This window comes from Lagenorhynchus albirostris, chromosome 5 (genome assembly GCF_949774975.1).
Source record: "Lagenorhynchus albirostris chromosome 5, mLagAlb1.1, whole genome shotgun sequence".
Classification (NCBI taxonomy): domain Eukaryota; kingdom Metazoa; phylum Chordata; class Mammalia; order Artiodactyla; family Delphinidae; genus Lagenorhynchus; species Lagenorhynchus albirostris.
In genome coordinates, this window is record NC_083099.1 from 144,080,110 (window position 1) to 144,181,116 (window position 101,007).

A 101,007-nucleotide genomic window follows, 5' to 3' on the forward strand; every position below is an offset into this window, starting at 1 on the left:
GGGTTCGAGCCCTGGTCTGGGAAGATCCCACATGCCACGGAGCAACTAAGCCCGTGCACCACAACTACTGAGCCTGTGCTCTAGAGCCTGTGAGCCACAACTACTGAGCCCGTGTGCCACAACTACTGAAGCCTGCGAGCCTAGAGCCCTTGCTCCGCAACAAGAGAAGCCACCGCAATGAGAAGCCCGCGCACCACAACGAAGAGTAGCCCCGCTCGCCGCAACTAGAGAAAGCCCATGCGCAGCAACGAAGACCCAACGCAGCCAAAAAACAATCAATAAAAATAAATAAATTAAAAAAAAAAGACTTTGCCTTTAAAAAAAAAAAGAATAAGTAAAGACCAGCAATCATACTAGATATGTATGGATTAAATTGTTCTATTTAAGGACAGTGGCTCCCTACGTGGGTCAAAAAGATACAACTATGTTTTCTTCTACTGTAGAGAAAGGGTAAAAATAAAAGGCAAAAATGCTATAGCTTATAACAGTTTTCATATCAGATGAAATACATTTCAAACTGCAAAGCATTAAATGGACAATGAGAGATATATTACATTAGTAATGGGTCCATGCCACCAAGAGGCAGGTAGAAAAATGCAAATAGGGTCTCACTCTGTTTTTTTGATGTTTAACAGCTGACATCTTTAAAGCCTCATCCCTGCCTCTTTTCTTTCTTCCCCACATCTTAGCACGCAGATAAAGACTAGGCGCTGCCTCCTTTGGTACTGGTGGGAAATTCAAACCACTCAAGCACCTGCCCATGCAGAAACCCTCACCATGGCCCCGCCCTCGCACAATAGAAGCCCCAAGTGCATCTCCTTTCCTGGCTCTCAAGCCATTTTCAGGCCAGCTTGGGAGGCCTGCACTGCTCTCCCTAGAAAGCCTCCTTATGTGAGGGGTGAACATTTCCATACCCTCTTGGGGTGTGTGCGCGCGCGCGTGCATGTGTTGTCACCAGTCTTGACAACTGGACCAAATTTTGGGTGAGGTTCCCTCTTCTTTCTGAAAGGTGTCACAATGGCAAACACTCAGTAAGCATATAGAAGATCTGCATAACATAATAAGCTCATGAAAACGCACAGAGAGAAAGAATTTGGAAACCAATGAAAAACTTACGTAATATTTTTAATCACCTGTGGAATATTTACAAAGTTTGAGCACATATTAGGTCTTTAAGAAAACCTCATTAAATTGTAAGAAGCAAAATCATACAGAGGGAGAGTTCTGCCTAGGATGTAGAAAGCTAGAATGCTCATTACCGCTGTCTAAAAACAAGAAAAGCTGGACAACCTCAAAATCACAACTTTTCCTAAACCTATCAGAAAGCTGGGATTTCGGCTTCCTTGTCTTTAAGTTTTGGGTCCTCTCCCTAATCTGCCTGCTATTATTAAGCTTTCAGAGTCTCAGACAATTGCTTACTTTGTCTTGTCCACACCAGAACTCTCTCCATTTTTGAAGGTTTTCTGAGTATAGAATCTGAGCTTAGGGACTTCCCTGGTGGTGCAGAGGTTAAGAATCCGCCTGCCAATGCAGGGGACATGGGTTTGATCCCTGGTCTGGGGAGATCCCACATGCCTCAGAGCTACTGAGCCCACTTGCTGCAACTACTGAAGCCCGCCTGCCAAGAGCCTGTGCTCTGCAGCAAGAGAAGCCACCGCAATGAAAAGCCCGCGTGCAGCAACGAAGACCCAACCCAGCCAAAAATAAATTAAAAATTCGAAAAAAAGAGAAAGAAATCTGAGCTTAAAGCCTTTAAATGTATCATTTCACTGTCCTTAGACGATATCTGGCTTTCAGTAAGTAATTACAAGACACAAAAAAGAAGGACAAACCCCCCACAATCAAGACATGAAAATCAACAGAACCAGACTCAGATGTGACTCAAGTGCTGGGATTGTCTGACAGGATTTACGTTAAGGCTCTAGTGGGAAAGATAACATGAAGAAAAGGGTGGGGAGACTCTGAGGAAGAGGCCAGTGGAAATGCTGGAAGTAAAAACGGGGTAACAGAGATGAAGAATGCCTTCAACAGGCTCACGAGTAGACTCAGCACAGATGAAGAGAGAATCATGAGCTTCAAGATAAGACCGTGGAAATTACCCAGACTAAACAAAGAGGAAAGGTGGACCCCAACCCGCCAACAGAGCAGAGCAAATGGAAGCCCTGGAATAAATTCCACTGGTCTAACACATGTGTAATTGGAGTCACAGGAGGAGAGGAGAGAGTGGGCAGGAGAAATGTTGGAAACAATAATGGCTACAAATTTTCTAAAAATAAAGACACCACAGCACAGATCCAAATTCAGAAGGATTTAAAGATATACATTTAATAATATATATAATAAATATACAAAAGGCACAACAAGACACATCATATTCAAGTGATGAAAACCAAAGACAAGGAAAACACCTTGAAGGTAGAGGGGAAAAAAAGACACAGTACATGCGCAGGAACACGGATCAGAATCACAGAACACCTGGTGCAGAAACGATGCAAGCTGAAGACGATGAGGACAAAGACGTGCTGCCTCTACACACACGAAGCTCAGGTCTCTATACTCAGCAAACCAGCCTTCAGAAGCCAAGGAGAGACTTCTGGTGTGGACAGGACACAACCCTCCAAGGACTCTGAAAGGTCAGTCATAGCAGGCAGCTTAGAGAGCAGACCCCAAACTTAAAAGACCTGACGGGGTGACTTTCCAAGTGTTCCTCCTCTTTCATCGGCCAGCTTCGACCAGAGGTCGACCCCAGTGTGGGGTTACATACCAGTGCAGGTGTCAAAACCTCCAAGAGAAAGCCTCTCTCTCTGGCCAGAGGAAAGGAGACCCTTCGAGCCAAAGCATGCGAGTGAACCCAGGTTTTGGTTGGTTGGTTGGTTGGCTGGTCTTGTGTTTTTTACTCACCGGATCCTGTCCTGAAGAGACCCCGATCCTGGAGCTGCACTGTGGCCGTAGGCCAGGCACCCCACACCTCAGGAGAAAACCCATCCCTCTGGCCACAGAAACCGGGAAAAGGGGTCCTGTGATCCAGAGAGTGTCGGGGGTCCTTCATTTTATCCCTCTTCCCTCCCTGCCTGGCCCTCAGGCAGCCCCAGTCACACGACCCCACCGGCCCCTCCCCTAGGCAGGCGGGGCCCCTCCGCTGACCTCCTCCGGGCCCCAAAGAAGGGTCAGAGGTCCACACATCTACCTGAAGGTTGTGGGTCCTCACCAGCTATATTGGCAGGGTCTGGGAACATCGTAGAAACAGAGCTCACACCTGCCAGGCCAGGGAGATGATGCACAAGCCTGACTGGGCTGAAGGTGCCTCCGTGAGAGCCGCCCCAGGAGGCGGGGATGGCGTCACCAGTCTGGCTAATGGAAACGTGGGCACCACCGGCATCCGACCGCTTAGAATAACGAATGTCCCTGGCATTCTAGAGCAACCTTCCTGACGTCCCTAGACCAGCACCATCCACATCTGCTGGAAACATGTTACAAGTGCACACTCTGGGGCCCCTCCCAGACCCACTGGCTCACAATTTCGGGGGTGGGGCCCCGCCACCTGGGTTTTATGAGCCTTCCAGGGGGTTCCGACGCAGCTCAAGCTTGAGAACCCCTGGTGGACAGTGGTGCTGCTCAGATGGGACACGGTAGACAAATCGTCAGGGAATTCTGACTCAGCAGGTCCTGGGTAGGGACTGATGTTCTGCAGGCCTACTGAGCTCCCAGCTGATGCCCGTCCACTAAAACTCGGGCCACATCACGAGGAGCGAGCCTCGAGGGCAGTGGTTCTCAGCCTCGGCTGTGCACTAGAACCACTTGGAGATGTTGGGGAAAAAAGCCACCTGTGAAATGAGACCCATGAGATGAGCGTGGCTGGGAGTGTGGCCTGGCACTGGCGAGCGCAGTGAACAGCCGAGGTGCAGGCCCGCTGCTGCGGAGGAAAGGCCTGGGCTCCCAGAAACGGGGGTGTCGGTGGGCCTATTACGTGAGCCTGCGCACCTCCCCTCCAGCTGAGCTCAGGACACTCCCTGCACAGAGTCATGGAGAAATGCACGGGCAAAGTGCCCCCATGGCTGTCCTCTGCGGACCGGGGAGGCTGCCATGGAGCGGGGTCACCCGATCTCCCTGGGGATGAGGGGTCCTGGCGTGGTGGTACCAGATGTCAGTGCTTAACACTAGAGACAGACGCAGAGCAAATAATCATGGAAGGAGAGGAATCAGAATTTTTTGAACCGATGGCAGGGACCCTGGGAATGAAACCGACGCACAGCTGCTAAACCAGCAGGCAGGATAATTCTAGGTCTTCTGGTCAAGCCCCAACCCGCCACCGTAACGGGGATGCCCGGCTCTTCCCAGCAGCTTCCAGGACTGGTGAGGAAGGACCCTGCAGTTCAGCCCCAGGTGAGACCAGCAAGTGGCTCTCAGGGCTTCCTCAGAGGGACCGATGACCGTTTTCAAGGGCCACTGTGTCCTGGAGCAAAGGAAAGCCCCTGACCCTCAGGGGCTACTACACACCAGCTTTGAAGAGGCCCGGTCAGCCACTGAGGTCCACTGGCCAGAGTGGGCTTGTGGAGGCCGGATGAGAATGGGTCTCGCCCCGAGTCTAGCTCACCGGGGGCCCGTGGGAAGCAGAGGCCCAGAACGCGTAGCGGGGACAAGCACACTTAGCGCCCTATGGAGTCTCCCCACTTGTGCTCGGGGCCGGAGCGGAGGCCACGCCGTAGAAAGGCCCCGTGGAAGCCCGCGGAGCCCCACCCCCTGCTGCAGGAGGTGGCCCAGAGGCGCCACATCCCCAGAGGGAGTGCTGCAGGTCAGGGACCCCCGAGGCTCGATCGCGAGGCTTCCGGCCTGTGACTAGCTGGACTGTGTCCCCCCAAGTTCACAAGCCAGGGCCCTAGTCCCAGCACCTCAGAATGTGCAGAATCTGGAGAGAGGACCTTTAATGAGTTACTGAAGTTAACACGAGGTCACTGGGTGGGTCCTAATCCAACCTGACCGGGTCCTTACGAGGAGAGACGAGGACACAGACACACACGGGACGAGCACGCGGGGACACGGGGAGGGGGCGGCTGTCCACATGCCCAGGAGAGAGGCCTCGGGAGGGACAGCCCTGCGACCCCCGGGCCTCGGACTCCCAGCCTCCAGACTGTGAGACGGTCGATACATGTCTGTTGTTTAAGCCCCGAGTCTGCGGTGCTTGTCATGGTGACCGGAGCAGATACCCCACGGCCCACTGAACCCCCTCTGTGGCTGTTACAGAGCACAGGTCCTGAAGAACGGCTGGGGGTCACAGCCGGGGCCCTGGGGTCGCAGATCCCGGCACCCGGGCTTTGCTTTCTTCTCCCGACCCCGCCGGCCGAGGTCGCCAGCCGGCGGGTGTCTGCGCGGGCTGGGACAGCAGAGCGCCTCCACGCTGACCTCGGCCGGGCGACCTTCTGGTGCGGTCTCCCGCAGCGCACTCCGACATCACTGGAGGAGGTGGGCCTGGTGCAGCCCAGACGCTCAGCTAGGACCGGCGTGGGCCAGGGTGGGGGAGGAAGCGGCCCCAGCTCAGGACACATGACCCTGGTGCCCCCCTCGGGGAGGGGAGAGGGGCGGGAACGTGGAGTCGGGGTCACCAGGGCCTGGGGTAGCCTGAGCAGGGGGAGAGGAGGGAGCTGGCCCCCACGCTCTGGAACCCAGGGCCACGGGGTCAGTCGCCGAGCGGGCAGGCTCCTCACGGGCTGGCACCACCTCTCCGTCCCTTGGGTGGGGGCGCCCGGACCCTCCTGGGAAAGGGGCCGGCTCCCCCAAGCAGCCACCCGGCCTCGCTCCCACCACGGTTTCCCTTCCCTAGAGGCCGGGTCCTGGGGTGGGGCTTTGAGCGCTCGGTCCTGGGCGTGGATCGTTGCACCTCCTCCCGGGGGCGGCCAGAGGGGCCCGCAGTGCCCGCCGCCCCCTTCCAGTCACCGTCAGCAGCCCTGTCACTGAAGGCAAGCTCCCGTGCCCAGTGCACAGTGAGGCCAAGCCAACCAGAACACTGCAGTTTGGCGCAGAGAAGGGCCCCGCGAGGAGACGGGTGGCTCGGGCTCAAAACACCCCTGGGCCTTAGGGTGGGAGATGTCCGCTGCTGGTCGCTTGCTTCAAACAGGAGAGCCAGGGACTCCGAGCTCAAAGGTACAGCTGCTTCCCCTGGAGCTCTCTGTACCTGGTCCCACCGCTGCAGGGGTGCTAGGAGGGGGGCTGCTCATTCACACCGATGGGTGCAGAAGCCCATCTTTACCCAGACAGTCCCGCGGTCCTCACTCCCCAAGCAGTCACGTCCACACCGCCCAGAAATGACACACAAGGAACGCAAAGCATCGTCAACAAAAGCGTGTATTAATCTGCTGATTGGAAACTGGTTAAAGAGTAAGGCACTCAGGCTTACGGTCTCCGTGAGGTTACGGTTTCTGGCTGCTCTTAGTACCATTTCAGAAGCTCATGACTACAGTGGCGCTCCCGGGCCGGCTCCGTGCTGTGTGGGAGGACGGCGCCCGCTCTAACGCCTCGCAGACTCACGCTCACAACCCGGCTCTGCTTTCAGCTCGGCAGCCTCAGGTCCAGAGAGTGACTTTACATCCACACGAACTACCGAGTTAATACGAAGTTCACTGAAGTCTATCACAAAGTTTCTTTTATGAACAAACAGTAGAAAGTAAAAATTTGCAAACTGTTATATAAAATACTTAGGAATGTTTCATAATACTTTCATTGCTATCAAATGCCCAAGAAACCAGAGAAATAAGACTAAAGAGTTTGTTAAAGGTTGTTTGTGAAACTTAAAGGTAGAACTGTTAAATCAAACAGATCTGTGTAGCTAACAAGGCACGTGCAACCGTTTGATGACACGTCCTTTGATCACTGGGTCCGCGTGAACTCACTCACTTCACGTGCTTGTTCACCCGCCTCCCCAAAGCTCCATGGTTTTCACATTCAAAGCAATTTGGCAACTAGGACTATTTTCAGATTTAAGAAAGGCTGTTCCCGGTGACTCCACGGTCTGCTGTCCCTGCCAGGAAGCGCTCAGACCATTTACTGCAGTCACGTGTCTTGATCTGGAAGAAAAGGAACCACCACGTGTGGCCACGGAAGGAAGTTCCCAGCACACGGCAGAGACAAAGGAGCAGAGGCCAGAGCTCAGGTTGTCGGCCAAGCAGGACAGCCACCAGCGTCTGTCGTGCGTGGAGATTCCATCAGCGGCCCCACGGAGCCTGGCCAGTGCAGGCCCCTGCTCGCCGGGGGTGGACCTGTGGTCACCCAAGAGCCCTAGGTGACCGTCGCAGATGGCAGGGCAGGTCTGATTCAGGAGACTCTGCCCCTGGGGCCTGAGGCCTGTGGTCAGCGGAGCGGGAAAGGCAGGCGGAGCCTCTTAGACACGCCCCCCTGCCAGCCACACACCAGCACCTGACCGACTACTGCCCTTCAGAGAGGTTTTATAATTTGAACTTTTACTGGAAAAATATCTTGATGTTCCAGTAAAGAGACACACTAAAAAGTCATCCCATAAGTGGCCTAAACTTTGACAGTAAAGCTTTTTGGTGGAATCTTTTAGGTGGGAGAATAAAATCCAAGAATTCTTAAAAAAAGAAAAAAGACATAAGGTGAGTTTAGCTACCGCTCAGTGCTATTCGGTATAGTCAAGGTCAGAAAGCAAACCCTCGTCCAACTGCGTCCTGTACCCTGATGTCAACGGCAAGTCGTCTGTGCTTTTCTGGGGAAATGACAGGGGCTGGGGGGTGGCCCCAAGAGGGACTGCAGACGCCCCACTTCCTGCGCGTGGAGCTGCGCGGGCCCGGATGCAGGGAGATGGTCTGCACTGGCTCGCAGACGGAGCAGAGGCCAGGGATGTGCAGTTTCCTCCCCAAATGAACAACAGAAAAGCCCTGACAGTCTTAATGTCTCAAGTGACTAAATACAGAAATCAGAGAAGAGGGAACAGAAGCTCCCAGGCCTGGGCCTGGAGGGCAGCTTCCCTCCCCAGGGTCAGAGGCGGATGGGGCAGCGGGTCCCTGCTGACCCACAGCCCGAGGAAAGGCGTGGAGACCGCTTGCCGTGCCACGAAGTGCGTCTCAGTTGTTCTCGAATCTAGCATATGGGTTTTCTTCTCTAAACAAACCTGAAAACAAAACGGGCCTGATTAGAAATGCACTCAGCCAACAGGAAACGAGTGTCAGAAAGCAGCACGTGGTGTCTTATGTGAAGATTTACTGAGGCCAAAGGGAAGCTGGGTATGCTAATAGGCAGGTTCAAACACTACCCTTCACCTTTTCGTGAACGTCACACCACAGGTGACTTTAAAACTGAAGTGGAAACTATTGGAAACAGTATTTCTAAGAAACACAGATCCTAAGAAATAGACTTGTTTGCTGATTCTCCCAAAGGGAAATAAGAAATTTAAAGCCACCGTTTCTTCCCTCAGTGGTTGACTAAATTATACAGAAGAAAACAAAACAAAACCACCTTACTTTAGATATTCTTATAAATGCTGATTAATTTTCAGAATTAAGGCCACACAAAGAAGGTGACCGTCAGTTTACCTGCGAAGGAGCTAAGTGCCCAGAGACTCGGCGTTTTCTCTCCGCATCGTGGAAACGCACCCTCCCCCCTCTTTACACACCTGGGCTGCACACGCAACTCTCCGGAGCCACTGCAACAAATCTACTTACCGCAGGGTTTGGGGGGTGGGGGACAGTGGGGGAAAGCTAAGGGCGGGGGGAGAACGCCCTTCTGTCAGAGGAACAGGGCGAGCTCAGCCTGCAGGGGGGGGAAGCGCTCAGCCTGGGGGTGGGGCGGAGCGCACAGCTGGTTTTGGGTAAAAAGCTACCATGTGCCAAATACCGAATACTAGCAGTCTTGTTAAGGCCCAGCTCCGGCTCTACTTCTAGTTTAGAGGGAAAACACACAGAAACTGCTTTGTGATAAAGAAACCAAAGGCCTTCTAACGTCAAGAGACGGGTTCGTCTGCGGTGCATTTGGTGTTCACAGGGCCAAGCACCTCCCTCCCCCTCCCACCAGCAGCTCGAAGGTTCCCCACAGCTGAGGCTTCCTTCCAAAGTCCAGGCCACTCAAAGGGCTTTACACAAAGGGCACAAGAGAATTCTATCAGTGCAATTAAAGGGCAACTGACCAGCTCCAAGATAGGAACACAGGGAATCCGTGACTGTTCCAGAAAAGGCCTCGTGCAGGCCGAGCAGAGCAAAGGTCCAGGACCCCATCACTACCTGTGCTACGTTGTGTGTGTGTGTGTGTGTGTGTGTGTGTGTACATGCACACGAGCACACAACCATCTCGTCTTCTGTTTACATTAACGTTAAAATCAGATTTCAAAAAGCTTTCCATGATCTCCAAATTTCGTCGGAAACCAAGTGCCAGGGAGCACAAAACACCAGTGACATCGGTGGTTTGAAAATCAGTACAGAACCAGCTAAACACAGAAGCAGGTTCAGTGCTCTCAACACCGAAAAAATAGTCCCCCCACTGAAAACCTCACCAAACAAAAGCCCAGAACAGAGCCAGGACACAGCTCCCGGGAAACAAGCGGTCCAAGGCCTCAGTGTGGCTACTGACTGGGTCAGGAGGCGGGCCAGGAGCAACTCCAGCACAAGGGAGAAGGCGGGCAAAGCCCCGCAGGTAAGGGACTCACCCCACCGCAGGGCAAACAAGTCCACAAGGCGGCAAAGGGCGACAGCACTTCACCAGCAAGCAGGTGCCAGGAAGGCCGGCAGAGGCAGAGTACTCGCGGGCCTCGTCTTACGGGCACTGCTCCCAGTGCAGCCCACACCCTATAGCAGAGCCCGCCGGGCGCTGGGCGTGGCCAAGACGGCCAGGCCAGCTCCTGCCGACGGAAATGCAGAGCCAGGCGATTCTCACCGTATTTCTTCCTGATCTCATCATGTCTCGACTTCATCTCTGCTCTCCTAGAAAACACAGAAATCCCTTTCAGCAGCAAATTACAGTGTACATTTCGTGTGTGTGTGTGTGTGTGTGTGTGTGTGTGTCTGCACGGCTTGTGGGATCTTAGCTCCCCGACCAGGGATCAAAGCCGGGGCCCCTGCAGTGGAAGCGCAGAGCTCTAACCACTGGACCGCCAGGGAAGTCCCCACAGTGTAATGCCAACAGCTGTGCCTTTCACTCCATTGTGGCCTCCGGGAGCCAGAGCCGGGTGGTGGCGGCTCTGATGTGGCCACAGCCACGCTCCCACCGGGACAGGCAGGGTGCTGAGCACGGACCCCTTCATTTCAAGGAAAGCAATTCCAATACCCCGTACTGTGACTGAAGACATTTTTTCCGTATGAAAACGCACCAATCAGCAAAGACCTTACGCTTGGTTCTGAGGATGGTTAGGAGCTCGCAGGAGCCTTGGCCCGGCCGCTGCGGGCTGACAAGTCCCCAGTCCCCCCCACCGCGCACACGCCAAAGGGCTCCGGAACCTGGGACGCACGGTCACCAGAGCACTAGTCACACAAAAGGCCCGGTGTGGCCTCGGACAGACAGGAGACCCCAGGCAGAAGCCTTCCTCCCGCTGAGCCCCCGTGGGCTCAGAACCGGACAGGCCTCCAGAGGCCTCGCCGGCCCAGCCCCAAAGCCCCAGCTGGTGGCCACCGGCCAGGTCCCTGCCACGCGGCTTCCCACCCTCCACGCCACCACCGAGAAGCCCCCTCGGACGCCCGACACGGTCCTGACTTTCCCACGTGGAGAAAGCTGGGACCGAGTAACGGCCCCCGGGGCGCGGGGCCTCACCGCTCCTCCTGGCGGACCCGGCGCTCCTCTCGCTCCCGAGCAGCCCTCTCCTCGCTCTTGTCCGGCCGCCGGCTCCGCCTCCTCCCGCAGCAGCAGAAGCAGCAGCAGCAGGCGACGCCCAGGAGCAGGGCGCCCCCAAGCACCGACAGGGCAATGATCAGGGCCTCGAAGTTCACTGCCAATGCAAAGGCGCACAGTCAGGGCCCCGCCTCCTCGGCAGGCGCGGGGGGGGGGGGGGGGGGGGGGCCGGGACAACGGACGGACGCCGCCGCCCCCGCCTTCCTCCAGCCTGCTTCTGTGACTTAGTCACCATTTCCATCAACCTGAAGCAACAGGTAGCTTTTCTCATCACCTGATGCTGAAAGGCTGTTTCCAACCTGAGAAAAGTTAGCAAAACCAGGAAGAAAGAGAAGCTCCTCAGTGCACTCAGCTGCTACAACACTTGAAACTCAATCTCACGCAATCAGATGCTAAGCCTGACGCGGCTTCCGTGATTATCTAAGTCAAAGACCAGAGCCTCCCATCTGCTGCCAACAGGACACACGTCTGTCCGCCGGGCAGAGCACCAGCTGGAGCTGCGGCCCAGGCCAACGCCCAGGGGCTGGAGAACGGTGACTGTGATTTCCTGTCCAGACCAAACGCACTCAGAACAAGCTGCAATTCTTTCCAACTTCTCTTGAGGATTTACAAATTAAAACCAGTCAGTCGGTACTTTTCCACTCCATTCAAGCCAGAGCCTATCACAGGACAGGCTGACACCTTCCAGTTAGCACCACCCCGCCCCGCCCTGGACAGCAGTGAGACCATCACAGGACGGCCTCCTGCCGCACAGAGCTCAGAGCTCGTAAGCTCGGGTGCCACTGGTCTCTTGGTTGGGGGGAGGTGGGGTGGGCTGGGGTCTGGAAGGTGAGAGCTCTTCCTCGGGTCGGGGAGGGAGGCACCAGTGCCCCGGTGCCCCCAGCCCCCCTCAGGCTGCCAGTGTGACAGCACTCGCTCTGCCTTCTGAGCTTTGAACCACGTGGTTTTTCCTCCTCTGACCTGTTCTGCAAGTGCCAGAATTGCAAGATACAGTGGTGACAGGAGACCGCCACAAGCAGGGGGCGTAACTTTTTGACTAGAGAACTCGAGAACAATCAACTTTATTTTTATTTACTTTTTAAAATAAATTTATTTATTTTATTTATTTATTTTTGGCTGCGTTGGGTCTTCGTCGCTACACGTGGACTTTCTCTAGTTGCGGCGAGCAGGGGCTACTCTTCATTGTGGCGTGCGGGCTTCTCATTGTGGTGGCTTCTCTTTATTGTGGAGCATGGGATCTAGGCGCATGGGCTTCAGTAGTTGTGGTGCACAGGCTCAGTAGTTGTGGTGCACAGGATTAGTTGCTCCGCTGCATGTGGGATCTTGCCGGACCAGGGATTGAACCCGTGTCCCCTATGTTGGCAAGTGGATTCTCAACCACTGTGCCCCCAGGGAAGTGCCGGGAACAATCAACTTTAAAAACCGACGAGGGACTTTCCTGGTGGCACAGTGGTTGAGAATCCGCCTCCCAATGCAGGGGATGTGGTTTTGATTCCTGGTCAGGGAACTAGATCCCACATGCTGCAGCTAAGAGTCTGCATGCCACAACTCTGGAGCCTGCGAGCCACAACTAAGGAGCCCACGTGCCACAACTAAGGAGCCAGTGAGCCGCAACTAAGGAGCCTGCCTGCCACAACTAAGACCCAGTGCCACCAAAATAAATAAATAGAATAAAATTTAAAAGAAACCAAGAAAAAACAAAAACCCATGAGACCAGTAAGACAGCTGGCTCTAAAATACACCTACCCCCACAAGAGCTTTTCTGATTAGCAGCTAAACCCAGTTATAAAACAGAACAGAAATTCCACCATGATGGGAAGCTAAACTATGGGCTTATTTCCGAGAAATCTACTCTAGGACGTACTAGACCTGAACAGAGAGAGAACCTGTTCCCAGACGAGGGTTCAGACGGTAAAGACCTTGCTGGTCTCCACCTGAACGTGTGTGTGTGTGTGTTTGTTTGTTTGTTTTTTGGCTGAGCTGTGCAGCATGTGGGATCTTAGTTCCCCGACCAGGGACTGAACCCAGGTCCCCCGCAGTAGAAGTGCAGAGTCCTAACCACTGGACCACCATGGAAGTCCCCTGAACGCATATATTTAAGGTCGTTACAATCACAACCCCAATTTTGCCTAGAACTGGTTAAGATGATTCTACAGTTACTTGTAAGAATAAAAGCACCTGTGGCACAGGGCTGAGGTAGTGTGAGGTGCTGCCCGACGGGGTGGACCGCAAGGCCCCACGCGCTCGGCTCCCGGGGATGAGGCCCCAGCTCCCTGCAGGCCCGAGGAATAAACCCGACGAGGCCAGCGCACCTTCTCTCAGGAACCGGGGTACCGCACCCTCCTGTTACCACAGTGTCTGCCCCCCAGCGCCCCTGCTCACCCCCGTGAGCCCGTGTGCCCCGATGCTGCCTGGAGCGGCATCAACGGGGGCAGCCACGCTTGAGAACCGTGTGGCCCACCGACTAAGGCTAGACGTGAAAGGGGTGCCAGTCAGCAGCGTGCTCCTGAGCACACGCCCAGGGCGGGTGGGTGTCTGTGTCCAGCCCACGCGGGAGCACACGGCAGCCCGCACACAGCCCGGTGTCCACCAGTGCACCGCAGCGGTTGCCCACGGTGTCCTGAGGGATAGGCGAGCGCTGGACGTGGTCTGTGTGTTTTGCTGAGTGGCGATAACCTGCAGACTCACGTGAAAATTCACTGTGCACACGGGCATTTGTATATGCACAAGTGTACATGCATGTGTGCACGCATGTGTCTGTACTTGCACGTGTGTACGTGTGCGTGTCCTCTGGCGTCCAGGGCCCAGAGAGAGGGAGCGAGGGCTCACGTGTGCACTGTGTTAGAGTCATGCTTCAGTTTAAAAGCATTTTAACAGTTAAGGTCCCAGATGCTGATGGTTGGTTCCCTGGGGCGGGAGCCATCTCTGCGGAACAGACGGGGAGGGAAGGTTCCACGGAGGAGGCGGCCGCCAACATGGAAGCAGACGGCCGTGTGGCCCAAAGAGCCTTTCTGGAGGGAGGGCAATAGAGGGAGCAGCCAGCTGGGAGGACGTGACGGGCGTGCCCGCACACGTACGCGCCCACACACACTCCCACAGACACAAACTTCTGGGTTCCCTGGGCTTCAGCTGCTGAAATCAGAAGTGAGTCGTTTCAGACGGAGGCTGACAGATTCTGAGATGGAAATCAATTAGAAAAAAGACAGATAAAACAGATCATCACAATTCTCTGCAAGAGCACTGGCTCCTATGACCTGTAGCCAGGCGGCCTCCCGATGGCCCCAAACCAGAAGTCATAAAGGAAAGGATTAATAAGCCCAACTCATAAAAATGAGCTCCATGTGGCAACACACACCACAAACCAACTTAAAAGGCCACCTAGGAAACAACCTGGGTCTCACCTAGGGATCACTTCCCTTGGAGAAAGAGCAGGGTTAGGGTTAGGGTTAGGGTTAGGGTTAGGGTTAGGGTTAGGGAACGGATACGGTTTAGGGTACAGGTTACGGTACGACAACAGTTGAGGGTTAGCGTATGTGTTAGGGTACGGGTTAGCGTTAGTGTACGGGTTAGGATTAGAGTACGGGTTAGGGTAAGGCTTAGGGTTAGGGTTAGGGAACGGGTACAGTTTAGGTACAGGTTAGTGTACAACAACGGTTTAGGGTTAGCGTACGTGTTAGGGCACGGGTTAGTGTTAGTGTACGGGTTAGGATTAGGGTACGGGCTAGGGTAAGGCTTCCGGTAAGGGTTAGGGTTAGGGTTAGGGTTAGGGAATGGGTATGGTTTAGGGTGCAGGTTAGGGTACGACAACGGATTAGGGTTAGGGTACGTGTTAGGGTATGGGTTAGGGTACGACATTGACACAGGTGCTGACACGCCACCCGCATGGCCCCGGGACGTGGGGAGATGCCTGCAGAGCAGAGCCAAGGCCGTGGCCTTCAGGGCAGCCTCCAGACCCGGACCGCCCACTTTCCCAGATGCCACCGCTCTCACCAGCCTCCCCCACCTCCCCACTCCTGGCAGCTTACATTAACTGAGCACAACCAGAATTTTCAAAACGGCACTGGTTTTGCAAGAAGCCAATGAGAACAGCGACTTACCCCAGCACACACCCCAGCGCGCAGAGCTCAGCTTGCAGAGAGAGCTGGGCGGCAGGATTTTGGTCACCGGGTAGTCCAAGCACGCCTTGTCAGTGTTGCACCAAAGACACTGCAAGAGGCAATGACAGGGCATCAGACGCGTAAATGCTGAAGGGCAGACGGGCCAGGGTCCGACCTGCGCCAGTCCCACCGGCCACACTGCTGTCCCCCCTCGGCCTCCTTGCTGGTCCCCACCCGGGGCCTCTGCGTGGCCTGCTCCCCTCGCCCGGATGCTGCCCTCCCTTCTAACACCCAGAGCATCCAGGCGTCAGCCGCCTGCAGGAGGGACCGAGCCAGGCATGGCTGGAGTGGTGTCCGCCCACGGTTATCACCCTGTAAAGATGCTAATTTGATCTCTAGGACTGAACCAAGCGGTCTGTCTTATTGCTGGCTGTCTTAAAGATGATTCTACTAGAGCGCAAGGGCATCCGTCCAGAACCGCAGAGCCGGAGAAAACCTGGCAGGTGTGCCCGAGTCCCTAGCCAGCACGGCAGAGGCCTGGCCAGCCCGGCAGAGGCCTGGCCAGCACGGCAGAGGCCTGGCCAGCGCGGCAGAGAGAGGCCTGGCCGGCCCGGCAGAGAGAGGCCTGGCCGGCGCGGGAGAGAGAGGCCTGGCCGGCGCGGCAGAGGCCTGGCCGGCCCGGCAGAGGCCTGGCCGGCACGGCAGCCGAGGGGCCCAGAGCCGGGCAGGCACTGGCATAGATGTGAGGTTTGGGTCAACCTAACAACCCGCCCAGGTCAGGACGGTCAGGATATTTTCAAGCTTGAAGGTAAAGATTTTACTAAGTTTTTTTTCTTTGAAGTTTTAACAGGATGGAAAGTCATGGTATGTTTTGGTCCCAAGTTAGGGTGAAAATCTGTTACAGAAAAATGTTTTAGTGAAACCTGGGGTCCCAGGGCCACTGACGCAGTGTCCACTTTGGTGTCTTGTGTTCAAAATGACAGACAGCAGGGAGGCCCTCTTCATTTCGGCCGTTTCAGAATTCCTTCCGTTTCAGCGGTTCTTTCCTGGCTTAACAATTTCTGGGAAATCCACCATTTTCAAACAGCTCAAGTTTTAAACACCTAATTTTCCAGTTTTATGTGACAGTTTCACCGAAAGCCATGAGCTCACTAGGAGGGTAAGTTCTCGTTGTGCTGGTGTCGTGGCTGTTTGTCACTCGTTTTTTACATTAATGAGGTACACGCACGTGGTGAACAACGCAGGGGTGCCGGCAGATCCTTCCGGAAGCCCGTGTGCATTAAGGATTCGCACGCAGCGGGGTCTGCCCTGGCTTTCATCTGCACTTCTGACCTCACCTGTCTGGGTTCAGAGTGGGGGTCAGGCCTTCAGAGGAGGTGTGCACCCCGCTGTGGTCTGGGCATCCCCCAACCCCACACAAGGAGGGCGAGCACGGGCACTCCAGCTCGAGGCCCCCTCAGCACTGCGAGAGCCCGGCGGGGGCCGGGAGGGCTCTGAGCACACCTGCCGCGTCTCAGGGTCGGTCTGTAAGACAAGAGGCCTCCAAGGTGGAGTGAGCCCCGTGGGAAAGCCCTGGGCACAGGTCAACAGTCGCAGACGAGGGGCTAAACGTGCTCCCACCTCCCTGGCCCCCACCCTGCTGCCGGGCACCTCTGCTCAGGCCTGCGGGCACCAGGGGCTCACACAAGTTCTGGGCTGTGTGAAACATACGTGCTTTATTGCAGGAGCGGAAGGAGCACGTGAACAGCACTCAAGTGGCATGTGCAGCTTTCACCAGACGCTTTGATGTGCCTGAGAAAGGCTGCTAAGAGCCGTCGTGAAAAATACCTCCACAAAGCCCAGACCACAGAGCCCGGCACACACAAGCGGCCCTGGGGCCAGAGGCAGCGGGTCTGCTTCTGGGTCACATGCTGACCCTGTGCTACTTACAGAGACGTGCTTCAGGCACTCTTCACAGGTTCTGTTTGTGTTCTGAGAACAACCTGCAGGGCAAAGACACACGTCCCTGAGAATCCTGCGGCGTCCACGCGGGGAGGGGTGGGCACGTGACGCTCAGAGCCCGGAACAGGCGGCCCCTCCCGCGCCAAGCCTTCAGGCATGCAGACCGGGCCTCTACAGGCAGGGCCCTGGGAGGACACACAAGCGGCACACATGCGGTCCTGACCCCAGGGGTCTCCCGGGAGAGAAGACGGCGCCACCCAGCAAGGCCAGCGCCTGCGTCTCACCTGCATGGTCGCACACCACTGACTGCCTAGTCAGCAGACACCCTGGAACCAGAGGCCACAGCGATGCCAGGCCAGACTCAAGCCAGGCCGCGGCCCCCTTGCCGGTCCCAACCCTGCGGAGCACCCCCTGCACCCCCAGGCACTCTTCACCGCGCAGGTGCTACGGGAAGGGCTCAAACCCCGAGCAGCTGACAGCTCTGGAACGCAAGCTAAGCAGAAGTGAAGAGGTGGTGTACGAATAAAGGATTCCAGTCCACCATCAAGCAGCCGCTCTTCACCCCACGCCGCCCCTCAAGACACGCACACGCTTGGGAGAGGCCCGAGCACATCCCGTCAGCCACCAGGAAAAGCACGTGAGAATCGCAGTCAGGCCCCACTTCACACCCACCAGAACGGCTGCATTACAGAGACTGACGATGCTAATGGTGGTGAGGACGGGGCGGGCGGGCTCAGCGGCTCAAAAACAAACACGTGCTCCTCTGAGACTTGGCAATTCCACTCAGTCTCGTACCCAAGACAAACCAGAACACACGTGCACAGGGACACATGCACAGGGAGACATGCACAGGGGGCTGATGGCAACTTTATGTATAGGAACAGCTGAGAGCCAAATGGCCCAGATGTCCAGGCGCCCCGCATGCCCCTCGGCCTCCCCACTGGTCCTGAGAGCTGCCAGGTGGCTCCCTGGCCAGGGCCTCTGCGCGGCCTGCTCCTCCTGCCTGGATGGAGGACCCGACCCTCCCTGGGACCACCTCCTCCTAACACGCTGTACCCAAGGGGCAAGGGGACAGAGGTCGTTGGAGGATGGACAGGGAAACTGGTCCAGTCCTACAGTGGGACACTCTTCAGCCCTAAAAAGAAGTCTACGTCGCACATGATGACTCTACAAATCACGTGCGTTGTGGGGAGCCTCCCGCAAAGGCCCGCAGCGCAGGGCTCGGGGACGGGTGAGGCTCCTCTTCGGGGGCCAGGTGGGGGGAAGGATGGGCTGGCTGGGGCCCCAGGCTCCTGAAGAGGCCTGTTCTGAGGCTTGCAGGAGGTCAGGGTCTCACAGGTGTAACTCACTGGATGGCACACGTAGGATTCCTGCACTTCACTGTATGTAAACTTGATCTCAAAAGAAGGAGGCGAACGCTGAGCTCTTAGTGATGAGGTGCACGGGGAGGAGGTGGGGGCGTGCGCGGCTGTAACTTCAAAACGCGACAGACCTGGTGGTGGGCGGAGGGCCGCTCACTGCCCAGGTCTCCCAACTTCCCTCTAGTTTCCAAGGTTTTCCTAATAAAATGCAGGGGCAAAGAGCTTTAGCTTTAAGTCGTTTGCGAAGCAGGACTCACGCAGTAACTGCTGCTGTGAAATAGCTGGAGAGTTCATCTATTCAACAGCCTTCCACGCTCCATTCTTAAAAACCAAAATCCTCTTTTATCTGAAACGAAAGCTCCTTCTGTGACAACACGCCGTTCTGCGCAGTCACCATGAAGCAGCACCCTCCGCAGAGCCTCCAGCGGCCTGCTGCTGGGTTCGTGTTCGAGCCGACCCTCAACCGCTTTACTCCCTCAGCCCCAGGAAGCTGGAGCCAGAAGCGGCCCCTGAAATACCTCCATTCTCAGAGGACTGCCGAGAGGGGCCCCGGGGCCCTGTGGACCGGCAGGAGGGAACGGCCCCGAGGACGGTTTCGCAGTTCTGTCCACCAAGGGGCTGAGAGAGGACGGCACACGTGTTGCCAGGTCTTTGGTCTCCAGCCACTGTCCCCACTAAAAGGAAACGGGCAGAACAATAACGCCACAACCGAGGCAGAGAAAGGACAACACCGGCCTTGGACAGCTTGCAAAGCCAGAAAGTGGCACAAGGACCCAGAAGCCAGCATGGAGGGGGTCCTCCTTGCCAAAGTGGCACAACTGAACGTCAGAGTGAATGACAGTAATGGACTCTCACCTCCTGAACGCCCACGATTTCACACGGACACGGAATAAACACAGGGAAGGACAGCTAGCCAAGAGTCTCCGTCCCAGTAAACAGGGACACCAAGGCCACTGCGCCGTTTGCGGAGGGACAAGACGTTACGTACGGTGTCAGAGCACCCCCCGCCCCGGTTTGGCACCTGAAAAGTGATCGGAGATATCACCAAGACAACCTGTGACAAGACAACGGCACAGAGTGACAGCAGGTGCCTCTGAGGGGTGCAGGAAGGACAGTCACCCAGTGGCTGAATCCTCGCCAGATGCACCCGAATCAAATCAGAGGAAACCAGACAGGACCACAAGGGCCTCTGAGCACAAGGACAGGCTGAGGAGCTACTCCAGGGGAACAGAGGCTGAGAGACAGGACACCCAAAAGCAACACGCCAGCCGGGGTCAGAGGACCGAGGACGCTACTGAGGTAACTGGTGATCTGTGTGCACAGTCGTGTGTCAAATCAAGGGTCCGGGATCGTACCAATGGTCACTGTGCAGACTTGACCGTCACGTTCCAGCTATGCCCTTCTTAGGAGACGCACCCTGGTGAATTTAGGGTAAATGGCCACATCACAACTTGCTCTCAAACGGTTTGGTGACAAGAGTAACAGGCAGCGACTTCCCTGGTGGTCCACCGGTTAAGACTCAGCGCTTTCACTGCAGTGGCCCAGGTTCAATCCCTGGTCAGGGAAGGAAGATCCCACAGGCCGCCAGGCACGGCCAAAAGAAACAGAAGCACGCAGACACAGACAAGGAGCAGCAAAGCAAATATGGCAAAGGCTGGAAGAGCAGAAAGGGACTCAGGAGTTCACTGGACCATTTACTCCTTCAACTGTTTCTCTAAAGCGCTGGGCAGGGAGGTATGGCGGGGACCGCAGGGCGCCTACCACACCCACTCGCGCCTACCACACCCACTCTCGAGTCCTTCTGAACACCGTGAGAGAGGCCCCAGGCAGCAGGTGCTACAGCATGGGAACTTCTTCTCAGGCCTCTCCAATTTAAAAGTCTGTGTGATAACCGGTCTTGCATGAACTAACCTAACCGACATCGGCTCCAAGATACACACCATAAACCCGTCCACCCTGGGGTCTCTGGGTCACGGGCCAGATGAGTCAACAGAGAGGCCTGGGAGGGGAAGGGCCAAGGAGACGGCCTCGCCCTTCTCCTGCTCCCGGCAACGCCAAGGTTCAACAGCCTCCCGAAGTCAGTTCAGAGCCGAGACAAGGCAGTGCCCTCCTCGCCCTTGAAAACACCAGGGTGTTTTTCGTAGTAAGACAGGGAAATACGTTAACCATTTGCAGCTGCTTCAGAGACTGGGCGTCAGCAGTCACTCACTGCATCTTATCTCATCCCGGAAACAGAAAACTTTGTGCTGAAAGCCAGAGACATGTAAACATCTGGCCTGAGTTTCCGAGGTCTAACGCTGAATGTCACTGTCCTGACTTCGGAAGGCCCGTGGCCGGGACTCTTCAGCTTGGACTCCCCTTACCAATGACTAGAGAACCTTAAGTCTCATGCTCTTGGGAAACTAAGTTAAAACAAAAAAGGTTCTCAGGACACACTAACCCATGATACATTTGAGTTCCTTCCTAAACTGCTTAAACACAAAAGGACACACTAGTGTGTGTAAAGGGGGATGTTGTAAAGAAACAAGGAAGTGAGTCACTATATTTACCGTGGAACACCACGGGCCAGAGGGCCGCCTGCCTTCGGCAGCGCCCTCAGCAGTGGAAAAGCCCCAGGACCGGGCACTATGGCCATGCCGCACGGTGACAGGGCACAGGGTGCCCGCGTTGTCAATTTCACGTGAGAAACAAGGCAGAAAGTTCACCTAGACAAAAAGTCCTGGCTGTCCCACCGCCTCAGCAGAAAAGGGGGAGTGAGGAGGGCAGAGGGCAAAGGCTCGGACCCGTGCACACACTCCATGCCCCGCAACCTGCCTGGAAGCCCCCGTTCTCTGCAGCAAGACCGCTGTAAGGAGCCCCCGCCCCCAGCTACCCCGGCCACCACCAGCTCCTCCAGACTCCTCTGTTTAGGACAAGACTGAGGTCCCTTTAGGGGCTGCCTTCCCTCTAGATGTAAAGGTGAAACTCGGGGGTGGAGTCTGACCCCACACCCAGTTAAAGCGGGGTCCAAAGCCCATGAAACTTCTTTAATTCAATGAACTTCCCTCTGAAGATCTTCAACACCTTGTCGGTTCCTAACGTCTCCCCACCACCCAAGTGCACAGTAAAGACAGACGTTAGATGTGGCTGGGTTTGGACCAGTATGATGCTCTGTGATGGTTAATTTTATCTGTCAGATTGACTGGGCTAAGGGATGCCCAGAGAGCTGGTAAAACACTTTGTTTGTTTCTTTCTTTGTTTTAGATTTTTTTTCTTTTTTCTTTTCCTTTTTTGTGGCCTTGCCGTGCAGCATGCAGGATCTTAGTTCCCCAACCAGGGATGGAACCCGAGTCCCCAGCAATGGAAGCGCAGAGTCCTAACCACTAGACTGCCAGGGAATTCCCAAAACACTCTTTCTGGTAGTGTCCGTGAGGGTGTTTCCAGAAGAGACGAGCATGAGTTGGTGGACGGGTGAAAGCACCTGGCCCTCTCCAAGGTGGGTGGGCATCACCTAACCAATTGAGGGCCCGAACAGAACAGAAAGGCAAGGAAGGAGGAGTCTGCTCTTTGTGTGAGAGCTGAGACGTCCACCTCCCCCTGCCCTTGGGCCTTCAGGCGTAGACTGGGCCGTATCCCCCGGGCTCCCCACTGCCTGGCCTTGAGGTGTGGCCTGCGCTACACGCCAGCTCTCCCGGAAAGCAGACGGCAGCTCATGGGGCTCCTCCGCCCCTCGGTCACGTGATCCAGTCCCTCATAATAACTCTTTCTCTATAGCTACATATATCCTGTTGGTTCTGTTTCTCTAGAGTGATTTTTCCTAATACACACAGCATCCTTGCGAGGAAAACAAAGTCTCTTAGATAGCGTAGTCACATTCCTACAGCATGACAAGTGGTAAAGTCTCACAGCAAGCCTGGGCTCAGTGTGGCTAGAAGAAGAGCCACTTTTCTCCTGAAATACTAGGATTAGAGTCCAGTTTCACTCCCAAACTGTCACAGGACATGCCCACGCAACCCACAGGAGTCTCTGCCCTTAAGTCCAGGGCAAGGGCAGGGTGAAAAGCTGGCAGTCAAACACACCTGGGGCGCTTCCTGACACATCCACTTCAACAATACACACCCCGCGGCCACCAAGGAGAGGTTCTCGGGCGACTGAGGACCCTTGGCTCTCAGCCACCCAGTTTGGTAAAAAGCACTTGCACCACACTCGTGCTGAACAAGCCATCTGGGCCGAAAGTTCCCTATTCTGTGTCACTCGACTCTGCATTAACGAACAGTATCACAAACGTACACACAAGTACGCTTAGAAGGCGATGAGAAAAAACTCAAGTAGTCCTGCCCTGGAACCGACACCCCACGAGGTCACAGAGAGGAAAGGTGCTTTGCTGTGCTAAACAGAAGGTACCGAAGCCGCAGCTAACTGGCGCTGAGAAAACCCCCGGCCCCTCAGGCTGACCCAGGTCGGTTAGGCCACCGGCCCAAGGCTCGATTCCCCACACTAGCGACCACACGGGGATGCCACACACAGCAGCCAGATCAAACGCTCCCAAGATCCCCAGCGGCCTGCAGACCACCTACAGGAAGCCACCCTCCAGCACCAGCGCTTCTGGAACTGCTGGGCCCTTAGGTCATGCACTCCCCTCACCACCACCCCCTGACTCTCATCTGCCGTTTCCTGGTCAGGCCCCCCAGGAACTCGTCGCCTCCACTTGCCGGTCACCACCGTGGGCCCGGCACCTGGCACAGGTAGTTACTGAGGACAGGGGGGATCGCCTAGCAAGGCCGCCCACCTGCCCACGCAGCGCGGGCCTGCAGAGCCCAGGAACCAGCGGCAGGGCGGGCTCAGCCCAAGCACCGGCCGCTATCCCTGGAGCTCCTCGGAGGGGCCTACTCCGCACGGTGGCGGGTGTAGGGGCGGCATACAGGCCTCCCCGAAGCGAGCAGGGCCCCCAACACACCAGCCGCGCCCGCACAAGGGCCCGGCCCCTGGACTCCGGCCGCCGACCCGCTGTGGGACAAGCGAGCTCCCCAGCTCTGCTTTCGACCCCGAGTCCACACCCGAGACGGCTCTTTCCGAGGGTCGTGGCGCCGCTGCGCTCGGCCAGGCCGACGCCGCGGTCCCGGACCACCCCGCATGCTGAGCCAGGACAAAGGGCCGGCCCACCGCCGTCCCCGAGCCCCGCCGCCCCAGGCTGCGGACCGACACTCGGGTGGCCTCCCGGCCGCAGACCGCGCGAGCCCAGAGCAGCGACCCAGAGCGGCTGCGACCCCCGGCCCTCCGCACCCCTTGACCCCGACACTGCGCCCCCCCGCCGCGACCCCGCCCCGCACCCCCGGCCCCCCCCGCCCCCGAGCCCGCCGGCTGCCCTCACCCTGCGCGGCGGCCGCCGGGAGGAGCAGCAGGAACAGCGCGGCGCCGCCGAGGGCCAGTCCCCAGCGCGGAGTCGGCCCGCGGACCCTGCCGGACGCCATGGCGGCTGCGACCCCGCCAGTCGGTCGTCGTCCTCGTCTGCCGGACGCGCAGCACCTCGGACCCCGGCCAGGCGCCTCCGCCCGGAAGGGCCGCGCTCCGGGGGTGGGCGGGGCGGCGGACGGGCCAGTGCGGAACAGGGGCCCGCCCCGCGCCGCTCGCGGTCCCGCCTCCCGGCGCGCGGATCAGTGCGCCTGCGCGGCGGGAAGGGGGCGGGCCGCGGGGGGCCGCTGAGGCTCAGTGCGCTTGCGCGGTTGGGAGGGGTGCTACGCGACCTTGACCCTAAAGGGGTGGAGGAGCGCTCAGCGAGTGGACGGGAGGCCTTGCTTTCTGGCTTGGTCCCGCGGGCCTCGCAGAGCCAGCACGCTGGGGCCCTGAGCCCCGCCCGGAAGACCTCCGACCCGGAGGTCACCTCCCCCGAGTCGGGGCTCGGGCCGCGGGGAGGGAGCGGGCGGGCGGAGGCCGGCGCCTGGGAGGTCTGCTGGACCCCGGCCCCGGACAGCGTCATGGAATGATAAAAACATATACTGCGAGAGTCCAGTTGCTTTCTTTTTAAGATTGTGTTTCCATAGCCAAAGTACAGTGGGGCTTTGGGTATTGTATAGGGAAGCCAGGGATACTTCTCCTAAGCTTCCTGGGGTCACTGGCTTGTGGCTTCCTGGACCAGCCTGATAAGACCACCTTCCCGGTAGCAGCAGTGCTGGCATCAGGGGTGGGCCGTCCGTCACGGGGGAGGTGTCTGCCATCTTTGACCTAATTCAGGGCCCCAACGTCACTTACTGGGTCGTGTTCCACTGCTGTCCCACACCTACCTCAACTCTTGAGGGCTGCGGTGAAATCCGGGCAGTGGGCTTTGCAGTCCAGTACGGAATCTACTGACCCCGGCGAGGTAGGTGTGGCGCAGGCTGATCAGAGCATCCCTCCCTCTCAGTGTGCTGGGATTCAGCGGTGTGGCATTTAAAATCTTCCGTACTTGCTCTCCCTGAGACGGCCCCAACTGGTTGGAATGTAACTGGTCCTCAACCCCCAGGGTCAGTGTGGAAAGACTTTTCTCGGCCAGGAGGACACAGTTGGTTGCAGTGTATTTGTGCCTCTGCGATGTGCAGGGACCAAAGGCAACGTGACCTCATCCTTCCCCGCTGCCAGATGTGGAAAACTGGGCCCAGCAGGGTGCCTGCGGAAGGTCATAGGGCCAGGAAAACAGCGCATCAGGACTGTGAGGCTGGCATCCCAACCCTGCCAGTTCCTACCTCCATGACCTCCGCTTCCGTGCGCTTTAGCGGCACAGCTCAGCTCACAGCACTGCTGACCATCACGAGGTCACGGGGTCACGCACAGAAAGGACCCGAGGGCCGCAGGTTGGGGCCCAGTGTTAGCGTCCCTGAGCCTGGCGCTCCTGCACACAGTGACTGCACGTCTGTGACGTCACACCAGTGTGGATGTCCAATGTTTTAACAAGCATGCCTTCAACTTGCCTCTGGCTCTTTGTAGAGGGACAAAGTTCCTTCCTGTTCATGTGAGGCAGCATAGGGCCCTTGACTGCAGTAAGCTGTGTCTGCCCTACATCCTCCAGTTCAAATACTTCTTATCTCCCTTTGGTTTGGATCTTCTGTTATAGAAAAAGATGTTTAAAGACTCATTTGCCATCGGAACTGGAGTAAACACCAGCCCGGGATAAACAACAAGGTCCTACTGTACAGCACAGGGAACTATATTGAATATCCTGTGGTAAACCATAATGAAAAATAATATAAAAAAAGAATGTCTGTATGTGTATAACTGAGTCACTTGTCTGTACAGCAGAGATTGGTACAACACTGTAAATCAACTAGACGCCAATTAAAAAAAGTTTTCTTAAAAAAGAAAGTTTGGGAATTAAAAACAAACATACCTGGGCTTGGAACTATGGCCCCAGAAAGCAACATTGTTTCATCGTAACAACCACACAACAACCATGTACTGGCATTTGAAGGACATTGGACATTTGTAAACATTAACCAAGACACAGTGAACGCTACTGCATCTCAAAGAGTGCCATCAGCAATGGCATTTTAAAATACAACTGAGCTGTGGGACAATTCGACAATGAGGAAGTTCAAAAAATACTCAGGGGCTTCCCTGGCGGCGCAGCGGTTGAGAGTCCGCCTGCCGATGCAGGGGACGCGGGTTCGTGCCCCGGTCTGGGAAGATCCCACGTGCCGCGGAGCTGCTGGGCCCGTGAGCCATGGCCGCTGAGCCTGCGCGTCCGGAGCCTGTGCTCCGCAACGGGAGAGGCCACAATGGTGAGAGGCCCGCGTACCGCAAAAACACACACACACACACACAAAAACAAAAACAAAAAAACACAACTCAGTAACTAGAGCCCAAGTCCCTGTTTGAAAAGGGGGCGGACGGGACAGCATTATTTAACTTGACACATTCGATTATCAAAGAGCTTCAAGCTGATAGGAAAGACCCAAAACAACACAGGATGAGAAATACGAAATACAGTGACTTTCCAGAGAAACATATGAGTATTCTGTTTGCAATCTGGAATTAAAAAAGAATGTATGGTCTTTCCAGAACAGTGGTTAAGGGATGAGATTTGATACAGTTCGTGGTGTTAACTTAGGAGGAGTGCCCAACGGCAGCACCATGGACAGGGCTGTCCGGGGGTAGACGGCCACGGTGGGCTGAGGCCTGAGCCCAGCTGGTTCTGGAATTCCAGGGCCCCCGCCCCTGGACCGTGCATATGGGAATCACACAATTTGGGCCTTTCACCTGAGTTGTTTTTATTTGGTGGTTGAGTGTGCCATCTGATTTTTTCATCATTGTTAGTACATTCTTTAGTAAGTTAAAGAATTACTTCCAGAAAGGCTGTGTAAACAGATCGAAGCGTCTACCTGGGCCGGTCACATTTTAACCACCGTGATCATTAACACTTCGGAGAGCTCATTTGCAGCTCAGCTGAGGACAAAGGGTGCACTTGAGGGCCTCAGAGTTTGGAGGTGCCTCGGAGGGATCTGGAAAGGTCTGTGGGTGCTCTCAGGCCGGGGAAGGGCAGCGGGGCTCTGGGGCAGCGGGAGGGATGGACAGAAGCAGAGGACTGTGCCGACAGGCCAGAGCCCATTTTCTGTGGTTGGGTTAAGAGATGCATGCACCGTGCGTGCACCCAGGGTATGAGGATGGCTCCAAGGGGGGCTGCAATTGGGAAGGGCTCCCTGGTCCCTGCCAGGCTGGACCTCTTGGAGCCCAGGGATTTGCCCTGGACTGAGACACAGAAAACTCTGCCACCTGCCCCCTCCCACACGGGCAGTCATGACCCTCAACGCACTTCCTCTCAGGGACGGGGAAGGGGGCTCTTGTGACCCCTTCACCTGCACTTTGACAAGACAGAAAACTTAATTCTTTCAAGGTCATGCAGCCAGTGAGAGGCAGGGTGGATGGGTGGGGGGGGTGGGGGGCAGGAGGGGAGCGCCCTCTGAGCCTTCTCCTGAGGGGGCACCACCCCCTGCACCCACAGCACCTGCAGCCCCCATGCACAGAGGCACCCTTACGTCCAGGATTAGGCCTCCATTTGCTTGCTTCACATAACTATACACAAACTATAGAGTGTAACAGAATCACCTGCAGGACTTGGCAAACTCAACTGTGGAACTCAAGTCCCAGAGCCTCTCATTCAGCAGGTCGGGGGCCAGGCCCAGCCTGGTGAAGCTGAGCCTGCTGTCTGAACCAGCCCTTCAGAAGCGTGGTTCTGGGCCAGCGGGGTCTCGACCTCAGCTGCCATCATCTGAAGTCCATTTAAAAGTGGCAATGCCAGTGCTCTCAGACAGACAGACAGACAGACACACGCACGCACACACCAGCAAGGCAGTCAGAACTTGGTGGGCGAGGTGTCGTTGAAAGCTCCCCAGGCACAGGCTGCTGAGACCCTGAGCTGGGAAGTGCTGCTCTGCAAGGGCAATAAGGCACCCACTATTCTAGCTCCTCAACTGCCCAGGTGGAGAGCCCCAGGTCCCGTACAGTAAAAGGCCCTCAGCAGTTAGAATTTAAAATGAAAGTAGCGGACTCAAAGCCAGATGCCCTCCAGATGTGCCCATTCGCAGGTCTGCTGGGGGCCCAGCGGGTGGTGTGATACTGTGATTAATAAGAAATATATATTTCATCTTCATCTGTTCAAGGCACAGAGCTCCTAAAACCCTTGGAATTTCCCAAGTAATCAGTGATACAAGAGTGTCTTTGTTATTCGTAACAGTCCCCTTTCAAGCATATCTGAGTTTGTTCGTGTGGTGACCTTTGGAAAGCAGCTGTGGATGAGATCTGGTTGCCTGGGGAACTTTCAGTCTCCTCTGCGTCCCCTGCCTTCAGGGAGGGGAGAGGGGCTGGAGTGCTTTGTTCAACCATGCCTACGCCTGTATAATGGAACTTCCATAGAACCCCAGAAGCACCGTGTTCAGGGAGCTTCGGGGGGGGGGGGAGAGTGGGCTCAGAGGGCTTGGGGGCCCTGTGCCCCTTCCCCATCCCCTGCCCTGTGCACCTCTTCATCTAGCTCTTCATTTATTACAAAACTAAACTGGTAATCTAGTGAGTAAACTGTTTTCCAGTTCTGCGAACCCCTCTTGCAAATGAACCGAATCTCTGATCTATAGCTGGTCCGTCAGAAGCACAAATGACAATCTGGGATGGTCAAGGGATGGGGGGTGGTCTTGTGGGAATGAGCCCTTAATCTGTGAGATCTCCAGGCAGACGGTGTCAGAATGGAGTTAAATCTGTGGGAGTCTGGCCAGTGTCCTCAGAGAACTGAGTTAATTGCTTGTTTGTGTGGGAAAAACATACGTACCAGAGATGGCCCACTGTCCAGATTTGCCCAGACTTCAGGGTTTCCCGGGCTAAGGGACTTTGAGGGTTAAAACCATGACATCCCTTGGGAATTCCCTGGCGGTCCAGTGGTTAGGACTCCGCGCTTCCACGGAGTGGAAGTTCCCTGGTTGGGGAACTAAGATCCTGCAAGCCACAGGCGTGCCCCTCCCCACCCACAAAAAATGGGATATTCCAGGGCCTCCCTGGTGGCGCAGTGGTTGAGAGTCCGCCTGCCGATGCAGGGGACGCGGGTTCGTGCCCTGGTCCGGGAAGATCCCACATGCCGCGGAGCGGCTGGGCCCGTGAGCCATGACCACTGAGCCTGTGCGTCCGGAGGCTGTGCTCCGCGACGGGGGAGGCCACAACAGTGAGAGGCCCGCGTACCGCAAAAAAAAAAAAAAAAAAATACCAGAAGGTGAATGAGGACATCGCCGAAGCTGGAGGGTACGGCTCAGGACGTTTTCTCTGGTCCACGGGCTTGTGCTGCCGGAGGAAAAGGGCACTCGTCTAGCTGGAGTTTTGGGGACCAAGGGGCATCAGGAGGGAATTGCACCCCAGTTGTAACAGAGGAAATATGGTCATTAAGTGTCTGTGGACGCGGATGCACAGGAAGGGCACGGGGACTGCACACAGGGGACCCCAGAGGAAGGAGCCGTTTGGGGGAGAGTACGAGACTCCATTGGACGTGCCTGTGCGACATGGCGGGGGGGGGGGCGCGTCTGCAAGGGCTTGGGACCGGAGTGGGGACCTGCGGCTTGCAGACCACGTGTGAGGAGGGGCTCGCCTTCCGGGGGTCATGGAGGGAAGGGTCAAGGCTAGGAACGTGCACAGCCATCCACATTTACCAGGTGGGGAGACTGGATGACCTGCAGCCCAACGTTGTCTGCAAGTGATTCCATTTTGTTCAATCGGGTTTTAACGTTTTGGAAAAATAGAGCCTGATTCTTCGCCTAGGTGTGGAAGGATGCAGCACCACTAAGGTGGTAGAAGGTTAACCGTTGGTTATTCTGTTTTAAACCCGCTTGTTTATGGACAGGCAGGAAGGACGGATGCCAGGGGTGCTAGAGTGATGGGCAACAGGCGGGAGCGCCCGTGGGCCTTAGCCACGCTCCTCACTTGGTGTGTGGATGGAGAGGCGTAAGAGGCCTTAGGTGGGATGAGGCGACACAGGACGAGACAGGACAGGGTGCTGGCATCCAAGCAGCAGTGAGTGGGCTCGAGCAGGGAAGGCAGAGCTTCCCCCCTGCAGGGGACCAAGCAGCAGTGAAAGTTCTCAGCTGCGGGAGTGTAGAGGGGGAGATGGTCACTTTTATTTTTTTAAACCTCGCTCTCAGTCCTGGACCACGTGCTTTTCCGTCTCAGTGGGCGTCGTTTACCATTTTACACTGGCTGTGAGGCTACCCTCTGTGTACCTCCAGGAGGGCAGCGAGGATCTCTGCTTCTGCGCACTGTTCTCTGCACAGAGACGGGCATAGGCAGTGCTCTGGAAGTGCAAGTGCAGGCTCTTAACCACTGAGCCGCCAGGGAAGGCCCTGAACTGATGTGTTTTTAATAAAGAGTTATGCTGGGGTTTTAATAAAAAGTTATACATTTTACGGAAAAAAATAAGGGGAAATAGCATCTGAAACTATGTCTATGCACGTGAATGAATATTTACAGATATGCACCCCGTGCTCACATCTGTCTGCGCCTCTCAGGTCTGTGTAACGTGAGGAAAGAGCAGCATCGGCAGGGCTGCAGAGGATGTTAACACACCGGAAGAGAGCCCTTTCCTTGGGGACCCAGGACCGCCCCACCCTGATGGACCCTCACGGGCCACACCCGGACCCTGACCCGCACGGAGCCTGCAGAGGTTGGCAGACACGCACACGGCTAGGTGATCACGCTGGGACCTGCCACCTACTACCATCACACCTGATCACCTTGACCTCCAGGTCACCCCAGGAAACAGCCCGTGAGAAACACACTTATTTAAACTCTCTTCCACTCATCACCCAAGAGCGGGTGTAGACAGCCGAGAGCGTGACAGACGCCCACTTTCCCATCTTGCCTCGGCCCCGTTCAAGCTCTGCAGGGGGACCCCTTTGCTGGGGCCGTCCCCTGTCTTCTGAAAGCTGCCTAGGAGGTGGGGCCGGGACAGGGACAGAGAGGGGCTTGCACGGCCAACAGGTGAGGAAGGAGGAAAAGAGAACCCTGAGTCACGGCCCAAAGTCTACACGGACCCTCGGAGTGTGTGAAGAGCAGTGGAGGTGGGGCACAGAGCGCGGCTCCCAGGGAAGTCCCTGCGGAAGGGTTATTAATTTTTTCTGTACAGGTGATTGGGGGCAGCATGATCAACGGGATATAATTTTACACTCTGAGAAGTTCACATATAAATAAATCTGTACCACCTTTCATCAAAATGCTGTGCTAATTTTTACAAAGGACAACACATGTCTAACCTTATGGGACGCGAGCAATTCCTTCTTCAAGTTGCTATCAAGAGTCACTCATGTCAGAAGGGGGAGGCTGGCCCTTCTGATGCGTCCCTAGAATTATCTGACCACGTCTGTCATTCTGGGGGCAGGAAAAACGGTGGACTTTCCATGAGTGGTGAAGTCGTCAAGTGTCGCCAGCTGAGTCCACCGGGCGACGGGGTCACGGGCGGCCTGCGGGAGGGGATGTGGCGTGGGGCGCTCCTCCTGGGCGGCGCAGGAGGCCCCGTCTTCACCAAGCAGTCCTAACTCTCAGCAAACTTAGGGTTCATGACTGTCGTGGTGGCGCTCTTGAAAAGGGGGTTGTCCTGGTGAGAAAAGCAAGCGAGACTTGTCAGCGCAGGGAGGAAGGCGCTGGGCTCCGGGGATGAGCTGCGAGGGTGGGGTGAGGCGGGCTCGCGCTCCCGTGGGCGTGCCCTCGGCGCACAGGTGGGAGGCGCGCCTTTGCGGGGCCCCGGGGCCACTCACGTTATTCCACTGGGACTTTAGCTTCTCCTTCTCGAAGCGCTTGTACTCCCTGAGGTCACTCAGGTGGGTCAGGACCTTCCAGATGCCCAGCAGGAGGAGGCCGACGAGCACGACGCCTGCCACGGTGCCCCCCACGATGGCGGCGACGTTGGGGCCCTTCACGCACTCTAGGCAAAGAGGCACACACGCGGGGGCGTCAGGCCCGCCCGTCCCTGCACGGTGTCGGCGCTCCGCTGCTGGCTCTCAGTGACAGGCAGTGAGCAAACCGGCCCCGGCCCCGGCCCCGGCCCCGGCCCCGAGCCAGGGAGGGTGCAGAGCTGGGCACAAGGCCAGGCCGTGTGGTTCCAAATGAAATTGAGAGGCCCTTCGTTCATGGAGAAGGAAAGGGGGCCGAGGTGGCCAGTAAGTAACCAGGGCCAGACCCTGGCCTCCCACCTGGACAGCCAATGACCCAACCACTGGAACCTAGCCTAACCCACGTTGGATCACAGTTTAGGGGTGGGCACTCTCCTCGTAAAGGCATTCCCAGGGGAACCAATGGCAGCAGCCTTGGGAATGAGGGGGGTGGGGTCCCAGTGCCTGAGGGGCTGCACCCAGCCTCCCCCTGAGCTTGGGGGAGGGGAGGCTCTGGACTGCAGCACGCCTGCGCGGCGCCCGATCAAGGCACGATGTTCAGCGTGAGCCCGTCTGCCCGGCTCGTGGGCACTGGGGTTCGCTGGCACTCCCCCCGCACCATCCTGGCCTCTCCAGGGAACCTCCCTCCCTCACAGAAGTGGAACAACTTAGCCAGCGCGCACAAAGCCAGACCTGACCCCACACGTGCCTGTTAAAACACCCGGGGACAGCTGTCTGCACCAGCAGGCTGGGCTCTGCCGCCCTGGTAACAGACAAAGGGCTTGGGCTCTATCTGCCTTCCTGGGGGTCCTGTCGTGGGGAGGGGAGCTGGGAGCAGGCCTCAGTCCTGTAAGGTCCCCGGGGTGGGCTGCTGTCCCACGTCTGCTGCGCTCACCCCAGAGGCCGGCCTCGCGGCCTGTGCCCCACCCCCGCAGCCTCTCTGAGCAGTAAAGGGGCGGGGGTACCAAGAGCTGGTGTGTCCACACGGCTCCCCGTGCTGCTGCTGTAACCCTCAAGCCCATCCCCTCGTGGGTGTGTTACTCTAAGTCCCCGCGTCCCACACACGCTTTGCCATTGTCCACTCAAACTACCTCCTCAACACTGACCTACCCTCCGTCCCTACTTGTTGCCCTCCCTCCTGATCCCGCCCAGAGTTCCATCCAAGGGCAAGCTCTGTCCACGCCGCCCCAGGTCCCCAACCCCGCCCTGCTCAGTGCCCGGACTGGGCAGTGGCCCTTCCCAGGTCTGCACCCGGCCTGTGAGAGCACTCCTCTGAAAGCCGGCTGGCCCTCCGGTGTGTCTGGGAAGAGACATAAGCCCACCCCCTCCCACCCCGCCCCCGCCCCCGGCCTCACAGGGGCCCAGTAAGAGCCCAGCCCAGCACCTCTGACCCTCTCATCCCCTGGTCTCAGCTGCAAGCGTCCGCTTCAGAGAGACCTTCTGACCTCTGAGACACGCCCCGCCGGCGTCTTTACCCCTGGGAACCGGTTCATGTGTCCCCACCCCGTGTCCCGGGAACCTATGAAGACAGAGTCAGCCTCTGGGACCCTGGCGAGCCGGGCGGCGGCCCCTGGGGAAGCCGGCTCCGGCTCCGCGGGCCCCTCCAGGGCCAGGGCCGGATGTGGGTCCGGCGGTCCCAATGGTCCCCTGGGCCGGCTCTCGGGGCTTGCGCTCCAGGCCGCGCTCAGCGCCAGCGCTCCGGGAAGCGCCCCTGCGGGACAGCCGGCCGCCCCGGAGCAGGGCGCACGGCGGGCGGGCTGAGCGGTGCGGGGACCCGGTCCTGACCCCACCCACCCGGGCTCACCGCGCATGTCGTTCACGTGCACGTCGTATCTGTCCCGCCCCTCGCGCTGCAACAGGGTGTAGGTCATCCAGCAGCCCTCGGAGTCGCGCTCCTTGCACGTGCGGCCGGGCAGTGGCCTGGGCAGCAGCTTCGTCTCCCCGCACGCTGCGCTGCAGTTCTTGGCGAAGGGGCCCTGGTCGAACTTCAGACACTCGGCGCAGTTGCTGCGGGCGAGGCGCGGCGTGACCGCGGGCAGGAGAGGCGGGGGCGCGGGGCCGTCCTCCGCGCCCCCGCCCCGGGTCCGGCCGGACGGCGGTTCTCCCGGGCCGCGGAGGCGCGAGGCGGGCGGGCAGCGGGGTACTCACGCGTAGCGGGCGCAGGGCGCGGGGCAGCCCGGGCACTCGAGGCACAGCGGCGGCTGGTAGCCGGGGTCGCACTGGCACACGTTGCAGCGGCACCGGCCGCGGCCGCTGCACTCGACGCCAGCCGGGTTGAGGCAGCCCTTCGCAGACTTGAGGCACTGGCACGCCGAGCCCTCGTGGCCGTTGTGGCACCTGCAGGTGCCGCAGAAGCAGAGCCCTCGCCCTGGAAGGCAGGGGCCCCCGCAGACTCAGCCCCAGCCCGAGCCCCAGCCCGAGCCGCCCCCGCAACCGCCCCCGGGGCGGCTGAGGCTCCGCCGGGTGGTCTGTCCCCCGCGCTCACTCTCGCCCCCGCAGACTTGGCCGTCGTAGCGCTCGCAGTTGACGTTGTCACACTCGCAGAACTGGCCGTAGATCTTCTTGTTGGGCACATCGCTCGTGTGGCACACGCACTGCCCGCAGATGCAGTCCCCCAGCCCCGAGCAGATGATGGAGCCGTTGTCCTTCCGGCAGCTTCCCTCCAGCTCCTGGCTGCTCCGGCCCTGCGTCTGGCACTCGCAGTTCTTCCCTATATAGCCGGCGTCGCACCTGCATGGGAGATGTGGGGTCAGGGCCCTCCCGCGCGGGCTCTGCCGCGGCGCGCCTGCGCGGGAGGCGGGGCCGCGGCCGCACCTGCAGACTCCGCACTCCAAGGAGCCCCTGCCGCCGCAGAGGCTGTGGTCCCGGCTCGCGTCCCGGCACCGGCACTTGCACTGGGGGAGGACCCGCACAGTCACCGTGTCCGTGAAGCCCAGCGCCCGGATGATGAATGACTGCTCCTGGATGCACTCTGTGGCTGTGACCTTCACCTGGAAGGTGATCTGTAGTGGGAAAGCAGGGCTCAGGTGAACATTGGACCCCGGGCACACAACCCTGCTCCCACCTCCTCCCTGGGCAGCGTGGACAAGGGCACGGCCTAGCAGGGTGAGGGTCAGCGTCCTGGGCTCCCAAGCATGGAGGGGACCGCCTCTGCTGGGCCCCCAGGGGAGTGCATGTCGGTGGGGGGAGGGAAGGACATGGGCACTCCAGGTGGTTCCAGGACTTGGGAGGGGAGATGACGGAAGAGAGGATGCGAGTTGGAAACTCAGAGTCAGAGATGCTGGAACATGCCCCCCAGCCCTCCTGCAGCTCCCCCCCCCATCCTCTGGTGGCCTGGACTTGAGCAGGGATGTCTTTAGAATACTTTTTTTTTCTGCGCTACACGGCCCTCTCACTGTTGTGGCCTCTCCCGTTGCGGAGCACAGGCTCCGGACACCCAGGTCCAGCGGCCATGGCTCACGGGCCCAGCTGCTCTGCGGCATGTGGGATCTTCCCGGACCGGGGCACGAACCCGTGTCCCCTGCATCGGCAGGCGGACTCTCAACCACTGTGCCACCAGGGAAGCCCTAGAATACTTTTAATCTCACATCCCTTTAAAAGAATTTTAGAATGACTCTGTAAATGATGTATATTTTCTCCATGTATTTTGTCCTGAAGCCTGGAGGCTAAGATGCCAAAATCGCACAGGAAGTCCTAGGTTCTGCATGTGGGGTTGTATTCTGACCCCGAAAGCCCAAGGGGAACCGAGCGGGCAGGGCAAAGTCCCCGCCACTCACACAGCACTGCTGCTCAGCCAGCACTGAGCTTCAGGGGGCACCAGCTCGGCCACGGCAAGCCTCACTGCAAATCAACGTGAGTGAATCTCCAACCCGTACGTGAAGACAGAGCAGAAACGTCAGGGAAGTAAGCAATCAGTCACAAGATTGAATAAATTCCTGTCTGGATCACCCCGTATGAGGGGGACACATTTCACTAAAAAGTCCCACACATTTAGTAAGTCACATAGCTGAAAGAATTCCGATGTCGTTTAGAAATAAAAGCAAGTATTTTGCTGAATATTAATTCATAGTTGGAGAAAGGAAAAGTTTAATTGTTCTGATCACGACAAATTAAAAATATCAGGGACATAACTCAGTGCCTGTTTATAATCATTTGTGTGGCCCCTGCTTTAATGTGTTTGTCAAAAAACAAAAACACGAAAATCAAAGCAAAACAGATGCCCCGTGTAGAAGGAACGCCCTTCTTAGGCGGGTGGCGCTGTACCCGGCATCTGCCCCCAGGGGGCGCTGCCGTCCTCGCGGCGGCCGGTGTACACCGGGCCGCGAACAGTGTGTGTGGATTTTCAAGGGAAGGAACTGCACCCGCGGTGGACTGGACCCCGCCTCTTGCTGGTCCCTGTGAAGCCGTGTGCCGGGGTGCACCCTCCCTCGCTGTCCCTGGGGGAGCCCCTTCCAGAGGCCGGGAGGGAGCCTCACCGGCACGTTGATCTGGACGCCGTCGCAGTCCCCTCTGGGCTGGTCCACCTTCGATACCCCGTTACTGCAGAAGGAGTCGTAGGTGACTTTCAGGGTGTCAGGGAGGGTGTTGTGATCCAGAAAGACTCTGGAGGACAGTTTCTGTGGGCAAAGAGCACCGTGCTCAGGCTCATCCCGCTGTCCCCGGCCCTTCCCGCCCCTTCCCAGCCGATGGCCGGCACGCCTCTCATCCCCCTCCCTCCACCCGTGTGTCCACTGAGAGCTCCACGGGTGCCGGGTCCTGCACCCCATGCCGCTGGTGGCAGGGTTACCCATGCCACGCCCCCCGAGACAGGCCAGTGGAAGGGACAGACGTGGAGACACGTCACAGCCCTGCAAGAACGGGAGCTTGACCGTCCACCCACCACTGAAACCCCAGTGCGTGGCATAGGGTGGGAGCTGGAAAAACTGTCTAAGTGAATGAGAGAGAGCGAGACAGACCGTCAGACAGGAAGAGAGACAGAGAAACAGAGATAGAGAGAGACAGAGAGGTGAATGAGCCACTCACTGAAGGTGGCATCGTCGGTGCAAAGACAGAGCCCCCCCCATGGGCAGCATCTGGAGTTTGGGAGGGCCTGCTCGGGGTGGGGGTGGCTAGGGCTCCAGGAGGGTACGAGCAGCAAACGGAGCTGCCTCAGTGGGGCTCTGACTCAATGCAGTGTCATCAGTGCTTACTGGGTGCTCCCAGCGAGCTGTGCTCGCAAGGCCAGCAGACCCTTTGGCTGGAAGAGGGCCTGATGCCTGTGTCCCAGGGGAGGCACGGAGGGCCTGGGGTGGCACCTACCACACCATCGACGAGGAGGACAGCTGCCCTGGGGAAGTGCCCGAGGATGGCCCACAGAACGCAGGGGCTCTCCTCCCCAGACCTTCCTCCTGCTGGCCTGCAGCGGGGCGGCGTCTTGGCTGACTACCCGGGGGGCACTTACGTTGTAGGCGTTCTTAATAAGCTGGACTACGTTGCTGGAGTCGTCTGACAGCTCCCCGACTGCAGACTTGGGGATGATCTCTGTGAGCTTCTGTCAGGGAAGAAGACAGGAGGGCGTGGCCAGAACCCTGGTACCAGGACACCTCAGCATCCACCCAGTTTTGTAATAACACCCCAGAGGGCTTCCTTCCTGCTTGCGAGCTGGCTCAGACAACCCTGCCCCCGATTTCTTACTGTATTTAGGTAACACAGCACGTGGTCCAGTGTTGTGCAGGCAAACGTTTAACCACTGGCTCTCAGGAAGCGCACCCTGAATTGCAGCGTTTGCCGATTTTCTCAGTAGAAATACTCCACCCTTGTTGATTTCCCAGCACTGAAGGCAGAGCCGGGAAGGTGTGCCTCGCCATGGTGAGATGCCACCCCAGGGACTTCCCTGGCGGTCTAGTGGTTAAGAATCCGCCTTCCAATGCAAGGCACATGGGTTCACTCCCTGGTCGGGGAACTAAGATCCCACACGCCAAGGGGCAACTAAGCCCGTGCGCCACAACTAGAGAGCCCACGCTGCAACGAAAGATCCCACGTGCCTCACGATCTGACACAGCCAAATAAAATAAATAAATAAATAAGTCTATTTAAAAAAAAAAGATGCCACCCCATCACGCAGATGCGATAGGCACAAACAACCCAAGGGCACAGGTCATCGTGAAATGTGGCACAAAACCAGGAAGCGATGTGTTCTGAGCGTGTGAGCTGACCTAATCTAACTTTCACGATGGCTGTGCGTTAAACAACATTGTGGCAATTGGGCCTGGCAGGCGGGGCCGGCTGGTCCAGTGGCACCTCTGGGGTGGGCAGGCCGGAGCCCGAGTTCATGCAGACAAGCCTGGGGCAGCCTCCAGGGAACATCTGTGTCCCCTGCCACCCTTAGCTTAGCCCATCTTTCACGGGAAATTGCACCATCACTTTGTCTTGCAGAACCAAGGGTGGGTCATGTCCCTGCCACGAAGCCCTGCTGTGACGCCCCAGAATGGAGTCCAGGCTCCTCCACAAAGCTCACAAGGACACGCAGCCTGGCCACCCCACCTCCGGCCTCCGCCACCCTCTCCTCTCCTCCTCAGCCTCGGGACCCCCCCGGCCACCTGCTCTCCATTCGGTGCAGAAACACATACTGACGAGGGTCCAGCGTGAGCTGCCCATACAGACTCGGGCCTCCTTGACCCCCCCTCGCTAGGAGCCCCGGGAGTGGGGTCAGGAAGCTAAGGCTCAGAAAGGCCTGTGACCTGCCCAGGGCCTTGTCTTTGCTGTTGGGGAGCAGGGCCTGGGGTCCGAGTCTCCCGTCTCCAGCTTCTACCCCATCACCACACTCCCTTCTGGGACACGATCCCTGCCCCTAATAGCAAATCACTGGGACCTGCTACCACCTGGCGAGGAGGAGACTGTCACGTCCCATAACACGGTCAGGGACACGGCAGCTGCAAGGCCCTGACTTGCCAGCGCTCGGGCAGCTCATGTGGGTGGGTGGCCTCTCAGCGGCACCCGGCCACCAGCCTTGCTGTCCTTGTGGCTTGGCCAACATCCACTGCCAGCCCCCGGGGGGTCTTCCGGACACCCGCCCCTCCTCCCTCGGCATCCCCTGGGAACGCTGATGGCAGGCGCGGCTGGCCCCACTGGCAAACGCCCCACACAGGCACAGCAGGCCGCAGGCCTCAGCAGGAAGGGGACCAGGACTTAGGGAAGGACAGGGGCCGGGAGGCGCTCCCAGCCCATCGCAGCCAGAGGCCGCCACGCTGAGCCCGGCAGATGAGAGCACAGCAACTAAAACAGCCCCACAGTGACTGGGAGAAGGAGGAGGGATGAGAAACGCTCTACGACAAAGAAACTTCCCCACGAGAATTCCACGCCACAGAAAAATTTAGTAAGAACAGCAATTCAGAAAAGTCGGGACAGACCCAGGTCTCCTGAGCCGGGAAGGAAGTGCTGTCACAGCTGCTGGGGGGCCCGGGCGCCTGCTGGTTATGGGGGTGTTTTCCTCGCGACACTGAGCCGTGCGCTGGGGGTTCCAGAGCCCTCCTGCGTACACCTTACACTGTGTGAACAGTGCTGACCTGCAAACGTATGTGGACACAAAACAAGGAACTTTCCCTGACGTGAAAAACGGGGTGTGCAGACCCAAAGGGTTTCGTTGAGGCAAAACCACGGTTACTGAAGTGCAGGGGCTTGTCAGTGTCATGCGGCCTCAGCTCCTCAGCAGCAGCACTCACTCCCCGAAACTCGGGGCCGCTGCGTGGCCACAGCCCACGCACCCAGGCTGGAAGCAGAACTCAGGCCGTGGTCACCCTGGAGTTGGTCACCATCCAGTTGCGACGCCTCTTCCTGCCGGATTGCTCAAGCCCGCTTACCTCGTACGTTGCCACCATTCTCTTGGTCACAGCGAAGATGGGCTGGATATTGCTTTCTGCCAGCTTGTGCGCCAGCTGGCCCACCGATGGGTAGTCCTGGAGAGGGCACCCCCGGTCAGATGGCTCCCAAGGCTGGGGGCAAGCCGTCCAAGCTGCCTGTCCGCTCCTGTCGGCAGAAGTGACGGCCCAGGGCGCAGAGGCGCCGCCTGCCTCCTGCTGTGATGGGGCCCGTTCCCAATGATGTTCGCAAACGCTCGCAAACGCGTAAGATGATGGGATTAGGAGGGAAACTGACAGTATTGAAACACACTCAAGAAAACATTAAAAGCTGAGAAGTGCTTCCTGATCCATGCACTAAAAAAGAAATCCAGTGGCCAGTAGCCGCTCCCAGACACCCAAAGCGGAGGAGTGGTGAGCAGCAGCGTTTTGCGGTGTCCGCACTGTGGGGCGCTGGCGAGACGCCTCTGCCTTCTCCGGGAGGCGGCATCTCAGACGCTGCCCCCAGCACAGTGGCACCCATTTTCACAACCTCACGACGTGCGCGATTTCGGGCAGAGGCTCACCGGAGCCTCAGATGTCACATCCGTCCTGTCCCAGTCGGTGGGCCCCTGAGAGCTGCCACCAACACCCACCTCGAGTCTGCAGGCTGCAGGTGGAGGACCCCAAGGGTCACATCTCTAAAGTCCTCTGCAGTGCCTGGGCTTTACGACTCCAGGGTGCCGAGCATCGTCTCACAGCAGCCCTGGACCAGAGAATTCTGACCTCCTGGTGCCGTTCGAGTGCTTCCCCCAGAGCGAGGGCCCCTCCCCACCCCTCTGGACCCCGGGCTGGCAGTGAGCCTACCTCCCCCCGCCCCCCAAGACAACGCCACACTCACGAATTCGTTGCTGCTTTTATACATGTTGTCCTCCAGGTGGCAGCGGCCATCGTTGGGAGTGAGGATGGCGCCCAGCTTCCCGTCTCCCGCAAAGTGGAAGCCGTCATCCGTGGCAAACACCAGCAGTCTGGTGACGTTGCGCCAGCCGATCTCCTCCTGACAAGGAGAGGGCAGGGTGACCTGCCTCAGCTTCCCCAGATGGGGGGGGGCCAAGGCAGAGCTTGCCGTGCTCGCCTCAGGGCTGTGTGCCCCCCACTCCTGGGTTTTCTGGGGGCAGGAGGACCAGAGACAGGGCCCAGCGCCCAGGGGGGCCCGACAAGTGTCTGTGGGACGACAAGCTCCCAGATGCCCAGGTGAATGCGTGGGACACCGAAGGGACAGGAATGCATGTTTACATTTGCATACTCTGTGGCCCAGTCAGCTCGGACCTGGGACCACTTCCTAAGGGGACACTCCCAAAGAAGAAAAAGTACTTAGAAATGTTTATCTCACTGCAAACACAGAGGGAGGAGCCCACGGACACCGTGATGAGGAGGTGACAGAGCCAGGGCACACGCACATCGTGAACCGTGACATCACACAGAAATGAAAATGCGTGTCTGCGACGCAGGATGGCGCTCCCAGGGAGCAGAGAGGCTGGAGGGCTGGGGTCCAGTCTGTGAAGGTGGCAGGGCTGCGCGGCTAAACGTGGGTCGATGTGTTGCAACACATCACAGTACAGCGGCGGGACAGGACCATGTGGTGAGGGGTCAGCAGGGGGCAGGGGACAGCCGGCCCCGACACTTAAGCCACATGACTGTCGGGGGGCCTGGCCAGGACGCCCTCTGTTCCTCGAGGGGCGCTGGAAGTAGGGGTGATTCTACTGCAGGAACCGCCAGGGTTAGGTGGCTCAGGGTCTTCCTTAACAGGACCATTTCCTTGTATTTAGGCTTCAGAAGGTTTGCACAGGGTCACAAGCTGCTAATAGTGGAATCTGTGGGTGTCGTGACGGAGGCCCCCGGGTCTGGAGAAAGCAGGGCAGGCAGGGGCCTCACCGGGCACGCGGCGACTTGCATCATGGCGTCCAGCCCACCCTCGGGGGCGTCCAAGTTTCCCGAGATCAGCTGCTTCCCGACCTCCGTCCGGAACTGACTGGAGTTGTCGGTGAGTTTCAGCACGTGCCGAAAGGCGAACGGGGCCTGGCACTCCTTCTCCTTGTTGGGGCACGGGTTCCGCAGCTTCTCGGGGTGCGTGTTGACGAAGGGGAGCACCGTCTTGTCCACAAAGGACCCGAAGCCTAGGGGTCGGGCGGGCTGTGAGCCCCGGCTTCCCCACCTCATGCCAGAGGGCAGCGGGGGGGGGGGCGGGGAGGAAGCAAGGTGGCCCTTGGGGGGTTGCACCAGGGACACTAGGTCTGGAGCCCTGGTGCCCTGCCCTCAGGACGTGGGGGCACAGAGGTGCCCAGGGTGGGGGCCTGGGGGGTGTGCAGGCAGCAGGCTGGCCGGGGCTCAGGGGAGGAGGGAGCGGACAGCTCACCGATGCGGCCGGACTCGGTGATCTCGTTGAGGGCCCGGAGCAGGTCACCCCCCAGCTTCTTGACGTTGATGAGGTCGTCCAGCATGGAGTATGAGAGGTCCATCAGGTAGTACAGGTCGATGGGGTAGCCCTTGGCCCGCTGGAAGGTCACGTTGAACACAGCCGCCTGACCTGCGGGATTTGGGAATCGCGGGAGAGTGAAGGCCACCTCATCTAGCGGGGTTCGGGGGCACTGGTGCCCCCTGCAGGCCTCAGGGCCCTCATGACCCCCACTCTCTGAGGCCTGCAGGTAAAATGCAGGGCGCCTACTCAGATTCGAATTTCAGATAAAGAGCACATTCCCAAATAGAAGACTATTTGGGCACAGAGATACTGAAAAGTGTTCGCTGTTTATCTGGCATTGTTGAAATTCAGATCCACCTGGATCTCCCTCCATCTCCCCGGCAAGGCCTTCTCTACCACCAGCCAGCAGGCAAATCCGTCCCGTCCCAGCAAGGGCTCCCTGGCCATCCTGGGGATACCCCCCCTTCCTCAACCACATCCCACTGGCTTCTGCGCTTCGCCATCTTAATCACCACGTGTACCTGTAATTACTTGTCTATCTGTCAGTACGAATAGCCTGTGTCCCCAGCTCCCGGGACGGTGCCTAGCACACAGCTGGTGCTGGACAAAGACGTGAGGACTCGAGCTCTGAACCGAGTCCCCTCTGCCTGGCCCACCTTCCAGCACCAGCTCCCACGTGTGGCCGCCCCAGCCCCGCCCAGGCCCGCCCGCCACACCCCCCGCTGCTCCACCACGCCGCCTTCCTGAAGGGCGCTTCTCGGAGCGCTAACAGGGAGCTACGTCCTGAACCTGGGTCCGTGGTCAAGTCAGATGGGCAGCACTGATTTAAATGGTTACTGGGGTTCCTTGGCTGCAGGACTTGTCAGAGCCTTTACTTTGCCAAGAGTACCTGGCCTTCTGAGAGTGTGACAAATGAGTGCTTTCCAGATGGTTTGTTCTCCCTTGTAAAAAGGACACAGAACTCAGGGTTAAAAGAGAGACTGGGGGGGGGCGGTCCCTGGTGGCGCAGTGGTTGAGAGTCCGCCTGCCGATGCAGGGGACGCAGGTTCGTGCCCCGGTCCGGGAAGATCCCACATGCCGCACAGCGGCTGGGCCGGTGAGCCATGGCCGCTGAGCCTGCGTGTCCGGAGCCTGTGCTCCGCAACGGGAGAGGCCCCAACAGTGAGAGGCCCGCGTACCGCCAAAAAAAAAAAAAAAAAAAAAGAGAGAGTAGGCACCAGCCGCAGACGGGGTTCTTGGGGGCACCCTCCCCGGGGCAGAGAGAAGAGCTCAGACTGGTTCCCAGCAGTCCCAGGGCCTCGCCCAGCCCACCTGGCTGTCTGACCTGGACACATGGGATACGCGGCCATCAGGGCTGGCTCACCCCCAGCCGAGGCCAAGCCTACCTGGTCTCAGGTAGAGCGTCACTTTCTGTGGGGACAGCTGCTTCTGGCCCCCCACCTGGTCCTCCTGGGTCGTGGCGTGGCTCCTGGGGTCGATGATGTCATCCGTCGCGCAGCCCTTTGACAGCAGCTGCTCCCGCGTGTCACAGCGAGTGGAGTCAGGCTCCCCTTGCCCCGTGAAGTTCTGGGGGAGCCAGGGGTCAGGGGTCAGGGGCAGAGAAAAGATGGGAGCCCACACTGTGGATGCTGTGCGAAGCTGACCCCCTCATCTGCACCGGATTCAGGTCAGGAGTCCCGGTGGCAGCGGGACGAGGCAGGGGCTGGGCGGCCTCCAGAGGACCTGTTCACGAGGCTTCGCATCCCAGGAGAGCCCGCGAGCGGGCAGAGGCGACTCAGGAACCAACGGCTCCAGCCCCAGGTGGAGCCACGGGGACTCTCCGCGGCCCACGGAGCACCTGGCCCAGGGTTTTCAGGCCCTGGGCAGCGTCAGCAGCACCGGACGAAGGAGGGAGTGGTTCCCTCCCAAGGGGACGCGAGCGCCCCCTCTTGGCCCACGTGTCATCCCCCAGGCACCACGCGGATCCGGAATACAGGCCAGGGCTCTGGGCCAGGCAGCTCAGAAGGAAACAGGCCGGAGGGGAGCGTGGGGGTCCTGGGTCTTCCCTCGTGACCACTGTGCCCCCCACGAAGGCCCCCTGGATGTGGACACGGCAGGGAGAGAGAAGCGGCCGCAATCGGAGGGTCCTGCTCTCGGCTTCCTCCGACAAATGAAGGCTCGAGAGAGCAACCGCCGGCAGGAGACCGGGCAGGTGCAGGGGGCGTGCCCAGCGCCGGGGCGGGGCCAGCAGAGGGGCGGTGCTTCCTGAGCTGCCTCTGAACTGTCCTCGCTTTCGGAACCCTATGAATGCTTTAAGTACTCGAGAAAGAAAATTAACAGGAATGGAGAGGGAAGAACCCCCTAAAGTGGAATCCACTGAGAAACAATTGAACCCGACTGCATTTCAAATGCTATGATAAACTCAGGAAAGGGAAGGGAGGAATTCACCCTGAGGACGGACTTTTTAAGCCGGCACTATGACCGCACCCCAACAAGAGGAGACAACACAGACCACACCCGATTTCCCCCCTGCAGTGCTGCAGGTAGCAACTCTGTAACCACTTTCTGTGAATCGTAGGATTAAGAAAATGGGGAAGTGTATTGCGGATGCTGGGAGGCTGGCTTCTCATGAAGGGGAACCAGGAACCCTCAGAGAAATGTCTGAGTCCCTAGTGGGGGCGAGGAAAGTGCGGACGGGCCTGGAGCTCTGCCGATCCCAGAGAGTAAGAGAGCTCAGGAAGTGATGCTGGGGCGTGCTAACAGGACACAGGGCCAGCCTGGGGGCTCCCAAAGTCCAAACGGGGAGCACTTCGAGCTTCAAAATGGCAAAATGAAAGTGATAGCTTATAAGCTACTGAATAAAATAAACATCTACGGGTTTACACCGATGAGAGAGACAGAGAGAGGGAGGTTGGGGGAAGGAAAAATTCCTCCTTACATTAGAAGCCATTAGAAGGAATAATGAACAGGAATGTCACCATTTTGCAACCATCCCAGTGAGAACTGATTCAGGCAGCCAACACCAAAAGATGCTCAGGTTAGTGGGTGTAAGCCTGATGGGAAGCAGAGTATTTCCTGGCCTCGGAGTATCTCCCCACAAATTACTTACTATTGCAAAAGGGAAATAGTGACGTCATGGTGGAGAGCCTGGCAGACGCCACCTCAGCTGAGTGGTCCAGGCTGCATCCCCAGTATCAGGACGAAGTGACAACAGGAGCCCTGCATGGGGTTCCTGCCAAAAACGCACACCCTGGGCTGAATCAGAGGGAAGGCCAGACAAACCCATAGGAGAGGCAGTCTGCAAAACTGCTGTGAACTCCTCAGAAATGGTAAGGATGTGAAAGACAAAGAAAGCTGACGAATGTTCCAGATTCCAGGAGATAAAGAGACATTTGAATGCAATGTGTGGTCCTGTATTATAATATTGACCAGTGGGGTGGGTGTGGAGTAGGGTGGGAGGGGGGGATGATATCAAAGACATTATTGGAACAACTGGAAAAATTTGCACAAGGTGTGTAAATTTGATCAGAGTAAAGTACCAGGTTAAATTTCCAATCTTTGATAAATGCATCGTGGTTTTGTAAGTGAGTACCTTGTTCTCGGCAAAGTCCCTGGAATTATTAAGGGACAAAGGGGTTTGTGTCTGCAACCTACCCTCAAACAACTGAGAAAAAAATAATATGAGTGCATGTGTGTGTTTCCAAACAGACCTGTGGTGTCAGAACCTCAGGGACCCCCATGAGGAGGGCGTGGTCAGCATCTGGGGGTCCCTAGGGAAGGGGTCCTCCCCAGGAGGAGGTGGAGCTACCCCACGTCCTGGCCTTTGCCTTTCTTCCCAGAGGGTCTCACAAGTTAAATATGAAGTAACTAAGGACAGCAGAGAGTTAGGTTTCCAGCAGGGAACTTCCCCAGTGCTCCGTGTTCTGGGAGCGGACAGCGGGGCACACGGGCGGGCGGCAGCAGCTGCCTTCCTGCTGCAAGCATCTCTGCCTTGTCTCTGGCCAGGGCTCCTGCCTCTGGGGCTCGGGCGGCACCTGTCCAGACCCAGCGGTTTCACTCTCCGGTCTGCCTCCGCCAGGCTGCCTGGGGACATGCTGAGTCTGCCTGTCTGTCTCTGACGGCACCGTGTCCCTGGGCTGCTTCTGCTCCACTAGAAAGCAGAGTGCTGACACTCCTGGAGGCAGCAGTTCCAGAGGCAGAGAAGAAGGTCCAGCCCGGGAGGAGGGAAGGGGGGAGGGCAGGCCAGGCGCGAGGCCCCTCGGGGCGGCGGACAGCGCTCAGTGAGGCTCTTACCAGCTTCTGGCACCAGGCGCAGCCAGGCCCTGACTCGACGCAGTCCCGGCAGGTGCTGACCCTGTACTTGGTGCACTCCTGGGACAGGACTAGGGGAGAGGAGACAGGCTGGGGGGGGGCCTGTGGCAGGCACTGGCCGACCCCCACAGAGACAGCAGGCCCTCCAGGGACTGGGGTGTGAACGGGGTGGTGGAGAGGACCAGGAGGGAGGGAGGAGACCGGGGCCCCAGGGGAAGCGGCCTCCAGGAGGGTGGGCCCCACGGTGGGCGGGGGAATGGAGGAGGGCGGCAGAGCAGGGCCCTTCCTGAGCCTCCACCAGGGGACTTGGGGGCAGGAGGGTGCCAGGGCGGGTCCCATTCCTCCCATGAGGAGCTGTCCCCGCGGGACTCACCAGACCGGAGGGCGAGCAGGCTCCCCAGGAGCAGCAGCTGGGGGCGCTGGTGCAGCATGTCCTGTGGAGGGGAGGGGGCGGTGACTGGGCCTGGGACCCCAGACCCTGGGCCTAGAGACGCGGCGCTGGGCGGGCCGTCCCTGCTGCCGAGGGGTGCTCAGCGCTGGGGCGTAGCCAGAACGGGTCAGTCTCCCCGGTCCCCCTCAATGGGGCTGTGCCGGCCAGCGGGAGAGGAGGGCTGAGTGGGGCTGCGTGCACTCCACGCAGCTGAGCCCCCAGCCCCCGAGGACCAGCAGGGAGTGGGTCTCCTTACAGTGACATACGCACACAAGCTCACACATACACACTCACCACGCGTGTGCACGCACACACGCGCCCAAGGCGCTGCGCGCTCCGGGTCAGGGCCCCGCGTGGCCTTCGTGGCCCCGAGTGCTCAGTGAATTGACCTGAGCTTGGAGCAGAGACTCGGCCGGCCCCGGTCTCCTGGGAGGGCGGTGAACCAGGACTTGGAAGAGAAGCCAACTCAGCACCTACGGCGCCAGGACTGTGGCAGCTGCCCGCTGGGCGAGGGCGCGTAATCGGGCAGGACACCTGGGGCCTGCCTGCGACAGACCCCTCCCCCACACCCTCTGCCTGCCTCTTGTCTGTAGAAAAGCTTAGTCTCCCAGGCCTCCCCTGACTCACAAAAGCCTGGCTGGAGAACTGACGATTGAAATGATGTGAACACTTTCAGTTGGGCCAGGAGAACTGGTGAGAATTTAAACAGTAAATCAGCCATACGCAGTCACAGAATCTTTAGTTCCTCCTTGAAGTACCCAGATAACGAACAAACGGTATCTGATGCGCATCCTATGCTGTTTCACAGATGCTAAACCCCTGCCAAATGGGAGAAGTTAATCGCACAATGACCATGAACGTGTAGCCCCCAGACCTACTGGAGCCTAAGGATTGATAAGGTGAACCTCTGTGACCCTGCCTTGTTACCTCACCATCAGCCAATCAAAGAACTGTGCACGAGCTGATCGCATACCCTGCGACCCCCCTCCCTCACCTGGCCTTTACAAACGCTTTGCCGAAACCCTTTGGGGAGCTCGGGGTTTCCTGGGCCTGAGCTACCCGGCTCCTTGCTCGGCCCTGCAATAAACCTTTCTCTGCTCCAAACTCCGCTCTTTCGGTTTGTTTGGCCTCACTGTGCGTCAGGCACTCGAACTTGGGCTGTTTGACAACAGAAGGGCCCGCAGAGCCATCACCTGCTGTGTCCGAGGCCACGAGCTCTAGGTGATCATTACTGAGCTCTTCTTCGTCCACACCTGCTGGGCCTGGGGTAAGGCGTGGACGGGGTGTTGGGCCACCACCGGCTGGCCCTGATGCCCCCAGAGGCAAGAGCGTGGGGGCGGGCTGAGGCCGGGCGCCGGAGCTCCGGTCTTGGAGGTGGGAGCAGCACCCTCCCCCGGAAGTGCCCCAAGGGACCCCGGCTGGGCCCAAAGCAGCGAACGTCCTCCAGGCCAGCTCCCGGGAGGGGTGGCAGCGCTTCGTGGGCCCGCGAGCCCCCACGTGTGAGAACCTGTAGGGCTGCTGCCTTTTAATCTGACGCCAAGAGAGCAGAGAGGGTGCTGAGCTGCCAGCAAACCAGAGGCAGCAGGCAGGAAGGGGGGGGTTATCCGCAACCAGGATCAACAGGCTCACCCTGAATACCTGCAAACGCCAGCTCCCCTCCCCAGCACACTGCTCGGTGCTGGGCCGGCAGGTGCTCCCACCCAAGGTCCACTTGTGGCGAAGACCATGTGGCCCCTGCCATGGTGGCCTCTGCCGTGGCCTGCGGGCTCTGGGTGCACCTGGAGGTGGGTCCTGCCCTCGCCTCTGCTCTCCCATAACCCCTGCATGTGTACCAGCGGCTCTGGGGTGGAGGAGGGTCCCAGGGGGTCCCATGGGGGGACCCAGTGCTTAGAGGTCCTGCCCAGCCCCACTCTCCGGTCTTTTGGGGGTGACCCCGCACCCCGGTCCCCACCAAGCTTGTAACCAGGAGCTAGAAGTGTCATAACAGAACAGACCCCTTCCCTTTTCTTTCCTGTTCCGGTCAAAAGCAGAACTTACGCCCTGCTCTGGCTTCCGGGGTCACAGAGCGGGAGCTGGGAAGGTGCTTTCAGTTTACTCCACGCCCACCCACTTGTGAAAGCCCCGTGTTGCCCCAGAGCCCTCTGGGTCCCTAGCATATTCCGCAGCCGGACGCCCCGCGAGGCCCGCGCGTGCTCACTGACCCCCCGGCTGACCCGGGTGCCGCCGGGCCCAGTCGGCCTCAAGATAGCACCCCACTTCGGAGGCAGAGGCTGCTCCCAGTAGAGGTCGGGGAGCCCCCGCCCCAGGCGCCCCAGCTGTGCACGTAGCCGGCGGGGGGGCCAGTCCCGCCAGGGGTGGGGAAGGCCCTCCAAAAGCAGCTCGATGCCCTCTCCTGTGGCCACGGACCCCAAACAGTCACAGCAACCACAGGCAAACCCCGACCCTCGCCTGCGGAAACCGGGGCCCCGGCAGCGGCAGGATGCGGACCCGGTGCGCTCACAGCTGGAGCATCCTCCCACGCGGTGGGGAGAGCACCTTGGTTACGGCAAGAAGACCCACAGGCCATGGGAGGGGTGTCGCCGCTCTCCCTTCCCCCTTACGCACTGGGACTCCCGCCGCGCCCGGCTCCGCCCCAGCCCCAGCGCCCACGGCCCCTCGGGGACAGGACGCCTGCACACGCAGTGGCTCTGGGAGCTCGGAGCGCGGAGCCTGCAGCCAGCCCTCCTCTCGGCCCCGGGCAGGGGTGCCAGTGGACATGCCCGGCGGCCAGGACTGGCCATCAGAGGCCCCGATGCCGCAACCATCATGGCGGGGCCTCACAGACCGAGGCCTCCTCTGGGTGTCGTCCTGGGGCCCGGCCCTTTGGACGGCGCAGGGCAGTGCCCGTGCCCGGGTCCCCGGCTGCCCCAGCGGCATACTCTGCCTCGGCTCCCTCTGCGTGCCTGGAAGGGCTTGCGGGCCTGGTCCCGCTCTGGGGGAGGGCAGGCTCGGGCCGCCCTCGTGAACGTGAGGCCCCGACTCGGCCGGGACAGCTGATCCGAGAGCAGGGAGGAGGGCGCGGGCTCCAGCTGGGCCACCCGAGCCCCAGACCTGCGGCACCCTCCCTGCCACCCCGACGGCCCCGAGGCTGCACTCTCCCCAGATCTAAGGGCAGCCCCGCCCCAGGACTCAAGGTGCAAAACCCCAAGTCGAGGTGGCTTGAGAAACCCAAGGCCCCACGGGCCTGTGAGGACGTTGCGTCAGAGCTACCCTTGAGCCTGACCCCGCCCGGCAGGGGGCTGCTGGCGCGACCGAGTGCGACTGCAGGAAGTGGCGCATCCCCGCGGACCCCGGGCACCCTGAGGATCACCCTTCACGATGAATAAAGCTCTGAGTGTCGGGGTCCGTCGGGGAACACCAGAAGAAAAATAGGATATATTCCTTCCAAATCCCACGCGCTCCACAAAAGCCCATAGTCCCTATTTGGTAAAAGACAGAAGAGAAAGAGGAAACATCAAAAAAGAAAGAAAAGTTGAAGAGGCAGAGGGAGGCCCCACGTCCGAGGCAGGGTACGCTGCTATCAGATGAGGCTTGCTGTCAAAGACGAAAGCTTTGCCGAAGTGCAGACCCTCAGACAAGGCCCTGCGGGGCCCCAGGACTCACCGAGCGTCAGGACTTTGCGTCAGAGCCTGCCCTTGACCGTTCAAGGTCAGACCATAAACCACCTGGTGCTGGTTTCCAAGAGGCACGGCCAGCAAGTGACAAGGAACAGAGATGCTGTCAGGAAAAGGTTACAAGAGGGGAAGGCAGGGGTGCGGTATTCATCCCAGGAGCTGAGGGTGCAAGGCTGCTTCATGTAGAAAAAGGCCAGTGTTGACAATGGATCTAAAATAGGCATCAACCTTTTAAGACCAAAAGACAAAGTTAGGATGTGGTCATTTCTGTTTTATGTAAAGACAAAAAAGAATTGGACAGAAGCGGATTCCAGGGGGGGCTGGAACCCCTCCCCCCACCCCCATCCCCGCCCCAGGTCACGGAGTTTCCAGACGGATCCGGAAGACGAGGGCAGAGGGGGTTGAGGAAGATGCCACCCACGTATTCTCTGAACCCACACATTCTCGGCCCCAGGAGAATCCACTGCACGTGTTCGTCACTGCTCCGTTCACCGCCCGTGAAGGCTGATGGCAGAAATTTTTAGGGCCGCAGTTTCTGACCAAATGGAATAAAATGAGGTGCCCCCCCCCAACACACACATGTGAATTAGAACCTTTAAAACACTCTGCTCAATATCCCTTAAGTCCAAGAGCAAATCAAATTTACACGTACAGACACTTCAGAAAAGAGACAGCGCAACTTTCTCTGTTCAACGGGTCCCCGATGGAGAAAGAAGCCCGAGGCCCTAAATGCTTTTCTGCCTGACGGAAGGGAATGATGATACACATGCAGGATGGAAAGTTTAGACGTGAGAGGAAGAGCCACAAAGCTCAGGAAATAAGGGAAGGGAGGTGGGAAATACACAGACAGCAGAAAAAGTCGATGAATCCGAAAACAAAAAAGCTAAAATTGATAAATACATCGAAAACCGTTTCTTTGGAAAAAGCAATAAAATGGGTCATCTGGAAGAGAGCATGTATGGCAGTCGCCAGGGAGCTTAGGAAAGGAAGAGGCAAGGCAGCAGTGAGCTGTGCGCTGGCCTGTAAAATGCATCCAGACCTTCGGGGACAGTCTGTGTGACCCTGGCCCTCGGGCCGGTGGCTGGGGGGAGGGAAGAGAGCAGCGGCCTCCGGACTCAAAGGCAGCAGGCAGAGCACGTTCCCGGGAAGGCACGCGCCGTGGCAGTGCCCCCTCACACCACGGGACCCGTGAACCCAGGTTTAGCAAATAGAAATGATAAAAGCAATAGAAGAATGTGTATCTCAGAGTAAGGACACTCAGCGTAAAAACTAAGGGAGAAAATACCAAGAGGATAGACTCAGACACCCTGGTGGTCCAGTGGTTAAGACTCTGCGCTCCCAATAGAGGGGGCCTGGGCTCGATCCCTGGTCAGGGAACTAGATCCCGCGTGCATGCCGCAACTAAGACCCAGCACAGCCAAATAAATAAATATCAAACAAAAGAAGAAGATAGACTCTAAGATGAAAACTCTAATTCGAAAAGATACATGCACCCCAGTGTTCTTAGCAGCAATAGTCACGATAGCCAAGACATGGAAGCAACCTAAGTGTCCATCAACAGAGGAACGCATAAGGAAGATGTGGTACATATATGCAATGGAACACTACTCAGCCATAAAAAAGAATGAAATCATGCCATTTGCAGCAACATGGATGGACCTAGAAATTATTACACGAAGTGAAGTAAGTCAGACAAAGAAAGCCAAATAGCATATGATATCACTTATATGTGGAATCTAAAAATTGATACAAATGAACGAATTTACAAAACAGAAACAGACTCACAGACATAGAAAACAAATTTATGGTTTAAAAGGGGAAAGGGGGGAGGGATAAATTAGGAGTTTGGGATTAACAGATACACACTATTCTGTATAAAACAGATAAACAAGGACCTACTGTATAGCACAGGGAACTCTATTCGATATCTGTAATAACCTATAATGGAAAAGAAACTGAAAAAGAATATATACATAGGAAACTGAATCATTTTGCTGTACACCTGAAACATGGTAAATCAACTACGCTTGAATAAATTAAATAAATAAAAAGAAGACAAGCTCTAAAAACAAATTTTGTACATAAAAAATTGAATAGATGAAAATATTTAGTATGTCTCATGCAGAAGGTGAATGGTAATCTTTGTGTCCAAGGAGATTTTAGAAATAATAACAAAAAGGCAAATACCCCATAGAAAAGGATCTTGTGAACAGATAATTCAGAAAAGAAGAAATGCAGCTGTTACCAAACATTTGGAAAGGCCGCTCTGGCTGATAATTGGGCATCGTAAGCAAAATATCGAGATTCCTGGTCTAGCTGTCAAACTGGACACTGTTTTTAACATCCATGAGGCCCACCCAGTGGAACCTACATGGCATGAAAATGTGTGAACGGCTGCTCGCAGCTCAATTTTTACAATCAAAAGTCGCTGAGCGGGAAAACAGTACATGTAAATAATCGAAACAGGCCATGTTTCTTCTGTGTGGCGGCGTTGTAAGTATTTTCAATTTTCTTCATTACTCTGGTTTGTGTTTTCCAAACCTTCTACAATAAACATATATAATGATTTTCTTTTAAATTCATACATTTAAGAAAATCTGAATATCGTGGTGGTTGAGGAATTGCTTGGAGATGTCTCCAGATTCCTAAAGTGGTCAGTTTCTCTGTTCCCACTGCGGACACTTCTGAGGAGAGTGACCCCCTGCTGGGACATCTGCTCATAGCTCGTTCGCTCACTCATTCATTCACTGAACATGCGCTGCCTGTCTGGCCCCTGGGCACTGCTCTCCCGGATTCTAGGATTCTGACCTCTGCCAAGACCTTAGGGCACCTCCACACCTCCCCCAGATTCCCATCGCACCCGAAAGCCCCACTGCTACAGACACCAATGCATGGCCACACCCATACTATTTAACAATGAACTGGGGGTTTTCATCACTAGGTGTTCAGCAAGGACCTGCAGACCACCGTTGGATGCTTCCACTTGCAACAAATTCTAAAGCATTTGTTTTGTCTTTTGTAACCACATACAAATAAAATATGTTTACAAAAGAAATAAATTGGTGGAAGCACGGCTCCCGAGGGGCTGCCTTTCTGTGCGCCCCCAGCCCCTGGAGTACTGTGAGAGAACGCATGCCCCGTGCCCACGGAGGCCCGTCAGGCAGGAGCCCTGGCTCGCTGAGGTCTCGTCCGTCAAGGAGGCTGACCTCAGGCCCTGACCTTAGCTCCTCAGCCAGCAGGGAACCCTTCCAACTACTTCTGGCTGCAGCCCAGGGTGCGACACACCCAGACGACCTTCCCTCCGGAAGCTTCCAGAAGAGCGGAATCAAGCCACATGGGTGCGGAGGCCTCTGCATCTCAGACTGGCCAGGTCTGAGCATCCGAGGGGCCTGACCCCACACCTGCCAATGGGAAAGGGGCCGTGGTTTGCTCTGTGACGACGCCTGGGCAGTGGCTGTGCAAGGCTGGGCCACAGCGCTGGGGACCACGGCAGACATGGTCAGTCCTCAAGGGAGCCTCAGCTGGTGGGTGGCGGTCCCTGCCTGGACAGCCACTCAGGACCCCAGATCCCAGAGGACCAGGGCAGGGCGGCTGCCCGTGGCAGCCACCCTGCTGGCCTGGCTACACTCTGCACTCACAGCCTCGATTCGCCCGCAGCTGCCCTGGGGGTGGACCAAACCTGCTCACTGTTCCTAGGGAGGGCTCTGAGAGGGTCAGCCCCTCAGCCACACAGCCAGGACAGACGCCTGACCCCGGGGCTGACACGCCCAAGTCTGCGCCCAGCTGCCGAGCGAGTGTGGACAGGTGACCCCCCTTCCGGACCTCAGTTTCCTCCCTTGTCACAGAGAGCCAAGGGTGCTGTGACGGTGAATTTCACGTGCCAACTCCGCTGGCCGTGGTGCCCAGAGCTTTGCTCAAACCCTCGTCTGGATGTGGTTGTTTGCTGCAAAGGTGTTTCTAGACGAGCCTAACATTACGTAAGTGGACTCTGAGGAAAGCGCATGGCCCTCCACGATGTGGGCGGGCCTCATCCAACCAGTCGAAGGCCTTAAAGAAAAGACTGATGTCCCCCAAGGAGGGGAGACCTCTGCCTCCAGACGGCCTTGGGCTCGAGCTGCAATGTCACCTCTCCTCTGGGTCTCCAGCCCGCCCTGCAGATTTGGGGTTTGCCAGCCTCCACAATCGTACAAGCCCCAAAATAAATCTCTGCCTCTACACAGACACACACACACACACGCACACGCACACGCGCACACATCCTACTGGTTCCGTCTCTCTGGGGAGCCCGCACTACTACAGACCCCAACAAGAGCACCCCAGGCTCAGGGTTTTTCAGCACCACTTCGAGGTGAGTGGGCAGAGCCGTGCTTTCCTGCTCTGTGTGTTTCAGAGGCAGTGAGGGTACCGGGCTCCTGTTTCTCTCCACCCCCATCAGAGCCCTGCGGTGGCAGCACCCCACCCCTGGGCCTGCGCGACACGGTTTCAGACCTGGGCTGCGTGGGGTGCCGTGCTGAGCAGGGACCGTGCCAGGGCTCACGCGGAAGCCACAGGGTCCGCTGGCTCCCAGGCACCCCCGGCCCTGCTGCTCGACTGCTGGGAGGGTGAGCCGCCCGGACACCCCCAGCTTTTGGTCGGGGGGGGGGACCTTGGACCAGGCAGGAAGGCCTGCTCGGGTCACAGGCTGGCAGCTCAGGGACTCACCTGCACCTGCCATGTCCCCAAGACACCCACTCGTCAGCGGTGGGAGAGTCTGGAAACCCCCAGGCCCACCGAGGACTCCCCTCTACATGGCCTAGCCTGCCCGGGAGGGGGAAGGCAGGCGCTCTTTCTGAGCAGCCTGGGGACCCCGCCCGCTGCTACAGCTGAATGTGGACTCTACCAGCCTGACGGGGGACGGGGGACGGGGCCCCAGCGGCCAGGCAGGTGACACGTGGCAGCATGGCTGGGACAGGTGGGTCTCGGCATCCCGGGGCCCATGGGACTCGGCACCTTCCCCCGCCAGCCGCGTGCTCCCTGGGGGCCTCAGCGCCCCCATCGGGCATCAGCTCTCCGCTCGGGCAGGTCTGGGTGACGACAGAACCGACACCCCATTTTAGGTCCAGTTTGTGCAAAGGGAAACGGACAGTGACCACACTAGCATCCCAGCCCTGCCCGCCTGGTGGTGTCACCGTGGCGTCACCAGGAGACTGCCTAGTGCTGGCGGGGAGCGCCGGACGGGGCTTCTCAGCTGGGGGCACAGTTATTAGCTGCCGGCAGCTGTCCCACAACGTGGGCTCAGGCGGGACCGTGGGCCGCTCGCGGTGACAGGTGTGCAGGCCGCCGGACCCTGCCACCCAGGACTCTTCCTAGAGCTGGCGGGGCCCGAGTCAGGAGAGGCCACTGCAGGCTCTGTGCTGCCCCATTCGTGGGGCGGACGCCTCTCCACAGCCCTGTAACCGGCGGAGCTCGGCCTGAGCTGAACCCGCGGGACCCTGTGGACGCAGACCCACACCTTCGCCCCCTCCAGAGAAGTGAGTTTTGAATTACAATTTGATACAGAGTCAGCTGGAGTGTAAATACGGGCCCATTTCGCAGATGGGAGGCCCAGCAGCAGGCCTATCTCCTGCCCACCTTGCCGGGGTGCAGACAGGCCTCTCCCATCCCCTGGACAGTGGTGACCCCTCTGCTGAGCTCCTTCAGGGCCCCGGCTGTCTGGGGTGTCTTCCCTCGTGAAATCTCCAGGAAGCGACCGTGACCGGCCCGGGTCTTCGCTCCGGCACAGTGCAAGCTGACAGCCGCAGGCAGACCCAACCACGCGGATTTCAGCTGAGAAACCCGAGGCCGGTGGAGCGGTGTCTGGCTGCGGGGCCGAGCCCCTCGAGAAATGTCTCCATTCACTCCTGTCGGGACAAAGCCCTGGGGCAGCCGTGAGTCCCCTCTCCCGGCGCTTGTCCAGGTCCTCGGGCCCCAGTCCCCCCAATCCTAAGGGGACAGGCCTCCAGGGGCCTGGTTGTGGGAGGTTTAGGTCACACACCCAATGCCTCACCCCCTAAAGCTTAACTGTCACCCAGCGTGTTCACGTCGTTAGGTCAGAGCTGGTGAACCTTCGGGAGTCCCAGAGAAGGAGCAGACCCACCCCCGAGACAATGTACCGTACACACACACACACACACACACACAGAGACACACAGAGACACACACAGAACACAGACACACACACACACAGACACACACACAAATACACTCACATACAGACACATACATACACACACACACACACAGACACACACAGAACACAGACACACACACACACAGACACACACACACACACAAATACACTCACATACAGACACATACATACACACACACACAGAGACACACAGAGACACACACACACAGACACACACACAAATACACTCAAAGACACACACACACACACACACACACACGCACACGCACACACACACACACACACACTGCTGGAGGACAGAGCCACCCCAGCAACCACAGAGCTGTGAAGACAGAACAGGACCCGCTCAAGCAGGAAGTGGAAGGCGCAGCTGGGGAGGCCCAGGGACCCTCCTGCACAGCCTGGCCGTGCCAGCCCCGTACCCACCAGACAGGGGTTTTGCCTGTCCCCCAGCCTCCTCCTGGCTCTGCCCGGCCTCGCAGCCCCCGCATCAGGGGCTCAGCAAGTGCCTGGGGCTTGTTGAGGGACCCTCACCAGGGGAGCCGAGGCTGGGGTCTGAGTGCATCCTCCCAGCACGCCAGTCCCATCTCCTTGGTTACATCCCTCCCATCACCCCGCCACTAGCTCTGCCCACGGTGGGCTCAGCACTTCCCTTTGCCGGATCTCAGCTCAGGGGGCCTAGAGTGGACGATCCCAGGGTGTGTGCCACGGACCAGGGCCGCCAGGGCCTCTGCAGGCTGGGCCCCTTGGAGCTGCCTGCCTTGGGAAGGGCAGCAGCCATGGCTGGGGGAGAGCCTCAGGGCTGAGCTGCTCCCCTTCAGAGGAACCAGCCCGGACACAGAGGGGCCTCTGTCCACTCACCTGCTCGATGCTCTGGTGGTCTCAGCAGGGCTGGTCCTGGCTGGGCTGGCGGGGGCTTGGGCTCCGCTCTTCACCAGGCCGGTGCTGCAGCGGGTGTGGGAAGATGCCGGCCCGCCCGAGACTCCACTGGTGAAGGCGCGATGCTTCCTGTTCTAAGTCAGGAACTGGAGGAAGTAGTCACGTGTGGCTGATTGCACCACATGTGCCCCTTCCAATCTCACCCCGTCTGCCTACAGGGCCCCTGACAGAGGGCTGTCAGAGGAGCAACACACAATGGGAACACACCATCCATCACACACGCTCACAGCTGGAAGTGGAACAGCGTGCGGGGAGGATGGGGTGGGAGCCGGGCCTCTGGCGGCACCATGCGATGCCCCCACGGGCCGAGGAGGTGGCCGTGCCCCGCAGGGGACAGAAAACCCTGGAGGGCAGTGCCCAGGAATTTTCACCCCAGGAAGGGACCCGGCCTGCAGACTGTGCACACGGGAGGGGAGCATGCCCCCACCAAAGAAGAAGCACACAGGCACTGGGGACTCAAACTTGGGTCACGGAAATTAAAAAGCATCACACGGAACAAAGGGCAGAAGAAGAAGCTGGAGAGCAGGATGAGGGCGTCGGCTCGGGAGGACGACGGGACAGGGAAGAGGCAAGTCCGTCTGCCCAGCCCCGCCCGCAGCAATTCCAGGAGACAACAGTAAACAGACGGGGAGAGACCCCGACAACAGAAGAGGAGGTCCAAGAGAGAGGACCGGACCCAGATGAAGAGGCTGCCGCGTGGCTTGGGAGGAAGAACAAAGGTCCCAAAACTGGTTAAATTGTGATGCTATCACAGAACGTTAGTGATAGAAAGAAAACAGGACAGATTCAGAGAGAGACAGAGACAGACAGAGAGAGAGAGAACGAGGGAAGGGGAGGGTTAGGGTGGGGAGGATGGGAAGCAGAAGAGGAGACACTGGTTACATCCACAAAGGAGCAGAAAGCAGAGCCTTCAGACGAAGCAGGGCTCAGACACATAACGACCCTAAAGTCTACTTGGAAGAGGCACTCCCGAAATAAAGACAGACGGATGAAGGAATCCAAGAGGAATCCATGGGTCCCTGAGGGAAAGGCGACCAAAGAAATAAGGAAAGACTGTTAAGCCTAAGTAATTGTGGATTTTAAAATAGAGGTAAAAATATTAACAATTGGAAACAAAAATCCTAGAGGAGCAGAAGAGATGAGCAGGTGCTGCAGCTTCTGATACTCATCAATGGACACTTTGCTAGGAAATATTTAATTTTATATGTGACAACGATTAAAACTCTCCTAAAGAATAGAACTAGGAAGTATACATCTGAAAAAGAAGAAAATAGGACAAATCCTTCTTTTAAGGCAAGGGAAACAGAACAAACAAGAAAGATTGTGAACTAAGAACACACAATAAGGTATCAGGGATGATTTCAGAAGTTCCGGAGAATCCGGAGTTCCAGGGTCACAGCACCTGCGAAGGGGTCACCTTCCTCAAATATAGTCTCGATGAGTTTTAAAAATACAGCAAACTCTAATGATATGTTCTCTGTCAAGGGAACTTCCTCTTTATGGAACTACTCCAGAAAATACAACAAAAAAGAAAGAGATTGAGAATGTCCCCAAATCACGCCCCCTGGTGACTGTCGCTGGCTGTGACACCACAAGGACACACTCCACTCAGACACAAGTTGCTTGCTGTCCTAGGCCTTGGAGAAAACAGCTTTAGAAAGTAAGTTAATCATAAAGTAAATAACATAAAAATCACAACTTTTACTCTTGAACCCGAATCACGTCAACACTTCACCTCCCAGTACATAGGAGCAATGGGGACAGAGGGCTGGGTTAATGGTCTGGCAGGGATGCAGTGAGCAAAATCCAGGCTGGAGAGAAGCCCCCAAGAAGAAGAGCAGGTTGCAAGAGAGGAGAGGAGGTGTGGGAACCCGAGATAAGAGATGGGAGAGAACAGCAACCAGTCACAGTGCACAGACCACAGGACATTAACAAACTACTGTTAAACTTTTGGACGTGTTAAAGGTTTTGTGATTATGTTACAGAATCGTCACCTTTTAGAGTCTCATGTTAAGATATTTGCACAGGACATGACAGGATGTTTCAGATTTGCTTCCAAATAATCAGGGGTGGGGTGGGTAGTTTTATGAGGAAGAAAGAAGAAAAAATTCTTGGCAAAGTAAAGCAAAATATTAAGATTTGATGAAGTTGGATGGTGGGTACAAGGGTGTAGCGATGCTGATCTCCACCCTTTTCTGTAGTCTTGAGATAATCTATTTTCTTTTTTGAAAAGGAACTAATGGGTTGGGAGACTGGGATTGACATATATACACTAATATGTATAAAATGGGTAACTAATGAGAACCTGCTGTATAAAAAAGAAAATTCAAAAAAAAAAAAGAAGGAACTAACGGGGAGTGACTGCAAACAAGCACGAGGATCTTTTGGGGGTAACAGAAATGCTCTAAAAATAGATTGTGGTGATGATTGCACAAATCTGTAAATTCAGCTAAAAATCATTATCATTAAATTGTATACTTAATATGAGTAGATATTGGCATTCAAATTCTATCTTAATGAAGCTGTGAAAAATGAATTGAAATTAAGAATAAGAAAAAAAGGCACCAACATCTTCCAGTCCCAGCTAAGACACAGTAAGCACACTGCACTCCACCTTTACACTGACCAGAGCTAGAAATATCACACAGAATAAAATAAAGCAACTCTCTAGACAGACTGGGGTGAGAAATCAGAACCGGATAAAAGGCTGATATGGTAGCAAATGTCTTGTCCCCCTACATCCCGTGCGTTAGATTCAAGGTAGCCTGCACCCCAGGACAGCACAGTGAGCACAGCCAAGAGAACCCCTCCTTTCTGGTCAGTGGGCTGGGAGGAGCAATGCCCTGAAAGACAGAGAGAGTTGAGAGAAATACCCTATCTCATTTTCTTTTTCCTGGTCTTGCCCCAGAGACAAATTTCTGTCCCAAAGCCGCACTCCCAAGATGGTGGTAGCAGCAGCTATAGCGGCAGAAGCTATTGTAATCGTCACTTTGACCCAGAGGTGGATCTAGGCACAGGAAGCATGTGACAGTGCAGGAGGCTAAAATTCCTGCTTTATGGCCAAAGGACCCGGAAAGGAAGACTCGGGAAGCCAGAGAGCATCAGAGAAATTAATAAGAAGGAGGTTAAGAAAGAGACCCTATAGAGCCTTTTTTAAAAAATTTTATTTATTTATTTTGGTTGCTCCAGGTCTTAGTTGTGGCAGGCCCGCTCCTTAGTTGCGGCTCTCGGGCTCGCTAGTTGTGGCATGCAAAACGTTAGTTGGGGCATGCATATGGTATCTAGTTCCCTGACCAGGGATCGAACCCGCATCCCCTGCATTGGAAGGTGGATTCTTAACCACTGCACCACCAGGAAAGTCCCCTATAAAGATTTATATGAAGTTCCAGACTCACCCCTGAGCTGGACATATGTGGAAATGACCCAAATACCATGTCAAAGGCTTTGAAAATTGAATTCTGGTGTAGACCACTGCCAAGGCTGAAAACTGGACCGGGGGGATGCAAGTGCAAGATGGATCCAAGTAGCACAGCAGAGACTTTGAAAACTAAACTCACATCGGAACCACAGACCACAGGAGGCAGGTCTGAACTTGTGGTCTGACCCAACCGGGCTGATGGCCAGAAAAAAAAAAAAGAGACAGAGAGAAATGTTGGAGAACATTGGAGAAGATTTTGATAGGATCCAGAGTCTCATTAAATAATATCTAAAGTGTCCAAGACACAATTGAAAAGTTACTCAAACAGCAACAACAACAAAGAAAATCTCAAGCATTTATAAGAGAAAAAAACAACTAATAGATGCCAACTCTGAGATGGTCCAAATGTTGACATTATCACATAAAGCATCTAAATCAATTACTTAAAATGTGCTCCATTAAGGAAGGAAAACACCCTTGAAACAAATGCAAAGGTAAAAATTTTCAGCAGAGACATAAAAGCTATAGAAAAGAACCAAATGGGTATTAAAATTAAAAATATGATTACAGAAATAAAAAATTCACTGAGTGGGCTTAATAGGAGAGTGGTGAAGACAGAAGAAAGAGTGAGTGAACTTGAGGACCAATAGAAATTATCCAATATTAAAGACAAAGAGAAAAAAAAGATTGACAAAAAATGAACAGAGCCTGGGGACCCGTGGAATAACATCAAGAGATCTAACATTTGTTGCCGTTGGAGCCCCAGGATGAGAGGCATAACGGGTTGACCCAGAAAAAGTATTTGAAAAAATAATGGCTGAAAACTTCCCAAATTTGATGAAAGATATAAATTTACAGATTAAAGAATCTCAGTGAATCTCAAATAGGATAAACTTGAAGAGAATCAAGCCTATACACACCACACTTAGACTGCTGGAAACCAAAGATAAAGAAACATGTCCTGAAAGCCTCCAGGGAAAATGGCACGTCACATATAGAGGAAGAACCATTTGAAAACATCACATTTCCCGTCAGAATCACGGAGGTCAGAAGACAGTGGAACAACCTGTACAAAGTGCTCAAAGGAAAGAACTGCCAGCCTTTAATTCTGTTCCCACAAAATTATTTCCACCAACAAAGGGGAAATAAAAACATTCTCGGGACTTCCCTTACAGTCCAGTGGTTAAGGCTGAGCTTCCACTGCAGGAGGCGAGGGTTCAACCCCTGGTTGGGGAACTAAGATCCCGCAGGCCATGCAGTGTGGTCAAAAAAAAAAAAAAAAAAAGACACTCGCAGATGAAGGGACAGTAAGAAAATTAGTCCCCAGCAGACAACTTTAAAAGAAATCTTAAGATTTCACGAGGGAAATGATACCAGAGGAAAACTGGGAAACTTAGAAATGAAGAAAAAACAACAGAAAAGGAAACTAGCGGGTAACTACGCTATTTTCCCTCTTAAGGTCTTTGCAATATGTTGATGGTAAAAATGACAACATTGTCTGGTGGGGTTTTCAATGAATGTAGATGTAAAATACGTGGCAGCTCCAACATAAAAGGAGAACAGTGAAGGGACATACACAGTCTTAAAGTTCCACTTCATTTCACTTGAAACGGTAAAACGCTCATTTTAAGTAGACAACGAGGTGTTTAGTATATATATTGCAATTCCTCCAGCAACCATTGAAAAACTTACATAAAAAGATATAGTTTAGGGCTTCCCTGGTGGCGCAGTGGTTGAGAGTCCGCCTGCCGATGCAGGGGACACGGGTTCGTGCCCCGGTCCAGGAAGATCCCACACGCCGCGGAGCTGCTGGGCCCGTGAGCCATGGCCGCAGAGCCTGCGCGTCCGGAGCCTGTGCTCCGCAACGGGAGAGGCCCCAACAGTGAGAGGCCCGTGTACCACCAAAAAAAAAAAAGATATAGTTTAAAAATCAACTGATAAATTAAAATGTAATACTAAAAACACTGATACAATCCAAAAGAAAGCAGAAAATGGAAATAGAAAAGTGAAAACCAAAGGGAGCAAACAAAACAAAAATTTGAACAATAGACCTAAATCCAACAATTTCAATAATTACATTGTGTAAATGATCTAAATACACCAACTGTAAGACAGATACTAGCACGTGGAATTTCTAAAAATATGACCCAACTATATGCTACCTATAAGAAACACACTTTAAATATGATAATATAGGTAGGTAAAAAGAAGACGGATGGGAAAGATATACCATACAAGCACTAATAAAAAGAAAAATAGAATGACTGTGTTAATATCAAGCAAAGTAGACTTCACAACAATGCAAATTACCAGGTGTATGGTGGGGCTTGACTTAATGATGAAAGGGTCTATTCAACAAGATGATACAACAATTGTGAATGTGCATACATCTAACAACAGAACATCAAAATACATGAAGCAAAATCTGAAAGAACTAATAGGAGAAATAGACAATGACAGCTGGAGCCTTCAACACTCCTTTCCCAGTAAATCGATTTTTAAAAAATTAGACACAAGATCGGCAAGTGCACAGAAGACCTAAAACGCAGCCCTGACTGACTGGACCCGAAAGACGTTCCACCCGGCAGCAGCAGGAGGTGCCCACAACACGGTCACCAAGGAAGACTGAGTCCTGGGCCATAACATAAACCAGGACACATTTAAGAGAATTGAAATCATGCACGATACGTTCCGTAGCCATAATGGAATTATTAAATGGAATTAAACCAGAAAATAAGCAACAGAAAGCCAGAAGAAATCTCCTAAGAAACAGCGTACTTCTAAATGATCCATGGATCAAACAGAGCCTCAAGGGAAATTAGAGAAGAGTTTGGACGGAATGAAATGAAACACAACATACCGTATTTGTAGGATGCAGCTAAAGCAAGGTGTAGAGGGAAATTTATAGCATTAAATGCAAACATTAGAGACCCAACAACATGAGTGATTCTCAGGCATTGTGCTGAGAAGACCAGCAAGACAGAGACTCCAGCCAATGGGGAGATTAGCATCAGAACTGCCGTGAGAATCCTTCTCCCAGCCATCCGGGGACAAGATCTACAAGGCGAATTAAAGAGTGGGGCGAAATGGGGGGTGGCGTCCTGCATTTAGGTGCACAGTGTGCACCCCATTCGGCTCAGCAGCACCCGCCAGGAACAATACCCACCAGTGCGGGTCTCGTTCTGTGTCCATCGTTCTGAAGTGTCTGTGTCTCTATGGGGCAGTATTTGTATGAAATGTCATTAAATCTCATCTAGTACCAGGGAAATGGCCTCGGCCAACCCCGGCGCATCCATTCTTGGGAATTCACGAAGCAGTTGAAACGCCGGCGGCAAGAAGGCAGACAGGGAGTTCTGGGAATGAAAACGTGAAACAGAGGACATCACAGGCCTTTGTGGGGAGTGACCGAGAGGGACGGGGCTTTGCATCTCGAAGAAAACTGAAGCCAGGGATGAGTGAGCTTTTGCAGCAGCATTCGGGGAATAATCTTCTCCCCGAAGTCAGTCGAGAAATTCCACTTCCAGTCACTTTCACCTCCACCTTCCAGAAAATTGACTTTATTTCACCAGGCGTTCATTGAGGACTCCAGGGCCTGGGCGAGACACTGAGCTGGACGCCCAGAGGGTGCACGGCCATGCCCTCCGGAACATCATGGCCTGGCTCAGGAGGCAAGCATGTCGTGGTGATATAAAGCAGGATGAGGAGGGATACCCAAGCGTGCCAGGCCTGGGGGCTGGGGTGGGCAGGAGGCAGCCAGGTGAGTGTAGAAAAGAGGAAGAGATGCCATCCCCTTGCCATCGTGGACACTGACCTGGGCACCCCCAGCCCCCTTCCCGCCCAGCCATGTCCCCACAACACACAGCCCCGAGAGCACAAGAAGGGGGCTCCTTTGCAACAGTGTGAAGATTAAGGAATTTAATGATGGAGAACATGCGAAGGGGTTGCAAGCTCACCATACAGAGGTTCCCGGGGGGGTGCAGTTTTGTTGCCGACACTGGGGGGAGGCTGCAGTCACACATGAGGCCCACGATGCTGTGTCTGTGGGACAGATGAGGCACGAGAGCCGGAGAAAGACCAACCCAGCACCCAGCACCCAAAAGGCAGAACGCAGTCCCTTGAGAACTCGCCCCACGTGATGTGCGGGCGTTCACGGGAGCAGCAAGGCTGCCAATAGCTCCCTCCCAGCCCCCAGCTCCTGGCTGGCACGCCTCCACCATCTCACCTCCCTCTGCCAACCGCCCTCCCACCTGACCTGCAAATTCCCCCTCCAACCCAGCCCTTGTCTTCTCCAGACCCTTCCCCCATCTTAAAAAGAGAAATTCTCTTTTTAATTTCTTCCTGCCAGTAGCTTCCTCCTGCAATGTTGATTCAGCTGTTGCTCTTTTGTGGGGAGGCGGGGGTGAGGGGTGGGGTAGGGGTGGGGGGGTGCTGGCAGAGGCAGCTGCAGAGGGGGTGGCAAGCACACTCCAGGGGGGCTGGGGGACCAGAGCAGGAAGTAGTGCTCGCCAGTGGCAAGGGCTCCAGCAGCTCTTGCTCATCTGGCCCCCCACAAACCCACACCAACAGGCAGAAAGCCACCCAGCCAGGGCAGTGGAAGGCCTTGCTCTAATCCAGGCCACGTACGTGCAGGAGGGTAGCCAAGTGAGCATGGAAAGGAGAGAAGAGATTTGAGAGGCTGGGGGCTGTTTCTAGCTACCTACTGTCCTGAACACTGGCCACAGCACACCCAGCCCCACTTCTCCCTGTCAAGCAGGGGGCCTTTACTCCTTAGCCCTCCTCCTGGCGGCTTTCTCTGTTTGTGGGAGGAAGCTGAAGAGGTGGCATTCCTATTTCCCTGACATACCTGGAAGGAAGGTGTCTGAGCACAACAGGGAGGCCGGGGTGGGGGCTGGGGCCTGGGCAGGGGTTGCCCGACTCTCATCAAAGCATAGAGATGGACTGATACGCTTGACAGTGTGGACGGTCACATGAGCAGAGCCCCTGTCAGAGGGAGGAAGACTGGGCTCTAAGTTTAAAGGAGACGGAGCCAGCAAAAATGTTAAGCGATGACCAACTCTGGAGGAAAACCAGAAAGTTGTACCAAGAAGAAAAGGTAATTACAGTGTGTCCACTTGGCTCAGCAGAACACGTTTACACAGTGAGAATAAGGGAAGCACTGAGCCCAGGTTAAAAATAAAACTGTGATAACAGCTCTGATAACAGCTCTACAGAGAGGTGACGGCCGGGGCGGGGGTGTGAGGAGCTAACACCTCCCTCTACTGGAACAGGAAGATCTAACGCCTTCCCAGACCCCTCCCTTCACCACAAAGGCCAGGCTGATCTGTGGGGCACCCGTGGTGGGGTGGGGTGGGGGGGGTTGGGGGCACAGGGGTGGGGGGTGGACATCTAATCCTAACTCAGTCCCCAGGGTCATTTCTCTCCTTCCTGGTACTTGTCATATTGCTATTTCCTGTTCAGTTTGTGTTTTGCACCAATGCCACTTGAGGATGCACATCACAGGAAGTCTGGGCTGCCTTTGTCAAAGCAAGTTGGCACCTTCCAACCCCGGATTGAGTGGCCCAGTTCCCAGAGGCTCTGTCTAAGCTCCTCACGCCCCAGGGGCCTGGCTGGGGGGAGTGGAGTGTGAGGCTAGAGACAGCACTTGCACTTGGGGTCCAACAGCTGGGCCCACTAGTAATGGTGGCAACTCAGGACCCTTGGCCTTGTTTTTCCTCTGGGCCTTAGTTTCCCACAATCTGCTCCCGTGCCCAGTTGGGAGGATAAATGAGGACACGTGAGAGGATCCTGCAATGGGCCTGGCACACAGCAGGTGCCCGATATGTGCAAAGATGTAAATCATACAAAGAAAAATGAGATGTGGTCCCAGCGCTCATGGAGCTTTTGATAAAATTACAGACTTCTTTTTTTTTTAGGGGAGGGTCTATATCTGGATTTACAGAGAAATTCTTCCCTTTAAGTTTTCTGCTTCTACCTTCTAACTTTTCAACCTGGCGGAACAATCTATCTTTTCTGCATTGGTCTCTTTCCATGTAATAGGAATTGGATTCTCTCCCCGTTCCCTCCCAGCAATGCGGTGCCAATTTGAGCCTGGCTTCCGCAAGTTGAGAGGATGAAGTAAGAAGGATGCAGAGGAAAGCATGGCAACTGAGCCCTTCCTGGGGGGTGGGGGTGTGGGAGCGCGGGCCCCGCCCACCCCAGGAGATGGTGGGTTTTAGGCAGGGTGAGATTTCAGAGGAATGTCTGAGAAGCTCCTTCTCACCCGCCCCCCTGACAGGATCCCTGGGAAGGTCCACAAAAGCCCACGTGCTTTTGTGATCCTCCCGCACCGGGGACCGCAAGCTTCAGCGAAACCTAATTACCTGCCTCATCCCCGAGTTCGCCTGTGTTGTCCTACCCGCACGCTTGGCCCTGAAGCCCTCCTTGCCCACCCACACATTTCCCACCCTGAAGGGTCCCACCTAAATGCTGTTGGCCCCTGGACCCCTCATCCCTGCTGTGTCCCTAGCTGGTAAGGAGCTGCCCCTTCCTCTGGCCCCAGGGTGGCCCTTTACACGCAAGGTGGCACACCAGTCGTGTAGAGGTGAAAGGCAAAGGCCTGGGTGTGTGGCCTCAGACTTGCAGCCAGTCCCCTCGTCCACCGATGAGAATGACGACCACGGCGCTGTGTCACCAGGTGTGGGGTTATGAGCCACACGGACACAGAACAGCGCCTGGCACAGAGAAGGTGCGATGGCTCTGCTGGGGACGGGGAGAGGCAAGCTTTCCTGAGAAGAGCAGATAGCACCTGTCTTCAGCTTGGCTGCTGTGTGACCTGTGCTGTGACAGCCACAGCCCATCCTGCCTTCGATAAGCAATTGCATTTAAACACAGATGGAGGGCCAGCCTGTGGGTTGGGGCTCTCCGGGAGTGAGGGCAGTGGCGATGGGGGCGGGAGGAGGGAGCGCACTTGGGCGCTTCTTGGGAGCGCAGATCCACTGGTCCACGTCCAGCCCGCTGGATCGGAGCTCGGGGTGGCCCCGGTGTCTGTTTAACACACTCCGGTGGCAGGTCATCAGTGGGGGGACAAGCCCAGATGGGAACCTGCGTCCCACGCCACACTGGCCTGCACGGGAAGGCACTAGGCACTGGGGAGGAAGGAGAGGAGGACGCCAGAGGCTGGAACAGAGCCCAAGACCACCCAGCGCTGAAGCAAACCCCAAAGGTCACTTCTGTCTTGGAAACTTTCTCTCTTGGCCTTTCCTGTCATTTCAAGACTCCTCCTCTGCTGAAGCACCTCACTGGCTCCCCAGTCCCCACTGAACCCCCGAAGGTGGGCGTTGCAGTGTCTGACCCACCTGGGCCCCGGCACTCTTGCAGGCATCCCGGCTGGGGCCAGGGGCCCCCTTCTGCACACCTGTTCTCCTCCCCCTTCTTCCTCCCTCCTGTCTGGTTCTGGGTCCCAGCCCAGAGGCAGCCTCTCGGCCCGGAGGGGCCTCTCCAGAAAGGTCTCGCCCTCCTTCACCGGGGAAGCCCCTGTGGTTGGGGGGACGGTCTCCTGTCTTCCTTCTCCCCTTAGGTCGTGTTGTTTTTCTCCAAGAACTAGCAGCTCGTCTCCGGCGCGGGCCCCACGGGTCAGCCTTGCTGCTGGTACACGAAGGAGGAGGGCAGGTGGGAGTGGCTGAGCTCAGGAGAGCTGGGGTCCAGGCCGAGCGCAAGCCGGGCAGGGGGCTGCAAGGCCTTAGGCCGGTTCCTGGAAGGCGCCTCCTTCTACCTGTAGAGTGAGGGTGGGGGTCTGCCTCTCAGGATGCTGAGAGGAAGTACAGGAAGCTCTCAGCAGAACCTGGGAACACGGAGGTGGGGCAGGGGGCAGGGCCAAGTGCCAGGCCAGCCCAGCAAGGCTGCCGAAGCGGGGGCAGGGCAGGCGGTCAGGAGTGGAGAGCAGGGCACCCAGAGGCTGGCTAAGCTTGGGGTGAAGCCGAGGTGGATCTGGGGAGGAACATTGCCCTAATCTGGGCGTGGCACCGTCCAGCAGGGGGCGACCCACTGAAGGTCACATGGGTAGGAGGTGGGGCCGAGCTGTCAGAGCTGAGCTGCAAGCTGGCTGACCCCGGATTGTGTGCTGCGTGGGTGTCAGGGAGACCTAATCCTTTCCGCATTTTAGCAACGATCAAACTTCCTAGTTACAAAGGCTGCACCACCCAGGGAGGGAAAAGAGAGAGGCTCGAGGGGTGTGGACACTGTGCACTGTGGGGACATCTCTGGGCAACGGGATTAAAGGGATTTTAACTTCAGAACTAGATTTCTATATTTTCCAAATTGTCTATGATAGCCACGTATTACTGTAAATCAAGTTAATGAGACCACAAACCAAAAACCTACGGACCCACCCCCATCCGCTGGCTCTCTCTCTAGATGGGGGAGGGCTAAAAGAAGGAAAAGGAACAGAGCTGGAAGGAGGGCGCCAGGCTGCGGGGCTCCCCGGAGTGCCACGGGCCAGGGCCATCGCATCTCTTAGCCCGCGGAGTCAAGTGGAAATCGCGACCCGGGTAACCTCCTGCCCGGCCTCATCCTCTCGCCCCTCCCTCACCACTTCCTCCCGATCACCCCGCCCCCTTCCCCGCGACCACACTGAGGACGCATTATTTTACCCCAAGAGTTTCCCAGTGCGGCAACGGCACAACCCCAAATAGTTTGCCAGACCTTCCTGTCGCATTGCTGGGCGCAGACGGGCGGTACCCGCTAACCCCGTGGTCGCCGCGCGCAGAGGCGCACAGGTTGGGCCCGGGCCGCGCTGTCCCAGAGCCAAGCGGGAGGCACGCGTGCCCGATTCCCAGAAATTCCTCCTGTTTGGGGGATGCTCAGACGACAAACGGCCCCGCAGAGACCCAAACCGATCATTTTTAACCCCAACGCCGGCCTCATTCTCCCAATCCGTAGCCGGTGGACGGAGCCCACTCGACCGCGAGGCTGGGGCAGGCCCCAGCCGCACGCCCTGGAGTCTGGCGCCTCCTTCCCGGAGCCGCTTCCTTAGGGGTCCTCGGGGCGCGCCCGCAGAAGCGCAGAGGGTGGGGAGCCGCCTCCGCCCCCATCGCCCCGGGGCAGCAGGGCGGGGCAGGAAGGTCCTCACATCGAGGACTTTTCTTTGCCCCCGCCCGGCTCACACGCCCCTAGGCCCGCGCGCCGAACCTCCGCCTGCCGCGGGGCACCCTGCCTGGTGCTGACGCTGACACCCCGACGGCCCGCCCCTGAGCCGCCAGACCGCCGGGTTTGCTTCCCTACCGACTTGCTGCCACTGGAATCTGAGCACCGGCTGCCTGCAGGGGCTTCCTGGTGCTTTACCTGACAGTCCTCAAAGAACCCCTGCGGCAACCCAGTGTAGAGATGGGGAAACTGAGGCTCCTACCTTGCCCAAGTCACCTCCAAGCCTGGCCAGCTCGCTGGGGGCGCGTGAACCGGGCCTCCTCTCCGGGGAGAGGCCCCGGGGGCTCGCGAGACCTAGACTCAGGCCCGGCAGGGGCTGAGGGGAGAGGAGTGTGGCCAGGGAGGGGGCTGATAGGACGCCTTCCTGGGGCTGAGGAGGGCTAAGGAAGGCTTATCCGGGGCCAGGTTCACCGGGCTGGGCGCTGTACGCGGGAGGCTGCTGCAGCCCCAGGACCACCCCAGGAAGGAAGTCCTGACAGTGGGCACATAGAGATGCGTGGGGTCAGGGCACTGGCCCAGGGTTAGTCAGGGCTGGGATGCAGTGGGCCCTGGGGCTCCACGTCCCAGCCTGGTCACTGGCCAGGGCGGCGCCCACGCCGCAAGGAGCCGCGGGCGCTGGGAGGAGCAGCGGGTCAGAACCGGGGGTCTGCAGCCCCGCTGTTCGCAGCTGCTGTGCGCTCTAACGCGCAGCCTGGTGGGGTTTGGGAAACCCGAGAGCAGAGAGCGGGGGCATCATCCGGAAGTCCTTGCGGAGGGCCCCGAAGGGCCGGGTGGACTGGGATGGGCGGCCGGGTGTTTGCCCCGAGGCTCTCCCGGAAGCCATCCTTCCACGACTTCCTGGGACCACCGGACCCGCGAGGAGGTCCGCGCCCTGCGGAGGCTGAAGGCGCTCGGGGTCCGGGGAAGGGCCCGCGCTGGCATCCCCAGCACGCCCGCGCCTGCGCCCGCGGCGCCCAGCTCCTCCAGAGAAAGCCACGCGGGTCGCGGGCGCCCTCCCGCGACAGAAGAATTAACTCGCGCCTCCAGCACGGGGGGCGTGGCCTGTCCAGAGACCACCAAGGCCGCGAGGTCCCGCAGGGAGGCGGAGGACGGCACATGGGAAAGAGGAGACACGGCTGAGCGCTGGGAAGGACAGAGCGGCTGAGGGAGGGGTCCTCCCCTGGAGGCCAAAGCCAGGGGTAGCCTTTCCAGGGCGATCATGGCCGTGGCCCCTCTGGGGAGGTAAGGGCCTCCAGTGAGGAGGCCAGGGCAGGAGCCCAGGTGGGGCTGGAATTTGGAGGGAGTGATAAAGGGGCTCTTGGGTTGGATGTGACAGGGAGAGGGGACGCTAGCCAAGGTGACGCCTCGGTTTGGGGCTTGGGCGGCTGTGTGAGTGCCCGTGCCATTTCTTCTGAAGGGGAATATACTGCCCGGGTAGTGGGGGCAGGTTGGGATGGGAACCAAGAATTCCACTGTAAGATTCCCTCAATTTCAGGTGGAGACCCAGAGAGAGATGGGGGCTGCAGATGAAAGTGTCAGGGTAGCAGGGTGTGGCCTGGTCACGCAGAGGGATGAAGGGAAAGAGAGGGGACGGGCCCCAGGATTTAAAAAACTCATAACAGATCCATTTTGCAGCAGTTGGACGTTCTTTTCCTTCTATTGAGAAAGCATGGGCTGTACAGAAAATGCAGAAAGCAAACCCTGAAATGGAGGCCGCCCAGCAGGCCTTTGGCTGCATGCACCCTGGCAGCACGTGTACCCGGCAGTCATTACCTCTGTGTTCTCCTTAGGTCTGACGGAACCAGAGAATGACTCGTGACACCCCTTAAGGAAGTTGTAGGTGCCACCAGATGAGGGGGGACACGAGTGGGTGGTGGGCTTGGCCTTCTCCATGCTCCAGAAAGTCTCCCCAGAAGTTCCACTAGTCTGGGTCACAGCCAGGAAACAGGTTCTAGCCAAAGGAAGCTGGTCTGGCAGGCGCCGGTCAGACACCCAACCTGGCCCTGGGCAGGCAGTGGTGATAGCAGGGCCACTGACAGAGTCGGGGTGCCGAGTCTGAGAGCTGGCTTCTGGGGTTTCTTCCAGGGACATTTCTCTCTGGCCCCAGCCCAGATCCGTTCTGTGAAGTCGCCCCTATAAATCCTGGCCTGATGCCTCTGAGGTGTTTTAATAAGTATGGGGTTTCCTTTAGGGGTTCCCCAGTCCTCCGATTCTCTTCCTCCCCGCAGGGCGTTTTTGACAGGCACAAGCAAGCACACTCGTGTATTTCAACAACCTTGATCCCCTCCAGCGCTGTAACCATCATTCTCCAGATCACAGGGAGGCTGCGTGATTCCAGCAATTAGCCACACCTGCCCCGGGAGGCGGGGCGGAGCCAAAGGCGGGACGAGGAGCGCGACCCCGCCCCCACACCGCAGCCCCGCCCCTCTGCGGCCCCGCCATACTCCTCTCTGGCGCTTCGCGGCCGGCGCGGGCAGGGTAGCGGACTCCAGCCACAGCGGTTTTTGTTTCCACCGGGCCGCCAGAGCTAAGGACCGGCTTCCGGCAGCTTGTGCCGCGTGTGCTCTTCGGCTTCCGGCCGGTTGTGGATCTCCGCCGCGGACATGGGGAAAGTGAGGGGCCTGCGGTCCCGGGTGCACAAGGCTGCCGTGAGGCCCACGGGGGAGGCCGCGCCCGGCCCCACGCCCCCCGCCCGGGAGGCGGCCTCTCTGCAGGCCTCGGCTGGCGGAGTCGGGGGGAAGGTAAGCTGGGGACACGGCGGGCCGTGGGAGTGGGGAAGGGCTGCGGGTGGGGGAAGGGGGCCGCGGGCCGGGGTCAGGGCTCCACACTTTGCGGCCTCGGGAGTCCCGGGCCGGCTCCAGCCCCGCGTGCTTTGTGGGCGCCCCTCTGTCGCCCCCGAAGGGTCCCCGCGACCCCAGGACCGCCCTGGGACTCGGCGGAGTTTACCGCGCGGCCAGCGGGCCTTCCTGGTCCGCGAAGTGTCGTGGCCTCCGTGGGCCCCGAGGCTCGGCTGCTCAAGTGCGCGACGGCCTGGGAGGCGTTGACTTGCTCCGCGTTTGGAGTTCTGCGAGGGAGGACCAGAAACCTCCCATCCCCACGTGTAGAAATGTTGCGCGAAAATGGCAAAAATTCCTGTGCATCGTAGCTGTGCTCCGAGGAAAGGAAAGGGAATTCCCAGGATTAACGAAAACAACGAAGAGCAAACTGAAGAGACCCTGTACCCTGTAGCAGTCCCCCCCGTCCCCCCATCTTACCTAGCCCTAAGCAACCACTGATCTTTCTGCCTCTGTTCGGTGCATTTCCTGTGGATGGAGTCGTGGCCTTTGCGTGTAGGCTGTGGCCTTTGCGTTTGGCTTCTTGGACTTAGCATAGCGTTTTCAGCGCTCTTGGAGGTTGTATGATGTATATCAGTGCTATTCCTTTTTGTGGTGGAACGGTGTTCCACTGTTCGGTTAGACCATGTTTTGTTTATCCAGGTGCTGACCCTGGAGCTTCCTGGAAGCATTTACTGGTGTTTGTAACCAAGGGGCTAGCACCCGGACAGTGGACAAAATCTTGCTGGTTTGTGGGGACTGTGGCTTTGGATCAGTAATGCTCAAGAGAGCAGCCATGTTTGTTAAGCACGTGCTGTGTGCCAGGCACTTTACTTCTTCATAACAGCCCCAAGCCTCATTTTGCTGAAATGAGGAAAAAGCTGAGAATTTAAATAAATTACCAAGGACATTCAGCTGCTCGTGGAGGAGCTGATGTCTGAACCCAGGATCTGGCATCAGTGCCCTGGTTTTCATAAACACTTTATTGGGGTAGAATTCATGTCATAAAACTCACCCATTTAAAGTGTACAATATGGGATTTTTTTTTTTTAGTATATTCACAGATTTGCGCAGCCATCACTACAGATTTCAGAATATTTTCATCACCCTAAAAGGAAACCCCATACTTATTATCAGTCATTCTGGCAACTGTGAATCTGCTTTCTGTATATATATGCCTCTTCTGGATGTTTCATACAAATGGAATTATACGATACGTGGCCTTTTGTGTCAGGGTTCTTTCACTGGGCATGCTTTTGCAGTTCATCCTTGTAGTACTATTTTTGTAGCATCCATTTCTTTGTTGGCTTTATTCTTTTCATGGCTGAAAAATACTCCATTGTATGGGTATACCAGACTATGTCACATTTTATTTATCCATTCGTAAGTTGGATAGTTAGGTTGTTTCAAATTTTTGGCTGTCATGATAATACTGCTGTGTACACATTTTTCTGTGGATGCATGGAGTGGAATTGCTAGGATGTATGGAACTCTATGTTGAACTTTTTGAGGAACTGCCAGATTACTTTCCACAATGGCTGCACCATCTTAGAGTCCCACCAGCAATAAATGAGGGTTCCAATTTCTCCACATCCTCACCAACACTTGTTATCATCTGTCTTTTTTTTTTTTTTTTTTTGCGGTACGCGGGCCTCTCACTGCTGTGGCCTCTCCCATTGCGGAGCACAGGCTCCGGACGCGCAGGCTCAGCGGCCATGGCTCACAGGCCCAGCCGCTCCGCGGCATGTGGGATCTTCCCGGACCGGGGCACGAACCCGTGTCCTCTGCATCGGCAGGCGGACTCTCAACCACTGCGCCACCAGGGAAGCCCCGTCATCTGTCTTTTTGATTATAGCCATCCTGCTGGATGTGAGGTGATATTTCATTGTTTTGATTTGCATTTCCCAAAGGGCTAATGAATAATGTTGAGGATTTTTTTCATGGGCTTGTTGACTGTATATCTTTGGAGAAATGTCTATTCAAGTCCTTTGCCCATTTAAAAATTATGTTGATTGTCTTTTTGTTGAATTGTCAGAGGTCTTTATATATTCTAGATAGTAAACCCTTATCAGATATATATGGTTTGCAAATGTGTTTTCACTTCTATGGGTTGCCTTTTTACTTTCTTGATATTGTCCTTGGAAGCACAAAGTTTTTAATTTTGATGAGTTTATCTTGTTTTCTCTTGTTGCTTGTGCTTTTGGTGTTGTGAAAAGTCAAGGTTTAGTTGAAAAGCTCAGGGGAGTCTGAGCAGAGTTTGGTCATGGAGAGACCTTTTGTCAGTGGATGTCCTTTGCTGGTTGACATAGGGCTCACGATGTACATCAGTATTTACATCTTAATTCAAGTGAAAGACGGAATCTTCACTACTGTTTAACTCCATTCCCTCTTATCCCCTTGTTGTGCTGTTATTGTTATGTATGCAAGCTGGTATCATTTGCTTTCAACCTAAAAAACTTTATTAGTATTTCTTATAAGGCAGGTCTACTAGCAAGAGACTCTCTCAACTTTAGTTTATCTGGGACTGTCTTTATTTTACCTTCATCTTTGAAGGATAGTTTTGCTGGATATAAAATTCTTGGTTGACTATAGTCTTTCACCACTTTTATGTTATCCCACTGCCTTCTGGCCTCCATTGCTTCTCATGAGAAGTCAGCTGTTAATCTTATTGGGGTTCCCTTGTATGTGATGAGTCATTTTTTGCTGCTTTCAAGATTTTCTCTTTGCCTTTAAACGTTTTGACTATGATGTGTCTTGGTGTAGATCTCTGTGCTTGTTCTGTTTGGAGTTTGTTTATCCTACTTGAAGTTCATTGAGTTTGGATGTATAGGTTAGGGTTTTCCATCAGCTTTGGCAAGTGTTCAGACATAATTTCTTCGAATACTTTTTCTGCCCTGTTCTGTCTCTCTTCTTCTGGTGCTTCCGTTACATGTACATAGGTTGGCACGCTGAATGGTGCTCTGAGGCTCTATTTGTTCTTCTGCAAGGCTGTTGTGTAAGGTTATTTCTATTCATTTTTTTCTGTGAAGCTCTGTTCTTTTTCCGTCTTTTCTTCATATGGTACAATTTCTATTGATCTTTCTTCATATTCACTGATTATTTTCCTCTGCCAGCTTAGATTTACTTTTGAATCTCTGTAGTGAAATTCTTCGTTTTGATTAATGTACTTTTTTACTCCAGAATTTTATTTACTTATATATATATTATTAAAATATATATTATAAAAAACATATATATATTTTGTTACGGTATGCAGTAGGAGTTGAGAATCATTTATTCCCCATATAAATATCATTTTGTTTCCACATAATTTATTGGAGTTCTCCATTAAATTATCTTGGAACTTTTGTCAAAAATCAATTGACCATATATGTGTGGGTCCATTTATGGACACTAATATGTTCTGTTGATTTGTTTGTATATCCTTATGCCAATGCCACTGAATTGATTGCTGTAATTTTATTTTTTTCTGTTTTTAAAAAATTGAGGTATAGTTGATGTACAATGTTATATAAGTTACAGGTGTACCACATAGTGATTCGCAATTTTAAAGGTTATATTCCATTTATAGTTACTGTAAAATATTGGCTGTATTTCCTGTGTTGTGCAGTATATCCTGGTAGCATATTTAAGACTTCCATTTTTGAATGACTTCTGTCTCTTTCCTGACGTTCTCTGTTTGGTGAGATGTCGTCAGCATACTTTCCTGCAGTTCTTTACACAGGGTCTCTTTTAGTCCTCAGCACATTTGCAGTGGCCGCTCTGAGGCTGTTGCCAAGTCCAACACGTGGGCCCCTCAGAAGCAGCTTCTGTTGCCTGGGTCTTGCTCCCCGGTTTCTTTGCACAGGCCCCGCTCTGTTGTTGTTGAAAACCGGATGTCTTAGGCAGCGCGTGGTGGCGCTGCGGGGGCTTGGTGCTGTGTACCTGGTAGTTATCACTGGCCTGGCTCCGGGCTGCCGTGTGACTCAGGGTCCGCTCTCTGCCAGTGCGCGGCCTCCCATCTCCCTGCTCCTGTTTCTTCTTGTCTTTATCTTTCAGCCTGGCAGCCTGGGTCAGCACAAGCCTCTTACTGGTCCGACTGTGCTTAAGCCCCCGTGGCCACAGAGATCTCTGCCCTTTACCACTGGATACGTGTGTGTGGCTGGGAGGCTGCTCTCATAGTTCAGGGAGCTGACGTTTTGACCCGCCTTCACAGGGACTAGTGGCTTTGCCGTTCTGTCTGGCCACTCCTGAGCCAGTGCAGCCTTCAGCTCACACCACCTCCAGCCTGCCATGCGCCGCTTCCTGGAAGCTGCCCCCCGGGCCAGGACGGCCTGCTGCCCGGCCAGCGTCTGCTCAGAGGTTGTGCCTACTCCCCCGTGTTATTGACGCCCCTTCCAAGGCCCCTGTCCTGGAGCTTGGACCCGAGTGAGCCGGCCAGGCCTGGGAGACGGGGTCTGGGTTAGCACAGTGTGATGGGCAGGGTGACCTGGAGGATTTTGAAATCTTGATGTGGGATGAATGGGGCTGGGAGACAGTGAGATTGCTGAGATGGAACAGTGGCTGTGAAACGGGAGGGACAGTAGGAAGGTGGGAGGTTTGGGGGGAAACCTGGCTCCTCTCACAAGGGCTCCTGAGTGTTGAGGGTGTAATTCATAATCATTACTGGTCCTGCATCTGGTCTCAAAGGGCCCCGCAACCAGGATCCAGGCCTGGGTGGTGAACTGAGGCTGCAGAAAGGATGTGGCTTGAGAGCTCTGGGGTCTGAGCTGGGGTGGCCTCGGGCTCCTCTCCAGCTCCCGCTCTGGAAAAGCCGGGGTCCGGCCCTCGCCGAGGGGTCTCTGAAGCCACTCTGAAGCAGGTCTTAGGTCTCCTCTGTTTCCATTTCAGGAGTGGGCCTTCATGAATGCCAGTGTGTTTGCCGGGACCACGATAGACCCCAGCGCCTTGGTGCAGAAGCTGGACGTGGACGCGAGGAGCAGCGCCTCCGTCAGGAGAGGTGAGAGCAGGCAGGACGGACCTCAGGGGTGGGCGCCAGGCCCGCTTCCACCTGCTCGCGGGCACGGGTCAGAGCAGACTGCAGGTGCGCCTGTGCACTTCGAAGAGATTTGTTTTATTAGTGGAAAATTTTAAGGATGTGCTAAGCAGAAGATGGTATAAGACAGTCCATGTGCCCATCCTCTGTTTTCAGCACACACAGTACTGGGTTATTTTGAAACAAACAGCATTTCCCTCAAGAATTCTTTAGTAAGTATTTTTAAGAGCTCTTAGAAAAAAAGACGTAAACACGCCTACAAGGCCATTATCACACCTCAACAGATCAGTGGTAATTCCTTATTTAGGTAAACGAAGTAAAAGAGTCTCCCATCCTCGTGCTTGCCTCAGTCAGAACCAGGGGGGAACAAGGGTGCGTGGCAGCCCCCGCTCCCCTTTTCCTTCACGTGCTTATCACGTGGGGGAGGTCTCTTTTCCTCCTGCACCTCCCCCACTTGGGGCTTTGTGGTGTTCCTAGCTCCAGCGTCCCGTCTGGGCTGCTTCTGGAGGAGAGGAGCAGCTCTCCTGCCCTGGGTGGCCACACCGCCACCACTTCCTGGAGAGAAGCTTCATGCCGCACACGTGAGCTGCACATTTACAGATGAGCCATTGAGAATAGAAGCGTCTGTAGCCCTGTGGGGAGCACCCTGGCCTCCGGGGCAGGGCTTCTAGGGTTTCCATCTAAGTTTGTAAACAGCTGTTGCGGTTGTAAGCTGTAGTTATCTCACAGGTATGGCTTACATCAGGCATCTCTCAGGAGGTCATGTTGTTTGCATCACTGCTTTGGATTTTTTTTTATTTCACTGGGGAGATTATCGGAATCTCCTTGCCATTCCTTGTATGTTGAAGCTGTAGGGAGGGAAACCTTCTCCCCTCTACCCTTCTAGGTTCTTGGCTAGGACCCTGCAAATTAGACTAACAGAGATTAACAAGAGAAGAACAAACTACTACTGTGTGCAGGTCACATCACATGGGAGAAACCTCAGTGATGAGTAACTCAAAGTGGTGGTGAGGACTTGGGTCTCTGTAGCATCTTAGCGAAGAGCAGTGATGCTGTGGGCTTCCGAGGGCAAACTTTGGGGTGGTGGTGAATACATAGAGGAAGGTTCACGTGGGTCCATGTGGCGCCGGCTCTGGTGTCCTCGTGGCCATGAGACTTCCTCGGAAGAGGGAATGCGTGGTGGCTCTCATTTCGGAATTTTCTGGTTTCAGTCAGATAGGGCAGTTCTGGATGGCTTCTTTCTGCACCTGCGGATTCTGTTTGCCTCCAGCCCACAGTAGTGCTGACATCCAGAGTGGTGCGTGTGGGTGCCGTATTCCCGGCCTCAGGCTCTCCTGCTGTTTCTGGGGATGGTTCCGCAGAGCACACTGCCGCTCTGGCTGCGTGACCTGCCTGAGTGCTTTCCCATGGCGGGTGCCGCAGGGACTTGCCTTCGTTTGGGCGGGCAGGGTGTGCCTGGGGGGCCGGAGCCATGGCCTCTCAGGTCCCCTTGGTGACCCACGTGATCAAACAGCTTTCTGTGTGTTCATCGGTCCTCTTACGGTTTGTGTACCGGGCAGTTTTGATGGCTTTTCTGGCCAGCACCAGCATCCCTGGGGTCCCATCCCAGACCTGCGGAACCTTGTTTTCACACCCCCTCCAGGGGTCTCCGATGCTGCCAGGTTCAGGACACTGGCCCAGGGCCTAGTGGGTCCTGCCTCGCGGCTGCAGGAGCATAGAAGCCCCCATCTCCTCTCTGTCCTGAGCTGTGATGGGCTGTCATCCAGATCTCCTGATCAGCCCTTGCGGTCCTGATCTGCGGGACTGCCTCAGTGTGCGGCAGGCAGACCTCAGTTACCCCTGAGCCTTCGTGCTAAATCTGAGGGGTTTTACAAAGTTCCAGGCCGCCTCCCACAGCATTGGCTGCCCGGAGAGCATGGCCAACCAGAAAGAGCAGACGTCACTTCCCGTCAGAGGGGGCGCTTAAAATCTGGGTAGTGTGGCCTGAAAACCACAGGGTGTGGAGGGGGACAGGGAGAGGAGGAAGGAAGGGTTTATTTTCTTTTCTGAGGTGGTCTGTGGGCTGTGACCAGGAGAGAGAGCAGCTCAGGAAACGGCTCATCAAAGCCCGCAGAAAGCAGTCTCTCTGCAGCCAGAAAGGTGTTTTGTTTTGTTTTTATTAAGGATGTCAGAGTGTCATAATATACAGAAAATTAAAGAAAATTTACAGAAGGAGAGGGCCCGGGCTCTGGGGCGCAGAGCGCTGGCTGCTGTGAGCTCTGTGGCCTTGCGGCTGGCAGAGTCCCCGGGGACTGGAGGGAGTGGGTGGGCCATGGTGGTTGTGGGGCATGTGCTCCGGAGCCGCAGCTGGGGGCTTGGGCGGGGCACTTGGCTCTCTGGCCCCTGGCTGCTCACCTGTAACGGGGTGATACTGGTCCTTGCGTCCTCAGTGCCGCCTGCTTTGGGGTTCAGATGAGTCAGTAAACGTGGAAAGTGGGGAACGGCACCTGGGCCTGGCTTCCGTAAGTGCCCGGTGATGCTGGAGGAGTTATCGGCCACGTGTCCCGTTGAGCGGTGCCCTGGTTCCCGGTGGCAGGTGTCTTTCACCACACCCACGCCTCCCTCTCCAGCTGCACTTGCGTTTTGGGGTTCCTCAGACCTGCCTCCTGATTGGCCAGTGCCCTGGATCTCTTGGGCTATGGGCCTTGTGGCTCCCCTGGGTTTGAGCTGGGACCGGTGGCCCGGGGCAGAGGCAGGTCATGTGGAAAGTGGCATCCGGTGACTCAGCTCTGCTCAGTGACCTGCTGGGCCGTGACAGCGAGGGCGCTGTCTGCCTGGATGAGCACGTCCTTGCCCTGGGCTGAGGCGCAAATAGCACTGCTCCCCGCGTCCCTGGCCACTGTGCCTGTGTGGTCCATGTGGTCCCAGAGGAGCCTGGTTGTGGGTGCCCCCCGCTCCCTGCCCCGGGGTGGACGCATGTCTGCTGGACTCCCCTCCTAGTGCAGACCGGCGCTCACACCCTGCCCTGCAGCCTGGACGCAGTGGGGCCTGGTCGACCCCGGGGGGGGGTGGGGGGCGGGAGGGTGGGGCTTGCTGGTGGCATCTCTTTAGCTTCCTCCGGGAGCCTTTGGGACCAGGTCTGCCCGCCAGTTTTCCTTCTGATTCCAGGCAGGGGCCCTGAGTTTCCTGTGGGGGGACCACTGGGCTCTGCAGTGATGGGCCTCCCCGCCCCCCACCAGCAGCAGAACTCAGCTTCGCCCTGAGGCTTGGGCCCGCGGCCCACAGATCTGCACCTGCAAGGGAGCAGCCTCAGCTCCTCCGCATCCGGACTGGAGGGCGGGTGGAGGGCGGGGCGGCCCCTGGGCTCCCGCATCCTGCCCCGCACAGAGCACCGCCCTCCAGTTCTGTGTTCTCTGTGCTGTGGTGCTGCGGGGAAACAAGCCCACTCCGTGCTCAGGTAAAGCACCTGCGCTGTTGCCAGTCGTTCGCCTGTACCCTGGGCTGGGTAGTCCTGGCCCCTGGACTCAAACGGGAACGTGAGTGGGTGGAGGACGGGCTTGGTTAGGGACACAGGAGCAGAAGGACAGGAGGGAGGGCGTGGCGGTGGCAGCGCGTCTGCAGGGGCTCTGGGTGGAAGAGGTTGGGGAGGAGACTGTGGTGAGTGGACAAGCAGGCCTCGAGGCCCCAGTGGAGGGACTTGGCCTTGGGGGTCACCCGCCTTCATGTCCTGTGGGCTGCGCTGCTGAGACGCCCCCTTCCCCCACCCAGGCAGAGAGCTCTGCCCTGACCTTCCCTTTCCCTGCGGCCGGAGCTTCCCCCCGTTGGCCAACCGCTGCGGTTTCCTCCGGAACTCGGTTTCCTCCGAGGCAGGTGCTCAGCAGAGGGCAGCAGAGCTGCGTCCCTGCGTCTCCAGGCTGAGCCCAGACCTGGAGCGGGTCCTGCCTGGAGGAGGAGAGGAGGCTTGGGAGGGCTGACCTTGGGGTGCAGGCGGACCGAGCGCTTCCCAGAGGCTGTCTTTAGGGACTTCTGATGCAGCTCCCCATTGAGGGACTTGCCCCGCCTTTCAGGTCAGGTCTGTGACGCCGGGGCTGTGACCCCAGGGCTGTGACGCCAGGGCTATGGTGCCAGGGCTGTGATGCCAGGGCTGTGACAGAATAATCCACTTGGAGCTTTACTAAGCTTTACTCACGTCCGTCCGGCCCGGGTGTAACAGGAACAGGAAGGTCAAGGCCTGGAGGGAGCTGCTGCTCCGTGGAGACCCACTTTGGCCACGGGTGGTTCACTCTCCCCTTGGCCTCTCTGGCCTCTTGAGGCCACTGAGGGGAGTCCTGGAGGTCTCCGGTGGGCAGCGGCATTTGCGGGGCTGGGGGCTGGAGGATGCCTTCCTGGTCTTGGCCGTGGTGCGTGGTGCCCGCCGTCCTCTGTGGCCGCAGGCTCTGAGCACCCCACGTGCTGCCCGGGCGCTTGCCTCCTGACCGTGCGGGGAGGCCCTGCGAGGGGTGCCCACTGTCTCCAGGGCCAGCTTGACTAGCGGGGCCTGAGCTCTGTGTGCTCGACCAGAGGATGGAAGGCATGGGCCCCTGCTCTGGGCCTGCTGGCAGCTGGGGGACAGGAAGGGCCCCACTGCTGGGCTCTTCTCACCTTGCTCTGCCTGCGTTGAGCCCGTTCTTTTGGACAGACGGAAGCAGGGAAGGGCACGGAGGAGCCTGCCTGCTGGGTTTGGAGAGCGAAGGGTTGGGGCCCTCGGGCCGCTCCTCCTGCTTGCAGGACGGGGTGTTTCCCAGCGCCTTCTTCCCAGCTCTGGACGGACTCTCGGCTGGTGGGAAGTGCAGGGGATTTGGCCGCAGCGTGGCCTTGTGAGGAGGCGTGTGTGGATGGGCCCAAGGTGCCGAGGAGCCGGGTGCACAGGGACCCCAGTGTCCCGCAGCGTGCCCTGCACCCCAGTTCTTGTGCTGTTTTGTTGCAGGGCCCAGCAGGAAGGGCAGGTCAGAGTCGCGGGGGTGGAGGTGGACGGTCACTCGGCTTATGGCGCACAGCACAGGACACAGGTGGTCAGAGAGGAGAGGTGCCGGACCACTGCCGGAGTCTTCGGGCAGGAGGCGGCATCTTAGCCGGCGGCAGGTCCCCGCGGCTGAGCAGGAGGGCCTCGGGCAGCGCCTCTGAACAGCTCTCGGTAGCGTGGAGTCGGCTCCAGTCGCTGGGCTCAGGGTTCTCTTCAGGGAACAGCGTTTGTCCCAGAAAGGGGGTCTGGGCTTTATCCGTTGTTTCTTCTGTTTCAGTGACGTACGTGCCCCATCAAGCTTCTCATCTAAGGTAATGCTCTCAGTTCATCACTAAGACACTCGCGGTCCTGCAGCGGACGTTTCAGAACAGCTGACACGGAGGTTCACATTGGCCACTGTGGCTCCATTTTGAACCATCTAACGTGTCTTCACAGCTCACGTGTGTGTCACACGGGATGAGTAGGAATTATAACACAAAAGAAATCACATCATAGCACTCGCCCTCCGCCCGCTGCCCCACTTCCCCGTGCTGGGCTGAGCAGTGAGAGCCCCCATGCCCATCCCGCCAGTGCCAGTGCAGGGGTGGCTGAATTCTTTTTTTTGGGGGGTACGTGGGCCCCTCACCGCCGCGGCCCCTCCCGCTGCGGAGCACAGGACCAGGACGCGCAGGCTCAGCGGCCATGGCTCACGGGGGCAGCCGCTCTGCGGCATGTGGGATCTTCCCAGACCGGGGCACGAACCCGCGTCCCCTGCGTCGGCAGGCGGACTCCCAACCACTGCGCCACCAGGAAGTCTGGGGTGGCTGAATTCTTGCGTCGGGGGAGGCCAGGTGGCCTTAGGAGGTGTCTTTGTGGGCAAAAGCAAGTCCACGTAGTGTGGTGAACGTTTGCTAAGTGCCCGTGCCCGCCGGGATACTGGGCTCAGGGTGGGCGATGGGAGTGGCCCAGCAGCCCCCTGTGTCCCTGCCAGTGGCTGGAGCGTCCCTGCGGACGCGGGGCCTCCCTGCCCAGCTCCAGGGCCTCTCTCGGCGCTTCCCTCTCGGAGCCTCAGCCTGGGCCTCTGCTCCCGGTGTTACCGTCCCCCCCGTGGCACCCCAGTGGCCTGGCTGTAGAGTGGGGTGTGGTCCTCCTCCCACTGACAGGTGGGACCTTGGGCCCTCAGTCCCGCAGAGTAGCTGCCTGGCCCACCCTGGTGGGCCCCCTTCATTCTTCTGAGGGCAGACACGAGTGAACACTGGCCCGCCTGAGTCTACCCTGGGCACTGGCCAGCGCCAGCATGACAGGTGGGGCCTGTACCCTGCCGTGGCTCACACTGACCCTCGGAGCTGTGACACGATGGGTGTGTTTTGACCCGGCCCCAGCTGTGCTGTGCTGCTGGCGTTCGGGTCATGGGTGCAGGAGGCCTCAGGTGGGCCAGGGTCCAGACCCTGGGAGCGCTTGCGTGCGGCGCTGGCAGGGCAGGTGCTCTACTGGCCTGTGCTCCGCGGTAGCTCCTGGCTCCACGGCAGCTGAGCCAGTGCCTGGGTGGATGCCGAGTCGTCCACACTGAATGGCCACGGGGCCCCTCCTTGCAGCGCAGCGCGCTGCTGGCGGAAACTTGGAAGTTAGGGACCAGCCTCCTGCTAAAATTACTTCTGTAAAATACAACATTTCATAGTTGAAAAAGCAGGACGTGCACGTTGTAGGAGAGAGAGAAGCGACATTACAAGTGAAAGCTCTTCCGGTGTCCCCACGTGGACTGTGTGTCTGTGACCCATCCCGGTGCGCAGGTGCTCCCTGACCTGGGGGCGCTGATGCCGCCCGGGAAGGGGCCGCAGGCTGCTCCTTGTCTAGACGGGCCCCCTCACGTGGGCAGCTCAGCGAAGCTGGGGCCCCGCTGGGGGGACGTTGGCCTGCTGTTAGCCCTGGTTGTCTCCCACGAGGTGCACGGAGTGCCTCTGTCCTGTGCTCCACACACTGGCCAGGAGGCCCTCCTGGCCACTAGGAGGGACAGGGGCCCCCCCGAGCCGCCTTTGTGGGGGTGGCGATTTCTGGAGCTGTGTTCTCAGGTCGGTGAGGCCAGGCCTGGTCACCGGCAGGTGCTCCTCCCCTGTCACCAGGTGGGGTGGCCTGAGCACCTGCTCTGTCCTCTCCTCTCCTGCCATTCCGGAACCTTCCTCTGAGGGGGGACACTGTGGTCTCTGGCCTGTCCCGGGCTGAGTCCGAGGGGGCTTGGTGCTGGGATGGAGAGAAGTGATACGCAGGCTTCAGGAGGGAGCGGACGGGACAGGCTCGACGGGGTGCCGCTGCCTCCTTGGTGCTGGCCAGCGTCCCCCTGAGTGTCCCCCGTCCAGCCTGGATGGCCCGTTCTCACGGGGTGTGTCTGTAATCGAGCGGGACCCATTGGGGCCTTGGGGGGGTGGGCAGACCCCTCTCGCACATCCTCTGCCGTAGCTCCCTTCTGAAGTGCCCAGGTAATAGTACCTTGAGCATATTTCCTGAGTTTTTCAGGTGCTAAAAACCACCACTAAGTGGAAGAAATTAACTACTTGATGACCCTGAGCACGTAGCCCCCAGACCTCCTGGTGCCACATGTTAACCCGCCTGTTACCTCACCATCAACCAGTCAGAGAGCTGTGCACGAGCTGATCACATGCCCTGCCACTCGCCTCTGTCACGGGGCCTTTAAGAATGCTTTGCTGAAGCCTTTCAGGCAGGTTGGGGTCTTTTGAGCACAAACCACCCGTCTCCTTGCTTGGCCCTGCAGAACACTTTTCTCTGCTCCAAGCTCTGACGTTTCAGTTGTTTGGCCTCGCTGTGTGTCGGGCGCTTGCACTCGGTGCATGGCAGCACGTCCGCAGGCGGGACCCTTCCACGGGGCTGGCTCAGACACCTGGGGACTTACCTGTGCCTGCTGTCCCAGAGTCCGGAGGACGGGCGCTGGCCCATCTAGGGTTGGCTTGAAGTACCAGGGTCGGTGGGTGCGGTCAGGGACACTCGAGGGGTCTTCACAGGGCCCTCTCTCCTGTGAGTCTGAAAACTTCCATTAAAGCCACTATGGAGCCAGGCCCTTCTCCTTTGGCTGGACGTCCGTGTCCTTCTGCAGCCCTGGAGATGTCCAGAGACAGGATAGAGCACCGCCCCGGGCAGCCGTGCGGCCCTCACGCAGCCCTGACCGCAGCCCTGGGGACGTGGTGGCCCTGCCCAGATACCGCCTTCTTCTTAAGGCTGGTCCACCTGGCCCGCTGGCCCCTCACTGTCCCGTTGAAGGGCTTTGCTAGCCTTGGGGGTTGGGCTCGTTGGGCTTTTGGAGCCTCCAGATGCCCTCGGGGTCCCTGGTGGGATGCTGAGGTGAGCAGACCTGAGGTGCCCTGGCCCCGCAGTGCCCGTTCCCGCTTGTTCCCTCCCGTGCCCCTGGGGGCAGCGTCTGTTGGCCGCCCTGGGCCGGAGGCTCCCCGGTTCTCAGGCTTGCAGCCTCCGCGAGACTGAAGCTTCCCAGTCCCCTGGGCCTCCCAGGGTCAGCGTGCCGGGTCCCATTTCCTGGGCTGCTGGGCAGGGGGCCTGGGTGGCGCGGGGAGGGTCCCGACCTGCGTACCAGCCTGCCGCTCGTCAGATGCCGCATGCGCTTACGGTTCTGTCAGTCTCTGCGGGTCGTAGACGCTTTTCTTTTGAAATTATTTCAGAATCAGGAGCAAGGCAGAGAGGACTTCTCCCTGGATCTCTGAGGGCGGGTGCGAGGCTCCCGTGTGAGGCGCCTCTGCTGCCTCCTGCCGCTGCTGCCCTTGCTAAGGCTCCTGCCCCAGACATGCTGCCCTCACCCCACTGGCGGTTGGGCCCCGCGCCGGCCCGGGGACATCCCCTCCCTCACCCACAGTCCCACGGCCGCTGACACCTGCAGGGCGCCTGCCATGCAGCCCCTCCCTCCCGTCACCCTCCTGCACACCCGCCCGCATCCCGCCGACCTGGCACAGGGTGACTGACGTCCCTGCGCCTCCCCTTCCTGCTGGGCCGAGAGGTCGGGGTGAGTGGGGAGGAAAGTAGGCCAGCTCCAGGCACGGCCGCAGCGTGTGGGATCTGACTCTTGGGAAAGGGGTTAGATCCCCGTGGGAGTCCGGGTTACGGGCGTTTACAGGGGATCCTGAACTGACAAGTCCAGCTGACCAGGAGCACCGCCCTGACGGAGCTCGTCTCTGCGCTGCTTCTCCTTAGACGCCGTGGGTGTGTTGTACCAGCTCGGGAATCTGCGGGACAGTCGGATCCTGTACAGAATGCGCCCCGGGTGGAACGTGGCCTGGGCTTAAGCCGCGTCACCTCTGGGGAAACCAGCTAAGGCCCAGCGAGCGGGGCAGCCTGGAGTTGCTCTGCCTGGGGGGCCTGGTGTCCCGCAGCCGGGGCCAGGCGCGGTGGCCGGGCGCCCTGAATAGCTACACCTGTGTGCACACCTTGGGCTCCTGGCTTTGTCCTGCTCACCCTGTGTTCTCTGTCCGCAGGTGCCAAGGCCAAGGCTGTTTTGCCCAAGAAGGAGAAGCTGAAGCTGCGGCGCGAGAGGTGGCTGCAGAGTAAGCTCCCCTGTCCCTGGCGGGGCCCTGTCCCTGGCGGGGCCCTGTCCCTGGAGGGGCCCTGTCCCTGGAGGGGCCCTGTCCCTGGCGGGGCTCTGTCCCTGGCGGGGCCTTATCCCTGGTGGGGCCCTGTCCCTGGAGGGGCCCTGTCCCTGGAGGGGCCCTGTCCCTGGTGGGGCCTTGTCCCGGGCTGGCTCGGAGCCCGCTTTGGGTGGTCTGGGGCCCTGGAGGAGGGGGCCTGCGATGTGACAAGTAGGCGGCCCCGCGGGGGGCGGGGCTGGCCCTGTCACCTGTACAAGTGTCCGCAAGGCCTTGCCTCAACCCCGACCTCCCCCACCGGGAACGTCGCAGGAAGCTGCTTCTCCCGTGGAAGGCATTGCAAAGGGAGTGCGTGCGGGTCGGGTGTTTTATGATACCTACGAAATTTCCCACTTTCTGGTTCTGTGTGTGTCCCTCCAGGCCCTCTTCTGGGCGTGTGACAGTACAGAGTCCCCAGCAGAGGCAGCTCTTCACCCACCTGGTGGGGTCGGGGACCCCGGGCCTCCGCTCTGCGGGGGTTGGTGGCTCCCTCCTTTCCGAGCACCTGTCTGTGGGGTGGATTTCTTCTTATTAATTTTGCTTGGAAAAGATACTTATATTTCTTGATGCTGAACATCTGATTTTTTCTAAAGATTTTCTTGTGAAGATTGTTTTGAAATTTTTTTCTTACGGTTGTTTTTTTAGTGTTTTGCTGACTTTTAAAATTAATTTGAAATGGTTTTTTCTTTATGTTCTCACACAGAACATGATTTGCATTATTTAATTAATTAATTAATTAATTTATTTATTTATTTTTGCGGTACGCGGGCCTCTCACTGTTGTGGCCTCTCCCGTTGCGGAGCACAGGCTCCGGACGCGCAGGCTCAGTGGCCATGGCTCACGGGCCTAGCCGCTCCGCGGCATGTGGGATCTTCCTGGACCGGGGCACGAACCCACGTCCCCTGCATCGGCAGGCGGACTCTCAACCACTGCGCCACCAGGGAAGCCCTCTGCATTATTTTTTCCTTGATGGTTTTAAAGAAACTGTATGCTTTTAATTTTTTAGAGAAATTTATCAATTTCTTCCACAATTGTTAATTTTAAGTTTTCTTTCACATTTTGGATGTTTCTTAAGGAAATGATTCATTCATCCATCTTCTTTTTCACAGTCCCTAGCATGGAGTTGTGCAAAATATTCTTTGTAAAATGGATTTGGAAAAGTTAATAGACCGTGAGCACTGGGGCCCTGAACGTTCCTGGGCTACAATTTTTTTTTTTTCGTGGTACGCAGGCCTCTCACTGTTGTGGCCTCTCCCGTTGCGGAGCACAGGCTCCGGACGTGCAGGCTCAGCGGCCATGGCTCATGGGCCCAGCTGCTCCGCGGCATGTGGGATCTTCCCGGACCAGGGCACGAACCCATGTCCCCTGTATCAGCAGGTGGACTCTCAACCACTGTGCCACCAGGGAAGCCCATGGGCTACAATTTTTTGAAGACGTTTTAAGTTTTCTTCCATGATGGTTGGTCTTTTTCTAACTACTTGAGTTAATCTTGGTCACTCATTTTCCTATAAAAACATCTAATCTAATCAGATTTCAACATTTATTAGCAGAGTTGTTGGCTTCTCATTTTTTAATATCCTGTTTATCATTCTTTATTTGTATCCCGTTCTCTAATTTCTGGTTAATTTTGTCTCTTCCATGCCAAGAGTTCTTGTATTTAGTTGTCACTTCTACTCTTCTGTTTTCCAAATTGTTAGTTTCTATTGTTTTAGTACCCCATTCTTGGTTTCTTTAGGTTTGTTTTAGTGACGTATTTATTTTTGTATGTTTTGTGTAGGAATGAAAGGCTGTATGTCAGCCTCTGAACATAGCTTTAGCTACATCTCCGCAGTTGATTTTACTTAGTATTTCATTACGAAAAGTTCCGTACGGAAAAGCAGGAAGCATTTTACAGTGGGCGTCCTTATGCCCACCATCCACGTTTTACAGTGAGCACCTCACTTCTTTATCACATGTCTGTTCATCTGTCTATCCAAACACCAACCCGTGTTTTAGCTACGTGTTCCAAAGTAAATTACAGACTTCAGCACGCTTTCTCCCAAATAATTCCACTGGAGTTCAATATTTGCTTATGGTTCTTTTTAGTTTTTATTTTGAGGTCAAATTTACATGCAATGAAATGCAAATCTTAAGTGATTTATGACAAATGCCTACACCTGTACAACCAGAATCCCTTTCAGGGTGCAGACCATCACCATCACCCAGAAATGCCCCGTGCCCCTCCCCAGTCCCGACTGCCCCCGAGGTAGCCACCATCTGGTCTTTTTCAGGTCAGAGTTTAGGTTTTGCTGCTCTGGACATCGTATAAAAGGAGTCACGTAGGATGTGCTCTTTCTGTGTCTGGGTTCTTCTGCTCAGCTTGGCATTGGGCTCGTCCGTGCTTCGTGTAGCCGTAGTCTGCACCCTCCTGTTGCTGAGAAGTGTTTCTTTATGTGGACGTACCGTTTGGTGTCCACTTTCCTATGGATGGACACCTGGTCTGTTTTCTCTTTTTAGCTGCTGTGAATAAGGCTGCTATGCACATTCTCTACAAGTCTTTTTGTGGACATATGTTTTCATTTCTCTTGGGTAAATACTTGGAATGGAATGCTGGGTCGTAGGGCAGGTGTATGTTTAGTTTTATAAGCAACCGCCAGACGTCCCTGCTGTGGCTGTACGTTTGCGCCCCCAGCAACGTGGGAGAGTTGTGGCTGCTCCGCGGCTGTGGCGGCACGTCTGTCCCTGCAGTCCTAGCTGCTGAGCGTGAGGTGCCCGTTGTCATGGTGGATGGGCATTTTCACGTGCTGCTGCCCCTTGGGGCGCCCTCTGAGGCCCAGGGTCTGTTTCATGAGGCTCTTGCTGGGCTCTTTATTGTTGAGCTCAAGGAGTTCCTCCGTCCTGGAGACCAGTCTTGTCAGGTGTGTTTTGCAAATAATTTTCTCCCAGACTGGGACTTGCCTATTTAATTTCTTAACAGTTTTTTTTTTTAATGAACAAAAGTTTAATTTTGAGGAGGCTGATTTGTCTTTTTTCCTTACGGGGCTAGTGTGCGTCTTGTTTAAGAAAATGGCCCAGTCCCAAGTCAGGCGGATAAATCCTACTCTTCTAAAAACTTTGCGGTTTTGGCTTTTTCGTTTAGGTTTGTAATCCATCTTGAATTAATGTTTGTCTGTGGTGTGAAGTCCTGGTTCAGGTTCTTCTTTTTTTTTTTTTTTTCCAGTTCCAGCACAATTTGTTGTAAAGACTTTTCTTTCCTCATCAGTTTTGTGTCTTTGTGAAAAGTCAGATAGCCTCTCAGTACCAGGCTGTCTCAATTGTGCAGCTGTGAAGCAGGTCTTGGCGTCAGATAAGGGAAGTCCTGTGTCCCAGGTCCTCTGTTTCAAGACTGCTTTGGGTGGTCCAGGTTCATAGCATTTCCATATGAATTTTATCACAGGCTTGTCAATGTCTTGAACGTCACCAACACAACCTATGATAGCAATGACAGGGATTGCTCTGAGTCTATAGGTCAGTTCAGGAGAATGGCCATTTTAACAGTATTGGGTCTTCATCCATGAGCGTGGTGTCTCCCCTTTTATTTACGTTCTCCTTAGTTTCTGTCGTCAGTGTTCGTGGTTCTCAGAGCAGAGGTCTTAGGTTTGTGGGGTTTGGATAAGCTCATTGCTGTTTGACAGTTTTTGAAGCCGTTATAAATGAAATTCACAAAAGCTTCATTTTCCGGTTTTTGCTATTTATTATATTATTAATTAATTACTTATGAATGATTATTAATCTTGTATCCTCTGGCCTTGCTAAAATTGTGTTGGTTCTGGTAGTTATCCTGGAGATTCCTTAGAATTTTCTGCATAAATGATCATGCTACTAAAATAGAGACAGTTTTACCACTTTCTTTTCAAACTCTGTTTTATGTCGTCTTCTCATCCTACTGCAGTGGCCGGAACCTTTGCAGTGTTGCTAGAAGGGGTGAGAATTGGTCCCAGTCTCCACGGGCTGAGGACTGGGCCGTGGTCAGTGTCCTGTGAGCCAGCGTTGCTCAGGGTCAGTAACCCCAGGCCGGGACGGTGCATAAAGTTAGTGGTCCTCATGTGAGCTCTGTTTCGGGCCCTGTTTATAAGGAACTTCCCTTCGGTTTCTTACAGGTTAGCAAATGTGGGCCAGGAAGCAAGGAGAAAATGACCAGGATGGATGGCCCTTCAGGGATCTGGCCTGCCCTCCTGGGCAGCACGTAGAAACACAGGTTTTAGCCCATAAAAATTTCCCACGTTCAGCATCCCACACGCCAGTGAAATTGTCTCATTTGTAGTATTCAGTTCTGGCATAGGTAATCTTTAGGAGTAGCGGGAGGGAGGGACCGCCCCCCCCTTTACCCAGGATGGCTGGTCGCAAAGCCTGCTCTTCGAGTTCCCACCTCCCTGACGCCTCCTTGTCGGAATTTCCCTCGTTTCATAATTTGCTCTAATATCCAGTAGGCCAGCTCTCTTGTTTCTTGTTCTTTTTCAAAAATGTTTTGGCTATTCTTACACATTTAGTGTTTTTAAAAAATAAGGTTTGGAATTAGATCCCAGGTTCAGTTGCAGGCCCTGTTGGAGTTGGAGCTGCGTCAGACCTGAGGCCGGTGTGGGAGCCGCGCTCGCGCCCTCCCTGGGCTCGGAGCCGCCCGGCCAGGTTGGCGGGGGTGTCCGCCATCCCTTCTGTGGCCTGCTTCATCAGAGAGTCTGCCTGATGTACACAAGATGTGGAATTTCTGGTAGACGATCTCTCTCAAATTAAGGAAGTTCCTTCTGTTCCTGGTTTCACTGTAACCTTTACCCTGAGTGGACAGTGAATTCTGTCAGACTCTTCAGGCACTTCTGTGGTGACTGTAGTCTCTCCCTTTGAAGCAGCAACTGCAGTGGCCACCGGCACGTGTCCCTGTGCTGTGCTGTCCTTGCGCGTGCTTCGGATGCGTCCTAGGTGGACCCCGCGCGCTTTGAACCTAAAAGGCTCTGGCTCTGACTTGCTGGCATTCGCCTCCGTCCTCCTGTGAGCTGGGCCTGCTTTGCCTGGTCCCCCAGCTTGGGCGCTGGGCCGGCACCCTGTCCCTTCCCCTGCCTGAACCCCCCCGACCCCCCGCTACTGCCTCGGCCCTCCTGGGAGCCAGGGCTCTGGGAAGAGTCACCCGGCTTGATGAGGTACTGAGTAGATGGTTTATCCTGTCAGCATGGAGAGTACTGAATTGTCACCCTATACATCCTAACATCCCTGGCATGGAGGGGTGGCCCGGGGCCCGGGGCCCAGGGCAGGAGGACCCGGGAGGACGGGCGGTCTTCGTCCCCAGAGCTCAGCTCTTTGGGGTGAGTTGAGGGTCCCCTGGACTCTCCCAGTCTGGGTGCACCTGGGGTGGGTGTGTCCCTGACTTGGCTTGTCCGGGTGGGCCTTTCCGAGCTGCTCTGGGCGGCGCGGGCCTTCGAGGGTGGACTCCGAGCTTGGGGACGAGCTGCTCCTGCCAGGCCTCCCACGCACCTTGTTTGCAGAAAGTGTTCTCTTTTGGAAATGCCTGTTAAGGGTCGCTACACATCCCTCACTTCTCATACACCTCCTGGGGCTTGGGTGGACCGGGGCCAAGCCGAGTGCACGCGTGTTCTTTGTACTAATAATCGGTGGTGGGCTGTCCTGAGTCTGTCCTCACTCGTGGGGCCCCCGTCCAGGTCCCCGTCCTCCTGGCCTGCCCCGTGCCTGGTGTCATCACCGCCCTTCTGGGTGCCGTGCCCGCCGCCATCGCCTCCTGCACCTGCCCCGAGGGGTGGCCGGGCGGCCACAGCTCCTGAAGGACCGGCTGCAGACTCACAGCCCCTCGGGAGGGAGACGCCCCGCGTCGGGCCACCTGGGCCGCGGCTGGCGCTTCTCTGCTGGCGTCTCCAGGCCTCTGTCGGCTGGGCTGTGCGTCTGTCGGCTGCTTGTCAGGAAGGTGCTCTCAGTTCCCTTTTTAGATGTGATTCAGAGCCTGCAGCCTGGCTATTTATAGCCCAATAAACCTCGTGCAGTTGGGAGGCAGGAGAGCCTCTCAGGCTCCAGTCTGATTGTCCCAAATCTATCACATCAGAGCCTCGTTTCCAAGCTTTTTAGTAGCAGAGCCTTTTTTTTTTTTTAAGGAATCTAATGCAGAACAGTCAGCAAATCAGTTGTCACAGATTCAGGCAGTTTCCCTGGAGCAAGGTCTGCACACAAGCTAGTGAGCTGGTGTTTGCCACGAGCCACACTGGGGAAATCATGCATTTGAGTACGTGTTTTATTAGCAATTTTGAAATACATGTATTTTAAAATGAAAGTCAGATCCTGAGGCCACGTCCCCGTCCAGGCCCTGCCGAACCCCTTCTCTGTAGAGGCCGCAGCCCTGCCGGCCGCCACAGCCTCACCCCGGTGGCTCGTCCGTGCCCTGCCCTCTGCTCGGCACCCTGGACGCCCGGGCCGCGCTGCCCCCTCCCCAGGGTCTGTCCCAGTGCCCCCCCACCAGTGCAGGAGCCCCCTCGAGACCCCGCGGTGCATGTTTCCTCTCGCTTTGGACCTGGCCACTCGCACCCTGTTGCCTTGTTGGGGACCCTCCTGCCTGCTGACGGCTCCCGTGGGTACCTCTTTTTCCCTCCTGGGCGTGTCCCTAGGAGGCACAAGGGAAGCAGAGCGGGAGGGGCCGGCTGCTCTGCCTGTGCAGCCCCTCCCTCCGCCCGCCCCGCTCCCGCAGCCGGCGGCCTTCCCAGGGGCCGCTCCCTGCCTGAGCCCGTCTCCTCATCAGCCTGTAATTCGACAGCCACCTCCGGGATTAAGGGCAGCAGACCGCTGGCAGCCAGCCCGCCCCCGGGGTCCGGGCCGAGCTCGGGCTCTGTGGGCTGGGAGTCGGGACCCTCTGTCGCTGAGGGCGGCGACCGGGCGCTTGTCCTCCTGGGTCCCCTCTCGCTGACCCCTCATCCCCCTTCCTCAGAGATCGAAGCCACAAGGCTGGCGGAGCAGGAGCGCAAGGCGGAGCAGAGGCGCAGGGCCACGGTGGTGGTAGGGGACCTGCAGCCCCTGCGGGACGCCCTGCCTGAGCTGCTGGAGCTGCAGATGGGTGGTCAGCGGTGAGTGTCTTGGCCACGGGGCCGCCGCCTTGTCCAGGGCGGGAGGACGAGCAGGTGGGTGGCTGGGCTGGGCACTGACCCCGGAGAGGCCCGTCTTGACTTGGACACCCTTGTCCCAGGCCCAGCCGTGAGCCAGGGGCCCTGGGGCCTCCTCGGGGGCGGGAGCCCGGTGGCACGTGGGCAGCACTGTTGCTCTCCCGCCGTGTGGCCAGAGCCGCTCAGCCGGGCCGCCGCCGGGCTCCGTGCTCTCCTGCTTGTCTCGCGGCAGCCGCAGCTGCTGCCTTTGCTGCCTCCCTCCCAGGACCTGCCGTCCTCTTGGGGCCCTTCCTGCCTCCCTGAGTCCTGTGTGCTTTAGGAGAGCACGTCCCTCTGCTGTGCCCGGGCTGCCGTTTCCGAGCAAGGGTGAGGCCGCCTGGCCTGGCTGGGAGGCGCCAGCGCAGGTGTGACCACGACCTCAGCTTTAGGACAAACGAGCAGCAATTGGAGGGCCTTTCTGTTGGGTCACAGTTGCTGGACCGCTGTCGTTTACTGTGTTGTCTCTCATTTTGCCTTTTTGAAATAATTCTTTCTCCTACCGAATTCCCCTCTGAGGGGGAAGGATCCGGGGTTGGCAGGGGACACGCCCAGGGCCCCTTGGCTGCAGAGCCAGATGGTTGGTCCAGGCCCAGGCCGGTTCCAGGATGGAATTGCCCAGAACATCAGGTCCAGACAAGGAGTGGCCACCAGAGCTGAGATTTGGCAACAGAACCAGAACCCAGAATGCACATTCCATTCCTGGTTCTTGAACAAAAATGTGACCCAGTCAAGCATCCTCTCTCTCCCTGCTTTTAGTTTTCTCATCTGAAAAATGTGCTCGGGGCTCCCCGAGGGGAGAGAGCTGTGTAAACACCGCGGCCAGCAGCCCGAGGAGGGCCGCGTGGGGCTGCGGGGGCCCAGCTGCTCTCCCAGCCCCAGCCTCCGGTCGACCGGGGTCACCGTTTCCCCGTCTAGTGCCTCTTGGCACTGGGGAGCTGTTCGTTTAAGTAAACATTATTTTAGGGCAGTGTTTGAATGTAAATAGAAAAATGACGGAGATAATACGGACAGTTCCAGTGCAACTTGCACGCGGCTTCCTCTCTGTGACGTCTTACATCAGCGTGTGCATTTGTCACAATTAAGGAACCAACACTGATTTATAAATAACAAGCTTAAAATGATAATTGACTAAAAGCTCACAGTTTATTCACACTTCCTCAGTTTTCCTTGGTGTCCTTCTGCTGTCCCAGGACCGCATCCAGCCCACATGGCATGTAGTCATTGTGTCCCCTCAGAGCTCCTCTGGGCTGTGACAGTCTCTCAGACCTTCTTGTCTTTTTTTTTTTAAATAAATAAATAAATAAATAAATTTATTTATTTATAGCCGTGTTGGGTCTTGCTGTGCAGGCTTTCTCTAGTTGCGGTGCGTGGGCTTCTTATTGCGGTGGCTTCTCTTGTTGTGGAGCACGGGCTCTAGGCATATGGGCTTCAGTAGTTGTAGCACGTGGGCTCAGTAGTTGCGGTGCACTGGCTTAGTTGCTCTGCGGCATGTGGGATCTTCCCACAGCAGGGCTCGAACCCATGTCCCCTGCATTGGCAGGCGGATTCTTAACCACTGGGCCACATGGGAAGTCCCAACCTTCTTGTCTTTAATGACCTTGACAGTTTTGAGGACCAGTCAGGCATTTTTCAGGACGTCCCTCAGTGAAGACCACAGAGGGGAAGGGCCCGTCTCATCACGTCCCCTCCGGGGTGCGCGCTGTCACGTAACCCGCACCGTGGACGCTGACCTTGGTCACCTGGCGCAGGTGTGTCTGTCAGGTCTCTCCGCTGTGCAGCTGCTCCCCCCTTCCCCACTGTCCTCTGGAAGGAGGTCACCGTGCACACCCCGCACCCAAGGTGGGGGGACGCTCCCCTCCCCTCCCCGAGGACGGAGTGTCTGCAGAACCACGTGGATTCTCCCGCAGAGCAGATTCCCTCTTCCCCCGTTTCCTTATCAATCACTCATTTACGTCCGTTTGCACCCGTGGGTATTTATTTTATACTTCGGGCCATGATCCAATACGACTTCGTTCTGTTGCTGAACCGGCTCCAGCTCTGGTCCCTGGCAGCTCCGTCGGTTGGCTCCGCTGTCCCCGCGACACACCCATCCGCGGAGGCTGTTGTGTTTTGTTTCCGAGCACTTTCCTCCCTCTCTGGCACGAGGTGCTCCAGGCTCATCCCGGGCATTTCCTGCTCCTGTCCGAGAGTCAGCGTTTCTCCAGGGAGCCCGGCTCCCTTCCGTTGGAAGTGGTGTGAGAAACCAAGATCTGGGCGCTGGTGTGCCGACCGCGGCTGCGGTGTGCTTCTTCTAGGCCCTCTCAGCTGACAGCAGGGACATGCGTGTGTGTCCTGACCCAGGTGTGTTCCTGTGAAATTCGGGGAACAGTCTGTGAGTCCATCCTCACTTCTCATGCTGACCACAAGTCTGGGGTCCCCAAGGTCACTCTTAGGTTTGATGATTCTCACAAAGGCCACTACACTCAGTTACAGTTTATTACGGAGAAGGAATACAGATTAAAACCAGCCAGGGGAGGAGACCGTGGGAGGGCCCGGGAGCGTTCCAGCCTTCCCTCCCTGTGGGGGCAGCACAGAGGTCTTGCCCAGGACGTGCAGGGACCCCCACCTGTCTCCACCCCTGGGGGGCATGGGCGAGCAGGCCGGCATGGTTTGCCTGTGGTCCCTTCACTCCATTCCTGTGGCCTTCTGGCCAAGTGACACCTGGCTGGGAGCCCCCAGCCCCATTCACAAGGTTGGGGTCCCCATGTCATCAACCCTCAGTCTTTCAGCTCCTAGAGCAGACCCAGCCCTGGGATGTTTGCTGCACAAAGTGTTTGGCCTCTTCTGTGTCTTCACAAGGGCAGGGTTTCCTGGAGCTGAGAGAAGGCGGTGCCCTTCAGGGCAGCTCACGCCAGGGGTGCCTGTTACAAGCAGCAGGTTACACGAATGGCCCAGCTGACAGGTGACTTCAGGACGTGCCCCCAGGCATCTGAGTTGGGTGGAATGTGTTGGGGGCAGCCTTGTGCCTGGGAACCCAGATCCCAAGTACAAGGCCTCCGTCCCCAGTTGCCATCTGGGACACCCTGACTGAGGCCCTGGGCTGCTCCCAGCCTCTCCCAAACCTGGGTGGCCCTGCAGGGTGGTGGGGGGAGAGCCCGAGGCTCTGAGTGGGCCCGGCGGGTCCAGGTGTTCCCCACACTCCGGGTGGGCGCTGCCCAGCACTGACGGGGCACCAAGGCCCCCTGGAGAGCCCGCAGGGCCCCTGAGGCCAGAGCCAGTGAGTGGGCAGTGCCGCTGCCAATGGGCCGCGCTCATCAGGGAAGATTAGACTCCCCAGGACGTCGGTCCTCCGCGGCCCGAAGGTCGTAGCGACGAAGGTGGAGGGCCTCACGCACGGAGCCTGGACCTGACGTCAGCAGGGCTCACTCGGCCCCTGGGACCTCCGGGGTTCGTCCGCTGGTGTTGGTTTTAGGCCCCCATCCCCTTGGGCTGGGTGTGATACATGGGCTTGTTCACATCAGAGGGGGAGGGGCAGGGAGTGGCACAAGAGCCTCAAAGCTGGGAGCCACCTGGGTGCACCTGGGTGCTCAGTGCCGGCCGAAGAGAGCCTGTCAGGAACGCACTGGCCTGTCTTACAGTTGGGGAAACAGGCTTCGAGGTGGGGCAGCTTCCCTGAGGTTCCTCCCAGGGCAGCCAGGGCTGGGGTCCTCTTTCAGCCCAGGCACCCCTGTGGACACTTGGGCGGCGGGCAGTGTGCTCCGAGCTGCAGTTGGTCCTGGCAGGAAGGTCTCTACCCCTGTCCACCCAACTCGGCCGTGCGGCCAGAGCCAGGCCTGGCCGCCGTAACTGAGCTGGGGCCCTCCCCGGGGGGACTTCAGAGCGGGCGGGCAGGACCGGGGCCGGTGTCGGGTGTGAAAGCCCTTGCCCGGGCCGCTGGGGTGAGTGCTGGGGGTCAGTTCCTTTCAAGCCCGCGGCCTCGGGCAATCCATCCCACCTGCATCTGTCCACAGTGGAAAATACCACTGGGGAGGGTACTGCCTCCCCCTGTGAGTGGCCCTGGGCGTGCCCTGAGGCTCGCGCGAGGGTCCTGCCCTTCCTTGCCCCCCAACCGTGCCCCCACTGTACTGTGCTTGGCCGCACCTGGACCCTGGGCCCCGAGGGAACTCCTGGGTGTGTGTTCACACCTTGGTGCCCTCGGCCGTGGGAAGCCTTCTTACCTTGTGCTAGACGGGGGTGGAGGCCCAAGGCCTCCTGATGCCCCAGCGCGTGGCTGCCTCCTGGGGGTGCTGGCTGGGGGAAGGGAGCCCGGGCCCACCGGTTCGGCAAGGGTGGGGCCTCCCAGGAGCTCTGGGTGGTCGGCGGGGCACTGCTTCTGGGTGGACACAGGGCGTCAGTGGTCGGACGAACAGGGCCGCAGTGTCCTGGGACCGAGGCTGGCCTGGAGTGGGACGGAGCGCCCCCAGAGCGGCCGGGACCCGGGGAGCGGAGACAAGAAACGCCTTTCATTCATAACTTACGAAGAAACTTGAACACACGATGAGGGCTCCCGGTCTGGAGGCTAAACTTAGGTGTCGACCCAGGATTTCCTGGTTTTCTGGGCCCTCCCGCCCTGCCGGGTCCCTCCTGCCGTGTGGCGCCGTGAGGCCGCACGTGCCCCCAGGCCCCCAAAGAGGAGAGCCCTGTGTGCACCATGGACCGTGGCCTGAGTCAGGTGCTCTGCCGGAGGTTCCAGGTGGGCGCGTGCTCTCCTGACTGTCTTCTCTGTGTCCCCAGCAGAGCGGCCATCAGGCCCCGGGCAGCCCAGCTGAGCCGGATGAGCGCGGCGCAGAGGTTCCAGCTCCTGTGAGTATGGCCCCGCCTCTGCACGGCCCACCCCCGGGACTGTCAGGCGTCGGGCCGCGTCCCCTAACCCCGGTCCCTCGGGTGCTGGGGACAGCTCAGCCAGGGCCAGCTCTGGGCCCAGCCTGACTCCAGGGGCCAGGAAGCCCCTTCCCCCAGGGCAGTGAGGGGAGCAGCTGCTGGCTCTTGGGGGGCCGCTTCGGGCCCCAGATCCTAGGCCTCTTGCGTGTGTGGACATGTGGCCGGGCAGTCAGTCATCCAGTGGAGTCCAGAGTCTCCCCGTTGGCAGCAAGGAAAGCTGGGGCCCAGCGTGTTTTGGCCTTGCTCTCGGTCACACACCCGTGGGGGCAGAGCACGGCTGGGCCCTCCACCCCATCTTGCCCGCCCAAGGCCAGGGCTGTCCCCACCATGGTGCCACGACGGGCTCGTGTGGGCTTGTGCTGGAGCTGCTGCCCTGCAGTTCTGGCCAGGCCCCCGTGGCCATGCTGGGCTGTGGGCCCGTGCAGCTCCAGACAGGGGCCGGCTGGCTGTAGGGACAGGCACAGAGTGGCAGCCCCGCAGTGCACTCTGCTGCGGAGGGGCGGGCCCACTGCAGCACCCCCATCACCATGGCCGCCGTGGGGCCCGGAGCCCCTGTGCCCGGTTCCTGCTGGAGGTGCCGCTTACGTGAGGCCTCGTGTGTGCAGGGCGCCTGCCACCTGCTGCCTTTGATAGTCACTCCCCGTCACAGTCAGGGATGAGGGGCCTTTGTGACCACGAGGAGGCCCCCGGGTAGCCACTCCCGTCCTGCCCAAAGCCCCTGTCGGGCCTCAGACCCCCCTCGGCCCGCCCCCCCCCCAGACGCTCCAAGCAGAGCTTCACAGCGCACAGCCTTCCTCACTCCCCACCCCTCATCCTGGTCCTGGACCACCCTTCGCCGGTGTCCCTGCGGGCTGGCCGAGCCGAGGCTGGTCCTGGGGGTGCTGACGGCTCATCCCCAGCCCCCCACTGCGGGCATGGGGTTTGCTGACCTCTGCTCTCCATTCTTTCAGTGAGGAGGAAAGGACGCGGTTTCGGGAGCTGCTGGCCAGCCCGGCCTACAGAGCCAGCCCCCTGCAGGCCATCGGGCGACAGCTGGCCCAGCAGATGCAGCTGGAGGGCAGTGGGCAGTCCTGACGCAGCGCGGGGCGTGCCTGAGCTCCGGGGACGCCCACGAGGAGGTGCCCAGGGGGCCAACTCTGCCATTGTCGCCCTGCTCCACCAGCCCCTAAGCGACGGGGCTGCTGTCTTCGGCACAGGCGGGTCTACTGAAGTGAGACAGGCAGTTGACGTGGTAGTGTTGTGACTACCCGTTTATTTTTGCAATAAAAAAGGTGCTGGAAGAATCCAGGATGTCCGTGGAGCTCGGTGCCGGCCCCCCAGGAGGTGGTGCGGCCACTCGGCGGGCACTCTTCACGCTTTTCTCCTTTGTCTGAGTTTGTCAACAGTGACTGCATGTTGTGTATTATTTTAAGAGAAAAACCTTCTAGCTTCCTGGTGCTCCAGTGGCCCCAGGCTGACCATGGCTGGGCGTGGCTCTGCCCCCTTCTCCAGATGCCCTCGATCAGGGCCCCCGACCTCTGCCTGGACGCCAGGAGCTTCCCCTCCGCTGTGCTGGGGGGATGGGGGGGGAGGGCGGGGGCTTGGTGCCAGGCTGGCGCCGCTGTCCACCGCGGCAGACCCGGGCC

At 57.2% G+C, this 101,007-nt stretch overlaps 3 protein-coding genes across 10 annotated transcripts; 1 reads left to right on the forward strand and 2 right to left on the reverse strand.

Annotated features, from left to right (window-relative positions):
- Positions 1-6,321: 6,321 nt before the first annotated feature.
- Positions 6,322-23,778, reverse strand: PTTG1IP (PTTG1 interacting protein). Its single transcript, XM_060151080.1, has 6 exons — positions 23,571-23,778; positions 16,848-16,900; positions 14,919-15,027; positions 10,744-10,918; positions 9,874-9,920; positions 6,322-8,119 (listed from the first exon to the last, which is right to left on the reverse strand). Exons 1-6 carry the CDS (start codon positions 23,668-23,670, stop codon positions 8,073-8,075), a joined length of 531 nt encoding a protein of 176 aa, XP_060007063.1. The 5' UTR covers positions 23,671-23,778; the 3' UTR covers positions 6,322-8,072.
- A 7,047-nt stretch (positions 23,779-30,825) lies between these two features.
- Positions 30,826-70,806, reverse strand: ITGB2 (integrin subunit beta 2). 4 transcript variants are annotated; one of them, XM_060151081.1, is made up of 18 exons: positions 64,709-64,958; positions 63,922-64,411; positions 57,260-57,423; positions 46,520-46,580; positions 46,129-46,217; positions 43,242-43,422; positions 41,794-41,964; positions 41,313-41,554; positions 40,279-40,434; positions 39,402-39,497; positions 37,004-37,093; positions 36,039-36,179; positions 34,378-34,565; positions 34,049-34,293; positions 33,712-33,931; positions 33,368-33,570; positions 31,450-31,616; positions 30,826-31,289 (listed from the first exon to the last, which is right to left on the reverse strand). In XM_060151081.1, exons 4-18 carry the CDS (start codon positions 46,575-46,577, stop codon positions 31,227-31,229), a joined length of 2,310 nt encoding a protein of 769 aa, XP_060007064.1. In that variant the 5' UTR covers positions 46,578-46,580; positions 57,260-57,423; positions 63,922-64,411; positions 64,709-64,958; the 3' UTR covers positions 30,826-31,226. The 4 variants fall into 4 exon arrangements, with proteins under 4 accessions (XP_060007064.1, XP_060007067.1, XP_060007066.1 ...); XM_060151084.1 differs by lacking the exons at positions 63,922-64,411; positions 64,709-64,958 and adding an exon at positions 70,138-70,806; XM_060151083.1 differs by lacking the exon at positions 63,922-64,411.
- A 1,450-nt stretch (positions 70,807-72,256) lies between these two features.
- SLX9 (SLX9 ribosome biogenesis factor) lies at positions 72,257-100,755 on the forward strand. 5 transcript variants are annotated; one of them, XR_009540839.1, is made up of 9 exons: positions 72,257-72,655; positions 77,597-77,705; positions 87,192-87,260; positions 94,273-94,408; positions 96,638-96,823; positions 97,322-97,424; positions 97,791-97,909; positions 99,239-99,304; positions 100,333-100,388. XR_009540839.1 is itself a non-coding variant. In XM_060151091.1 (6 exons), exons 1-5 carry the CDS (start codon positions 72,518-72,520, stop codon positions 96,789-96,791), a joined length of 606 nt encoding a protein of 201 aa, XP_060007074.1. In that variant the 5' UTR covers positions 72,257-72,517; the 3' UTR covers positions 96,792-96,823; positions 99,239-99,304. The 5 variants fall into 5 exon arrangements, 3 of the variants coding, with proteins under 3 accessions (XP_060007074.1, XP_060007072.1, XP_060007073.1); XR_009540840.1 differs by having other exon boundaries at positions 97,327-97,424; XM_060151091.1 differs by lacking the exons at positions 97,322-97,424; positions 97,791-97,909; positions 100,333-100,388.
- Positions 100,756-101,007: the final 252 nt, after the last annotated feature.

What these genes read in the sequence shown, in the direction of transcription:
- ITGB2 (XM_060151084.1), bottom strand. Translation starts at nt 46,577, where the DNA reads ATGCTGCACCAGCGCCCCCAGCTGCTGCTCCTGGGGAGCCTGCTCGCC. An exon ending in GCGCCTGGTGCCAGAAGCTG is followed by an intron (nt 43,423 to 46,128) that starts GTAAGAGCCTCA and finishes TGGCTCCCCCAG; the next exon opens with AACTTCACGGGGCAAGGGGA. An exon ending in GCACGTGAACGACATGCGCG is followed by an intron (nt 31,617 to 33,367) that starts GTGAGCCCGGGT and finishes CTCTTTGCCTAG; the next exon opens with AGTGCGTGAAGGGCCCCAAC.
- SLX9 (XM_060151089.1), top strand. Translation starts at nt 72,518, where the DNA reads ATGGGGAAAGTGAGGGGCCTGCGGTCCCGGGTGCACAAGGCTGCCGTG. An exon ending in CTGGCGGAGTCGGGGGGAAG is followed by an intron (nt 72,656 to 77,596) that starts GTAAGCTGGGGA and finishes TTTCCATTTCAG; the next exon opens with GAGTGGGCCTTCATGAATGC. An exon ending in CAGCGCCTCCGTCAGGAGAG is followed by an intron (nt 77,706 to 87,191) that starts GTGAGAGCAGGC and finishes CTCTGTCCGCAG; the next exon opens with GTGCCAAGGCCAAGGCTGTT.
- PTTG1IP (XM_060151080.1), bottom strand. Translation starts at nt 23,670, where the DNA reads ATGGCGTCCGGCAGGGTCCGCGGGCCGACTCCGCGCTGGGGACTGGCC. An exon ending in CCCGGCGGCCGCCGCGCAGG is followed by an intron (nt 16,901 to 23,570) that starts GTGAGGGCAGCC and finishes TTTGCCCTGCAG; the next exon opens with GTTGTTCTCAGAACACAAAC. An exon ending in TGAGATCAGGAAGAAATACG is followed by an intron (nt 8,120 to 9,873) that starts GTGAGAATCGCC and finishes TTTTGTTTTCAG; the next exon opens with GTTTGTTTAGAGAAGAAAAC.